The sequence below is a fragment of the Carya illinoinensis genome, chromosome 8 (assembly GCF_018687715.1).
Source record: "Carya illinoinensis cultivar Pawnee chromosome 8, C.illinoinensisPawnee_v1, whole genome shotgun sequence".
Classification (NCBI taxonomy): Eukaryota; Viridiplantae; Streptophyta; class Magnoliopsida; order Fagales; family Juglandaceae; genus Carya; species Carya illinoinensis.
The window spans coordinates 23,310,938-23,455,116 of record NC_056759.1 but is presented as its reverse complement, the minus strand read 5'-3'; the positions used below and the strand labels follow the sequence as shown (position 1 = coordinate 23,455,116).

Sequence of the window (144,179 nt, the reverse complement as noted above, 5' to 3'; positions counted from 1 at the left end):
GACCGTCCTTTTCCAAAACTGCCAACTTCTTTGACTCTTCGTTCTCGCCCCAGCACGATCAACACAAACTCTTACCGGTCACAAGATAAGAAATCCTTTATCACCCGATGCGAGATTATGTCAGCCAGGGCTTTCTATATAGTGCAACTTGCCTTTATTCGGACTAGCTGCACACTTACTGCCTCAACTTCCATAGCAGCTTGCTCACGGGAAGGGTCTCTTCTCTTGCTCCAGCACGATCCTCACATTAACACCTTATGCTATGATAAATTTTGAATCAACTCCATATTAATTAACAAAAAACACAGGGCACTTCGTAATAGTGGCTCATGTAAAATTCTTCTTTTAATATATTTAAAAAATATAATATAGCTTTATTTTTACTTCAATTTTTAAGAATGGAGAAAAAAGAGTTTTACACGTGATAGTCTTATGAAGGCCATGTGTAGTGCTGATTCAAAATTTGTCAAGACCAAAAGACGAATCTCAACTTGGCCAAAACACAAGGATTATTGACCAGATTTTCATCTCTCTTTACCTTATTTTCAAGAGATAAGCTTTGCCAATCAAACTCCATTTCACTTAGTTTACAATACTGACGTTTCATATAGGAGAATAAACTAGCAAGTATCTTCACAAAGTGTTCATTAAAAGTTGACCTTTCACATAATTGTCTCTTATTTTTTCAATATAATTGTGGGGAGAGAGAGAGAGAGAGAGAGAGAGATTGATATCTTTTCATTCATATTTTTGTACAACATTAAATGAGACATGCTTTGTGTTTCCCTTCTATTCTAAACACTAAAATTCCAAGGATCATTACATGATATGAAGTCACCTTCTGACAAGGATTATACATTAAGATCATACCAACACACCATACTCCCAGAAGTTGCTGTAATTCTTCAAGCAAGCATTCCACAGGCAAATCTCTCTGTCCTGTCTTTCTTTCTTTTTCTTTTAAATAATTATATAAAAAGAAAAGAGAATCTGTTTCTTATGCGTTTAGCCTAACAAAGGACATAAAAGAGGACACTGAAAGATCAAATCATCATAACTAGAACTGTCGTGCGTCTGTGTGTTTAATGAAGAACAAGTCATGATTTACAAAAATGAAGAATAATTCCTAAGTTCTGAAAGCATCTGGCTTCTGATGGCATCTTCCACCCTACGGCTCTTATATCTGTCATCCAGGCGTATCTCTGGATGAAGATCCAAGCCTATAATTGGGCAGCAAAATAGCATGGGAAAAGTTTTCAATCAGATCAAGATTCAGTTGATGACATTGCCATCCAATCTCCTCTTGCTCGCTTCGATGGGAGAGCATTAGAGTCACGATCATCCGGTTCTTGATCTTCTGTGTTTCTGGTTTCATGTGCCTTCTGTTTCCTACTTCCATCCCAGGAGCAGTCTTCACGAGTGGTGTTGACAATACTAGCTCCAGGTCCTGATTTAACTTGATGTGCTTTTAAGGTTTCTGATTTGTCATCTACATGGGATGGCTGCACCATATTTGGTAATGGAGCAGAAGGATTATCCATGGTAGACACCGAGACCTTAGTTCTGCCATCTTCCATCCTTCTCTGTTCCTTAAACATTTCTTGAAGATACTGTCCTTGTTTTTCAAGTTCCAATTGTAGCTTCTTTTGACTCTGCAGGAAGACAGCCACTACCATATCAGAATGAGTAAAAAACTAGCTCTCTCCCTCTCCCCTCTTTTTCATGCCCACTTGGTGTACCTCTCTCACAAAACAATAAGACTGCAGCTCCTAAATTCAATGCCATCATTGTTGGAAAGGAGGAAACATGGAAAATATATCACCAAGATGGACCACAAATATAGTGGGATGCAGACAGGAAGGAAATTATAAATGCAAATCAAACAAGCATGGTTAACGTGGGCAAAGTCGAGATATTGTAAGGGAACACTCCAACTAAAACCGTGATTGACAATTGCATTGCTACAGTAATCGATATTCAGAATAAGCAAAATGGTAACAGACCATGATTCCCAGGTTCCTTGCAACTCTAAAATTTCCTTTAAAAGCAAAATAAATGAAGGTTCTCAACTATAGAAATCGCAGAAAACAAAATTCTGTATCATCAATGCACAAAACACTATAAAGAGTTGCTATACTTAATCCTCTCAAAAATAATCTGATGCAGAGATCAACAAACATAATAATGAAACTTAAAGTCAAATTACACGAGACTGAAGTAACTAGTAAGCTACTTTCATATTACAACCGTATTGGAAAGCTCCATATGCTGCTACTACAAACAAGGCCAAACCAGAAACTTTGACCGGAACAGAAAAATAATAAAGATCAAAGTTGTCCTTGGGAAACTATGTAGGAACACAACTGAAAGAATTAGAGAGAACATAAATACAACAAGAGAAAGATGGTGTTGATTTCCCAACATAACTTCATGGGCTAAAGAATCAAAATTTAATTTTCATAAAGAAATAATTATATAGTAGCCGCTTCTGAAGTGCATATTATAAAGTGAGTTCTACTACAAAGTACCTACCTCAAGCTGTTCATGTAGCCGCTTCTGAAGTTCCATCTGCAACCGCAAAGCTTCAGTGATTCCACTACCCCTGTGAGTAAAATCGAAGGAACATAGTCCCATTTTAGCCTAAATTCAGCATGACAGCACAAATAGAAACCAGATAAAACATTTCTAGGAAATATTGGAAAGTTATGGCTGCATTGTAGGTCCAAATTCTAAAGAGCTTCTGGTCTGGAAAGTGGGTATTCTTGATGGAGTAAAAGCATACGTCTCTTGTAACACAAAAGAAAGTGGACAAAATTGTAGCAAGTGATGAGCAAAAATAGACAATAGCATTTAACAAAATATACTTGAAATTCTTGATTTGATAATTATTTAAAATTGAAAATAATTACTATTTTTGGACTCATGTTCTGTGGATAGATGTGTACGTGGATGGATGGATAGATTAAGAGACAGGTATACATGCATTCACATCACTTTCATTAAAAGAAACTCATTAGAAGAATAGGGAAATGAACATTGCTACATCAGATATCATAGACAGTTCTGATAAAAATCTCAATAGATTGGTAACTTATATGAGAATATCCCATGACCCAGGATTCTGTAGTTTGAAGCACAAATGTCATCACAAAAAAGATGACAAGCCTAGTGGTTTAACCAAGCATTTTATGCTACATTATTACATACATGTTATAATATGTTCTACAAGGAAAATAACAGGCATCATAGCAAGACCAAAATGGATTGCTCTGAATTTTACCTCATGAGAAAAGCATAAACAAAAGGATATTTAGTTTAACTTTGGAACTTATTTTTTTGTCTTTGCAGAAAGATAAAAAATTTCATACATCAAAGACCATAGGCGTCTTGTCCTATGTAGTACAGGTCTCCTCTCAGGAAATTTTCATTTCTGACATGTCAGTACAGTACAAGCATCAACCAAGTTTGCAGAAGTAATTAGCCATTTAGTAGAACAATCATAAACATCAATGATTTCATAATCTAGGTATGATTTTTTTTTTTTTTTTTTTTTTTTGCAACATGATATAACATGTTTCCCATTCTCTATTAACTCACAATAAAATTAGATATTATTACTGAGAACCTGAAACTGCATGAGAATAAATACTCAATAAAATTCAAATTGGAGGCATGGGAATGGCACAAACACAACTAAAATCTGGAAGGAAGTTTAACACACAAAGTTAATTTATGCTGACAAGAAAATGTACTATAAAGCCATAACTGAATTTATTTTCTTATGATTTGAGAAATTAGAAATGAGAATGAGAAGTGTATGAAAGAGTCAATAACATAACTGTTTGTCAAGACTTCTACACAATCTAGAAATCAAAATACTTGATGTTTCTGGCTGAAACGATTGAAATAGTTCCAGTATGAAGTTGCACTTTCTAAAAGTTCAGACATGCTCGCATAAATTTTGTACTGTTGACAAATAAATAAAATAAGAACTCCAGACAAACAATAGTATGGATATTTCCGGGAGGTACAATGAACTACTTACGTCTTAAGGTCCACAGATTTTAATTCTTCAGTAGGAGTTAATTTTTTCTCTGAAGTCCCTGCTGTAGAAGTCCCTGCAAAGAAAAGAAAAAGAACAATTTCAACTGATCTTCTTATACTGCAGTCTGCTTATAAATTTTGTAAACCCTGCAAGAAAAAAGAAGCTAATAGAAATAAGCAGTGCATTGTATTCTCCCACACCATCCTACAGCTCAATCAGATTGGAAGGGAGCATGACATAAGAAAATGCAAATATCAAAACCTATTTAGTTCTGCCAACGGGTCAACTGTCTGACAAGCAAAATTTTGCATAGAGATTTATAAGGTTAGCAAGCCGTAGTGGTTCAGCATGCCTTTGACATGGCAAAGTTAGGAAAAATGAATGCAGCCATCATTACCTTCTGAGGAATCTGGTTTGTATCTGGCTGTTCTATATTTCTGAGGAAAAAAGCCCACTCATTAAAGGCAATAAACAACTAGCTTCTAAAGTTCAACAAAATATGAAATAACATAAAATTTTTAATGCACCTGCAGGTGGCTTTTTATGTGATAGATTGTTAGGCCTTCAACATTCATGAGATTTTTTATACCCTTTGGAGTAGCCCCTGTAAGTTAATAAAAAACAAAGAAACCTCATGATCCATCCAATACTACTGGAAACCTCTTGATTTTCAAATCCTGACATGATAAGAAATTAGTATGATGAGGTTACGCACGTTCACTACCACCAAGCTGATTGACAGCTTGCACAAAGGCTTCATGAAGTTCTTGTGTCCAACGCATTCGGGACTTTGAAGGGGGTGCATTGGATAATGTATTAGCAACACCACAACGTTCTCCAGATGGTACAGGCTGCTGCTGCTGATGGATTTGGGATTGCTGCATCAAGATATCAGAGGACAGTTTCAAAAACAGGTACCACAACGTTTCATTTCTAGTGTAAATGAGAGAAACCAAAATAAAAATTGAGAATACATGACAACTAAAGGTTTTTCTTCTTTTATGATATTTTTAACATTGGGGAAGAGTTTGTGGTGGGTGGGTGGGCGCGGAGGGGGGCGGGGGGGAGGGGGGTGTGGTGGGGTGTGCAGAGAGGTACAACAGGCATGTGTCATGTTTTTGAGCTACATTAGCTCGACCACCTGATAAACCTGAACCAACCTGAAGGCTTTTGGTTGGTTTTCCTTGGGTTAATGAGTGAGTTTGGTCACTGAACTTCAGAAAGCTATAAGGTTGGTTCAGTTTCAGATTTTGTTTATTAATTTTTTCTTACCAGACAAGGCCAAACTACCAAAGCATATCATATTTCATATTATTTATATATAATTTGACGCTTGTAAATTTTAATAAGCTTTTATCTTTACTACATCCCAACCACATCAAATTATTTATTAAATGATGTATTAAATATAGGCTGTGTTGAGTCCAAAATGAGTAGATGTGCAAATCACTTGACTAATAACAGGATTAAATAACTGAATCAAGATGCAAATAACTAACTCGATCATTTTTAAACTTCATTAAAGATAAGTGGTCCAAATGGGCTAGCAATATAAACTCAAACCAACAACTTAATCCAAACCAAACTGATCACTGAAAGTATGCTCCTAAACTTAGTAACATCTATTTTTGCACCTAAATATTCAAATAGTATTATCATGTGGAGTAGTATTTTCTTATCAATATCCTTTGTGCTAAATGTCAACCCCATTACTACATAAAAGGGAAAACAAAGAATTTTTTTAATTGAGTTTTGTTACTATTATTTTTGTAGGTCTATTTTATGATCTTCCAAGAAGTATTAAAATTTATTTTGAGGCCTAGAATGAATAATCCATAACTAATTTTACCAGTCAAAAGAATTAAGAAAAAAAAAAAAAAAAAAGGAGCCTAGGGTAAGAATTCCTTACCAATCAAATATGCCATCCCTAATTTTTAGGGATAAGGCCTATGAATTCCTTGTATTACTACACTAGCAGGCTTAGGTGTTGCTCTTGTATATGTCCTGTATACTTAGGCTCTTGCCTATTCTTATGATCAATAAAATCTTGTTTGCAAAAAATAAAAATAAATAAATAAAAAAAACCTTCACGGAAAAAAGGCTTAAATTTGGGGCACCTTTTCCTAAAAACATATGCCAGTTTTTTCCTAGAAGATTTAAATGTTGTTTAAAGTTTATCATAAGGAAGCCAATTACTAATAGAAGTAGGATTCCTGCTCTCTGCTGCCAAAACTTGCTACCAGATTCTAAGACTAAACCTCATTATTCAGCCATAATTCTCCCTTGCTGCTGTCCCCTTTCAGCTCCCAAAACTCAAAGATTCCATAAAAGTTGTAGCCCTTTTTCTTCCTCAATACCTTGCCTGCAAGACTCTCTTTGATGAATTAGATGAGTTTTATTTTTTTCTTTCAAGTTTTCTCAAGTCTTCATCAAGATCTAACTTTAGACATCTAACAACCTTCTAAATGGATTCCTATATCCTTCTTGAATGATTTATCACCTGAATCAATGCAAGATCTAATCTCTCACACTGAACTCATCAAAATTCAACTAGACCTATGTTGAGTTGCTTTTCAATTGGTTTAAACCTCACATTCTTAAGATAAGTAGGAATTACAACAAACTAATTTTCACTGACATTTTGTTGGCTTTTTTCAGCTATGATTTCTATCCCGTAGGAATAAGATTAAGGCCTCCAAGACTATATTTTAGTCCAAGACCACATCTGTTAGATGGACTTAAGTGCCCTGCAAGCTACAAAGCTTAAACTAGTAACTTGAGAACCAGGTATTAGAGACATGATGAACATATAAAAGCTAATTTTGAGTAAGGTTGGATTTACACACCCAAAGTGTAGCATAAAAACAATCGTACATTCCATCATGCATAAGAAAAGCATAGAATGCATGATTAGATTGATCCTTCAATGCTGAGATTATTTGAAAGCATAAAACAAGCAACCTTGTTAGTTTAAAAGAGGACAAATCAGATCTTAGCTTAGTGTAGGTAGTGGTGTTTAGGAAGTTGAGTAAGATAGGTAGATATGATCATACACTTATGGTTTTAAACTCTAAATTACATGATTTTCTAAAAAATATTTTTAAGTTGTGTATACAATAGTATTAGCCTCTCTAAGGAAGCTCCTTTTTCTGTTCCTTAGATGATATGTTATTTTACATGTCTTTCACCTATGTTTATGATAGGAGTATACCATCTTATGAATATGGTATGAGAAAGGATACAATGACCAAAGGAAAGAAGTGGTGAATGGAAAAAATGCTTTTAAAAATCTTTGGTCATATAAGTGGGATGCATGTGTGACAGTTTTGAAGTTTAAAAGGTGGAGGCAATTTGTTCGGTCCAAAGAGATTGGCCCATTGAGTGCACAACCATATATCAACTGCTATTCACATTTTACTCGCTATTCCATCCATACTATAGTGGCAATTAAGTTGGATTCTTATCATACGTTTTTTTTTATTGGCATCGTGTGTCCGAGAACAAAGTCCCGATTAATTCTACAGTGCACAGGCCCTTGGGAAGGAGTTTCCCTTGAATTACTTCCCGGAATTGCACCTTAAGTAATTCAAGGGAAAGCTCTTCCAGTCTGCTGGCCCCTAGAAATTGTTTGCACTCAAGAGAATTCGAACCTTAGATCTAGAGGGAGCATATCACCAAGACCAAGGCCTGTACCACTTGTGCCAACCCCTAGGGGTTAATTCTTTTTACTGAATGATGCAAAATATTTTATGCTATCAGTTAGCTGAGAAGCTGCAAACTGGTCGTGAATATCAATTTCATGCCAGCGACCACCAATCCACTTAGCATTTAATACAAAAAATGTTGATGAGAAAAATAGTGTAAAAATAGTCCAATTGAAAAGACATAATTACAATTTTTCATACTACTAGACAAGAAAATAAATGAAAAGCTATAAACAATATCAAAGTTGCTAAATACAAAAACTGTTGATCAGAAAGATAGTGTAAAAAATAGTCCTAGGGAAAGATATAAATTACGATTTTTCATATTACTAGGCAAGAAAAGAAACGAAAAGCCACAATAATATCAAAGTTTCAAATCCTATGTCATATTTAGTGTATCCTCTGTTAATGTACAGGGCCTTGTAGGCATTAGACACCAAGGGGGCATCTTGGCATGTATTTTTGTTCCCCATGAACCACGTAGCTTAACAAGCGAGCATTACAAGCCTAATCAAACATCAAGGCAAGTGAGTACAAATATAATATTGGATTGATGAACAAACCTTTAGTTCAGGATCTGCCACATTAACATTAGGAATCTCATTCCAATCTGCCTCCAGGTCGGAGTTAATCCATCCATCAACCCACTCCAAATCAGTTCTAGCATGGTCCTCAGATATCATGACACCAGTACTGCTTTCAACCTGACCATTCTGAACAGAGATATTTTCAGGAAAAGTAACGACATCCTGAAGTGGAAATGAACACCAGGAAATATCCTGATTTCCGTCAAGGTGATTAATCAACACTGTAGATCGTGCATCCAGCTGGGAAGAATGGCAGGGTGGAAATGATGCCTCCTCCGTTGACGATTGGGAAATGAATGGAGAATCTCGGGGATGCCTTTCATGCCATGAAACTGAAGAAAAATGAACATCATGGGGCAATCTAGGAGATGATGTATGTAATTGTCCATAATTAATACTGCCGTTGGAAACTAGCAAAGCAGCCTGTGTGGAAATGGGATTTTTCATTGGTTCCCTTCCTGAGGAAACATGAAAAGAATCTGTATAGTTGGAATCCTTGTCATCACGAACAGGAGGGAGAGCAGGAAAAGATGAAGACATAGCTCCAGAAGCCCCAAAGTTACTGAGCTGATTAAGACCTGATCTTTGAATAGATAAAGCAGGGTACGTGTTCATTGTTGTTGGTGGATTGAGAGTGACAACCCCTGAACAATATGAAACCGTTATAATATAGGTCTATCTAACCCACTGAATATCATTTGCTGCTTTATTTAATATCTCATTCTTTCTTGTTTAGTGTTAGATACTTAGTCTGTTGCTCAAATTATGCATTTGGTGGAGAGAATTAAGAATAGAAACCCAATGTCGTTAAGACTGACTGCAACATGTTTTCTTCCTAGCAGCTGCACATAATTACAACTGGATAAGTTAAAGAACATGTTAACTATTCCCACAGGAGATGATCTTGAAGAAGCCAAATGCTGTAAAATGCATTGGGAATGTGTAAGCCTTACTATCGGTAAGAACGTCAGTTTGGCTTCACAGCCATAAGCACAAATCCCAACATCTTCTTATGTCAACACCTTATAATAAATCTCTCTCTCTCTCTCTCTCTCTCTCTCTCTCTCTCTCTCGGTTCATTGTAGAAAAAAAATACATGTATTCAACCCTAATTAGTTTTATAGGATTCAAAAAGTCAATTCTAAGGCTTACTTGAATTGATTGAGATTAAGAAAAACAACTGGCAATTGTAAATTTTTTTGAGCAGCCGAAAAAAGTGAACTAATTTTTGGGAGGGGGATTTCACTATTTAGTCCCCCTACCCCAAAGTAACTGATTCTTGCTCCCCCGCAGGTAACACACGCATTAATTTTAGTGTAGAACTAACTTCTAAACAGAGAAAATAGCACAGCAGAATCATCAACAAAAAGCTACGTGGCTAGAGCAAGGACAATCATTTTGAATCAAGTGTAATCCACTATTCAATTCGACAAGTATTATGTTTATATCAAAGCACAAAATCCATATCTAAGCCCAATAATCAGCCAGGGGTATGATTTAAAAGTGATCGGAAGTCACAGTGACAAAAGATGGTATATTCAAAAGAAACCAAACCGAACTTCAGTAGCCATCAGCTCACCATTAGAAGCTCAACGTCAAACACTAGGAGACACAGAGTATGAGCTCAAATCCAGATTGGAATCCAATCCTTACAACAAAATCATCATGCCTCACAATCCAAACCACAACCCTATAAGAAAGGAACTTTACCCATCAACTGAAAACACCCAATCGATCAAGTCTCACTTAAAGCATAAAAATACATCAAAGACATAAAAGCCTAAGCATGACCCAACAACAACAAAAGTAAAGGAATTCAGATACGCTATACCATGTATTATCAAACTCCTGTACCAATATTAAACTCAATCAAAACAAGTCCATGCAGCAAACTACGCAAGATATAAAGAAGATAATGATTAACATGCGTTGACAACTCAAAAAGCTCGAAGTGGGTATCGAGGAAACTCACCAAAAAGCCGAGAGAAATTCAATACTGATACCCACAAGCTCGGAATTGGAACGCAACTCGATGCTCAGAGGCGGCTGAGCCGAAAAGAACGCAAATGAGGGCTACAAAAGGGTAGCCAATAGGGAAAGATTCTGGAAAGACACGAAGATACAGATAAAATCATAAACAAGCTTTGTCCGTCCTCGTGACTTCAACTCTCTCTCTTTCTCTCTCTCTCTCTCCAGAAGCAGAAAACGTACTACGGCTAAATTGTCCTCCTCGTCCTAGGAATAATAAGTAGCAGGGGAAAGTATATCCTGTATCTGGTAATATTTACGTTTGAGTTTTGACCATTGACTTGCTGATACGGAGACGTTGATCTATTTGAAGTATTTGATATACAGTATACTTATCCACAAAAAGGAATTCTCTGGTCGTTTAGATTTGGAAGGCTGCTGTACAATTACAATTACGTGGGGTGCATACCACGAAGGTGAAAGGCCAATCTTTTCTTGATTTCTGAGTAGTTTTCGTCATCTAGTGTTTACAAGGGTACTTCTTGGGTTTATCTAAATTTGGTTAAAAACTTGATTGCATTTTCTTCCAACGGAAAACAAATAGCATCGGTTTCTTGTGATAGTAGATTAAGAATATTCCTCCAATTTCAACCTTGTAAAATGATAAATCACCGAGAAAGTGTACCGACATTTTCTACACATTTGTATTTTTTTTATTAGAAGTATTTTTTAATAAGTTCGTAAATTTTTTAAAAAAATAATTAGAGATAATTTGCATCCAAAAAATATTTCTTCTCATTTTATTATTATAATTTTTTTTTTAATTTTTACATAAAATATAATAAAAATTTTTAATTTTTTTAAATTTCAATTCAAATTTTTTAAATTTTAAAATAATAATAATATTAAAAAATAATATTTTATTTAATTTTTAATTTAATATAAAACTGTCTCGGTAAAAAAAGATCGGTGAACGTGGTAGTATCTTTCAAATATTTCAAACTCGGAATCTCTCTTTTATAAATATCTCAAGGATTTGTCGTGAAGTAGCTTTTATATTTACTCGAGAAATTTCATCGTTGATTCCTACAAGTTAGGAAGTGATAAGGCTAAAGATCTGATTACAGTTTCTATTTTATCTCAACCCTCTTTACCAGGCAATTTTCAAATCCGATCTAGCCGGAGATGAGAGAGCAGCTCTCCTCAATCTTCTCCTTCCCATTAAAATATCATTTTCCTTTGGCCTTATATACACGCGCCTCACCGCTCTTATGAGAGTCTCTTTTGAATTGAAATATTTTAAACTCATCTTATAATTTTTATAAAAAAAATATAATAAATAATTTAATTTTTTTAAATTTTAAAATAATATTATTATTAAAAAATAATTTTCTAACAATATTTTATTTAACTTTCAACTTTCATCTCATATTATCTCACTATCCAAACAACCTCTTAGTGATAAATGCACAATATTGCATTTAGAGATATTATATTTTTAATTCGGTGTGTACAACACATTATCTGCAACACTTAAATGATAATATTTAATTTATAGTATTCAAATTTTAATATACATATTCCAAATTAAATTTTATTATATAAATATTTTATTAAGTGTATTCTATATATCGACTTGAGAATACAATTTTTCTTAAATTTAACAACCTTCAATCTCAAGAAGTAGGCTAGCCAGCCAAGAGTGACCTTAATATGATGGCTAGTGACCCAAACTAACCAATACTGGCTATCAAACTATGCTAACACTTTCATCTCATTATAGTGGGGTGAAAGTGAGAAGGAAGTGGTTTATAGAATTTTTCCTATAGAATTTTTCCTAAACAAAACCCCATTCTTTTTTTTTTTCTTTTCTTTTGAATGAAACACTCCATTTACTTTTACTTTGAGAGTTGTTTACAAAAATTACATAATTCACATATAGACAACGAATTTTGTAATTAACATAAGAAATTTTGGGAAACTAACATAAAAGTCTTAATAATTCAAACAAAAGCTAGCTAGTTCTAATGCCAAAAGGTAAGAAACAAACAATCATCCAGGCATGGTTGGGGTGCGAGAGAGGGTGTTACCTGCCAGTCATTCAAATAAGAGCACTAGCATTGGTATCCATATATGTTGTAATAGCTAAATAAATAGGACAAATTTATTAGAAAATGCTCATTGTTTCTAACTTTGGAGTGGCCTCTTTTTGCATGATACTATTAAAATACTAACCTTTTTTCTTTTTATGATTTATCTTTGCCAATGGGTGTCAAGAGCAAGAAGCCTAAAACTAGAGTCCTCAACCCTTTCACCATCCACTTCTTGCTCCATAAAAACAAAAAATTGAAAAAGAATTCAATAGTTGAAAAGGAAGCACCTAACAGATAGATTTATTTTGTTGGCAACTATGGAGACAAGCAATTGATGGGGGAAAATGAACGAAGAAGAGGTTAAAGATGGGGACACTCTGTCTATGTGGTGTGGGTGAAATACAGAAGAAAAAAATGATAGAAGTTGTAAAATTAAAGAAAAGCAACAAGAGAATTGAAATACCACAATATCTTAAATTAGTTCTTCAAGAAATCAACATTATTTCTCTCAACTTCCTTGTTGTGTGTCTACAAATGCTCCTCAAGTCTCCATTTTATAGGCATGAGAGGACATATGATATTAAATAAATACATGAACTTTGGGAATAGCAATACATGAATCAAAGGGATACATGAACATGAGAAATGGGAATACATGAATGTGTAAATATTTTAATGGTCATCCATCAATTGCATTCATGTATTTACAACAGTTCTCCTTAGATGACCATACACAAAGAATATTTCTCGTTAAAATCTTGTCAAATAAAACCTAATAGGTAAAACTTGTGGTGAAAGAAAAAGAGTACAGCATTCTAATGTGTCTTTGAATGACTTAAGATTGGCTCATTAAAATCTTGCAAATAAAAACCCTATGGGAAAAACCTCGGCAAAGGAAAAAAAAATACAGTCCAGACAATAATTAACTTCATCTGATAAGCATGCAGAGCTTCAATTGTTCATGATGAAAGATCCTTGAGCCGTCACATTCCAATGTTGTATACCAACTTTTTGAATATTACAGTTATTACAGTTGGTAAAGTTTTAGTAAATAAGTATGCCAAATTATCAATCGACTATATTTTCTTGACATCAATACCACCGCCCTTTTGAAGCTCATGTAATAAAAAAATTTTGGTGAAATATGTTTTGTCCTATCACCTTTGATGTAGCCTCCTGTTATTTGCATAATACATGCCGCATTATCTTCATATAATTATGTTTGGCTACCTATAATTGTGGGTAAACTACACTTTTCTTGAATATGTTGAATTATTGATACTAACCAAATGAATTCAAGGCTTAATTCATGAATTGTAATAATTTCTGAGTGATTGGTAGCAGTAGCAACTATAGTTTGTTTGACAAACTTCCATGAAATAGTTATACCTCCATATATGTGGATCAGATACATAACATACATTTGCATATTCAATTAATTGTGAGCTCAATTCTTTAGGATAATATAATCCCATGTCGATCGTACCACGAGGTAATGTAGAACATGTTTGACCCCATTCCAATACCTTCGATTTGGTGCAAGACTATATCTTACTAGTAAGTTAATTGAAAATGTAATATTAGGTCTTCTACAACTTGCAAGGTACATTCAAGCATCAATTGTACTAAGGTATGGTACTTCAGGACAAAGAATTCTTTAGCTTCCCATCAAGATCGAAAATGGTCCTTCTGATGGACTCCAAGTTGGACCGAGTCTTAAAAATCCCTTACAAGTTTCAAATGGGGAAATCACAAGATCGAGAGCCAAGAAGAGCAAGGAAGCAATGTAAGGATTTGTGCAGTCTACTTGGAACGAGTCTAAAAAAGGCCTAATATTCAAGATGGGCTTGAGAAAATGAGATTCAGTTCTCATCCAAATGATACAAACTATGAAAGAGTGTAACATAAATTAGGCCCTATTATTATGTTTATGTGATTGAAGGCCTTGGACTTGTTTATTTTATTAAAATGGTTGATTTTATTAGTTATAGGAATTAGTCTAGAATAATTATGCTTGAGATGCTTGGCCCACATATGTTTTATTTTGTTGAACTAGAGCTTCAAGAAACTAAGTTACTGTAGTGGTACTGTAGCTGCAGTACTATTCACTTAAGGGTATTTTTGGAAAGAATAGGCCTTATTTTAACTAGGGTTATTTTTTGGGAAGGGTTATTTAAACTCTTTGTAGCCAAAGTTTATGAAAATTTATGAAATTTGATGAATTTTATTCATTGTGAGTTGAGTTTATCTCCTATTATTCTTCATTGAACTTTTAAACTTATCAAAAGTAAATCATAACCTTTATGTCATTCCTCCTTTGTAATCTGAATTCTTGAGATAGGTTCTTCAATGGGTTTAGATTTTAATATAATATAGGTTCTTGAAATAAGTTTCTCAACGGGTTTAGATTCTTCCATCCATTGACTTAATTTTTGGCTTTCTTGTATGAGTTTTCAAATTGATTGTGGGTTTAGAGGATTTCAATTCCGTAGGTTCACATCACTTTCTCTACATCAAGTGATCGAACAACTATTGGAGTACTCAAAGGGTAAGCTTTATCCATATAAAAGTGCTTCAAGATTTTTTTCGTATACGTAAACTGATGAACTAAAATTCCATTTGAAAAATGTTCAATTTGCAGACCAGACAAAATTTGATTTTTTCAAAATCTTTCATTTCAAATTCATTTTTCAAATAAGTTACAACTTTTATGAGCTCTTTTAGGGTCCAATGATATTTAAGCCGTCTACATATACTGTAATAATTGCAAATCTAGACCCTAACTTTTTAATAAAAACACGTGGATAAATTGGATTATTCTCAAATCTTTTCTTCAATAGATATTCACTAAGACAATTGTACCACTTACATGTTTTAGACCATATAATGATTTTTGTAACTAAATAAAATAAATACTACCGGATTTTGAATTATATGCCTTGGGAATTTTATATCCTTCAAAAATTTTCATATATATATATATATATATCATTATCTAGTGATTTATAAAAATATGTGATAACCACATCCATTAAACGCATATCCAAACTTTCTATGACTACCAAACAAATAAAAAATTTGAATATAATTAAATCCATTACAAGAAAATATGTTTCTTGATAATCAATACCACGTTTTTGCAAAAGACCTTGCGCAACAAGTCATACTTTATATCTCACAATTTCATTTTTTCCATTACGTTTACATACAAATATCCACTTATATCAGACGCCATACATTTAGGTGTTTGGACTACTGGTACAAATACTTCATGTTTTGCAAATGAATTTAAGTATATAAGAATTGCATTTTTTCATTTTGGCTAATCATTTCTACATCGGCAGTCTGTGAATGTTTATAGTTTAATTTCATCATTACTTCTTGTAATGTCAATAGAAACTTTAAATGAAAATATGTTGTTGACAACAATTTTATTTTTATCCCACAATTCTCTTGTACTTACATAATGTATCGAGATCTCGTTATTTTTAGGTACTTGTTCTCCTTCAGGAGATTCCTCTTTAGGGGATTCTTTTAAGGAGAATTTGGTATTAAAAGTTTAGATGGATCAATTGATTTTGTTACCTGTTTTGTGGGTATGGCTTTTTCAAAAACTCCAATTTCTTTTTCTTTCAGGGAATCTTATCCTTTGTACCAATAGATCTTCCACTCTTAAGCATGATTTGAATTCATTCGCTGCTTGATTTCTTGATTGTCTTGTAGGAACTTCAATCATCGTGGGGATATTAGCATCTGAAGTATGAGATTTTATTTTTTTTATTATTAGTAAATGCATCCGGTAATTGATTCACAATACAATACAAATTAATAATCCTTTGAACTTTCATTTCATATTGATTTGTGTGAGGATTAAGATGAGATAATGTTAAAGCATTCCATATTATTTCTCTTTGTGCTTTAAGCACATTTTCTTTTCCTAATGGTGGGAAAAGTGTTTTATCAAAATGACACTCTTCAAAACGTTCTTTAAAAATATCACTAATTAAAGGTTTAAGGTATCTAATAATAGAAGGATAATAAAAACCACTATAAATTATAAGTCTTCATTGATTGCCCATCTTAGTGCGTTTGGGAGGTACAGTTGGAACATAGACAGCACAACCAAAGATACGAATATGAAAATATTTGGTGGTTGACCAAAAGCAAGTTTCAATGGGGAGTATTTGTTATGGGTAGTTGGTCTAATCCGAACTAATGATGCAACATGTAAAATTGCATGTCTCCAAGTAGAAACGGGTAGTTTTGTTCTCAGAAGCAAAGATCTAGCAATTAATTGTAGTCATTTAATAAATGATTAAGCCAAACCATTCTGAATATGTACATGGACAATTGAATTTTCAACATGAATTCTTATTGACATGCAATAATCATCAAATGGTTGATATGTAAATTCTCCTGCATTATCCAATCTGATAGACTTAATTGGATAATCAGAAAATTAAGCTCGTAGTCTAATTATTTCTATAAGAAGTCTAGCAAATGCAACATTAAGAGTAGAGAGTAGACAAACATATGACCACTTAGTTGATGCATCTATTAAGACTGTAAAATATCTAAATGGTCTACATAATGAATGTATTGGCCCATATGTATCCATGAATTCTTTCTAAAAATGACAGGGATTAAATTACTACCTTAGAAGGGGATGATATGACCGTTTGATAATTAATTTACCTTGAAAACATGATGCACATAGATAATCACTTGATAAAAGAATCTTCAGGTGTTTTTAGAGGATGTCTATGTGAGTTCTTAATTATTCGATGCATCATGATTCATCCCAAATGTCCAAGGCATATTTGATTATAATATTTGAAATTTGATTCAATTGTACTCATAATTGTATAATATAACCACGAAAAGAAAGCTGGCAATTTTTTCAATATGAGTTTCTGGCCCGAAATCATATAAGCAATATCAAGATATTCATTTAGGCCTTCATTGATGGTTTCAATGGGAAAATCATACTACTATGAGTGCAAAGTATCTTTACAACTTAGTAAATTTCTTCTAGATTTTGAGGAATATAAAGTATCATCAATATTTGCTCTTCTAGAGCCTTTAATTAGGTTCAAAGAACCTGATATGGTATTGACATTAACTCTATTCAATGTTAAATATTGAAAATATTTCTTATCTTTAATAATTATATGTGTGATACAACTATTTGTGAGACATACATCTCTACCAATTTTTTTTAAATTGATCAATTTCTCAGTAAAATCCATGCTTCCTTATAAAGGAAAAACATATATAAAACTTCATTAACTTAAAAGAAAATTACAAAATGTATTTAAAGATAATAGCTTAAATATAATGTGATTACATCGCAAATAAAGAAAATTAATTGTTGTAACCATAATCATCACCAATCAAAAAGTCTGTATTTTTGCTAGGGTTCGCAAATAAATCAAAAACATCCAAATGGGTGAGATCCATTCCATTTGGGATATAAAGTTGGATCTACTAGATTCTTGTAATCAGCAAAATTCATTTAGGTCCATTTTTCATTTTCTTTAATAGAGGCCTAATATAGGTCTACCAAATGTTTTTGTGTACGATAGGTACATGACGAATGTCCATTCATACCACACCTATAACATTTATCTTCATCATTCTTCACATGCTTATTTTCTAGGCCTTTATTTGCATCTTTTTTGGTCTTTGTTGTTCCACTTCTGGTTCTATACTAAGTTCATCTTTGAGTAATTTTGAGTATGGTCTCATTGATTTTTATAGCTTTTCCTACCACGTCTATGATTTTCTTTATGATTATAAAATGAGGTTCCATTAACTTCAGGCAATGGAGTAGAAACAATTGGATGAGATTGATGATTTTTCATTAAAAGCTCATTGTTCTGTTTAGCCACTAATAGACAAGATATTAGTTTAAAATATTTTGTGAATTTGCACTCTTGATATTACTGCAGGAGCATATTTGAGGCATGAAATTTGGTACATGTTTTTTTCTAACATATTCTCATCAATAACTTTTTCTCCACATAATTTCAACTGTGAGCTTATTTTGAAAAGTACAGAGTTGTATTCAAACATTATTTTAAAATCTTGCAACCTAAGATGCATCCAATCATAGCGAGCTTTTGGAAGGATTACGGTCTTCTGGTACTTGTATCTCCCTTAGACTATTATATAGAATCAAGGAATCTTTTATAGTGAGGTACTCAGTTTTCAATTCTTTATGTGATGGCGAAGAAAAATCATTGCTTTGACGCAATTTTGCAGAGACGTTTCATCCACTTCTTAGATAGTATTTTCAAAATTCATTGCATCAAGATAGATCTCAGAATCCAAGATCCAAAATAAATAATTGTTGCCATAAACATCAAGAGCAATAAATTCTAATTTTGTAGGATTTGACATTATGTACAACAATTATATTAAAAATCAAATAAGTAAATACTATGAAATTTAGAAAAGAATATACAAAACTCATAAATTTTATGAAGTCATATGAATTGTATTGATAATATAATATTTTACTTTAAAGAATATTGCATAGAACATATGTTATAATATGATTCACAATAGATATCAATATTTATAAATATATAATACTAACATGATTATTAGAAAGTAACGTTATAAAATTTTAGAAAAACTTACAGTGGATTGTGAAATTAATGAAAAGTAACAAAAGAATTAAAATACCACAATATCTTAAACTAATTTTTCAGGAATTCAATATTATTTCTCTCATATTCCTTCTTGTGTGTCTACAAAATGCTCCTCAAGACTCCTTTTTATAGGCATAAGAGGATACATGATATTAAATAAATACATAAACTTGAGGAATGAAAGTACATGAATCAAGGAGATACATGAATATGAGAAATAGGAATACATGAATGTATAAGAATTCTAATGGTCATCCATCAAATACATAGAATGTATTTTACTATATTCATATATTTACAACATATAAAATACTTAAGATGAAATGGATGAGAAAAATATAAAAATACTAGATAGACAAATATGTACGAGTACCATAGTAAAAAATGCATGTTGCCCATGATACACCTACTCCAATGTTGACAAAATTTGGGTTTACTAAACGAGGCAAAATTTGTCTTTTTATGTGCGCCATTTTTTTCAAATCAACAATACAAATTATTATTTTTTCAAATCAACCATACAAATTAAAAAATAATGAAACTATAAAAATATTTTTTTCCTTTTTATAAAGAATCTATTCTATTATATAAGAGCATATTCTGAATGAACAGAATTTTTCTTGTTTTCTCACATGCAATCCAAACTTTCTTGTTTTCCCGTGTGCCGTCTGTCTTGTATGTTTACTTTCTTGTTTGCCGTGTGCCATCCGTCTACACAAGGATATAAAATATCTTTTAATTTATTTTTTTTATTTGTGTCAATGGGCAGTAAGTCAGTGTATTATAATTATGGGAAAGGGGAAGGGTTGTGTCAGATTTTATGTATCCAAGTGTTGTGTCAGTGCAAACCTTTTTTTATTTATTTCTTCTTATCTAATAAGTGTGGTAAGTGTCAGTGCATCATTTTAATTATGGGGAAGGAAATTGCTTGTGTCAGTGATCTTGTATCCGTCGAGTGCTTGTGTGGGAAAGGGGATGGGTTGTGCCAGTGATGTTATGTACACGAGTGCTTGTGTCAATGTAATTTTTTGTTTTTTATATATTTTGTTCTCCCATAGGTGTCAGTGCATCATTTTAATTATGGGGAATGGAATTGCTTGTGTCAGTGATTTCTGTATCCATCGGCTGCTTGTTGTCAATACAATGTTTTTATTTACTTCTTTTTCTCTTCTTTCAAGTCATGTTTTCTCCACTGAGTGAAGTTTGAGACTCTGAAACCATACACAAATCCCTCTCTCACATTCACAATTCTCTCTCTCCTCTGAGTTCTCTCTCAACCTAACATGCTCTCTTCTCTCTCTCTCTCTCTCTCTCTCTCTCTCTTCACCTCGCGACAAGCCCTTGTCCCCGTCAGCAACCAAGGTGCACGGCTGCCCCTAGAGACGCCGTGCGTCACCTCCATAGCTCTCTCACTCCTTGATTTCTCTCATTCTCATCGCCAACGACATCATGCATCGCTTCCAATCACCAATTTAGCCACCCATAGCAGCAACACCACCAGAAACAACCCCCCAAACAATTGAAGCGATGAGACCCAGCCACAATGTCTCTCTCTCCCTCTATTTCTCTCATCTCGATCACAACCTAGAAGATTTCAAACGCCATCACCAGGCGGCCGCCTCATACCGGTAAGCTCCTTTCTATAGATCTCTCTCCAACGGCCTCTCCCTCTCTTTATCTCACACTCTATTTCTCTTTAAATTTTTGTGACTGCGAACAGTTTTTAGAAAAAGGAACTATGGCGAGGTTCTTGCGTTGGTTCTAGTTGCGAACCCAAATACCATGACAAAGCCCAGCTCCTACAAGGCTGCCTCCAATTCCTTAACTATGAACTAGAAGGCCTTTCTCCACGAGGTCGTGGCTCAGTTCTTGGACTGAAATGGGTTCTCCAAGATGCTCAAGAAGTTTCAATCTGAAGGTAAAGTTGAGGTATGCAGATATAAGGTTCTATTTGTTTTCCAGTATAGCGGATGGGTGAATAGATGATGTCATATGAAGAAAAAAGATGCTTTTTAATTTTTTTTTTCTTGTTGGACTAAAATAAGTTGCTATGTTATTTTTTTTATATGTTTTTTTTGGATTTGTATATTTTGAGAAATTGCTATGTTAATTTTCTTTTATATATTTTGTTGGAATTGTATATTCTGTTAAAGATGTTTCCATCTAAGAGTTTGTTTTCCAACTTCAAATCTCTATGGCATAATTGATGCACTTTTAGCTCTTTACTTTTATAGGTAGATATCAAATCTTTGATGGCTGCCATTTCCTCTGTTGTTGATGTTATGCAGGCAATGGGATCCTCTATAGGCTCTTTGCTCTTAAGGTTGAGATTTTCTTGATACAACCATTTATGTCATTTATATTGTATTGCAGGTTTTATGTGTGAGGAAATTTCTTTTTATCCCACTTCTTTTTGTTACTAGACAAGTCTCATTTTTCACTCAAGTGGTTTGTACGATATGTGTGTGGTACTCAGAGTTACATGCCATAATTAAGAACTTTCACATGTTTTTGTAAATTGATTATTTCGATATTTGTAGTTGGATAGTTAAGAGAATGAACCTAACTATGTAAGATTATAACCTGTTTTAGAATATCTAATTGCTCTTTTGTGTTTTGACAAGTTTACAAGAAAGGTTGATGATAAAGGTATTAGGTGCAATATTTGCCTATAATTACCTGCAATATGTTTTTACATTCGACAAAAATGCAATTTAGAGGGTTTTTATATTTTCTGCATTTTCTTTAGATAAGTATTTTCTTATCTTTTGTATTTATGTTTTAATGTCGATCCTACAAAGACAATTGCTCCCCTACTCCTGCTTTATAGGTCTGCAATCTTCCCTTTCATGCAGGGTCTCTTCCTTTCTTCTTCAAGTCTTTTTCTCAAGACTTATTAAAAAAAAATTCTTTCCCTCAAGACAAATTTTGTATTATTATCATGTTTGCGTTGTAATACTTTGCATTATTATCTCAGCTTCTCATTTATATGCCAGTAAGTTTGCCATTCTCCTTTCTTTGATTCCTTTATTATAGCAGAGTCTTTTTTTGCCTTTTATATGTAATAGGATCCTATCAATTACTAAGCTAATTGCAAATAGTGTGACGTCCCCAAATCCCCACGCACGGACACGGGAAAATCGAGACGTCCGGATGGTGACAACCTGGGTCACCATCCTATCGACGAGTGCCAAGTGTGTGCAAAAGCAACAAATGTGCACGAAGGAATACGCAGCGGATAACGAAAGTCATATAACTAAGTACCAGAATTTTTCTTAGCATAATACAAACTGTTTAAAACATACATAAATAAAATATTACAAAAAACACAAATATAGTTTTAAACTAAATACAAAGCATAAACTTCAGCACCCCGGCAGAGCCGCATCCTCGGGATCAGCCTCCTCCTCCTCCTCGAATCCTGCACCAAAATCTACGGAACTAAAAATGGTACTGCAGGTAAGTAAAATCCAAACACTACCAGATAAAAGCATATAGAACTCAAACAATATGCGTGAAGTGATGCCAATGCGCAAACCCATAAAACCATATTTTTCCACACACGCCAAAAATCTCATTTGGCCCAAAAACATATCTTTTCCAAATATCACGCCAAAAGTCACATTTGGCCCATATCCATCTCAAACCATTATCCATTTTATCTGTATGCACCATGACCTCCCCTAGGGGTCATCCGCACACCCTGGCTCCAGTGCCACACTGCAGAATACCACCACACATGTGACACCTAACGAGCGATGCCCAGTTCTACGCCCCGCGCGTTCCTAGCCAAGCATCCTCTAGCCCTCGTCAGCGAAGGGCCACGAAGTCGGTGCGTAGAGTGATGCCCGGTTCCGCGCCCGGCGCGTTCGTAGCCAAGCATCCCCTAGCCCCCGCTCCCGTCATCTCCCAGCAACAACCCAGGGGACATCACTCAGTTTATTCCGCTCCCAAGTGACCAGAGGAGCTCCACCGAGATAATACCCCATCCCGGCTTGGGGTCGTGATACACACGCACCCGTAAGTCCACTTACGCCAATTAAACAGGCATTTCTCAATTAAATAAAAACACACGTGCATGCACCATGTAAATGCTATATCAATGCACAAAAATAATCAACCAACATATATCAATAAAACAAGCAACTCCGTCCTCCATCCATCCAACCCCGAACTCCTCGGATTCAGTCCGGAATCAACCAACCAGCAGATAAATTATTGAAAGAGCAATATATATTTAAATCTGAAAATATGGTTTGGAAAATACTTACAGCGCTATACGGTATTTTTAGAAAGCTTGCGGCGTTGCAAACGGCGGAGAGAAAGCAACGTAACAGTGAAAATTCACTGTGACCGTGGGTTGTAAAATACCCACTTTTGAACGGGGACAAACCAGGGCTTGGGATTGATAGGGAATGGTCTAAGGATGATTATGAAGCTATTGGAAGCGGTGGTTGGCCGTGGGTGGCGGCGAAAACGGCGGAGGGAGGCCGGATTTCCCAAAATGGAAAGCTAGCTCGTGGGAGCTGTTCCGGTGGCTATTAGGGGCCGGAAATGGGTGGGTTAGGACGGCAAGGAACCGGTGATGAAGTGGTGAAGAAGTGGTGGCCGGAGGTGGAGCGACGGCGGCGGATCGGGGCAAAAACCGTGGGGGCTTCAAGGGCGTTTTCCGGCCAAACAGCTGGCCGGATGGGGCTGGGATTTGGTGGGGAGGTGCGCGGAGGGAGAGGCTTCGACCGGTGGAGGCGGTGTGCCGCATGGCGGCCGGACGGCGGTGGGTCGAGGGGCTGAGCTGCAACCGGTGTGGGAGAGGAGAGAGAGAGAGACGGAACGCACGGGAGAGAAAGGAAGAAGAAAAAGAAAAGAAAGAAAAAAGAAAAAGAAAAAGAAAGAAGAAAAAGAAAAGAGAAAAAGGGAAAAATGAAAAAGGGAAAAAGAGATGTAGGAAAGAAATGAGGTCTAATCCTCACTCCAGACAACAAAACAAAACCGCCGAGAAAGAGATTAAAAAACCGTAAAACAAATAAATAAATAAAACACAACATCTAATAAATTAAAAACCAATTTTAAACACAATAAATTAAAATAAATAAACTAATATATTAATTAAAATAAAAACAACCCTTCAGTGAAAATACACACAAAAGCGGGTCATCACAAATAGATTAGGAATCGATGAAAATTTTATATTATCTCATTTGTCTATGTTCTCTACTCCAACTTGTATTAAACTATAGTGTATTTTAAACTAATCTTTTTATTTGTTTATGTATCCAAACATATAATTATTATATTTCATTTATAATTTTTTTTGTTAAAAATTTTTATTATCTATTAATAATGATCTAAGACACCCAATTAATTCACCCTCGTATTAAAAAACAAGTCAAAAAATATATAAAAATGACTATTAACAAACAACTAAAAACTAAATAACTCCAAAAAAATGACAAATAACAAAATAAAAATAAACATAAATATTGTAACAAAATATGTAAGTAAATAGAGATTAAAAAATGAAAGACCAAAAAAGGACAAATACTTTGTATTTGCTAGCCACCAATGGAGGTGGATTGGCAACTTAGTCATGTGTAGGAGTCGCAACTCGTGTTCATGGGTTGTGTTCGTATCATGTCGAGTCATGAGTATTAGTCTATATAGATCCACTCAAACATAACCTGTTTTATTTAACAAATTAAACCTTAAAACCCTAACACGATCCATATAATAATGGGTGACATGACATGACCCATTTAATCCATTTCAACCTATTTCATAAAAATGGGTTGAGATGAACCGTATATTTATTTTTTAACCCAATTAATATAATTTTGATATATAATACAATGATAACTATATAAATCATTCATAAATACAATTGGAATAATAATAAACTTTTTATTATCAATATCCAAACTAATAATATATAAGGAAATCAATAATTTCATAAAATAAAATTACATATTAATAAAAAAAAGTTTAATAGTTTAAGATATTAAGTAGTCAAATACTAATATTAATATTACTTATTCTTACCTACATGAAAAAGATTAGAGACTAAACATTTATAAATTTGAAAATGAAATTTATTGGTGTTATGTGTATTGATTGCGGATTTTGTGGATTCACTCGTTTATTAATTATGTCTTATCAGATCAACTCATTTTGATCTAGACTTATTTATATCAAATCCAATTCTACTTATTTCGTGTTGTGTATATATAAGATTCAAGAGTCATGTCATATATTGTTATCCTAACCACGAGGGCTACTCAAGGTAGCTCGTAAAGATGACTGAATCAAGCTACCTCTACGATCAAATACCACTTAACCCACCTTTATTGGTGATAGTCATTGAGGGCCATTTGTTTTTCATTTATTTGTTCATTTCTATTTCTTTTATTTTCTAACTCTCAATGTATTTTGTTTACTTCATTGTTTTTATGTAGTTTCATATTTTATATTTTTGTTTTATAATGCTTTTGGTATTTTGTTTTTAATTTTTTTGTAATTTATATTTGTTTAAAATATTTTATAATTATTTTCTTATTTTTCATAAGGATAGCTAATATAGAACTGAAAAGCCATGTGTAAGCTTTTAGTTGATACATGACTAGAGTCACACTGCAATTATGCTATTAGAGAAATAAATGGAAGAATTTATATGGTGCCCTGGTCCCTAATTGTAGTTTAGCGAGGAATCGCGATACTTGAGATACATGTTGAATGAGCTACATTTCTCACATAAAGTCGGAACTTGTGTGTTCTATGCCAAGCACACGTGTGTATAACAATCGCATGTATTTGTCGAAAACCAATAATATTGGTACTAGAGGTTTGTGCATTACTCTCCCATCAATAATAATAATATCTATAAGTTACTTTTAATTTATCAATAAGGCAATTATAGGACCAATATCGATTCATCACCCAACTCAAATAATATTATACATTAGGTTGTTCATTGCCCAAATACAATAAATATCCAAAATTTACAAAAGATTATAAACGTAATGGGGATAGGCCCCCATTGCTTCTCCTGGGAATGCATTGGCCCCTTCCTCCTCAATGTAACACTCTTGAGCTACATCTGTATGAAAATCTATGATTTCGAGAGGCCAAACTGTAGTGGGAGACTATCACAGTGAAATTTTAATCAAACCTCAATAGGTTAAAACCAATAAAAACACTAACAATGTAAAACCATGGCGATAAATATGAATGCATAAGCTTTACGTCAATAAAAGTTAAAACTATATGTATAATAAGTAGACAAATGAAAAAATCCTCAAAAGTAAAACATCATAGTCATGAACCATCATAAACCTTACCGACCACCTAGTGCCAAAATACATAGTAAGCATCTCATAATATATCATATCAATTTCATATCAATTTTTGGATTCCATGTCAAAATCAACACGTCAAATCTCTCCACCATATCAACACAGGGGGATCTCTCAACTTAAGTCAACATGTGGTATCTCTCTACCAAATCAACCTATGGAATCACTCAACCAAATCAACATGTAGAATGTATCCACCACATCACACGAAGAATCTCTCAATCCGAGTCAACACTTGGAATTGCTCCACCATTAATGTGACACCCCCAATCTCTGCCTTGTGTTATAATGGGGACTTGGAGTATTAGGACGTGTAACGCATGGTCACATATCCCCATTCATAATTATCACATGCAATGCATCCTATAATTAATCTAGAGGAATGTAATAATCGTAGCAGAAAAGGTAACTTATAAAATTTTCATACCAAAATAAATTAAAACCATAACTTCATTAAAATAACTCATTCATGCATCATTTAATTGTCTGTAATGTGAGGTGTGTACATAACACACATAAACAAATGGAGAATACATCTTATTTAGGTTGTGGTTAAAGGGGATTTTAAAACAAAACATATTCAGAGCATCACCTGGATACGCTGAATGGCTTGTAGGACCACCTCTAGAAACATCATAATTAACTCCAATTGGTCTAGGTCTAACTCATCCTCAGCCAAGGGTTTGCATTCTTCACTATTTCTGGGTCCTGTTACAACTCCTACCATCCTGAAGGGAATGGTAGTTGAAACCAATAGAGTGAAATTCCTTAAAATCTCAATAAGTTAACATCTAACGTACACAAAGATAATATAAACATAACAGATAATAAACATGTGATGGATGCATGAAATGCAGAAAAATCATTTGTTTCCATCTAGATTCCTCAACATCTTTAAAAATAGACGCATTTTCTTACAGAAGATAGTTCAAACCTTTCCGCTTTTCTTTGATTCGTTCTTTTTTTTTTCTTTTCTTTTTTCTTTTTTAATCTTTCTTAATATATGGTATTATCATGGCTCCTTTTTCTTTTCTTTTTTTTTTTCTTTTTTTTTTCACCATGAGTACCTGTTATTTATCATAACTCAACTTTTATGTGAGATAACATCATTAGAACTATGCAGATAAATTTCAATGCATTGATCATAACTTTTCATAACATGGGCACCCAACAGCATTAGGTGCCACAATTTGAAATGCCTTAGAATCATTAAAGAGGAACCAATCAAATTCGCTGACTATACTTTGTCAACCCCACTCAATTTTTAATCATTTCGGAGTGGACAAAGAAATTCCACTAGGATAATCCTTCATCTTAGCATTGAGTCATGATAAAAATATATTTCATGTCATGCTCTATCTTATGACATGTGTAGTTCTTTGTATAAGTATTAAACTTTATGTAGAATGTCATTTTCATGCATCATGCTAAAAAGTACTTGTCTATGCAAAAATTTATAATAACCAACACATGTAATGTAATGACCAAATACTCATAAGGTAATATGAGTCATTTCATGATCAAATAGCATTTGTAACATGAATGTGACATTTACACAAAGTTATATAAAAATTATTCAATAGTAAGTTAGAAGCCAACTTACAAACTTCTTGAATTATGAAGGCGGTGGTTGAAACAAGAGATATGTTACAAGTTAGAATATTAATAGTCATTAAAAACTATACACTTAACCCATTAGTACTTTTCTTGGTCAACTTCACTGGTCCAAGTGATTCGAATAACTTCTTTGTTTTCAACTTCTATACAACTCTCACGGATCTTGAATTAAGTGTTTATCATGACATTTCTTGTCTAAGTTGTGGCATATACTCATGCTAAATATCAAAGAAATCGACACCAATTGATCATGCTATCATCCTAATGATGTTTTTCGTCAAACTAAAATAAAGAATATTTGGATTTAAAAACACTCTCAACTCATCTCATCTCATCTAATAATTATAATTTTTCCAAATTTTTGTCATTTGTTTGGGCACAAGAGGATTGATTGTAGGAGATTTAAGGCTTGGATAGATAAGAAAGGTACACATTCACTACTAGTGTGTTTTGAGTCTAATCTAGTCGATGTACCTTCTGATACTTGGTGACTAGATACTGGTGCAACCATTCACACTACAAATTCTTTGCAGGAGCTAAGGAATCGCAGAAGACCAAATGACACAGAGTTAGTAGTAAATATGGGCAATGGGGTGAAGGTTGAAGTTGAACACATTGGTACAATCAGACTTATTTTGGCTTCTAAGCATGTTTTGAACTTGTTTGATGCTACTTTTATACCTTCCATCAGAAGAAATCTAGTCTCTGTGTCTGTTTTGGACAAATATGGATATGTTTTTCATTTTGGAAATGGAAAGGCTACAATCTTTTATGACTGTATTATAGTTGGTACTACTACCTTGTATGATGGTTTATATAAAATGACTTACTTCCTACTTTAAATCCTGCTTCTTCTAGTGTTTCTGTTGTGAATACTGTAGTTGGCTCTAAACGTACTAGATCCAATAAGAATTCTTCCATGTTGTGGCACAAAAGGTTGGGTCATATTTCTAGAGAAAGAATGGAAAGGTTGATTAAAGATGGCATTCTAGTTAATTTGGATTTTTCTGATTTTGAAACTTGTGTTGCTTGTATCAAAGGGAAACTTCAAGCGAAAACCAGAAAGCAAAAGATTAGTAGAAGTCAGGAGATTCTAGATTTAATTCATACTAATATTTGTGGTCCCATTTCACCTGCCGCTTTGGGAAATTATAGATACTTCATTACCTTTATTGATGATTATTCTCGTTATGGTTGTATTGAGCTCATTCGAGAAAAATCAGACTCATTGGAAGCTTTTTAAGGTTTTCAAGGCTGCTGTGGAACTCCAGAAAAATAAGAAAATCAAAGCAGTAAGATCAGATAGAGGAGGTGAGTTTTATGGGAGATATGATGAAACTGGTAGAAATCTTGGACCTTTTGCTAGATTTCTCGAGGCATGTGGTATCAAGGCTCAGTACACAATGCCTGAAACTTCTGAACAGAATGGTATTGCAGAAAGAAGAAATCGTACTCTCATGGATATGGTGCGGTGTATGCTTAGTCATTCCACTTTGCCTGAATTTTTGTGGGGTGAGGCTCTGAAAACTGCTACATATATTTTGAATCAAGTGCCAAGTAAATAAGTTCCTAAAACTCCATATGAGTTATGGTCAGGTAAGAGACCTAGTTTGCATCATTTCTGTGTTTGGGGCTGTAAACCGGAAATAAGGCATTATAATCCTCAGCAGAAGAAACTTGATCCTAAGACCATTACTGGTTATTTTGTTGGTTATTGTGTGGGATCAAGAGGCTCTAAATTCTATTGCCCTTCTAATGTTACTAGAATTATTGAATCTGATTGAGCCATCTTCTTTGAAGATGTTAGTGACAGTGGGAGTTCAACGACACGTGAAATTGTATTTAGGGAGGAGCGTGTTGTTGTACCTATTCAGGTTACTTCCCTAGCAGTTGCTGCACCACCATTGACAGAGGGAACCAGTACTATTATCCAAGACCAGGTTGTTGACGCTACAGCTGATGTTGATATGAGAACAGATGATATTGTTTTGAGGAGATCACAAAAAAGTCGTAGACCAGCAATTTCTGATGATTATATTGTCTATTTGCAGGAGCATGAGTTTAATACTAGTATGTCTCTTGATCCAATCTCTTTTAATGAGGTCATTGATAGTCCTCAATCTTCATATTGGATAGATGCTATGCATGATGAGATGGCATCGGTGTGTCGAAACGGTGTATGGGACTTAGTTGAACTACCATGTGACTATAGGCCAATTGGTTGCAAATGGGTTTTTAAGACCAAGTATAATTCTGAAGGTCAAGTAGAAAGGTATAAAGCTAGGCTTGTTGCTAAGGGCTTTAACCAAAGAGAATGTATGGATTATAAAGACACTTTCTCACCTGTTTCTACCAAAGATTCTTTTCGGATTATTATGGCATTGGTAGCTCATTTTGATCTCGAGTTGCATCAAATGGATGTCAAAACAGCTTTTCTTAATGGACATCTATTTGAGGATGTGTACATGAAGCAACCAGATGGTTTTCAAGTGGAAGGAAAGGAACACATGGTATGTAAGCTTAATAAGTCCATTTATGGGCTTAAGCAGGCATCAAGACAATGGTACTTGAAGTTTGACGAGATTGTTACCTCTTGTGATTTTAAGGAGAACCTTGTTGATCAATGCATATATTTAAAGATCAGTGGGAGTAAGTATATCTTTCTTGTTCTTTATGTTGATGATATATTACTCGAGCTTCTGTTTGAGACAAAACGCATGTTATCATCTCATTTTGATATGAAAGATCTTGGTGAGGCCTCTTATGTTTTGGGCATCCAGATATTTCGTGAGAGAACTAAAGGCATTCTTGGATTATCTTAGAAAACCTACATTGATCGAGTTTTAAGTAGGTTTAATATGCATTCTTGTTCTCCTGGGAAAGCACCTATTGTAAAGGGTGATAAGTTTTCTAAGTCTCAATGTCCTCAGAATGATAATGAGAGAACTCAAATGCAAACGATTCCCTATTCATCAGTTGTGGGTAGTTTGATGTATGCTCAAGTGTGTACACGACCTGATATTGCTTATGTTGTTGGTGTACTTGGAAGATACTTGAGTGATCCTGGTTTGGCTCACTGGAAAGCTGCAAAGAAAGTACTTAGGTACTTGCAGGGCACTAAAGACCTAGTGCTTACATATCAGCGATCTGACATTCTTGATATAGTTGGATATTCTGATGCCGATTTTGCAGGTTGTTTAGCTGGTAGGAAATCTACTTCCGGTTATGTTTTTATGATGGCAGGAGGAGCCGTTTCTTGGAAAAGTGTCAAACAGACACTTACAGCTTCCTCTACAATGGAGGCAGAGTACGTAGCTTGTTATGAGGCTACATGTCAGGCTATATGGTTGCGAAACTTTATCTTGGGACTAGGTGTTATGAACACCATTTCGAGGCCGCTGAAGATATTTTGTGACAATTCTGCAGTAGTTGCTTTCTCTCGAAACACTAGAAGCTCTTCTCATTCCAAACATATTGATATTAAGTTTTTGTTTGTTAGAGAGAAAATAGCCGAGTCTTGTATTTGTGTTGAGCATGTTTCCACAGAACACATGTTAACTGACCCACTAACTAAAGGTTTAGCTCCAAAATTGTTTCAGGGGCATGTGACTCATTTGGGATTGTTAGGGTCTCTGTTGTAATTAGTTAGTGGGAGTTATGTGATCATTGACTGTTTGTTTATATTGTTTATGCTCATATTCTATTTTAAATATATCCATGTCAATGTATGCCTGAGTCACGCGCATTTTGGACAGGGCGTACTTTATGTATTGAGACATTTTGATTAGTTTCATGCCTGAGTCACGCGCATTTTGGACAAGGCGAGATTGTTTATGTAATGAGACATTATGTTTGGTCTCATGTCTGAGTCACACGCATTTTGGATAGGACATACTTTATGTATTGAGACATATTGATTAGTCTCGTGTCTGAGTCACGCGCATTGTGGACAAGGCTTATTACCTGTCAGAGATAATCTATTTAGTCTATGCCTGAGTCAGGTGGTTGCGAGTATAAGTTTAGTGTCATATATCCTGTCGATATAGTCACTAGACTAGGTACTACAACTGCATTTTTTGGACAAGGCCTATTGTTTTAAAGACATTAAGATTTATCTCTGGGACTTCTTTTGGAAATGGGTGTTTGCGTTTATGTTGTGATTAATTATAATGTTGTCCAAGGGGGAGATTGTTGTATTTGTTTCTAATGGACTAGCATTATAGTTTAATCATTAAACCCATAATGGGATGGGTTATTTTATAGACACATGGAGGCCCCTACTCTCACCCCAATTAAATAGAACTAACCCATTGAGTTTTATTAGTGTTTTAGCTGGCCTTTTTGGCCCTTTTATTTTATCTCCTTGAAAGTGAGGGGCTAAGACACATTAGACTAACTAAAAAGAGGGTAGAGAGTAGCTTACTCCATAGAGACAAAAACTTCCTCTTCTATTTTACAGGAACTATTGAAGCTGAATGGAAAACTCATCACAAATATATGGAGGTATGTTTTCTTATTAGTTTTCTTCACAGTTTTGACAAGAGATCTTGGTAATCTCGGATTTATTCAAAATCCAACATTCACTTCCAAGAAAAAATAAAACAAAGACTTATAAAAATAAACAATTTTAATGTAAAGCGTGAATTATTCGCAAAGACATATACCACAGAGGTTCAGCATTATTATTTATAAGGATGTCCAATGGGAAATCAACCATAACAGTATGTTTCAAAACCATTAGTTCTGGTTCCGATAATAACTTCTCACCGGTTTATCATATACTCTCCTTTTATCAGAAAATGATATAGACCGAAATAATCAAAAATGTTGGTCGACCTTGACGAACTTGAGCTCTCAGGAATTTGGTCTCTACGTGTTACTTGCATGCAGTCTATGGCCAGCCCAAAAGATTCGAATTTAGTTGGTACCGTTAAGATTCATGAAGGAGAGAGAGAGAGAGAGAGAGAGAGAGAGAGAGAGAGAGGATTTCAGTTCAAGACAGAGAAGGATAGAAAGAGGGGTGTGCTTTGTTGTTCTCGGTAGGAATTTTCCCATACATCATGGCACATCAGGTTAAAATTTAAGCCCTTACGTGGCACATACTAATTGGTTTGGTCTCTATTGTCCTCCACTTATAGGAGTATCAGATCTAAAGTGTTTCTGCCAAAGAATATGCCATACAGTGTATATCTCATCTGCAACCAAGTCAAACTTTATCTTTTGTCTAAGAGAAATGCTAGATCCCCGCTGGGAGCTACCGCTCTCATTTTTTTTTTAATGATTAAGAAATTTTTATTTAATATTATTATGATTTTTTTATTTTTTTAAAATGTTAAAAATTATTAAAAAATGATATGAAAAAAAAAAATTCTAAGTCTAACTGGAGCTCTAACGGAGCCCGCCCATAGCGGTGACTGTAGAAGCGTCCTTTGTCTGAAACCCAGAGGTGTGCCAGCATGGTCTGTGTTAAAAAACACAGTCAAGAGCAAGAAGCTCATGCTGTGTTGCGTGTCGAAGAAATGTTCTACTGCTGTGTTACTTTCTCACATCCGTCCAAAGCAACGAAAGAGTTATTTTCTTTATTTATTCCATGCATGGCTGCCGCATAAAATAGCGTGTTTGACTTTTGAATTTCCTAGTGGAGTGCCGGCGTGCCTTTCAACTTGCCGCGGTCCAAATGAAAGAAAAGCCCGTGTGCTTCCAAAAATTTCCCTCAAATCGGGTTCCTTGTTATTTTGCTCAAAAGCAGAGCTTTTATTTATCCCATGCAAAAACAAGAAATCTTATCAAATTCCACATGAGCTACATGTGCTTGGACTGCACATGTGTATTCCCAAATGCTGCAGCTATCGTTTCCACCAACCAACATTTGCTCCTTTTTGTTTATTCAAATGGGTCCCACATGTTTCTTCCACGAATTCCCAACTCTGTTCAATGCATCACATGTTTATAATATCCTGCAAACGCGCACCTTACCTTATTTAAAAGCAGGAAAAAAAAAAATACGAAACAAATAAAAAATAAAAAAATAGTTTAAAGAGAAAAATAAAGTATAAAAAATGTATTGTATATTTGAAGAAATAATTAAATATTACTTAATTAAATTACAGGTTACAAAATACAATATAAATCATGATATTAATCAATTTAAATCACAATTTTAATTTATACATATTAACCATATTTTTATTTAAAATTAATAATAATATCAATAAAGTAATTAAAATATATTGATATTAAATCTATAAAATATGTAACAATTCAGCACAATCATATATTTATAAGCAACTTAATCAAAACATCATGATTCATCTTTAAATCACTAGTAACCCCAAAGCATACTTGATGATCAACCCAAGATATTAATTTGATTAAATATCTATCATGGCATGTTAGAACCAATCTTTACTTGATCTTTTAAGACTTTTACTATGTTTATAACTTAATATCATAGCATATCATGATCATTTAGCAACCATAATACAAATTCTTATGCTAGCATCAAGAGCTAACCCAAGCATGCATCTCCTATCTTCTTTATATACATTTTTTAGATTAAATCCTTATGTTGACAATAATCCATTTTTAACATACTTGTTCATCAACCCGTGAATATATCAAGATAGACTACTTACTAACTTGATTTCTTCGAAGTACACGGATATGGCTCCATATCACTCAAATTCTTTTGCATGTAGTGCGGAGTGAAGTAATGCATGAGGAGTGCCATTTATAGGCTCCTTTTGAAGCAGGAAAACATTCAAGAAACCATAGGTAATCCGGACATTCACCCTTAGGTTTACCATGTTGTAATCGGCTAAGGGTTATGATGATGTTCCTTCTTTGTTTTCTTATGTGAAGCTATGGAAATCTTTTGTATACCCTAGGATGAATTTGTTCCGAGCTTGTGGCCGGGGTGTAAGATGTACGAATTTCAGGGTTGAACAGATTTTCTTGTGAACAAAGTTAGATCATGATCGGATTCCCCATTCCTTCAAAATCGTTGCCTTAACGCACTTGTTTCTTTTAGCTAGTTTGGTTCTAATGGCTTAGTAGGTGCAAGAGTGATTCATTTGTTGTGCAAGAAAGAGATGAGAGTGAGGGACACTTGTCTTCTTGGTGAAAGAGGTGGAAGAGGTGTGTGTGTGTCGTGCTATAACCGAGAAGACATTTGGCTTCTTTCATCTTCAATTCACTCTTCTTTTAATTTCTTGAGGTCCAACCAAGTATCATGTGTCAAGTAATGGTTGAATAGCTTACTACTACAATCTTTGCTTAGGAACCAAGGGGATGGCGTGGGGATAGGAGGTGGTTTGTAAGCATGTTCATCATGGTGCTCAGCTAGATGCTAGGTGCTATAGTTGCCTCTTTGTATGTGTTTGATGGTGCAGCCTAGGTCTTCATGCTAGGTCAGATTTTCTACTTGAATGGTCTTCAACTAAAGCTGTTCATATTCAGAAGTTTTCCTTCAAGCCTTGACTCAAACTGATGGCCTTACTCAAGGGGTACCCGATTGCACTCAATTGATACTTGGAGTGGGGTGCACAGGTTTGACAGGTTGCTAGAGGGCATGACATGAGTTGGCACTTCTTCCCTACTTGAGATAACATGAATAGAGTCTAGTTTGAGAGGGTGGAGGTTTGGTGGTCAGATGGAGAGAGAAGAAAAATTAAGATTGATGTCCAAGGTGTCTCTAGGTCGAGAAGGTGTATTTTGGCTTCCTCTATCCTTTTTCTTTCAACTCTTGACCAAATATACTTTATGTGGTCAAAGGGAGATCTGAGTGCTTTGGAACTATCATTCGTTTGCTTGGAGACAAAGCTAATAGCCTAAAGAGGGGCTAGCTGACCTTGTTTGTTTGGAATGTGTAAGAGGTGTTGGTGCCCATTTGATTCTTAGTGACTTATTCCTCATGTGAATGAGTAAAGGCTTGTCGCCCCTTGTCTTTATTCATGGTCCAAGTTTACAGAATTTATTCAAGTAGTAGAGCTAAGTTTGTTGCACATATTCTTATTCAAATAAGAGTAAGCACTTGGTGGCATGTGTTGGAGGTATTTGCTTTTGCACTTGTTATGGAGTGCAGGGCTTGGACATGTCTCCTATGGCTATGACATGTGTTATTACTTAGTCTTCGTTTTAAATTAACTAATGCTTAATCTAATTAAAAGAGGTCTAGACTAGATTTTCAGAAAATTTTCCTTAAAGGGTCGGTTGAAGTCTTGTGGCCGATTGTCCAATCTATGCTAGTTGATTTGATCTTTGTCTTGGTTTTTTTGTCATACAAATTCAGAAGTTGTCCCTTTGAATTTCTGAAGTGTAAAACTTGGCAGCCAAGTAGTCCTTTAGACGCCATTTTGAGAAGTTGTAACGTACAAGGTGTTGAATTTCTAAGGTAATGGGGGGTGTACAAGTTTGGTCTCCAAATTGGGCAAACTTTGGGCCCAAGTATTGTCGATTGGGCTGGGTTTTGGATTGGGCTTTTTAATTTGGGCCTTAGTTCATTTGGTTGGGCCTAATCTTTGGCATTCATATGAGGCCTTTTTCCATTCGGGTTTGGGTTTGGTTAGTGGGCCTTTCATTGCTCTTGCCCCATTTGGATTTGGGCCTAGTTGTTGGGCATCCTATTGGGACTTGGGCCTCTCTTTTGGGCTTCACATTGGGCCCATTCTAGGTTTCCTCCTCAAGGGTTGGATCTTTTAGCTTTTATGCTTAAGCCACTTCCTTGTTAGCTAAGTTCCTCACAATATTATGCATTTTATCCTTAAGCCCACCAAGATAGTAAGTTGTTTCTTGACCTTTTCCTAGGGATTAAAAGAATGCTTTCTAAGAATTCTTAACTAAATGACCATGAAAGTTACTTGACCCATCTTATGGCTCTAGATGCCTCGTATACTAAATCCCTTAACATGGTCAAGACTTCACAATTCTTATGCTCTCTTGGCATGATTTAGTGAGGTGTTAAAACTTACACCCCCCCCTCCCCCCAAAAAAAAAACAAAAAAAATTGGTTTATTAACGCATGTCATTATGGCTCTCCATCACTGATCGTACACACACCCTGACATCCTTCGTCACACTGTGGGTAACAACCACTTGAACGACTTCATAACAAGTGATACCTAGTTTCGAGCCCGGTGCAATCATGGCCAAGCATCCTCTATCGTCCACTAGCAGAGAGTCAACAACGTCTACCTAAGAGCATCACCATCTCACTTGATCCCATTGTCTACTAGTGACAACCCAAGGGATATTACTTAATTCTTAAGTGCTCCTAAGTAACTAGAGAAGCTCCATCGAGATAATACCTCATTCCGGTTTAGTGTTCATGATACACATACATACCCAGAACGCCTCTTCAAATTGATACATTAAGTACTTTGAAATCACATCATCAAAGTAATCAATAATCATAATGAGAAAATGCGCATTATTAACACATGTCATTATGGCATGACTCTCGGTTTATTAATGCATGTCATTATGGCTCTCCATCACTGATCGTACACACACCCTGACATCCTTCGTCACACTGTGGGTAACAACCACTTGAATGACTTCATAACAAGTGATGCCTAGTTCCGAACCCAGTGCATTCATGGCCAAGCATCCTCTATCGTCCACTAGCAGAGAGTCAACAACGTCTACCTGAGAGCATCACCATCTCACTTGATCCCATTGTCTACTAGTGACAACCGAAGGGATATTACTTAATTCTTAAGTGCTCCTAAGTAACTAGAGAAGCTCCATCGAGATAATGCCTCATTCCGGTTTAGTATTCATGATACACATACACACCCAGAACTTCTCTTCAAATTGATACATTAAGTACTTTGAAATCACATCATCAAAGTAATCAATAATCATAATGAGAAAATGCGCATTATTGACACATGTCATTATGGCATGACTCTCGGTTTATTAACGCATGTCATTATGGCTCTCCATCACTGATCGTACACACACCCTGACTTCCTTCGTCACACTGTGGGTAACAACCACTTGAATGACTTCATAACAAGCGATGCCTAGTTCCGAGCCCCGTGCATTCATGGCCAAGCATCCTCTATCGTCCATTAGCAGAGAGTCAACAACGTCTACCTGAGAGCATCACCATCTCACTTGATCCCATTGTCTACTAGTGACAACCCAAGGGGTATTACTTAATTCTTAAGTGCTCCTAAGTAACTAGAGAAGCTCCATCGAGATAATGCATCATCTCGGTTTAGTGTTCATGATACACATACGCACCCATAACTCCTCTTCAAATTGATACATTAAGTACTTTGAAATCACATCATCAAAGTAATCAGTAATCATAATGAGAAAATGCGCATTTTCATGAGAAGAGACTGAGAAGTAGAAGATGAATAACCTAAACATACCCATAAACATTTACCCACATTACTAGCATCGTCGTAGGAGTGAACCTCCTTGAACACTAAATGAACAGTTTCATGAAAATACTAGACGAACATATATATACATGGTGAGGAATCAACCTCACTCTTACAACTACATGCATCCTCAAACATGAAAAGAAATTGCCCTCTTTAGATAATGCATGTGTACATAGGCATGGCAAGGAATCACCCTCTAGAGACTTTGCCCCTTATTTTATGCAAAATATAGAAACACATTTGTATTAGTATGACGAGGAATGATCCATCTCTGATATAAGTATAAAACCTAATAAAAACTAGTACTTGGCATGTTTCAGTCCAACAACATTTTTCCACCACACAGGTGCTCATCACATAGATATTCGTCACACAGACTTCTCACATAGAGATACTTATTTCACTAGGGAATTCTTCTACCTAGACAACCAGCTCGCAGATACCAACACATGATATGCCGGCGGATACTATATCCCAACTATCAGGTGAGACCAAATACAACACTGTTCCTTGAGGCATTCTCCTTCTCGTGTGAAGCATGTGGCAATGTTTTACAAGAATGGTTCAGGGAATTCTCTGTATCTTCCCATGATTATATACTCACGCTATAGACTTCTGACCTAGAGATAGACATTCAAATAGAGATATGGGTCCCACAGTTATTCATAGTCATGTATCGAAAACAGTTAACACATTCAAATATTCAAATCATTGGAAATTAGTGCATAAATATAGACATAAACATAGTGTTCAAAATATTTATTTATGCTTTCAGAATGGGAGAGAGAAGTTATAGAGATAATGGAATGTTTCTTGCTCACAACATTTACCCCACATTACCGAACACTATCTTAGAAGCTAACATACATTTCTACGTCGAAAGTCCTCTCGTCACCTCTATGCTCCTTACTTTCCACAATAGTCAACTTCTAGAGCTCTTGGGGAAGAAAGTCTTAAAAGTGAGATCTCATCCCACATACGAGTCCTTTAAATAGGATGGAATTGTTAGATGTCTTTTCTAATGTATTTTTTACTCCAAAGTATGCTTGGATAGGAATCCTTTGGCCTCGATTGTCAAACTACAGGATGATAGAGACAGATGGCCAGTGCATGGTCTACACAGCCCTATGGCCTACCAACTCCTCAATCCTTCCTTGAACGAGAGTTCTCCACGTGGCGTCAGGCATACTTTGAGTCCAGATGACACAACTTGTCGTACCTATACCTTTCATTGCAGACCCACTCCATATGTGAACCTTCAAATGAAGTGTAGGCATCTTCGTTCAGGGCTGTCACTTTTCTTAGCCCTTCCATGTTATCTTGGAAAGTTTCCATGTTTAGGATGGACTGTCCTTGACCGTTGCTCATCCTGGGTCAGTAATCCTAGCTCACCTTGGGTGGGTAACTCTTATCCCATCCAAGTTTATAAGTTTTTTCAGTTCCTCGTTCTCACATTCACAGTAGACGGCTTTTCTAGCTTACCTATTAGGACTGAGCAAAAATTTAAAAATCTTACTCTGCTCTATCAAAATGGAGTCGAAGTCAAATTTTTTATTTTTTTTAGTCAAAGTTGGAGATGTCGTTTGACCAACTTCGACTCTGATTTTATGCTTCGACTCCGACTCCAACTTTGCCCTCTAAATCTGACTCTGAGATTGTATATATGTTATAAAAATATGTATTTATTTATATATTTATCATATATACTAATATAGTTATATAGTTATATAACTAGAGTTTATATAGTTAAATTTAATAATATACTAGTATGAGCTAATTATTATAAAATAATATACTTATACTATAATATAAATAAACTAATAATAGTTTAGTATATGTAAACATCGTAGCATTACTATCATACATGATCAAGTATAGAAATAAGTTAAACACTAATATTGAAATAAGCCTAGTATAATAATTTAATAACACATAATACTAATTTACTAAAATATAATAATATGTACTTAGACACTAGAAAGTCTAGTAATATAATTAAGTTAGAAATAAGTGAGATATTAGTATAATAACTTGTAATACTAATGTATAATAACATTTAATTAGACACTATAGTATTATTAGTCTTATATAGAAATAAATTAGATACTAATATAGAAATCACTAATAAGTCTAGTATAATAAGTTAAAACCGCATAATACTAATTTACTAAAGTATAATAACATATAATTAGACACTAGAAATTCTATTATATAATTAAGTTGGAAATAAGTTAGATATTAGTATAAAAACTTATAATACTATAGTATAATAACATGTAATTAGACACTATAGCATAATTCTAGAATAGAAATAAGTTAGACACTAGTACAAGATACATTCCACTCATGCCCCCACAGTCAAAGGTCTCTATCCTCTATCATGATTAAGACAAGATTAGTTATTAATTGAGGCATGATTTTTGAAAAATTAGATAGAAATAAGTCTAATATAATAATTTAATAACACATAATACTATAGTTTAATAACATGTAATTAGACACTAGAAATAATATGTAATACTATAGTATGATAATATGTAATTAGACACTATAGTATAAATCTAGTACAAAATTAAGTTAGATATTAGTATAGAAGTAAATCAACAGTAAATGACTTAGTTTTAGTTTTTAATTTTTTAATAAACTAAAACTTGAAAGCACACAAAAAATTACTTTTTAAAAATGGGTTAAATATGAAGCTAAAAAAATTACAAATTTGACTTTGCTTCGATAAGTCGAAGTCGGAGTAAGATCGGAGCTTACACAAGTTGGAATCAAGAGTCAGAAATCAAACTTGAACTTTGAAAAAATCAGAGTCAAAGTTGAATTGAGGGAATTTGTCTCCAACTATGTCGGTGCTCACCCTACCACCTACCATGGTAGAGACACTCATCTCTACCTTGCTCTAGGACATGTCAGCAGGCCTTCTACAAGGTACTTACTCACCCAGATGTTGGACTAGACTAGTTGCACTCTGCATACCTGTTGCTAATTCCTTATACCACTAAAGTATTTCTCATGTTTTCCTTCCGCTCGACTCTAGAAATGGTCTGTCCCCTTTCGCGTTAGGCAGGGCCCTCAATGAAATATCTCTTATATGTGTCGTGTTGTTAGTCATAGTTTCGAAAATTCTTGTCTCTGATTGGTCAACATGATAATCATAAACCTCAGTCATCCAGGCATATGTTGGATTGAAGAATGGTAGAGACCGAGTAGATTGATAGAACAAGACTTGCACATCCTTGCAACTTGCCTCAGAAATAGACTCACAATTAGCCTCCTATGAAAACTGCCCACATGGCATTAAGCCTTACTTACGTGATTAAACATCTGGTCTACGAATCTGTATTCCTCTTTTCCTATGCAGCCTCCTGCTACTTTCTTACCATTACTATGCTATTTTTGGGCATTGCAATTCCCTTACTGTGTTGTCTGTTGCTCACCCCAAACTATTTATGCATTACACCTAGCTCATCTGACTGCTTTTGTTTATTTCTGCATTTGCTCACCTTATGTATCACTAGTCACCTTTTGCTCGCCCGATATAAAATGCATATCCCTTTGGCCACTTTGTTCGTTGCTCACCCAAGGTGACCTTCAACCTACTCACCTGTGCTTCTCATCCCATGTCTTTGCTAGCCATGGCATATTGCTCACCTAACTACCTTGTTCTCGATTGCATTTGCCAGTGTCATATTCTATCCATTACTCACCTTTCACACCACTCGTGCTTAGGCGAGGTCCTCAAAATTTACCCAATATGCCAAAAAAAAGAAGAATTTCTCAAATATTTATGTTGATAAACATTAAATATATGTTGAAACCCATTCAAATCCAAAAACAAATATACCAATATCTTCCACTAAGTTCAAATCTCAACCAAATCCTAACCCTAATTCTAACCCACTAACAATTTCTCAAATGTTTTTAATATGTTAGTTTTTTTTTTTTGAATGCAAGATACTTCATTACCTAAAGAGTGAAACTTCAGTTCAATACATATTACAAACATTAGGGTGGATCTTTCCCACTATGAAACTGTAACAAACAGGGAGGAATTGTAATAAGGGGTATGACTCCATATAAGCTATTTGCAGCCACCAATTGCGCAATGGAATGTGCACATCGATTTTGGTCATGATGTAATTTCCAAACACTCCAACTATCAAAAGATTGGAGATGTAAAATGTGGTCTCCAATTATAGGCGCTATGTTCCAGTCCAAGCACTAATCTAGGTCTTTTATTGCACTAATGACCACTAGTGAGTCTCCACCTATTGTCACTTTTTTATTTTCCAAGGCTTTCTTCCTTGATGCCCGTGTGTAAAGCTAAAGCCTCTCCTTAATTTGGGTTCTGGCTTGGGGTAAAGGTGGTAATGACAAATGCCACCAAGCCTTCTTTTGTTCTACAAACCATAGCAGTGGTGCTACCATTGTTCCTCACAGCCACAGCAAAGGTTAGCAAATAATAATCTCTTGGCATTGCCTTCCCATTTCTAGGGTTATTCAAAAGTTTGTTGGCCCAAGTATATTCCAATGTTCCTTAAAATTCTTTAAAACCCCTTTCACAAAGATATCAAGATTAGGTCTAAAGGAACCATGCACAATTTTGTTTATAAGGAACCATAAGCAGTCCATGGATAGAAGAGCAAAGAGTTGAACTTGATGTTCTTGCTTAAAGGGAATTTTTAATGAGCTTGCTAGACTAAGAATACATTCTACCCATTTTGTGATCCCATTAGAAGCAAATTTTGAAATGTCAACAGGCCAAGGAGAATGTCACCAAAGAACTCTAGAGAATGTGCATTTCGGGAATAAATGATTGAGGTTTTCTTCTTCAGAATCACATATAGGGAAACTTGTAACAGTCACGATTTTTAATTAAAATTCATTTTTATATAATTTTATTTTATTAATATCATTTTATTACTGATTTTAATTCTTAAATTTATTTCCTTACAAACTTCCAGATTATCAGCAGTTTCAATCCCTTGGTCGGTCTATTGGACTTTTGGAGACGTTACAATGTAAGAGCTGAATCATTCCATTTATATTCCATATTCTCAATAATTTAGCAAAACAGAAAATCCTCATTCCCTTAATCATCTATTTTTGATCATATAGCATCAAGTAAATCTTACCTTTCTCATATCCTTCCCACCATACGCTGGGTTGAAACTTCTTGGGTAGCCACTAAGTTTGCCGACTGATCAGTTTCAGTCAGTCTATTGTCACTCAGGGTAGAATGATTGCCTTACTTTCTCCCTTTCCTCTTTTTTTCTCCATTAGTTTAACAAATATTTTTGCTCACCTCATATCTACTCCACCATGTCTTTGGAAGAAGTAGATCACTATCACCTGCTTTCCTCTCACACGAAATCTCTTTGTCCCACAATGAGCTTTGAAGCCTTTAATTCTTTCATTCGTTTCCTATAAATGGAACTCTTATTTCGAGTTTCTTCCCAAAATACTCTCTCTTTTACTTGCATGTTCCAGAATATTTTCTCTTTTACTTGCCTTTACTTACTGTGCAACTTCTTCTTATCTATCACCAACGGGTGCTGCTACATACAGTCCCCTTTAGGGGACTGTATTGCAGTCCCAGCATGGGAAATGGCCATATTATCCTCACTTTTGAGCATAAATTTACAATATTACCCTTACAGCTTAAATCTGAAAGTGCCATTTGAAATATATGTGTGTGACTGACTCTGGACCCTTTCCCTCTCCCCTGCTATGCGTGACTGAATCTGGACCCATTTGTTGAAGGTAGTACACCATCGACGGAACCACCACTTGCTCTACTATCGTTTGCCGATAACTTCCTTGGTAAAAATGTAGTTTTCTGCTGCAGCATTGATTTACATTGTAATCTTCTGTCATTTTTGTAATGTTTTTTACTAACATAAACTCTCAACATCTTTTTTCTTCTTCTTCTTCCTTTTTATTTTTTTTTTATTTTTGGAGAGGGTGGGATGCAGTGGCTGAAGTTTGGTTCTTAAAACTTGGATGTTTACATGAATCTGCGTTTCGTTATTGAATGTAGTGGTTGAGTATGTATGGGTGGTGGCTAGGTTAGTGGGTTGGGTAAAACAGAAGCCTAAAGGTAATGGTAGATGTATGAAAAAGTAGGAATGTTGTATAGACTTTCTATTTGCCCTTTTTCTAGTCGATTGTCTCATAGTTGGTTTGTCAAACTTACGATACTAGTGTTTCTGCATAGATGATGTGTATTCTCATCTTTGAAGAAAGGAAATTTTATGCTTATATATTTGGCATAATGGGAGGAGCAAGCAACTAATTATTTATATTTTTTCACAATAACGACATATTCTAAAAATTTGCTTCATTTCTACTAATGCATAGTAGGTTATGTGTTTTTCTTCCTTTGTTGTTTTTGTAATTCTTATACTGCTGCAGTTTTTTTAGGGGTGTTATATATATTCTTTTATATGTGTATACACAAAATTTGAAACCCCACGTCATTTATTGTTCATTCCAAATAGATTGATATTAACAAGTTTTAGATAGTTTGAGGGTTGAAAGATAGGTTGTGGGATATTGGGTTGATTTTGGCACTACCTTCAACCCTTTTATACAGGGTGCTGATTATGAGGACCCATGGTCCAATGGACCATGTTTTTGTTTGCCTATAGATGGTTTGGGGGATTCCATCCTCAAGCTATGAGGGTGCAGGGTTATATGAGATTAAGAGAGACTTGGAGCCCCTGAAGGTGGTGGTTCGTGGGGGCAGTAGTGGGCTGTGATTTGGAGAGTTTGGAGAATGGAGATATAGCAGAAGCATCATTTACCGGGGTGTGGGGTTCCACCATTTATGCTTTGCTCATGATTGTAATTTTCTTTTACCCTATTTGGTTAATGAGAAAATCCAACAAGGGATCCGAGATCAGATTGTCTTTTTAAAAAAAGAAAAAAGAAAAAGTGGGGTGAACCAGCTAATTAAGATGCCATAACAGAGTTGAGTCAAAATATCCAAAAAACATTGTGTATACATGATTGTGTATTAAGCTTGGTTAATGAGATTGGATATGTTGTCACAATATGTCATGAAGTTCATAAAATATACATTTATTTTCCTTTCGAATTCTAATGATTTTAAATGTTGTGGAGAACTCTAATTTTTTTTATTTTGATTTTTTCATTTTCATGTTGTGCTTAAATATATGAAGATTGTTCTTGATGGAGAAAGGGGAAGAATACACTTCTGCTAGGCGACCGCTGTTTTTTGTGGAAAACAGTAATTATATGGATACACCAACGCCGGGGGATGATGAGGTAGTGATTGATAATCATGGTATAGTATTGGGGAATGATGATGATGATGTGGTGGTTTTAGAGCCAACGCTGGGAAATGATAATGATGGTATTTCAGAGCCAACCTCAGGAAATGATGTTGATGGGGTTTCAGAACCAATGTCGGGAAATAATGATGATGGGGTTTCATGTCCAACGCTGGGAAATGATGATGGTGATGGTGGGGTTTCAAAGCCAACGCCGAGGATGTTTTTTAAAACTGAGAAAGAACTCATTTACTACTACAAGCAATATGGGAGACAGGCTGGATTCGGCATAATGACACAAAGAAGTAAAAGGGAAAATGATGGGAGTGTTAGATATGTAACACTTGGTTGTGCTCGTGGTGGTAAGGCAAGAAAACGTATTACCAACATTTCTAAACCCTGCCCAATAACAAAGACTGATTGTAAGGCGAGAATTAATGCAGTTTTGGCTGATGATGTCTTACGTATAACTACTATCTGCAATGCACATAACCATGGGTTAAGTCCACAAAAGGCAAGATTTTTTAGATGTAATCGTGCAATTGATGATTCCGTAAAGAGGCAATTAGATATTAACGACAAGGCAGGCAAAGGTATGTCCAAAAGTTTTAACGCATTGGTTGTTGAGGCTAGTGGTTTTGAGAAACTTCCATTTATTGAAAAAGATGCCCGGAATTATATTGACAAAGCTCGACACCTTAGACTTGGTAAAGGAGGTGTTGATGCACTTCGTGGTTATTTTGAGAGAATGCAGTATAAGAATGATGGGTTTTACTCATCGATGGATTTGGATGATGATGGTCAATTAAAAAATGTCTTCTGGATCGATGCACGCAGCAGAGCAGCGTATGAGTATTTTGGAGATGTTGTGACATTTGATACAGCATACTGACAAATAGATATGGTATGCCATTTGCCCTATTTGTTGGTGTTAACCACCATGGTCAGTCAATACTTTTGGGAGCGGGTTTGATATCAAGTGAAAATACTGAAACATTTGTTTGGTTATTTGACACTTGGTTGAAATGTATGGATGGGAGGGCGCCAAAAGCTATCATTACTGATCAAGACCGGGCCATGAAAAATGCTATAGCAATAGTCTTTCCAAATACTCGACATAGATACTGTTTGTGGCACATAATGAGAAAACTACTAGAGAAGTTGGGTTCACATGCTGAATTTAAGTTTGGTTTAAAAAGTGGATTGCAGAGATGTGTTTATGATTCTCAGACTTCTGACGAGTTTGAGACGTCTTGGGAGGTATTTACTAATACCTACAATTTGAAGGAAAATGCATGGCTTCAAAGTCTCTATAGTGAGCGAATGTATTGGGTTTCTGTATACCTGAAAAATACATTTTGGGCCGGGATGAGCACAACTCAGAGGAGTGAGAACATGAATGCCTTCTTTGATGGATATGTACATTCAGGGACTACATTGAAAGAATTCGTCGATCAATTCGACAATGCACTGAGAAAGAAAGTAGAAAATGAGATGGCAGCGGATTTTCACTCATTCAATGCCACTGTACCTTGTATATCTCATTTACCCTTGGAGAAAAAATTTCAGGCAGTGTAAACGAATTCGAAATTTAAGGAAGTGTAGTCAGAGGTAATGGGGATTATCTACTCTCACTGTGTTATCATAAAAACAGAAGGGGCTATTACCACTTATCAAGTTAATGACAGTCGAGAGGTTGAAGACGGCATCAAGAAGTCAACTGTGCAGGCGTACTTTAATGAAGAAGAGTGTGAGGCGAAGTGCATGTGTGGATTATTTGAGATGAGAGGAATTATATGTAGGCACATGCTTTCAATATTCGCCACAAGGAATGTCCAAGTGTTGCCAGAGAAGTATATTATGGAGAGGTGGAGGAAGGACATTAAACGTAGATATGTTCTCATTCGAAGCAGTTACGATGACTTGAGTGGTAAACCAGCCGCTACTCGATACTCTGGATTGATAAAAATATGTTACAAAGTAGCCACAAATGCATGTGAAAGCGAAGAAAATTTCCTGGATATGACAGAGAAGCTTAAGGCAATGAATTCGATTTATACTAAAACAAAGTCCCAAGCGATTATTGCAAGCACTCATATTTCCGCTGATGCTGAAACTGAAAGTTCGAAAAAAGTGTTCTGTCCTCGTGTTGTCAGAGGCAAAGGGAGACCCCCATCAAAGAGGAAACAACCTACTATAGAGAAGTTGCGAACCAAGAATAAAGTTGGTAGCAAGCGACAGAGAAAAAATGTAAGAAGATTTAAATATTTTAATTCTGATATAGTTTTAGAGCATTTAAGTTATGCTGAATTTTAACCAATGACTATTTAAATGTAGGCAACATCACATATGAAAGATGTACTAAACGCCGCAGATTCAGTAAACCAAATTGGTACACCACAAAGTGTACCATCGCAACTGCTTGGTACACAACAAAGTGTTATTTCTCAGGTAACTTTAGCTTAATACTCTCTATTGGATCTGTCTTTTGAACAAATCATTTTATATAGTTTGCATGATTTTAAATATTGCATGAACTTCTTGCAGGAGAACTTCGAAATGCATGGCCCTCATGTTGATTAATGGAAGACATTGTAGACTGCTGCAGAAGACAATGTAGACTTTTGTATTAATGAGATTTGATGGGTTTGGATTGTGTATTTACATTGTAGACTGTTGATGGGTTTGATTTATTTAATGAAATTTGAAGACTTAGATTCCACAAAGTCTGTTTGTTGTTCAAAAGTTCATGGTCTCTTGTGCTTTATGATTTGCACTCATATTTATATTGGGACAACTTGATGCATAAAATAGAAGTTGGATATTTGAACCAATTACAGGATATTTTCAAAATTTCGGCATGAACTATTTGCCATGGTAAACATTTTTACCCTTGAATACATTCACATCCAAAATACATAGTGCGACGTTCACATTAGATAACACAAAATCTAACGAGTTTCATACATAACTGCTGGGTTTGTCCCTTGTACACGGATTCAAAAAGGTGACAAACCAATCGATTACAACCTACTTAACAATATTACACTTTTTGTTACACTTTACTTAATCTTCAATTGTTCTTGATCCTATCCAACAACAAAATAATAGAATTGCAAGTCCCCAATACACGCACGGTCGCATGCATGGATTGTTATCATTGTTTATTACAGCATGAAGCTCATCCCGATCGGAGGCGAGTTCTTCTTCCCTTTTTTGGAGTTCTTCCTCCCATTTTTGGAGTTGTTCTTTTTTCTCTTCGAGATGAAGTTCTCTTTCACAGGAAACTTTAGCTTCATTTTCCACTTCGATATTTGCCCATAAAAAATACTCGCAATATGGCCTTCCCTACAACATCAAACAACTTATGATGATTAATTATGGGAACCTTGTATATCAAGTTCAATATCTGAAAAACCATAGCACAAACATATACAGTATTTACCTCTCTATTGTAATTGGGACACGAATAAAAAAGTCGCCTTCGATTTCTAGGGGTGTTCAACAATTTTAGACGTGCCATCTCCCAGCATAAACATTTTGGAGGGGTGTTCGAAGATGATAAAGCATGTGATGAGGACATTGCATATCAAAACTTTAAAAATCTACATTAAGAGAAAAAAGTTCACAACCCAAGTATACTAATTAGATAATCAGCTTCTCAAAGGAAGGAAGGCACTATTTCACAACCAAAGTGCAGTTAACTTTCAGTTGAATCAAATCAAGGATAAAGCAGTGTTTGCATAAACAGAATCTTTCAAATTATCAACAAGATTAAATTTCTAGATTTGTTTGATACACTTTCATCACAAGAGATCAACTCCTTGAGAATATTTCACTGATTTTAGAAGCTAAATGTTATTATGAAAAGGAAACACTAGTCCTAATAGAAAATGGAGTATTTTAACTAGTGTGTCTCTCTTTCTTTCTTTCTTTCTTTTTTTTGTTTTGTTTTTTTTTTTTCCGAATTGCATATGATACTGCAGCATTGATAATAGCTGCCATACTAAGAGTTCAACAAAAGGGTCTACATAAGAGTTTTAGTGCACTTCCTTTTGGCATGCCTATTGCCAACCACTTGAAAACATGAAACGCATGTCCACTGATGCCCAACTCTTATTTCAACACTCATAAAAGAATTCACCTTCACCCATACAAAGAATACACACAGAATCACTAGCACATATGCATTTATGTCAAGGAAATTGTGCATAGTTACCAGTTTTATATCAGAAAATAACACACTTCCAATGCTTTGAGCCATCTAGCTTTTAAAAACTGACTTTCTAATTTAAGGCTAGTTGGTTTCAGCTATTGTTCTTAATGGAGGGGTTGTTCATGAGTTTTTTGTTATCGTTTTTCTAATATTAGAATGTATTTAGGTATTTCTTTTGTATACATCCTATGTACATGGGCTTAGCCTATTGCATTTGATGAATAAAATTTTTACTTATCAAAAAAAAAAAAAATTCCTCCCTGTACTTTTAATTGAACTTTTTACTCTAGGGTTTTAATTGAACTTTTTACTCTAGGGTACTTTCCAATCAACATTAATGTAATTTGTTTTTTTTTTTTTTTGAATCATCACCCTTCCTATAACCGAAACATCCATGTCTTCAATACAACCTTGTCCACAATCATACTAAAACTGCAAAGTATCCAAATTTTAGGAGAATTACCAAGGACAAATAAACAAAACATGAAGCAAATAGTGTCATAATTGAAGAGTACATATTGCAATAACCACGGCTAAATTAGAATTGAAACTTTCACGATACAAAACTGTATGGATCCAATTTCAAACAAACTCAAACTTGTCCACATAGTTGCTGATGAAAAAAGAACAAAAGTCATCTAATGCCAAAACTAAATTGAAAATCCTATTCAAGCATCAATTACTCCTCCTCAAAGATGGTTCCCTTCTCACTGACATAGATACCATCAAGAAACTTTCGGATAACATTAATGTAATTAGATATAAACATATTCATGGGAATGATAAATACATATATGTATAAACACACACGATGATCGATCTTTACGTACACATGCATGCATTAATTAGCAATATCTCTTCCACCAAAACAAACCCAGCTGGATTGAGAAAAAGTCTCTCTACTAAGCATTTACACAAACACTTGGCATCAATTACGGGTAACATTTTAGGCTACATTGTTTTGGCAGTCTCTAATCACCCATTATACAACAATGTCCAACTGTTTCTAGAATAGCATAGCTAAACAATACACAAAATCTACAAATTTAGTTAAATATACTAATAGATTTCGAAATTATTTTGAAACCAAAGGGATAGTATCACACGGATTCAAATTCAAAACCAAAATCAGAGGAATGGGAAGGGATACCTGAAAGGATTTACCGTATTTTCAAACCCTTAGAAAACGGAAACCGACGTACGGCGACGGCGACGAGCGAAATTTGGGCAGTGCCGTGATGGGGCTACGGAGGGCCGGGGTTCGGTTTGATGGGCAGTGATATCTGAAGAAGGAACGGCTAGGGAGGGCTGGGGGGCTGGGGTCCGTGTGTCTTCTTTCTCAATTGAAACGGTGCGTTTCATTTAATATAACTGAAACGCACCGTTTCATTTAAGGCCTGCAATACAGTCCCTGGGGCGGGGCTTGCAACCAGAATTATTCATCACGAGTAAAGTTGCTTTTTCTTTTGTGATTAAATAAGTAGTGTACAAAAGGGTGTGTTGTGTTCAGAAAGGTTGATTAGATTTTAAACAAATTTTACAAATATGCCCCTTTTAGCCTTTTGGCCGTATAGCTCTTCCTGTTAAGCCTCTTGAAGAATATTTTTAAATGTTTTTACGTTACCATCCTTGTTTTAGAAATCATGACAGGAAGTGAATTTCTCTTCTATTGGGCTGAACATGAGTTTAGTTTGACTTATATCTTGAGTTGGGTGGATGTTTAGTGGGTATGAGTTTAAATGTGTATCGTAGGTTGGGCTTAATTTTTAAGTTACTGGTTTTACTTATGTTAGAAATTATTGTAATATTCTAAGTGGGCTTGGTTCTGATTAAATAAATATATTAGCCCATAAAAGTTTTTTTTTTTTTGGGTACAAGAACGGATTTAAGAGATTTAAAATATATTACCAACTATTAAATTATGATTAGCCTATAGTAATTGTTTACAAGGATTTTAATAGTAAGTATTATTAAGTCTATTTTATTAAGTTAATATTTTCACTGTTATTGTGTAGATTCGATAAAAACATATATTTCTTACTAAATCATAATTGGAAGAGTAAGTATGATATTAGTGTTTAAATAATTATATGAAATTTGTAGTACATAACCAAATATTTTAAGTTGCTTTCCCTAGATTGTGGTTAATTTAGTGGAATGCAATGACACACATTTGTAGAAAATTAGTGACGACTAGTGCCTTGTATATGTAATGAACTACAAAGTGAAGTTGTGGAAATAGTGCTAAGAGGTAAGTAATTTGATCACAAATTAGGATTAGTACATAGATATTAAAGCCAATTCTTTTATATACCATGCAGGTTGTGATCTAGTTAAGAATATCAATCATCAAAGCATATGATCATGTTAGTTTTTCGCATCATGTTCATGTTCAGCATGTCACAATTGTTTATATTAGTATGAATGTCAAACATCTCATTTCACATAAGACACGTAAGTTATTTTAAGTTCAAGTATAAAATAAGATTAAATCAATTAATCAGATGGTTTTTCAATTCAATATTCACGGTGGATGTAAAAGCCACAGAATCAAGCGTGGTCCACCGTAATATGACAGAATACTACTCAGCGGCTCCCCTTGCTGCAGTGGGATGTGAGGCCAGTTCACAACCTTGCACATAGGATTAAGTGTGTGGGTCAGTCAGATCAGTCAGTTAATTAGTTAATTCAAATAAATTAAGACAGTCACGTATAGTATGAGCAACAACATGATTTGATAAGAATTTTATTCTTTCAGCATGAAAATTTATTAAATGTCTTTTATTTATATGTTTACACTGTGGTGAGTTCTTACTGAGTTTTCGACTCATTTTAGGTTTTTTTTTTTTTTTTTTTGTCATTTTTTACCACTCAGGTGAAGAGAATGAGAACTACGAGCAGGCAGGCCAAATTTAGAAGGAGCAGACTAATGAACCTTAAACTAGTTTTTTGGTTTATTTTCATTTAGTTGGTTTGGAAACTTGGATGTGATGATGTTTTAGACAATGGTTTTACTTAGTTTTCTATTGGAATGAACAATGTGTTTTTTTAAATTATTCAAGTCTCTTACATGGCTTTAATTACGTAAGTACGTGACATTTCTAACCCTAGGAAAAGGGGTATTACACAAATTGTTTGGCTATCACTCCAAGTAAGGCAACTCTTCAACAAAGATCTCGTGGGTAAGATATTGTTTATGACTTTCCAAAGAAGCAGTTTTAATCTATCTTGAGTGTTTAATTTCCAGACTTTTTTCTACAAAGCAGATTCTATATCAGATTGATGATGACTAGTAGATTGACTAATTCCTTTATGGGTAGATTTTACTAAAACTTTCCCTAAAGTATTCAAGGTACATACCACCTTTTCTCTTCTGGAATGGAAGTTCTGTGGAGCCGAAGGCATTTTCTTAATTTCAGTAGCTATGCAGGGATGAAAGAGGGCCTGGAGCAGTAGGGTACTCCATCTTCTAGGATCCTATAGGGTGAGTTAAGCAACAAGCAAATTAGGATACCTTGTGATATCTTCTAATTGGGGTATGAGGAAGAAAGAATTTTGGGTTGGTATCCACAGGTCTAACCAGACTCTAGTATGAGTGCCACTATTGATCTGATGACAAACATTTGTCTTGATGATATCTCTTTGGCTCAAAATCCCCTTCCATAACTAAGAGTTCGATTTTTTTGGTGATGTTTGCAAAAAGGCATAATTGTGAAGATATTTGTGTTCAAGAATGGTCTTCCAATTAGAGATATTCCCATTAATCATCTATCAACTCAGTTTGCTAAAAAGAGCTTTATTGAAGTCTAAGGTTATTCTAAGCCCCAGTCCACCCCTAGCTTTCAGTTGGCATATAGATTTCCAAGACTTTTGAGTAAAATTATGAGTATATCCTGACTATGCCCCCACCAGAATTTCATAATGGATTTATCAATATTTTTTTTAGACAGATTTTGAGATAATCAAGGTTGACATCATGTAAGAGGGCATTGAGCTAGCAACAGATTTGATCAAAGTGGTTCTACCAGCTTGTGAGAATAGCTTTGCTTTCCTTTGCTTTCCACCCTGCCAGCTTTTGAGTTATTCTTTGTTGAATTATCTCAAAGTGTGCCTTTTTTGAGGAAGAGAAGTAGAGAGGGAGACCGAGGTACTTGATCCTCGAGGAGGCAAGTTTGAAGCCTAAAAGATCTTTTATGTTCATTTTTTTTCTAAGGAAGAGTGTTTGGGCGGAATTGAATTGAGGATTTCGCATTGTGGACTTTATGGCCAGACCAATTAGAGTAAGTTTGGAGACAGTTTTGGAAGATTTGGGCATTTTGGGTACTTGCCTTTCCAAACAAAATTAGATCATAAGCAAATAGTAAGTGAGTGAGCTTGGGACTAGATCTACTAATGTTGATGCCTTGAAGGGTATCCTTACTCTCTCTTCTTAAGCAATTAGCCTTGAGAGTACCTCAGTTCCCAGAATGAACTTAAAAGGTGATAGAGGATCACTTTGTCTTAGGCCTCTTGTGGGGGGGAAAAAACCTTTGTGGGTACCATTGTTAATGACAGAGAAAGTAACAATGGAAATACACTCTTGTATCCAATTTATCCATGAGGAATGAAACCCTAAGCAGTTGAGGACTTTAATTAAGAACTCTCATTCCATAAAGTCAAAAGCTTTCTCCATATCAATCTTTATGGCCATAAGCTCCTGTTTTCCTTTTTTCTCTTGAGGTGATGGAAGATTTCTTGCACTATGATGGTATTTTCTTGAATAAATCTCCCTGGAACAAATGTTGTTTGGTGGGGTGAGATGATATTTGGCATTATAGATTTTAATCTGTTTGCTAGAATTTTGGAAATAGTTTTGTAGCAAACATTTGTAAGACTTATGGGCCTGAATTGGTGGATCGTGTTTGGGTTTTCAGTTTTTGGGATAAGGGCAATACAAGTGTGGTTGAGCTCTTTTAAGAGTTTCCCATGAATGAAAAAATTCCTGACAGTTGCCATTATATCATGTTTTACTATATCCCATAAATGCTCATAGAAAAGTCCAGCTCGGCCAGAGGCCTTGGGGGAGGGTGTTTTCCTTAAAGTATATTGATCTCTTGTTCATATGGGATCTCACACATGAAGAGGTTATTAGCTTCAAATATTTTGTGAGGGAAAAGGTCTTCAAGATCATAAGAGAAAGTAGGTTTGGTGGATGTATAGATACTCTTGAAGTGGTCCAAAAATCTATTTTGAATCTCATTAGTATCAGAAACCCACTAGTTAGAGTTGATTTTCAAACTCTCAATATTATTCCCTCTCCTCCTCATGATGGTTGACATATGAAAATATTTTGTGTTTAAATCACTTGTAGTCAGCCACTAGAGCCTAGATTTTTGGCACCACAGGATCTCTTCTCTCCTCAACTGCACATTAAGGTTATTTTTTAGTTCCTCTTCCCACATACTAGAATGACTAGTAGGTCTATTTGACTGAATGGAAGTGAGATGGTGGGTCAAGTTTTTGATTGAAGTCTAAATATGCCCAAAACAATTTCTATTCCGAGATTTTAAGGCTTTTTTCACCTCCTTAAGCTTCTTAGAAAGGATGAAAGTAGGGGCACCTTGAAAGTGGGTATTCCATGCTTTTTTAATGACAAGTTGGCTCGTTAGATCTCTAAACCAAAACTCTTCAAACTTGAAGTACAAATTGTAACTCCTATGACCCAGAGTATCTAACAAGATGGGAGAGCATGATCTGAAGAAAAGATTGGAAGGTGTTGAATATTTGCATTAGGAAAAAGAATTTCCCATTGATGATTAGCAATGCCTCTATCTAACCTCTCTCTTATGTTCCCCATACCATGTCTATTATTAGACCAAGTGAACTTAGGACCAGAATAACCCAACAAATTTGCCTACTGAGAGAATATTTACATGCTTAGAAAAGCCAAAATTATTAACTACACCATTAGTATTCACATCTGCCAAAAGGGTCTTCGAGAGGAAGACTACATTAGGATGGTGGGACCTGATGCTTGCCCTTAAGCTTTGATTGCACATGGCTAAGCAATGTCCGTGCAATTCCATGAGATGAATCTCATTTTTTCTTTGATAGCAGTTTTAGCCCTGCCACTGTGGCCTCATCATCATTAGAAAAAAGTTGAAAAGGATGAGGTTGAGTTGAAATACCAAATTTGATCTACTCTCCTCTCTAGTATGGTAAGAATCTCAGTTTCTTTGAGCGCCTGATTACAACTTCTTCCCTTTTGTACTTTGTTTTTTGCATTAGTTTTGCAATGGGCATCTCCTCTTCGATTAGGTAGTCTGTTGGCTCCATCTCTTTTGATTTAGTTTTCCATTTTGCCAAATCTTGTTCAATGGAATCCTCAATCTACTCTGAATCTCCCTGTCCTTCACTCCCTTCAGTGTTTTTCCCTTTTGGTTCTGGTTGCACTAGAAAGCTTTGGGTTGTGTTCACCTTGGCAGATAAGTCTAAATCCTCAATGGTAGGATGTAGATTATCAATGGTTTTTCTGGATGTTTTATTCAGATCAGAGAGTTTTGGGTGAGTGCATTGAGTCCTTATAGCCAAGCAAGTTTTGCCCAATGGGCTTACCAGCAACGAGAAAGAGGGTTTTTCCTTCGGGCTCTCAAGGCCCAGAATGCTTTCGAATTGAGCAATGATATTTTTGTAGATGGATTAAGAAGGCTTTTTTGACATTTGTGTTTGTTAATGTCTATCTCTAGGCTATCATTCGTAATGGGCGTTAAAGGCTTTGTTTTCGTTTTCTCAAATGATGGTAAGCCTTTAATGAGGTAAGGGTGTTGGTTGACAATTAGATCAGGTTTGTTTCTTGGGATGGTTTGGATCTCATCAAACAAAGATAAATTGGAGCATGTGTTTCCTTCAGGTTGGAGAAAGGATTCTCCCATGTTGTCTGCTGACAATGACTAGCACAAAATTAATTTAATAGCCCATTTTCTTTTGTTTGTATTCCTTGATGTCCACCACGTGTCCCCCTTGGAAATTCAAGATATGCCATGCTCATGCAAATTTGGTTTTCACGCAAGAATTGGTTCTTGAATTAGGTTTAATATGGATATTATCCCTTTGCCATTGATCACGTGGCTCAATAACTTCAGAAAATAAATAAATAAATAAAAAATGCTTTTCCTTTGTTTGGCTTACAAGAAAAAGAACCTCTATTTTCTTGGAAAATATGGTTTGGCAAAACAGGGTTGATGGACAGGTTATTTGAGATGGTGACAATTTTGGAGTAGTTTTCTCTATCCTTAGAGGGTAAGTCTTCTAATGGCCATGCTTTCAGCTCTCATCCAAGGGCCAAATGGGAGTTTTTCATGGGAATCATGAATATTAGGGCAGACCTGTTGAATATGACCTAGGCTTCCACAACTATAGCAGAATTCAAATAATCTTTCATATTTGAAATATATCCTTGTTGTTGGCCTTCTAGGTCGAGTTAAAGGGAAACCTTCAGGCAAGGGTTTTTCAACATTTATCTCCACCTATATGGGAATGAACCTTCTTAGGGCAACTCCTAAGCCTGAAGCTTGTTCTACTTGGATTAAATTTCCCAACACTTTTCCTATTTTTTTTGCGTTACTGATGGTCATTAATTCAAGAGGGAGACCATGTATTTGCACCAAAACATAGACATATTAAGATTAAGTTCTTGAATACTTAAACCTGGGGGCCATTTGCATATTAACAAATGAAATCCCTTGATACTCCAAGGTCTTTGTGCCAAGAATCTATACTCGTCCTGTTGTGTTTTGAATATAAACAGGAAGGTGTTGATGTAGGCTTCGATGAAATTATTTTCCATACTAGAGCATGATCTGATAGTAACACTGTTGTTTTTTTTTTTTTGGCTCAAGATTGGCCATTCTAGAGTTTCAGCATTTGGGCTAGGAGTGCTCGATTCTGGGAGGGAAGCCATTTCTGGGTTTTCTTAGCTGAATGGATGCGGTTTAGGGGAGGATATTTTGGGATGGATGAATTTGGGTTAAGAGTGAGATGAGGCTCGATATATTCAAGAAAAGGGAGGGTTAGAACTGGGTCTCTGTCTTCTCCGAATTGCGAGGGAGGGTGGTCAGGTAGCAGCAGAGAACTTGGGTTTATTCCACTAGGGTGGATTAATCTCATTGGGGAGTGACAGGGCTGATCATGGAGAGACAGAGGTTCCAGCGAGGGAAAGGATCAGCGGCCTTGTTTATCTTAGTTGTTTCTAATAAGTTAGTTCATAACAAAGAACCTGATCCACACTTGATAAAAATAAAAAATAAAAAATAAATAAAAATAAAAAATAAAAAGAAGAAAAAGAAGAAGAAGAGAGAACGCCTCGCCTGGTATTGGTCCTGGTCCAAAGACGGATTGTTACTAGTAACCCTTTGATTTTAAGAAAAGGTTTTCTATTGCTAGGTCTTGGTATTCCAAGAGAGGCAGAGCCGAACGAGTAGCGAGTAGAAATAATAAAAAATAATGATAATATATAAATTCTTCATCGACATAGATACTTTACACTAGGTAAGCCACCATAACCAATGCAACGGGCTATTATAACTACCAATTTCATTATTAATACAGCTCAAATTTACAACGTCCAAATTCCCACCAGCACAATCACACCCCCAATTCCCCTCTGCCTACACTAACCATGTCCAATGGATAAACAAACCGTAACAAAAGGGAAAAAAAAATCCCAGTATACAGGCAGGAATTCAGGACCAATGCCTACAAAAAGGACGTCAGACTTTCTTCACCTCGCCAGTCTGCTGTCACGATTGAGGTCCTCCCAGCTTATCTCCTGGGCACATTCCCCACATACTGTACTGCAACCAACTTTTGTGCCCTGGCTTCTAAGAGTCAGCAGGTGCGAAAGGTTGGTGCATTTCCGCTGTACCGAATGGTGATTCCTCTTCTCGGATTGTGAGACAGTTGCAGTCTCTGCTGCAGGAGGAGGCATGCTTGACACAGCTGGCCTTTGTTCACGTGCAGATTCATCTAGAGGAACTCGCTGCACTTCTTCCCATTCTAATGTTCTCTGATATACTTCCCAAGCCATGTCTTGCTCTTCTTTTGATAGTTTTTCTTCTTCATTCTCTTGCAAAAGGGTCTCGTGTTCATGGCAATTGAAAATCCAACTGGAATCATAGTAAATGCATTAAGAACCCAGTAAATACTCTTTTCTTCTTGTAATACTGAATTTAAATAAATAAATAAAAGAAACCGTCAACCCAACAATATCATGCAGTAACAGTAGTTTTAATTTAAGATGGTTTGGCTTCTGCCTGTGTCAAACTTCAATGTCGTATCTTGAAACATAGCTCTTTCCAAGCCTGGATGAAGGACGAGGACTGTGGTAGGATGACAGTAACCATAAAGCTTCAGTCAAATTTAATGAATATGGATCCAATTTTTATGGATTAGCTAACTAAATATATTTAAGATGATGCATCTTGGTTGATGTCCATTTTGTGACATTGTAATTAATCAAACTGGAATAAGGGTAGCCAGAGTTAGAATTAATGTAACATTATGCTTCGTGATTCAAAACAAGAATGTAGCAGGGATGAGGAAACCTTTTAGAAAGATGGCCCGAGCAATGAAATTATTGGAGACCAAAATACTGGTTAGCAATACAATATGCTACCAAGTATATTGAGTTGTGGAGAGCCGAAGAGAGCTTCTTCAGACAAAAACCTAGAGTGCAATGGCTAAATCTCTTTTTTTTTTTAATACAAGATAACATTTTATTAATAGAAGCAAATAAGGCATAGCCCCAGTACACAGGAGATATACAAGCAGCATACACCTAGTCACAGAAAAAGGAGCTAGAAAGGGATACAAGAAAGTCATTGAAGCAAGCTCCATTAAGAAAACAAGAAGATGCCCAAAGAAATAAAGTATGGAAGAAGAAACTTCTTAGCTCATCCGGAGAATGCTCCCTGTTTTCAAAACTTCGACCATTCTTTTCAATCCATAAGCACCACTTGATAAATAGAGGAATCATCCTCCATACATCCTCAATGTGTGAATTGGCCTTGCATCATTGCCAACAAGCAAATAAATCAACCACCCTCTTGGTCACTACCCAAACAATGCCCATTCTATGAAAGATTTCCGCCCATAACATTCTTGCCACCTCACAATGAAGTAAAAGATGGTCAACTGATTCTCGATTCTTATTACACATATAACACCATTCCGTTATGACAAGACCCCTCTTTCTCAAATTATCCAATGTCAAAAACTTTCCCAAGAGCTGCAGTCCACCCAAATAAGGCAACCTTAGGAGGCACCTTAGTTTTCCAAATAGGTTTTCAAGGGAACGAAGTATGATTTTGGCTTGACAAAGACTTGTAAAATGACCGAACAGAAAACTTCCAATCCCCAGTCTTCATCCACAGGATCCGGTCCACCTCATAATTACCAAATTGCAAGGAATACAAGAAGTTATAAAAATCATAAATAATTCCAATTTCCCAATCATTAATAGCTCTACTAAAATAAACAGTCCACAAAGGGAACCCACTAGAACGATCTAGCAGCTCAGCAGCACCGAAGCCTCCTGATTAAGGGCCATCCTAAAAAGAGAGGGAAATGTGGTGTTGAGAGCTGAATCATCACACCATAAGTCATGCCAAAAGTTCATCCTCACACCGTCACCAACCTATAATTTAATAAACCAAGTAAAATCCTCCCATCCATTTCTAATATTCTTCCACAGACCAACACCATGCACACCTCTCACTTCATTTGAACACCAACCCCCTCGCAAACTCCCACACTTCAACTCAATAATAGTCTTCCATAAAGGTGATTCCCCTTCTTGGAGACCAAAACACTGCTTATCTTTTTCAGGCCATGAAAAAAGTCTTCACAGCATAAGCAGAATTGTATCTGTGAAGAGAATATGGAACTAGAATGGAAAATCCTCTCAAAGCAAAGAACATTGTGGTAGAGTACTTCAAGAAAATTTTGTGGACCTTTTCCAGCACCTATTGATATGGAAACACTACACGTGGCCCTTTCTTTAGGATTAACCAACTCACAGAGTGAGAACCTACTTTGTGAGGTCATATATCAAGTCCTCGCTAAAGGACAACAAAGCCCCGGGACCTAATGGATATAACTCTCTATTCTATAAAAGGTCTTGGGGTATGGTCAGACATTTGATCACAAAAGCTATTAAAGCTTTCTTCCACTCCGGGAAGCTATTGAAGGAAATAAACTCTACTGCTGTGACATTGATTCCCGAGGTAGCAAACCCAACCAAATTGAAGACTATCGGCCTATCTTTTCTGCAATACCATCTACAAATGTATCAGCAAGATATTGGCCAATAGAATGAAACCACTGCTACCAAAGCTGGTGGGAAAGCAACAAATGTGTTGTCACCTTCCATCTAAGACAATTCCTCGTCGCGCGTTGTTATACTCTGATCCCAAATCACAGGATCATCTCGAGTCGTCATCTCAAGAAGACAAAATGTTATACAGGAATTAAATGCAGATCTGCGCCAACAAAACCAAAGAAATGGTTTCCTGAGAAAATCCCAGTCACCGGAGGGAGGACTGACACCAAAGGGAATCATTACAACTTTTTCAAACTTTCAAATAAAAAATAAAAATAAAATTCAACTTTTTCAAATTCCAAAACAAAATTATATTATAACAATATTTTAATTTTATAATATTTTTTATTAAACTTTTTCTCTCATTCCCAAGACCCAATAAATACTTAACTCAAACTATCTCACTACTATTCACAAACCACCTTTACTACTATTCGCAAAATTTTCATCTCGTCTCACTCTCTAAGCATCCCTTAAGGAGTTGGCCCTCAGCTTTGCCAGTGCTCGTTGGCTTGCGAATACAGGGGAAGAATGTTCATTCTTGGAGGGAAAAAAAGAGTTTTTCAAGATGTATCGCGATGGTGCCAAGGCAATGTTTGCTCACCGGCATTCTAGTGATTTTGGATGATTCTTAGAAGTTACAGACTATGGTGGAAGTCGGCGGCATGGTCTTCTAGCGATCCTGCAGGCATGGAAGAAAGTGGGTGGAAGAGCCTTTCTATGGAGATTAAGCACATTCTATCCATGCCTATCCTGGCAAATAAGACACAAGTGTTGGCTCCAAAATAGGACAGAATGACAGATAAGGGGAAGGAGATGAGGAAGCAAGTTTAGTCTTATGCAGAGGATGCAATAGGTGGTGCAGTTATGGAGATTAAGCATTGTGGAGGGATTACATGTGAGGGTTTTGAAGATGAATTTATGGCATTACTCACAGCTATTGCGGCTGGATATGCACAATCCAAACTGATCCATCCATTAACTCAACTGAAAAAAGAGAAAGAGAACTCAAGCAACTTATGTGGGCCATGAAAGATGAAGGTGGGAGAAAAGCTCTAACCAAGGGCATCTCAAGGGGAGGGGCAAGATGGTTGCTTTATGAAGCCAAAAAATAATATCATGGAATAAAAGGGGGCCTGAATGAATATAATAAACAGCTCCAAGTCAGAAACTTACTTCGTCAATGGAAGAGTGATATAATTGTTTACAGGAGACCAAATTGGAATTCATCACACGGGAATTAGTTTGGAGTTTATGGAGAGGTCAACATGTAGGGTGACCGTACTTGCCATCGAAAGGTGCATCCTGCGGCATTCTAAATATGTTTAATAAAAGGGCGGTGGAAAGGATGGAGGAATATGTGGGTGAATTCACTGTGGCTTGCTTTTTTATGAATGTAGAAGACAATTTCCAGTAGCCATTCGCTGGAATTTATGGCCCTAATATTGATTCAGAGAGAAGGTCATTGTGGGAAGAATTGGTAGGACTTCTTGGTGGGAGTTACCAAGCTGCATAGGGGGTGACTTCAATGTAACTCTCTTCCCAAGTGAAAAATTGGGTGTGTCCCAAATCACTCCCACCATGAGGGAGTTTTCTGATTTCATTTCGGAACAGGAGCTTAGGGATATTCCATTAACTGGAGGTACGTTTACTTGGTCCAACAATCGAGAATTCCCATCTTGGTCGAGGATCGATAGGTTTTTATTAACTCCTGACTAGGAGTTACATTATCTGAACGTAACTCAAAGGGAACTATCCAGGTTATGCTCTAATCACTTCTCCATCATCCTAGACTGTGGAGGCATTCAAGGGCGTAGAAGGTACTTTAAATTTGAGAATATGTAGCTCAAATTTGATGGTTTTGTAAATAGGATTAGACAATGGTGGTTTTCTTAAAATTTCCTAGGCTCTCTGAGCTTCCTAATGGCATGAAAGTTAAAAGCACTGCAACAGGATCTAAACGAATGGAATGAACAAGTTTTTCGCAATGTGATGCAACAAAGGTGCTCTTTTTTGGAAGAGCTACAGGGGCTAGAGGGAGACGAGGTAAGAAATCTCTCTGAATATGAGAGAACGCTCAAGAGAAAGGTAGCCACAGAATTTGAAAGAGTGACATTGCTGGAGATCTCTTGGCAACAAAAATCAAGGTTGCTATGGCTCAAGGAGGGAGATAGGAGCACGAAGTTCTTCCATGGCTAATTCTCATAGAAGATCCTTTTTTTTTTTTTTTTTATTTATTGGCACCGGATGTCTAGGATCAGCATCCCAACTAATCCTAGGGGAACAGAGGCCATCAGCCAGGAGTTTCATGCAATTGCACCTTGGATAACTCAAGGGAAAAATCCCTCAGTCCAATCGTCCCTAGAGATTGTTTGAACCCTAAAGGATAGCTTAGTTGGTCAGGCCCTGAGTTTACTCCCTAATGGCCACTAGTTCAAGTCCCCTCATGGCCACTGGAGGTTTACCTGGCCGTTTACTTCAGGACCCTGTGGGATTAGTCAAGGTGCGAGCAATCTAGCCCGGACACTCACGGATATTTATAAAAAAAAAAAAAAAAAAAAGATTGTTCGCACCTAAGGGAATTTGAACCTTTAACCTAAGGGGAGCATACCCCGAACTCTCTTAGGAGAAATAATGCTATTGATATGTTGATGGTAGATGGTGCAGTGTCCTTGGATCAATTAGTCATCAAGAATCACATCACGCAGTATTTACCAACACCTCCTATATGAACATCACACTTGGCGACCAAAAGTGGATGGTTTGACCTTTCCAGCACTAGATCAGAAGTGCACAAGGTGGCTAGAGAGACCTTTTGAGGAGAATGAAGTGGGCAACCTGTGACATGGCTAGTGACAAGGCTCCAGGCCCTAACGGTTTTACCATGGGTTTCTTTCAAGTTTGTTGGAAAGTGATCAAGGGCGGCCTTATGCAGGTCTTCCAAGATTTTCACACGAATGCCAGCTTTGAAAAAAGCCTTAATGCTACTTTCCTAGCACTCATTCACTCATTCCCAAAAAGATGATGTATGTGGATGTTAGAGACTATCACGCATTAGACTGAAGTGTTAGCGAATCGATTGAGTAGGGTGGTGAAAAAGGTAATTTCGATGCCGCAAAACGCCTTTATCAAAGGTCTATGTAGATTTGACAAATGGGATGAGACACAAAATTCTCATCTCATCTCATCATTACAACCTTTTCAAATTCTCACACAAAATATAATAAACAATTTAACTTTTTCAAATTCCAAAACAATAATAATATTAAAAAATAATATTTTAAACTTTCATCTAAATCAAAAAATTATCATCTCACTATCCAAACCTAGTCTTAATTGCAAATGAAATTTTGGATGGACGACTCAAATCTAGAGAACCCAGGTTACTTTGCAAATTAGACAGAGAGAACCTATGATCACGTCAACTAGAAGTTCCTACTTTATTTACTTGCAAGATGTGGCTTTGGGGAGAAATGGCAAAAATTTGCATCTCTACAGCTACTCTATCTTGGTGAATGTTGACTCCTCCCATGGTTTGGCATAGGGAGACCCACTCTATCCTTTACTTTTTTTATTCATCATAGAAGCTCCTAGTAAGATGATTGTGGGTCTTGTGGAAGGTGACTCTCTCTATGGTTTTCTGGTAGGGAATGGAGATTATGGTTCTATGGATATTTCTCATGTGCTTTTTGCTGACGATACTCTTTATCTTCTATGCAGCAAATGTCGGGCATATCCAATCTTTGAGGGCTCTACTTCTTAGTTTTGAAGATGTCTCGGGCTTGAGAGTTAATCTCTCAAAGTCTAAATTGGTGCCGGTGGGGGCTGTCCCTGTCACAGAGAATTTAGCCTCTATTGGGATGTACAACAGTGTTATCTTTACCCTTGAAGTATCTTGGCTTATCATTGGTGCCCCCTTTAAATCAGAGAGGATTTAGAATGGGCGTGGTTGAAAAGGTGGAGCACAGATTGGCTTCTTGTAAGAGGTTGTATTTTTCTAAAGGTGGTAGGCTCACTATGATTAAAAGCACTCTTTCTAATTTACCGACCTATTTTCTATCCTTACTCCCGCTCCCCACAAAGGTTGCCAACCGTATAGAGAAGCTACAACGGGACTTCTTGTCGAGTGGATTGGGGGAAGAGTTCAACCTTCACTTGGTTAATTGGTCCCTTGTATGTACCCGGATTTCTTTGGGTGTTTTGGAAATTCGTAACTTGAAGAAATTCAACCAAGCTCTATTGGGTAAATGGTTGTGGATGTACCGAAATGAAAGGGGGCTCTATAGAAGTCCGTTATAGATTCACAGTTTGGGGAGACTTGGGGAGGATGGTGCTCGAATGAGGTATGTGGCACATATGGGATGGGTTTGTGGAAATACATTAAGAGACAATGGGAGATCTTCTGAAGACATGAATATATTGTGATGGGTGACGGCTCTCATGTCAGATTTTGGTATGAGTAATGGTGGGGTGAATGTAGCCTCTACGACACCTTCCTTGCCACTTTTGAGATCATGCGAGAAAAGGATGCAACAGTAGCCGATCTCTTGGTCTTTTCTAGTGACTCCCCTCAATGGAATGTAGAATTCATTAGGACAGCCCAAGACTGGGAGATGGAGACTATCACAAAGTTCTATGAGGCATTGTATTATGTAAGCATGACAGAGGGTACCATAGATAAGATGAGCTGGAGCCCCTCCAAGAAAGGAAAATTCATGGTCAAATCGTCTTACCAAGTTCTAACGAGTCCTAGAATGACCATGTTTCCATGGAAGAGCATATGGCAGAAGAAAGCTCCTTCAAAAGCAGCTTTCGTATGGATAGCATCTCTAGACAAGATCCTCATCATAGATAATTTGAGGAAACGTCAGGTAATGGTGTTGGATTGGTGTTGTATGTGTAAGAAGAATGGTGAATCAATGGATCATTGTTTTTACATTGCGAGATGGCTAGGACCATGAAGAATGATTTTTTCACGAGAATTGGATTGTTATGGGGGCATTCCTCTTAGACAGGTGGATTTCCTTGCAAGCTGGAGAGGCCTTTGAGGTAACTCACAAGTAGCAGCAATCTGGAGAATGGTTTCTATATGTATGTGTTCGTGCATTTGGCAAGAGAGAAATGATAGAAGCTTCGAAGATCGTGAGAGAACAATAGATGAGCTTAAAGTTTTTTTTTTTTGATAAGTAAAGGTAATTATATTATCAAAAAGGAGGCAAAAGCCTTATACAAAGATTAGTGACCAGTTCTATGTTTGATCCATGGCTATAAGGAATTCATGTAATCCCAAACCATTGAAATCAACCGCTATGGTCCATGTACAAAGAGTTCTAAAGAAAAAGACTATCAAATCCTCCATCGATCTCTCTTTGTCCTCGAAAGTCCTATCATTGCGCTCTCGCCATAAACACCACATGATGCATATAGGGATCATCTTCCACACCGCTTTTATTTGTTGATTTCCTCTCAAATTATTCCAACTGGCCAGAACCCCGACCACCGTCTCCGGCATCACCCAAACTAAGTCCAATCTGCCAAAGACCTCATTCCATAACCTTCTTGCTACCTCACAGTGTATTAAGAGATGGTTCACCGATTCACCTCCCTTCTTACACATGCAGCACCAATCTGCGATGATCATCCTACGCTTCCTCAAGTTATCAGTTGTGAGAATCTTACCCAATGCTGCAATCCACACAAAGAAAGCTGCTTTGGGTGGCGCCTTATGTCTCCATATCTTTCGCCATGGAAACTGACCAGGTGTCTCTTGAGAAAGAGACTTATAGAACGAGCGTACCGAAAAAGTACCTTTAGCTGTAGGTATCCACCAAAGACTGTCCTGTGAATTACCCGGTTTAATAGAATACAAAAGGCTGTAAAATGCTTCAATACTACTCATCTCCCAATCTTGTGCCACCCTACTGAAGTGGATGTTTCATTGAATTTGCTCCCCTGATCTTTCCAGTACATCAGCTACTGAAGCATCAATATCTCTTGCAATTCTGAATAAAGAAGGAAATGATTCCTTTAGAGCCACATGATCACACCAAGTGTCGTACCAAAACTTAATACGGGTTCCTCCTCCTAACCGGATTCGAGTATATCGATTGAAGACCTCCCACCCTTTTCTTATATGTATCCACAAGCCCACTCCATATGCTCCTCTCACTTCTTTTGTACACCAACCCCCCCATAGGTCTCCATATTTGCTCTCTATTACCGTCCTCCACAAGGTATCAGGATCCTTATGGTATCTCCACAGCCATTTACCTAGTAATGCCCGATTGAAGGTTCTCATATCTCTAATGCCCAAACCCCCATTCGAGATGGGGCTACATACCTTTTCCCACTTAACAAGGTGAAATTTTTGTTCCGCTCCCAGTCCCCCCCACAAGAAATCCCTTTGAAGTTTCTCCAGCCGAAGAGCAACACTTGCTGGAATAGGAAAGAGACAAAAAATATGTGGGTAGATTAGACAAAGTACTCTTGATTAGAGTAATCCGTTCACCTTTAGACAGTATAATCTCTTCATCCGGCAAGCCGACGTTCCACTTTCTCAATTACTGACTCCCATAATGACACCGCTCTCGACGCCGCCCCTAGTGGAAGTCCCAGATAAGTCATGGGTAAAGATGCAGTCGTGCATCCCAATATGCTAGCCAACTGTCTAAAATGTCGAACACTTCCAATAGGCACCATCTCAGATTTTTCCAAATTGACTTTCAATCCGGAAGTTACTTCAAAGCACAGGAGAAGGGCCTTCAAAATTCTGAGCTGGTTAGGATCTGCTTCACAAAAGAAAATAGTATCATCTGCGAACAACAAGTGAGAGACATTAACAAGTCCCCTATTCGGGGAGCCGATCTTAAAACCAGTTAGAAAACCACTCGTAACCAAGGTTGATGACATCCTACTCAGTGCCTCCATCACAATAACAAAGAGTAAAGGGGATAACGGATCTCCTTGTCTCAAGCCTCGTGTACTACGAAAGAACCCAGTTGGGCTTCCGTTTATCAAGACGGAGAATTTCGCCGTTGATATGCACCACCTAATCCAAGAACACCATCTCTCTCCAAACCCGCATTTCCCCAAAAGATCCAGAAGGAATTCCCAATTGACATGATCATATGCCTTCTCCATATCCAGCTTGCATATAATCCCTGCCTCGCCTGTTTTCAACCGACTGTCTAGGCATTCATTCGCAATAAGAACTGCATCTAAGATTTGTCTATCCTTAACAAAAGCATTCTGAGGTTTCGAAATAAGCTTTCCCACTACCTCACTCAGACGATTCGCTAGTACCTTAGAGACAATCTTGTAGACCCCACTTACTAGGCTAATAGGTCGGAACTCCTTAATCTCTTCCGCCCCTACCTTCTTTGGAATAAGTGCAAGGAAAGTAGCATTCAGGCTTTTTTCAAACTTTCCGGCAGAGTAAAACTCGTGGAAAACCTTCATGAGGTCATCTTTTAATACAGCCCAGCAAGATTGGAAAAAACCCATCGAGAAACCGTCAGGGCCCGGCGCCTTATCTTTTACCATTTTCCTTACAACTTCAAAAACCTCCAACTCCTCAAAAGGCCTCTCCAATCGGTCTACCTCATTATGTTCGATGGAATCAAAAGCAAGCCCTTCCAATTTAGGTCGCCAACCCACCTGTTCAGAAAGTAAATGCTCAAAGAAGTCTACTACATGGTGATTTATCACTGACTCATCCCGGCACTCCACTCCATCAATTTTCAGCATTTCAATGTTGTTGTATCTTCTATGTGAGTTAGCTATTCGGTGAAAAAACTTGGTACTTCGGTCTCCTTCCTTCAACCATAACGCTCTTGACTTCTGGCGCCATGATGTCTCTTCAAGAACTACTATTCTTTCCAGATCTGCTTCCAACCCCTTTTTTACAGCCATTTCTTCTTGTGTTAAGGGCCGATTTTCTTGTATTCTTTCCAAATCTTGGATCTCCAACTCCTTGCTTTTTTTATGCTCCCCTATATCTCCAAAAGACTGTTTGTTCCACTGCTTTAGGTCTTCTTTTAAAGCTTTCAATTTACCTGCAAAAATGAAACTAGGGGTTCCTTGTATCTGATAAGAAGACCACCATTGTCTGACCTTTTCCTCAAAACCCTCTGCTTTCAACCACATATTTTCGAATTTGAAGGACCTACGCCTCCTATGAACCCCTCCACAATCCAACAAAATAGGCCAATGATCCGAACTCAAACGCGACAATCTCTTTTGCCACACATCTGGAAAGTGGCATTCCCACTCTGGTGAGATAAGAAATCTGTCTAGTCTAGACCATGTATGATTATTGGACCAGGTACAAGCTCCCCCCACTAGTGGTAAATCCACTAGATTCAAATCAAAAATACACTCCGAAAAATCAGTCATAGCTGGCCTCATTCTTCGATTCCCAAAACACTTTGTTGGGAATCTAGTTACATTGAAATCTCCACCTATACACCAAGGAAGGTCCCCACCAACTATGTACTCCAGCCAATTCTTCCCACAACAATCTTCTCTCATGGTCTAGGTTAGGACCATATACACCTGCAAAAGCCCACTTAAAGTCGTCTTCCACGCTTCTAAAAGAGCAAGCCACCGAGTAAACTCCCACAAACTCTTCTATTTTCTCCACCACTCTTCTATCCCACATCACTAAAATGCCACCCGATGCCCCTTTAGCTGCCAAGTATACCCAGTCTACATATGTGCAGCTCCATATACTTCGCACCATATTTCTACTAATTAGTTTCAGCTTTGTCTCCTGTAAACACACTATATCCGCCTTCCACTCACGTAGTAAGTGTCTTATTTGTAGACGCTTACTAACCTCGTTTAACCCGCGGACGTTCCAAGATACAATTTTTGGTTTCACTTGGAATATGTCACCCCCTTCCCTTTGGTCCTTTCCTTACTAGCACTTCCTTCCGAATTCATGGACCAATTTAACCTCTTCAACTCTCTCTGTTTTTTTGACTCTGCTTTTCTATGTTGATGATGGCCTGATTCAATAACTGTAAGAAGAGCCATGAACTGTTCTTCGTACCCTTCACACCTCAATCCCACCAAATGCTGAATTTCCTTTACCGTATTAAAAACCCAATCTGAAATCCTAGGTTGTTCTGGACTCAAGGAGTTTAGAGGTATTGGCTCACTCTCTTCATCTTGTGTTGCCCCTGCTACCACAGCTATCTGTAAAGGAACCATACTGTTCAGAACTGCATCCATGTCTTGAACTCCCTGCCTATGGAAAGTGTCTTCAACCAACGAAGCTTCTTCCACCCCTATGATATCTAAACAGCCCTGAGAATGCCTTAAGAGCATTTCATCATCAGAACATCCCAACTCCTCACTGACAGAGCCCACCGAGAGACCATTTTCTGTTGCCGGCATCCCACCAGCCTCCAAACACAAGAAGGCGTCGTTATCCTGCACATCCACCGTCGGAAGGGTCACCAAGCCTCCCATCGGCGAGTTCTGTTCCATTTCCGGCGAAAGAAAAGAGGCCATCTGCCTCGGAAGGTGATTTGAGGATTCTGTCACGGTTTTCCGGCCACTCCACTCAGGCGTACCGTCATTGGAGAGCTCCACCGTCAGCATCGGCAGATTCTGGCTCACCTCCGACGAGTTACCCTGCGCCGGCGACCGTCGCGCCTGCTCCGACGAAGGAGCACAAGGCTCGGTTCTCTCCCGAGCTGTGATCTCTAGGCTGAAGACCGGCACATGGGCCGTGACTTGGGTGCCCGGTATCTTTTCGGGTTGACCCTGGGCTAACTCAGGCTTATGAGCCGTGGCCTGGCCCAGGCTTTTATCTTGATTCAGACCAACGGGCCACGGGCTGGGGCCAGGTTGTTGTGAACCTGAGCCCTTTTCGGAAATGCCAATAGGCTGGGCTTTGGGCTGAGGCCCTATCTTCAGCCCAGGTTTTTGTCTCCACTTAAACCCATACTCCAAAATCTCCTTCCCCTTTCCCTTACCCGTGGGCCTCAGAACTTGGCCCGGCCCCTTCCATCCCCTCTCACTTATATCCCCTGCCTTATATTGCCCGACCACCTTTCTCATTTCAGCCACCTCCCACTGCAGTTGCCATACCTGTCTCTGCAGCTCCTCAATTTTCCTTCCCACGTCTCTGTCACCTACACTGTTTCCTTCTGAATAATGTACACCATGAGTGGCTCGAGGCCATCTCCTGTCAGAGTTTACCACGCCACCTCCCATACCATCATGGACCAATGCCTCCTTATACGACCTCATAGTTGTCTTCCATGGCTGAGCACCTCCATGCATGCCGGCAGCCCTTCCTTGTCCTTCCATCACAGCTTCCTCCAGCACATCTCTCATTCTCTTCCATCCACTTCCCCCTTCCCCTTCCGGAATGAAAATGGAACTTTTCTTTCCATCCTCCCTGTACACAGACACCACAATGAATCTTCCCCTACCATTGAGACATCTCTGAGCAAGCAAACGTCGATGCCCTTCCCTGATGGTGCTATAGACTTCCTTTTGCTCACCACTTAAGCATACTTCCAAGGTCTTACGCAGCCACTGAACAGAGTTTTCTTCTAACCAAAGCTCTTGTTCATTCTTCCATTTTCGCTCAATAATACGAAGATGTTTGCCTACCTTAGTAAGAATAAATAATTTTGACTCTATCACAAGTTCTCTCAACAAACCCATTACAACAGCACCTAAAAACCACCTTAACTCCCCATGGGAGTTGCTGTGTTGGTGTTTACGCTAAGAAAAATTTCTCTCAGAATGTACGGAGAGAAAATTTTTTTCATAATGTACGGAGAGAATCAAATCTAGAAAGCTACAGGAATGTCCCCGTAGCTTAAAGTTTTCTTTTTTAAGACTTTGTTCTTATGGGCGGGGGACATGATCTTCTGCTTTTGATTGTAAACTCTAATTCGGTTATTCTCATGTATACTCCCTGTGTACTTGGGCTTTGCCTATTATGAATAAAATTTCTTGATTATCTATCAAAAATAGAAAGTCAAAATTCACCAAGAAATAAAGAAAATCAAAATCAAAAATTAAAGGCATCACTTTTACAGAGCAGCAATAAAGCAAACAACTATGCAATCGTGACATCTTAAATTACAAAGACTGGGATCAGTAAGATGTGACCTTTCCTGCACATTGATACCAACCAACAAGTTACATGCCCTAAACAAGTAATAGAAGTTCCAGGCAGCATGATCATAAAATAGTTATATTGAGAATAAATCAGGATTGGGACAAGTCACCGAATTAGACTCTTGTCAGTAGATACTAGAGAAAGAAACTACCTTGGATAATGTTTTCCAAGCAAACTTTCCATTATATTGTCTGAAGAGCAGCTTCCATGAGAAAGAGGTATTGCCTGCTTAAGGGATTTTCCAAGTTGGCCGGTCATATTGTTGTTCCTTGTATGACCATTCTCTTGGCCCAGATCAGTTAGAGTGTCCAGGTTCTCATCATCACCAAACTCAAAGAGATGCAACATCTCTTCTTTAGAAATAGTCCTTCCTACCTGCTGTCTATCTAGCACCCTTGCAGCCAGGCCCTCCTTTGTCACCTGTTAAAACCATTTACTTTGTTAAAGATCCATTAAGAAACAAAAACCATATAAAAGCATTATGTTCTGCTACTACCTGGCGCTTATAAATTTTTTCTTCCATAGTTCCATGGGCCATCAGTCGGTAAGCAAACACTGGCTTTTTTTGTCCATACCTGAAAATATGGGAAATATTTTATGAGAAATAATCAATTTGAAGCCTATCAAGCAAGTATTTATTTCTTCCTCCTTGAGGGAAAAATAGTCGCAAAAAAACTCTGATTTGACTCCAACAAAACTGATAATTGTAACACCTTGGGCTTCCTCATGGCAAGCACATCCAGGGAAAAATTTGCATGGGTCTTTCATAACGAAATTTGAAAGTCGTCACTCTAAATGTGGAAGCTCAAGTAATAGTGTTAAGAGTTTAATTGCAGAAATATCCCCCATTCCAGAATTTAAGTTTAGAGTTTGAAAATCCAGTGTCTCCTCAGTTTGAGTAGTTTTTTCATATATGTTTATGGAAAAATAACTATTTTTCCAAACTCTGTTTCTAGTGAATTTGGTGTACTGTCCAGCTGCTGAAGCAGTTCTTTGGAAGGGCAAACCCACATAATCCTTGTCTTTTATATCCCTTCTGTGAATCTGCTTATTTTTAGCATGCCAATCTATCAAGTACAATGCTTCTGTCATTTCAACACCCACATAATCCTTGTTATGATAAAATGAAAAGATGCCGAAACCCACCTCCAAGCCCGATATATAGCCTGAAGATCATATGTTGGATTCCAAGAGCCATCAACTATAACAACGCGGTTAGCGGCATGAAGATTAATCCCCAAAGATCCAGCTCTTGTTGAAATCAAAGTGCACTTCACCCTCCTATTCGTTGGCTCATTGAACGTCTCCACCAGCTTTTGCCTCTCAGAGCTCTCAGTTCTTCCATCTAGCCTGTGCAGAGATTCAAAGAAAAAAGAGTAACTTCAGAAATAATACACTTGTGGAGGGCAAGTCATGTCCATAAAAACTTCAGTTAACCATTGTTCCATATAAAGTCATACATAAGAATCAGAGCTACGCCTAAGTGACTACAAGAACGGGTGAAAAAAAAGCAGACAACCAGTGAGAATGAGTGATCAAGAGAAGCAGCAATGTCAGCATCTGCTGAAGATTCCAATTGTGTGCATGCAGATATTATATATATATATAGACACACAGGCGTGCACACACCACAATAAGTATTATGGAGCTGTGTCTAAAATAGTGGTGTAAAACTATTTACATTGTTATCTATATTGAACCACGATTGCCATTGCAAGAGTGACCCAAATATAAAGATTTTTTTGTTTTTTTTAAAACAAGCATTGAACTTGAGTGTTTTTCTTTGTCATCCCTTAGGAGACATCGGTTACCAATTAAATAGTCTACATCACTATAAAAAAAACCCAAAGATATATCAAAGTGGTTGGGGCCCACTCAAAATTGATCAGGTGTTGCCTGTCATGGTTCACCTTACATATAGGAGAGAACGCAGTGACAGAAACCCCACCCTTTATTTGCAATCTCATTCAACTATTTTGATTTTCTTTTGCAGTTCTTATAACACCCCGAAACTGCTTCATTCAAGTTAATGGCTTCAATTGTCAAGCATAGATATTCAAGAAGCTGATGAGAGAAACATCTGTCAGGTTGAAAATGTTTACGGAGATATGTACCCACCTATACCAGTCTTTTCCTTTCTTCCAAAGCTTCCCACTTTTGCCACCTCGGGGTAATCTTGAAAGATAAAGTTCTATCAGATCTAAGGTTGGAATGCTCTGGCTAAAGACCAATACCTTATCCTCCATTCCAGAAGACATGGTTAGGATTTCAAGCAACAAAACCATCTTGCCACTATAATCAGGCTCTTTAAAATTATTTTCATGAAGAAGACCATTCCACCAATCCTGAAAGGGGATAAATATAAAACATGAAACTTGACGAAAGGTCAAGAAAATCCCAGCAATTATACGCACGCACGAGCATGAGCATGAGCACAAGCACGTACAGATATATACATATATAGAAATAAATACTCCTTTATGATTGTTTGTTGTTTATCTTTATTGATTTTTGGTACAAACTATCCGCGTTTCTCACTTTCAATTTAGCAAATTCAACTAATTGGTTTGTAGATTAAAAAAAAACAAAGTTATTAATAAAGATATTCTCAATATACATACTAAAAGACACTAGACATGTTGAATCAAATTAGAATGCAGTCATAATTACATTACTAAGAATCAATATTACTTGGATAACATAGCAGTTGTATCAAATGGTTTGGTAACGATTCAAAATTAGTAGATTAATCTTAGTACTCACATATAACTTTTATATGTAACTTTTTTTTTTTTGGAAGGTAACTTCCATCTATACAACTAGAAGAGTTATGTAGAAATATTATTTTATAGAAATTTATTATTTATTGTTACTTTTATAACTAGTAAACTTTTATTGGGCTAATTTAATGAATGACATGCAATTTAAAAACAATATTTGAAACCGTTAGTAAGTCCCATCATATTCGCTCCGTACAACCAAAATTCAGATGAGGAAAGTTTCATTTTTTTTTTTTTTTTCTCTCCAATTTTCCTAAACACTTACTGATAGAATCAAAAGCTTTTTCATTTTCAAGGGAAGGAAGTTCTTTGCTCATTACTTAGAGAAGCTGGAAGGTGATGAATAAGGTGAGAATGGGGTTGTCCACGGCAGAATGGCTTGCCAAAGCATTGGAGGATTGTTTGAAGGGCGCAACGAAGGATTTCTATACCACGGTACAGGAAGGGAATCACAGCTTCATAGCGCAAAGGTGCTCTAATAGTGGAATACGGTGGTGGTAGTATGTGCAACTTCATCTTCGTACCAGGGGAGGCGGAGGGGAAGGGATGGAGAAGGATGATGGAGGCGTTGTGGGATTTTGTAAACAAAGGAAGAGGACCAAACTGAAACAAGGGTAGAGCACTCATGGTGGCGGTGTCTCAGCCTCAACATCGATCCTATAGCGAGGTTCTAGAGGCAACATCGAAGCCGGTGCAACCCAGTGACAGGGGTAGGGGAAGCAATGTTAGGGAAGTTCCAAGAGGAGCCTCTGCAAGTCTGGATAATGGATAGAGGTATGGCAGAGATCTTCATACCATAGGGACAAGCACTGTGCAGTGGGAGGGTAGCAGGGGCAGGCCTATTGTGTGCCTGGCACAAGGTAGTGTACACAATACGCTGCTGGACGTGAAGGAGCAACTCTGTCTGCTTCAAGACAGAGTGGACTTTTAATACGGTGTGAAGAGGAAAAAAGGGTTGTGGGTGTGGGCTTGGAGAAAAAGGGCTTTGAAAATGGGCTTCAGTGTGGAGGAACTTGGCCTTATTAGAGAAAGGCAGCTTACAAAGGGCCATACAGGGCAGGAGATGAGCTTGGTTACAGGAGGAAAGGATATGGGTGGCCTGGTTAAAGGAAGGCTACGTAGCAAGCTTCAAAGTACTATGAGCCACTACAATGGGGGCCCAACAGGAGATAAAGGGAGGGCAAAGCTGGGCTTGGGTCCATGATCTGGGCTGCAGCCCATGAGCCAACTAAACCTCTAGAAACAGGCGGGCCCTGTTTGGAGGAGACGAGACCCAACCCTTGTAGGCCCATTAATAGGTAGGTACCCTTCAACGGCGTCGAAGATGGTGCCGACGGTCTCATCGCAAGCAAAGTATCCAGCAACGATGGAGGAGAGGGAGGATACGTCGACGGAGACGGCTGTCTCAGCAACAGTCACAAGTTTTCAAGAACCCACATCAGTGGCAATTATTTTCTCAGCACAGAGTGGACAGAAGGTGCCAATGGGGAGCAGAGTTGAAGGAGCAGTGGACCTCGTCGTGGAATCTCCTCCAGCGAGCTTGTCTGTGGTGGAGCCGACAGTCCTAGTCTTGGATAACCCACTTCCCATAACATTAGCCTTCTCCTGCTGAGTGTGGTCAGAATGAGTGGATGGAAAGCACAGAGGAGGGGGAACTGGAACTAGCGAGGGTTGGTGGTGTTGGGGAAATCAATGTAAAAACTTTACAACTAACAGTGACAGACCCTCTGCGTGAAATTACTGACTTGGAAGGTAGGTCTCCTCTTGTTGAGGAGGAGACAGGATTGCTGGTGGCATTGAAGTGGCCATCAAAGGAAGGGGTTGAGATGGATGGGGAGCCAATACCATTGAAGTCTATACCCCATGTCAAAACACCATTTCGGACTAGGTTATGGATAAGGTGCAGGACATACAGCGCTAAGAGGGGATTGAGTGTGAAGGCTTTAAAGAACAATTTATGGCTTTGTTAACAGCCATTGAAATTGGAAATATTCAGATCAAGAAATCTAGCACAAAAAAATAGCAGGAACTCAAGAGATTGACTTGGTCTATCAATTATGAGGACAGCTCAAGTCGAGAAAGATAAAAAGGGAGGGGGTCGACATTGTCTCCATGAAACCTTAGATTATATCATGAAATGTCCGAGGGCTTAACGAGATAAATAAGCTTCTGCAAATAAAAAATTTGCTCCAAGACTGGAAGGCAAATATTGTGTTTGAAGGAAACTAAGATGGAAAATATTTCAAGAAGTATTGTTAGAAGCTTGTGGAGCTCTCCATATGCCGACTAGGTTTTTCCGGCTTTGATTGGACCAAAAGGTGGAGTACTAGTTTTTATTTTTTATTTGTTGATATCTATGGGTGTCCAGGTTAGCTTGCGCGCACCTCGACTAATCCCACGGGACCCTAAAGTTAACGGTCAGGTATACCTCCAGTGGCCCTAAGGGGATTCAAACTGATGACCATTGGGGAGCAAACCCAATAACTGAAGTACTAGTTATGTGGGATAGAAGGGTAGTGAAAAAACTAGAGTATATTGAGGAGTACACAGTTGCTTGCTCATTCCAAAATAAGGAGGATAATTTTAGATGGGCTTTTGCTGGAATATATTGGCCGACATTGGATAGCAACAGAACCCTTCTATGGGAAAAGTTGGCTGGGTTATACAGCTGGTGGGGCCTGTCGTGGTGTATAATTGGGGACTTTAATCTTGCTAGATTCCCAAGTGAAAGATTGGGAGAATAGCAGGTTGCAGCTAGTAATGTCGAGTTTCTCGAACTGTATTTTTGAGTTGGGATTGGTGGATCTTCCTCTTATGGATGGTGCATTCACATGGTCCAATAACCAGTCGTGGTCAAGATTGGACAGATTTTGAGTCTCCCCGGAGTGGGAAATTCATTACCCAGAGGTATGTCAAAAAAGATTGCCTCGCCTATGTTCTGATCATTTCCATATTTTGTTGGATTGTGGGGGAATTCGATGAAGGAGATATTTTAAATTTGAGAATATGTGGTAAAAAACGGAAGGCTTTGTGGAATGGGTTAGGAAATGGTGGTCCTCATACCACATCCAAGGTACCTAGTTTCGTTCTTGCAGGTAAATTGAAAGCTCTGAAAGAAAAATTTAAAGCTTTGGAATGCGCAGTCATTTGGTGATATAGACAACCGCAAGAAGTCATTGCTGGAGGAGCTTCATGAGCTACAAATAGCACTGGAGGGACAAGCCATTTCATTGGAGGAACTTGCTCAAGGGACAGAACTAGTCTTAGAACTAGAGAGGGTCACCCTATCGGAGGACATTTCTTGGCAGTTATTTTGAGCAGTTATTTACCACACCTGAGTGGAGGCCGAAGATCGATGGGCTAACTTTTGAGTCCATTGAACAAAATATCACTGGTTGGAGAGGCCATTTGAGGAGGCCGAGGTTCATGAAGTGGTAAGAAAAATGGTAAAAGATAAAGCACCAAGGTCAAATGGATTTTCTATGGATTTCTTCCAAACCTTCTGGGAAGTGGTGACGGAGGACTTAATGAAGGTATTTCATGAATTATTCTCCGTTGGAAAATTTGAGAAGAGCCAATACGCCACTTTTATTGCACTTATTCCCAAGAAGATTAGGGCATCAAAAGTTAAGGATTACAGCCCATTAGCCTTGTGAATGAGGTGTATAAGATCATTTCCAAGGTGCTCACAAATCAACTAGGAGTTTTGGGGTGGATCATTACGAAACCCCAAAATGCATTTGTATGGGGAAGATAGATCCTAGATTCAATTATCATCACCAACAAATACCTTGATAATAGAATAAAAGCAGGTAATCTGAGTCTCTTGTGCAAGTTAGATATGGAGAAGACTTACAAGCATGTCAACTAGGATTTTTTATTGTATTTGTTGGGGAGATGTGGTTTTGGAGAGAGGTGGTGCACATGGATTAGATGGTGCATGCCAACGGCGCAGTTCTCAGCTTTGGTGAATGGCTGCCCAGTTGACTTTTTCAACAATTCTCGAGGTTTAAAGCAAGGAGATCCCTTGTCCTCACTTCTCTTTGTCATCGTCATGGAGACACTAAGTAGAATGATCTCAGCGATGGTTACTAGTGGCTTTTTGGCTGGTTTTTTGGTTGGTGACACACATCAAGGTACTATCCACATTCCCCATTTGTTGTTTGCAAGTGATACCCTTATTTTTTGCGAGGCAGATGGCAGATCTAAACTAGATTCAGGCACTAAGGGCACTCCTACTTTGCTTTGAGACGGTCTCTGGGCTGAAAGTGAATTTATCCAAGTCAGAAATGGTTACGGTTGGCAACGTTTGTAATATATGGTTATTGACTAACACCCTTGTTGTAAGATCTCTTCTTTCCCCAAGAATTACCTTAGTCTTCCTCTAGGGGCCAACTCCAAGGCTAAAACCATTTGAGATGCAGCAATTGAGAAAATTGAACGAAAATTGACAAGTTGGAAGAGATTGTATTTGTCAAAAGGTGGTAAGATTACTCTAATTAAAAGCACTATTTCCAATCAACCTACCTATTTTCTGTCATTGTTCCCAATTCCTGCAAGTATGGCACCACGTATTGAGAAACTGCATTGTGACTTCCTTGGGAAGTCTTTGCTCCCCAATCTCTTCTAGTAGTTTGGGAGTTAGAAACCTGAGGGTGTTCAACCAGGCTTTATACTTGGTAAATGGCTCAAGCACTATAATACGGAAACTGAAGCTTTATGGAAGTTGGCGATTGATTATGGATAGGGAGGCTTGTGGGGGGGATGGTGCTTTAAGGAGATAAGCGGGGTTTACGGTATGGGTTTATGGAAGCACACTAGGCAAGGGTGGCGAGTCTTTGCTCGTCATACTAGAATTGCGATGGGAGATGGCTCAAGAACTAAATTTTGGCATGACATATGGTGTGGAGGTAGAGCTCTCAGGGACTTATTTCCTGCAGTACTTATACTTGCACATGAGAAACAAGCTTCAGTGGCAGAGCTCATGGAGAGGGTTGGAGATTTATTCTAGTGGAATGTGAACTTCACTAGGGCGGCCCAAGATTGGGGAGTCAGCAATTTTGAGAATTTCTTCCAGCTTTTATACTCTATGAGACTGAGCACTCAAGGAGCTGATATTTTTATAATCTTTTATTTGCAGACATAAGATATTCATAGGTGTTAGGAGTTGCTATTCTCAACTTTCAGGGAGAAACCTATATCACCAAACATATATTATTATTTGTAGAATAGCCGTTACATTGAAGAACAATTCTATAGCCAACCGCCATTGCGTCCCCAGCGCGGCCTCTTTTGTTTTTTTCTCTGACGTGGCATTTAATTAAATATAAAAAACAAATGAAAGACAAATGATAAAAAAAAAAAAAAATTCTATAAGCGGGAAAGCAGAGATGTCGTCCGTGAGAAGCCAAAAATGAATTAAACTAGAGAGAGAAAAATCCTTTCAAAACCGTAGGCGTCTTCTTCTTCATGAGCCGCGTCTTCTTCGTCCTGGAGAACTTCATGATGGGTGATAAGTGCAGATTACTTCCGAACTGCAGACAGTTTCCATGTTCAGTGCATAAATTCATGGGTGTTGAAGACACCAGTTTGTCCAATCTGTCGAACTTGTGCCAATCCTACATTGAAGATTGAAGTGGTTTGAAGAGAGGAAAGCAGCATTTCGAGTTGAATTGACATAGAAGAAAGTTTTTTTTATTTAAAGAAAACAAATGCAAGGCCCTTTGCACTGCTCAAGTGAGATTATCTACTTCTGCAGCTACTAATTTTCCTGTCCAATCTTTCTAGCTTTGTATTAGATACTGGGAAATATGTTTCAAAATCCTTGAAAGTGGGATTATTGTTTATATTTTCCCATTCAAACAGAATACATAGAACAAGTGTGGTCTACTTCGCTCCCTGCTCTTCTTTCCTTTTAATCAAGACCAACTTCAGTTTCAAATGGAATCTGGTTTTTTCTTTTTGTTTAAAAAAATGCTCATCAGAAATGATTTTTGAAAGGACGAGCTTTTTACTCAACTCAGGAGTTGCTTTTTGAAAGGATGAAGAAGACGCAGCTCGTGAAGAAGAAGAAGAAGACGCCTCTGGTTTTGAAAGGATTTTTCTCTGTTCAGATTTTGTAAAAGGATTTTCTCTCATTATTTTCGTTTTTAGCTTCTCACGGGGCAGAAGTCTATTTCCCGCCTAGTGTGTTTTTTTTTTTAAATTATTAAATCAAATAAAACGCCACGTCAGGGAAAAAAAATAAAAGAGGCCGCGCTGGGGACGCAATGGCGGTTGGCTATAGAATTGTTCTACATTGAAAACATCCATAACCAAAAAACTATTCCATTCCAATTTCTATCCTGCAAATCAAATAAGATCAAAATGGCTGCAGTCACCTAATAAATTATAAAAACATGTTCAGTTTGATATTATCTCATAGATATAAAAAATAGTACTATTGGTAATAAAATAATGATTGCTAGCACTAAAGGAAATGTTTTTGAATATGTCCTCATATATGTCGACAGCAAAATTTCTTCAAATTCTTACCTCTTTCAAAAAGCCACCGCCATTCTTGCTGTGAAGATAATCATTTGTACTCTTCGTCTTCTCTATTTAGAGTTCAAACGTTATCATTAGCAAGCTATTTACTCATAGGATCCAAGTAAAAAAAACAAACAAACAAACAAACAAACAAAAAAGTCTGAGGTATTTATCCTATTAAAAAAAAAAAGTTCTGAGGTATTGAAAACAAACAAAAACAAAAAAGAAATGGACCCATGCATTCAAACAAAATTACGCCAAATATAATTCCAAGTTTTCAATGCCAACTTGTAACGATTGCAGCGGAAGCATTTACTTACTTTTGACATGCCAATATCAGTTGGCTAATCTCAATTAAGATAAGAATAGCCAAGCAGGAGCCATTAACTGGGAAACAATGATTTTTCTTTGAATTGAAAATACTAATACACGAGCATAGCACCATAGCCAGTATTGATACACAGCATTAGACCTTTAACATAGTGAACAAACGCAACCAAAAAGACAATCTCATCAGAATTGCCAAACTATGGGTGCTACCAACCTAACTATTCTATTTTCTGTAAGCAAGAGAGAGCCTCAACACCAGAAAAATCAAAGTTGGCCTGCAATGATTTAATCTTTTGTACAAAAATGATATAAAATACCAAGATGATCTTGCTTTCATTTGTTGAATAGTTCTACAACAAATGAGAACAAACTTCTCATGGAAACCTAATTATGAGTGAAGCTTTTTGGAAAAGCTGCGTCATCATTTCCAAGGCAAAAATTAAGATCCTTGGTGTATTCTTCTGTCTTTTTTCTTTTTTTCTTTTTTTAATTTTTTTTTTTTATTTATTTTTTTTTTTCCGGAATGAGTAAGATAAAATTTTGTTAATAACAAAAGAGGGTGCTGGCTCAGGTAGGAATCCTACTACTAGAGCGTCAAAGTGCCAGCATTATGTAGCTAAATACAAATATAGGTATTTCAAATTAAAACAAAATAAACAGACACACAATCACGCAAGGACATCCACATATTATTTCATCTATCTTTAATTTCTAGAGAATCATCTAAGTTCTATATAGCCCTGCAGAAACCTTTCCAGTAGTTCAGTGACTAACCAAACCCAACTTAAATAACCCAACCACGACTTTCTAACCAACTACCAATGAACAAATCCAGTTAGATATTCATAAAAAAGGGGGGTTGAAAGTTGCAGTGTCCATTAGGTTGAACTTGCAGGCTAAATCTCCAAAAGTGATAAAAAGTTATGAACCTCAGGATACAATTGATGCCCAACTAGAATGCTTAAAGCATGTACAGGTTTTTCAAAGGTACAATTGTGTCACAATCTATCAGGCAATTATATACATTTTTTTAGACAAAAAATATAACAAACCAAGATAAGCAAGTGGTAGAATTTATGCGTATAGAATAACTTATAACTTGCAGCATTAATTTGAGGACGTGAGATGGTAAGCCAATAACTATCGTAGTCAAGGACTCGACACATACCCATAGACAAGTCCGGTGAATTACAGGAATCAGGAGAAGGGATAATAAATACCTTCAAGAACCATATTATAATCTATATTTTCATCACTAGAACTGCCATCCACAAGGAAATTCTCAACAGCAACTTCACGCCTTACATAGTCTCTGTCTTCTTTTGTCAATTGCAAGATACCAGGATGGTTCCATATCTACTAAAAACAAAAGTTTTTCATTACAACAATATACATAAACAATGCAGAAGACTTTATATACATCAAGGACCTCTGCTCTCACAGAATATATGTTTTTAACTAGCCAACATTAATTGGTTTAGAAGAATGGCAATATTTCAGGAGTGATCAAACAGTTTCAGGGTGTTCATAATTATACATGAAAAAAATACCTTTTTTTTTTTTTTTGTAGGCAAACAAAAATTTTATTGACAGTAAAGAATAGGCAAAGCCCAAGTACACAGAACGTATACAAGAGACAATACCTAGTTAAGAAATAGAAGTAGATAGAAGAAAATCATGAAAGCTTGATCCATTGAAATCAATAGCTATCACCCATAGGAACAAAGTTTTGAAAAATAGGCGTTCAAGTTTTTCCAATGTCCTTCCTCAATCTTCAAAATACCAACCATTTCTTTCTATACATGAAAAAAAAAAATACTCATAGATATTGACTTAAAATGCTAATCCTTTATGAAAATCAATTGTGATAAGAAAATAAAAGATGTAGGGCGGACTTAGTATACTTACGAAAAGTCCCTTTTCTTTCATAAGTCCATCACATTACATGTCTAGGTACACTATAAAAGGGCATTTTAACTCATTGCTTATATTTTTTATAATGAGAAATCCCGGAGACCATGCAAACACAGCATGTCTTTAACCTAGCTAAACCCAGGATCCGTGTAACGCATCCCCATCACACAAATCAGGTGAATCATCAGCTTCCCACCGATGGTGGCCCCTACAAAATGTTTAAACCCAAGGTTTGAACCATCTAGAGGGAGCATACCACAAAGACCATGGCCCTTACCACTTTAGCCAACCCCTAGGGTTTGCTTATATTATCCATTGAACACGAAAGAGAACAGATTGCATGATTGACCTTCCAGCCATAAAACCAAATTAATTCTCTGATGCTGTTGTTTCACATGTTAGCGTATGATCAATCACTCCCTCCCAAACTTTTTCATGGTGAGACTCGTAAGCTTAATCCCAAAAAAGTTCAAGCAACTTTGGACGTCTTCATTGTTCTTGTAAATAGGCATTAAAGCTTTTCATCCAAAAGCTGTAGTGCTCCAAAAGTTTTCAGTTTCCATGGCCCTCACCCTTCTCTTCCTTCAAGTACCCCTCGTACTTATACAAACCTCTTAATATCATCCATGCCTTTCGTTCCAATTCTTTACTTCGGAATTAAAGGATTTGTTATATCTGTTAGAGTAGGTAACCCATTCCCTGTCTGTTTTTACTGTATTCTATCTCATTGTATCACATTTTGTTTTGCTATATTTGGGAATCACTATCAATTCCTTGATGTAGATCTGGGCTAGCTCTCTGTTTCGCAGTCTGAGGCTATTTACAACTAACCAATTAAGAATTCTCAAATCTACTAGTATTCGCAACTACGTCTTTGCATGATTCCTTCTAATCACCATTAAATTTTAATCTAAGAATAAATACCTATTAATAATACATTTATAATTATATTAAATATTGAATATTGAAAAAATAAAGTAGCTAATTGACTAGCTTGTGAGGTTAATGAAATTACTCATGAGGTTAATGGAGTCGGGAGCTAGCTGCTGCTTGTATAATATGCACAGAGATCAAATTTCAATTTCCAGCAATTGGACACATTGTAATCCAATATAATATAGTAATTACCGCTCAGTGTAAGTAAAGTTTAGAAATCAAATTAACAAAAAAAAAAGGGAAGAAGAAGCAAAGTAATTAGGAAAGCTTAAATAATCAAATTTTACTCTTTAAACAACACTTGCTGACACCTTATTACTGTAATGTGTCCAAGTGTAAGCATACGGACAACATACCTGAGCTAAGGCTTGGTACCCGGCAAAAAAACTTCTCTTTATGATCCTTTCAGTAGAGACCTTGTCCTTAGTGAATCCATGCACATCAAGGAATCTCTTATATAGTTTCACTTGTATAGGAGAAAGCTTTACAGCAATTACAAAGACAGTTTTAGGTGGTAGGTCATCCTTCACCACATTCATGTCCATTCTCTGGAGAAATCCTTTCAACTGTTCATAGAGTATATGAGACCTTTGGTTCATAATTTTCACATCATCAAGAGTAGAATTAGTATGCTGACCATTCTCTATAGGATTTTGGAAGCTGCATAGAAGGAAAAGCGTAATTAAGATAGATAGTAATAACTAAAGATAGGGCACAAATCAGGGTAATGGAGGCAAAGAAATCTTGCCGGTTCCTAAACTCATGGCTGCTTCCAAGAAAACCCTCTCTTACAAAATCAACCATCTGTTTCAAATAAAATTCCAGAAAGCTTGAAATACAAATAATACAATTATATATAAAAACTCAGAAAATGGATGGCCTTCCTGTAAACTTACACAATAATATTCCATGAGATTGTTCTGAAGAGGTGATCCAGTTAAAGCAATTCTTCTCTGGCATTTCACTTGTTTCAAGGCTTGGGTTGTATCAGCCCTAGTATTCTTAATAATATGGGCTTCATCACAAACAAGAATATCCGGTCCATCCTAGTGATTGAAAAGCAATTTTTGTCACATTGTACAATAAATAAAAGAACACTTGGGAAACAAAAGCTGACCAGCTAGAAATTGATACAAATAGCAACAATATGTTTTAAACGTGAAAACTCAACTAGAAGAAACGTTCTTTAATAGAAATTTAAACAAACACACGATGCCTTCTAAGATAATGACTACTAATTAACTTTCATCATTCAATGATGCAACAGGGATGAACCATAATCTACTTGTAAAATTGAAGAGCACAATTAAACAAAAAGTAAATCAAGTCTCTAGGAATTTTCAGTTATCAATAATTTTTTTATATGTAATTTTCAGCTGTCAGCTGTCAATGAGACAAGGAGTATGACAATATTAGAAGCCTGTAATAATAAGAGCCTGACGTAATCAGTCGAGGCCTAAAACATGAAGTAATCCTGTTGTGCTGGACAGAAAAAAGCATTATACCGTGTTTAAAATGGTGGAAATAACCTAAATTCAAATCTATCGTGATTTGAACCTATCCTCATGCTGTAAGGCTTCGGTGTCGTCAAATTATTTGGAAATTGGTAGAGTAACTGAACAAACCAAATGCACAATGGAAGAGCATCAAAATCCCAGCTTTTCTGGCTTCCAAGAAGATTAAATTACCATCTATTTCTTAGGCAACAAACGAATGGTTTGAGTCAACTCAAATAAAGCAAGCCAAAATCCAAATACATCAGGGATGACCAGATAAGTTTGTTTGCTATTTAGCCTGTATAAGAACATATTATCCATTACATGTATAATAAAAGCACAAAGTGTAAAATAGATACCCTGAAACGGTCTTCAATGCAATAGAGAGAGCATGTAAAGAACAGCAGAAAGTAAGGAGGTGGGTTCAGAATATATACGAACATAATATATTGATATAAATCATGAAGAAAGGCTAGCAAGGACCAAAATGAAGATTCTTACAAAGACTTGCGTGATCAGGAACAGCCAACAAAGATATTTTCTTATCTTTTCTTTTTATTTGGAGAAAGACAAGGAAAATCAATTGGGCACATAAACCAAGTGGCTCATGGTACATCTCAATATCATGGTAAATCAAGTGCATTACTTCAACTTTAATATTTTTGGGAAAAAATTATAAAAACCAGAGGTATTTAGTTGGTTTGATGAACTGATTATTATCAATATGATGTATCATTTTTTCCCAATTAATGCACGTTAAATACTAATGAAACAAGAAGAAAAATGGCAATCCTACTAAATATTATAAACCAATTACTTTACATTCAACATAAGTAATAATGAAGCCAAATATTACCTAATCCATTTTAAGTCTGGCAAGTACAAATTTAGGTGATCAGATTTCTTTTTGTTAGCACCTTATTTTCTTGGGCCAGATCTGTAGATTTTAATCGCCTCGATACTCATGACTTCCTTATTTCTATTTCTCTTGTTTAAATAAGTGTTATCTCTTGTATACTCCCTGTGTACCTGAGCTATGCCTATTCTTATTAATACATAACAATCAAGTATCTATAAAAAATAAAAAAAAGTACAAATTTAGGACAAATGTGGCAAGATAGAATTTAAGACGTCAATAACCGTCACCTGCAAGGCATAACAAATTTCTCTAGCCATGTGCCGATCCTTCATATTCTTTCCAAGGGATAAGTTCCGAAAGGCTGTATAGCCAATCAAGAAGACACCACCCTTTGCTCTCCACTTTGCAAATAATTCCACTCTTCTTTCCCTGTCAAAACACATTATTGAGTTGAAAAGTTGCAAAGTGGCCAATGGGAGGATATAGTAAGTATATATTTGCGAGTAAGGCACTATCTTAAGTATCATAAAATGCAAAAACTTCATTTTTTTTATTGTTTTACTAGTAATCTGATTGGACTAAAAAAAAAACACAACACTCCCACATCATAATATTTAAAGAAAGGACTATAATTACATTCATGTCATTCAAAAATGCCAATACCCACCACAGATGACCACAAAGAAAGATTATTAAACCTTGATACATCTTCAAGCATGAAGACACGTAGAGGTTTTAACTCTGAAGGCCTCCACTTCATGAACTCTTGCCGCCAATTATGTAGCACATTAACAGGAGTAACAATGAGTGCAGTTCTTAATCCAAGGTCAGCACTTCTCAAAGCAGTGTACAAGAAAGCTATGACCTGAAAAAACAATATGACAAAAAGGAAAACTAATTTCATCAACTAACTAAAAAGCATACAAGCAAAGCAAAGTGGTGTAATGACCCAGTTCAACATTTCTAAGTTCAGAATAGGGATAATTTTATTGGGACTAAATTATGTATTAATGGGCCAATATTTTTGAGAAGCCCAATTGAGATTTATTGGATAATTTTGAATAGAAAATTTGGTATGGTGAATTGAGGATTTTTATTGGGCCCAATAATTGGATTAAAGCCCATATATTATTTATGGAACAAATGGGCCTATATTTAATTGGCAATGGGCTCAAGAATTATTTTAAAAGCCTAAAAATATTTATTGTTGATGTTAAATATGGGAGTATTTGGGGAGGTTGGTGCTCAAATGAAGTAAGAGGGGCATATGGTATGGGAGTTTGGAAATTTATCCAGAAGGGATGGGAAGATTTCTTCATCAATTTCAGATGTAAGGTGGGAAAGGGAACACGAATCGGATTCTAGTACGATATTTGGTGCGGTGATGTTGCCTTGAAGAACACTTTCCCGTCTCTTTATAGGATTGCATTGGATAAGGATGCGTCAGTGCCTGATAACATGGACATTTCTTCTGTTTTTTTTTTTTTTTTTATAAGTAAACAAAGTAAATTAATTAAAGAATAAGCAAAGCCAAGTTCAGTACAAAGAATGCCCGAGCTACGTAGGAGCAATAGAAACAAGGAAATCATGAAAATCTTGGCCATTAAATTTAACAACAATGGCCCAAGTAGAAAGGGTTCTAAAAAAGAAAGCTATAAGTTCCTCCATCAATCTCTCTTTGTCCTCGAACGTCCGTTCATTGCGCTTCTGCCCCACGCACACCACATAATGCTAAAACATGGACATTTCTACTCGTTCTCTTCAATGGTCTGTGAGATTTATTCAAGCTGTACAGGATTGGGAGGTGGGGATTATAACTGAATTTTACAGTGTGTTATATGCGCTGAATTTAAAGGATGACTTTTGGAAGGTTATGTCGACCCACTCATCCATTGTTTTCCCTTGGAAGAGCATTTGGAGGAGTAATGTTCCTCTTAAGATTGCTTTCTTTGGCTGGCTGGCCTCCCACGGGGAAATATTGACTGTTGTTAAGCTGAGAAAGTGTGGTCTTTTTATAAAGGATTGGCTTTTTATGTGTAAAAGAAACAGAGAATCGGTAGATCATCTTCTCCTTCACTGTGATGTGGTTAAGGCTTTATGGGATGAAATCTTTACCAGGCTTGGTATTGCATGGGTAATGCCAATGAGGGTGGTAGATTTATTGTCATGTTGGAGAGGAATTAACGGCAATCGTCAAATCGCAGCTGTTTGGAAGATTGTGCCTTTATGTTTAATGTGATGTACTTGGAACAAGAGGAATGGTTGCTGTTTTGATAATAGGGAGCATTTGATGGGCAGGTTTAGGGATTTTTTCTTTCATACATTGTTACTTTGGGCTTTGGCTATTGTATTGAATGGATTAGTTTTAATGACATTTATGCTGTTTTCACAGCTCTTAGCTTGTAATGAGGTTCATCTCTTGTATACCTCTTGTGTACTTGGACTTTGCCTAATTTTATGGATTAATAAATTCCTTTTACTTAACAAAAGAAAATATTTATTGGACGAGTTGGAGCTTACTTTGGGCTGTAGACAGGCCCATAGAAATTTATTAAAAATTTGGCCCATCAAAATATGGGCAAGTCCAAAAGTTTAATTAGGTTCCTTAAAGAGGCCTAATCCATTTATAAGCCCATAATAGGACCCAATGAGGAGCCCTAAAACCCATGCAGCAACCCAAAACCCATAAATAGGTCCAACCCGTGTCCGTGGCCCATGTATGTGTGATGGACCCAACCAAGACCCCAAATCCGATTTTAAGACCCACGACCCAGCGGAACAAATACTCCACACCCGCACTTCCCATATATTACGTGAGAAATCTTCAGTTCAACCTAGTGCTAGGGCTGCCGCACTCCAAACCGTTTCTCTCTTATGCTCAGAACCTTAATTGCAGCCTCCAACGAAGCCACTGCTGCCCATAGGAACAACCCCTGTTTTACCTGGAATAAAGGCTCCCAGCCATATGTACGTACAATGACCTACACCATGAAAGAACCACTTGCCCAGCCTCGCCCCGCCGTCAATCACCTCTCCAGCAAGCCACAAAAGCTGCAGCAGTCATAGAGAGCCCACAACCAACTCACGTAGCAATTCTCTCCACCGCAACGTCACATCCTAAGTCCACCGCAAACCGCTGGACGACCCAGCAGAGAACCACCACAGAGGCCAACCACCACGGAAGCCTAGCCCCTCTTGGTTGCCCCACGTTGGTACCCTCTCTCTCTCTCTCTCTCTCCCTCTCTCTCTCCCTCTCTCTCTCCCTCTTGCTCTCGCTACCTCCCTCCCTCCCTCTCTCTCTCTCATTTTCATGTTTCTACCACCCTGGACAGCCACCATCACTCCTTGCAAGAAAATGCAGCCACAACCCACGTCTCACACAACTACTCCACGTAAGACCATTCCTTTCCTCTCCAATGGTTGAAACATGTCTATAATCTAAGACCTCACATAAGAATTAAGTCCCTTAGAAATCAAATAACGTAAATGCCCCTGCACAGTTAGTGATCCGTAGTGTTTATTATTTATGATGATAGTTTTATGATAAAATCAAGAGAAAATAGACATTGGATGTGGAATATTTTTAAGGTTTAATCATGTAATGATTTGGAAAAATTATGTGGACATCAATTATTTGGGGAGTGATGATACTTTAGGGTCATGGTGATTTTAGGCTTTAGGGAAACATAGGTTATTTAATGTATTTATGGTTTCAATAGCGAAGTATGTGTTTAATTAGAAATTGACGCAAGTTACATGCCTATTTTTATAGGTGATCGATTAAAAGCCGGAAATATTGGATTAGTGCTACGAGGTAAGTAGCGTGATTATATCCTTCCGCATATGTACTGTAAATTACATCTTTTATAAAAGTATTATGAATGTACGCCCTCAGTTGGAAGGACCTTTTTACATATCAAGTGATGATGAATGACATGTTAATGTGTTTTACATGCATCATGATATGTTTTCATTTATGATTACGATAAGCTATTATGTGTTCTACAAAGACAAGTTATGAAAGAAGATTTAAGAATGGCCATAAGAGATGCATGGTACCAATGCAATTATGGCTGGATGGTACAAAGAGATGGATTACATCAAATCCATCTGAGATCACATATCACATTACCAATTACTATGCACAACTACTTTTGGAGCAATTTTATTGGAGACCATGTCTGGATGGCCTTGTTTTTTAGTCGATTGCCCAGCAAGAAGCGAGTTGGCTAGAGAGCCCCCTTGAGGTGGAAATTCGCAAGGTGGTGAGAAGTATGGCAGGTGACAAAGCTCCAAGTCCGAACGGCACTATGGCCTTCTTTAAGGCATGTTGGGAGGTAGTTAAAGATGACATCATGAGCTTCTTCCATGAGATTCATGAACAAGATAAGTTTAAAAAAAGCCTAAATGCTACTTTCATTTCTCTTATCCCAAAGAAGCCAGGGGTGGTGGAGATTAAGGACTTTCGTTCTATTAGCTTGGTGAGCAGTATGTACATAATCATTTCGAATGTATTGGCTAATAGATTGAATGAGGTATTGGAGAAGATCATATCCAAGCCTCAAAATGCATTCATACAAGGTCAGCAAATTCTTGACTCAGTGTTCATCGCCAATGAATGCTTGGAGAGTCACATCAAGTCGGGTGAATTGTGGTTATTATGCAAACTTCACATGGAGAAGGCCTATGATCGTGCAAACTAAAATTTTCTGTTTCACACGCTTGAGAGATGTTGACTTGGAGCAAAATGGTGTTCTTGGATCAAATTTTACATCTTCAATGTACGTTTCTCTATTTTGGTGAACGGTACCCCAATGGGTTTCTTCAGAAGTTTAAGGGGTTTGAGGCAAGGTGATCTCTTATCTCCATTACTATTCAAGGGGTTTGGAAAAGGCTTTTTTTTATTTTTCCAAAGGTGGTAGAGTTATGTTGATCAAAAGTACTCTATCCAACTAGCCTACTACTTTTTATCTTTATTTCCAATACCATGCAAGGTGGCTCACTGGTTAGAGAATTTGCAAAGAGATTTCCCACGGGGAAATAGACAAAGAATTCAAGTTTCATTTGGTAAAATGGGCTACGGTTTGTACCCCTATACACGAAGGCGGGTTGGGAATTCAGACTTTGTTGGTTTTCAACGACGCTTTATTGCATAAATGGTTATGGAGTTATCACGAAGAGGGGAGCTTTGTGGAGGGTGATCATAGATTTAAAATATGGTGGATTGTGGGGAGGATGGTGCTCAAATGAGGTGAGACCACATGGGTGGGGCCTTGGAAACACATAAGAAGAGGCTGGACCAATTTCCATTGATCAACACGGTTTGTAGTTGGGGATGACTCTAGAATTAAATTCTGGAATGACTTATGGTATGGAGGTCGAATCCTGAAAGAAGCCTATCCAATACTATACAGCAGTGCACAAAGAAATGTGGCTACAGTAGCAGAGCTTATGGATTTCTCTCGTGTCTCTCCCCAATGGAATATTATTTTCCTTAGAGCTGCCCAAAATTGGAAAATTGACACATTTACAGATTTCTTCAATCTTGTGTACAATTGTAGAGAGGAGCAGATACGATGATGTGGTCACCATCCAAGAGGTGAACTTTACTGTACAACCATAAGTCTCTTATGACACACTCTACAAGAACATTTCCATGGATGAACATATGGAAGACCAAGCGCCCCCCCCCCCCCCAAAACACACCACACACCACATAAAAAAAAAAAAAAAAAAAATAGGCTTCTTTTTTTTTTCTATGGACAGCTTCGTTAGGGAAGATTCTCGCCTTAGATAATCTAAGGAAACGCTGACTCATTGTCTTGGATTGGTATTACATGTGAAAGAAAAGTGGTGAGTCTGTGGATCAACTATTATTGCAATGTGATGTAGCCAGGAGCTTATGGAATGATACCTTTGTGAGAGTGGGACTCTTTTGGTTAATGCCAAGAAGGGGGGTTGACTTTTTGGCCAGCTGGCAAGGCATCCGAGTTAACTCTCAAATTGCAGCTATGTGGAAGACGATCACGACCGAACTATGGTGGTGCATATAGATGGAGAGGAATGCTTGGAGTTTTGAGGATCATGAACAAACAACAAACGAGCTTAGAACTTTTTTTCTTCACACTTTATTCCATAGGTCGATGGTAATAGACTTTAATGTCATGAACGTCCATGATTTTCTTGTATCTTTAGACAGTCATGCCTAGGCGTGTCTCTTGTACGTATCGTGTACTTGGATTCACCTATTTTCAATAAAATTCTTATTTACTAATAAAAACAAGTTATAAATAGATGTAAAAGCCACAGACCTAAGCGTGGTCCACCATAGTATGTTATGATATTATTAGCAGTTCCCCTTGTGGTCACAGGATGTGGAACCTGTGCACAACCCTACACACAGGGGTTAAGGTGTCCCAGCCATTAAAGAAAGAAATATACAAGTTTAATGAGTTATGCCTAGTAACAAGTATTAAGTACGCACATATTTCAAAAACCCTATGTTTATTTTGTTTGTTTACTATATGTAATACTTATTGAGTATTCAAGTCATTTTTCTTCTATATGTTTTTATGTTTTAACCACCCCAAGTGAGAATATTTATGAGAACAGAGCTGCAGGATGGGACTTAGCCCATGAAGGCGAGGCAGAGGCCTACATCATGTACAGAGCTTTTAAGTTATGATTATTATGAAATCTTTTGTAAACTCCAATGGGTTGGCCCAAATGGTGAAGGTTTTGGTCTTGGAGTATCACTCATCTCAAAGGTCAAGATTCAACACCTCATGGGTGCAAACAATCCTTTGAGGCCACACCCCTTGGTACAAAGCTAGCGATTTAACCAGTTCCGTATAGGAAAACTTCCAAGGGTGCAATGCACGGGATCAGGGTTTACTCTATAGGGGTGAGTACGAAGGGCCATCCATGCCTTGGAGAGGTTCCCCAACATTAAAAATAAAAAAGAAGAAATCTTTTGATATGGAGCTTCATAAGACAAAGAAAGGGCAAAGTTAGTAGCACTCTGATTCCCCTAAATTTTCTAAAAATGACGTCATTTTTAACCCTAGGGGAGCGGGGTGTTACAAGTGGTGTTTCCGGAGTACATGCATATAGCATTAAACTACGTATTTGAACAAGATAGTGTTCCAGAACAATGCAAATTACTAAGTTACTAAGGGTACTTGGGCAAAACGATGTATCCTCAACCCATAAGCAAAGGGCGGAAGGTGAAGTAATGCATTGTATTTACCAATCAATAAAAGTCAGAAGGTTTCTGATTCTTAGGTTCACAAAAGAAAAAGCACTTAAACTAAGATAAAACAGATCATGCAAACTACCAAAGCCATTGTTAAGGTCAAATCACATCAATCTAAGGATTAATTCCAAGCAAAAGGGGTTATCTAATGACTATCACTTTACTTATGCCACATATGGTCAATCATAAGTCCCTCTCAGTACTTCAATTAAAAGTCACACTTACGCGGTGCATTAATAGGTCTTTTTCATGCAAAGAACACTCTCATCCTCACATATTCTTCTAATAAGAACGGGCACATCTTTAAACATGTGCATGCAGCTGCTTGAGCACACACTGCACATGAGCCAAACTAAAAAAACATATATACCTGAAAAGTTTTACCAAGGCCCATGGTGTGGGCTAGAATGCAACCAAGACCTTTATCCCCAGACTTCACTTTTCTGATGGACTCTATGATATTTTCCCACATGAACCTTATCCCAGAAACCTGCCATGATGATTAATGTAACATAAAAACTGTTGTCAAAAACAACTCTCATTATAAAATTATCGAACACACTTATCCGGAGTGGTAATAAATAAATTAAACCAATAAAACAAAAGCCATAACCAATCAAAGACATCCAATCCCTCCCAACCCTTTCCACAGGACCTCAAGTCCCAGGCTCCAACTGCAATTCAATTACACAATTGGAAACAATGTTGAATAGGATTTCCTCAGAATTTAGTTTCCTCTGAATTGGCCAGACAAAAAAATGCCAACCTCATTTTTGATGTAACAGTAATCGCAAGAGTTAAAATAAATGAAGTAATAGGCAACTACATGGGACTCTTAGGCAAGATCAGGTACAAAAAGAATAAACAACGTAATTATAAATCAGATATTAAACTGAGAGGTCAATATATTCAATTCAAAGAACAGAAAGATTCGGCCAAACAGAAATAACCCAAAAGGCATAAATGGGGAAAAGAAAAATGTTTGTGAGCAAGGCCAACCTGATGGGCCTTCAATTTAGCCGAGATGCTTGGAGGAATCCTCACAGCCTCTTCCCCTTTCTCCCTCACAACATTCACTATGTAACCTGTTGAAGCATCACCAAGAACTTCAACACTCACGCCTTCAGATAAATTCCCATTACAGCCTGCAGAGCTCATCATCTTAGATTTGGCAGAAAACTGTTCTTGCAAAGATTTCAATCGTTCTTGGCGTTCCTACAAGAATTCAGAACATGATATCAGATTTGTTGCCCCCCAAAAATGAAAATGATTGAACAAATCAACCAAAAATTGGGTACCTTTTCAATTGCAATTTTTCTTCTTGTCTCTTCTCCTAACTCAGCATCATCAAGGATCCTCCTAATTTTCTTTTTTTGCCTTCTCCTAGTGCTGATGTAAAAGAAGAGTAAATTGATAACTAGATACATGAAAAGTTCCTTGCATATTGATGATACAAAAAACAGTTCATAGTTCACAACTGAAATATATCATCCAAGTCACCAAGACATAGGACACCAAAGCTCATGCAATAGTAATAGAAAAGCTAATTCAGAAATTAACAAGATAGGCATATGAATTAGATTTTATCCTCATAAAATATGTGCTGACATCACATTTCCATTTCTTAAATCTACACAATCATTTAAAAACTGCAAGGAAAAAGAAAACTTCTGAAATAGCGAATAAGTTCTAGCACAATTGACACTTCCTCCCCCCCATACGAAGAGATGAAGGACAAGATTTTGGATGAAAACCAATGGGTGCATGTGCAAAAAAAAAAAAAAAAAGCCCTATTATAAACGGTATAGAAAGCATCCTTTTCATTAAAAAAAAAATTTATCAACAGCATTAGAACAAACTACATTACCACAGAACATAAATTTTAAGTTATTATAAAAATAAGAGAACAATATTCATCCCTGCATTCGTCAGTCATAGAATCTATATGAGCGAGGGCTCATCTTCAGATAATTTCTGAGTCAATGAAAATACAGGGAGTCACATCCACATAAATTGAATATACGATGCTTGAAAAGAAAATACTGTTCTCAAAAGGTTCAGTTGCTTGGGAAACAGGGACATCTGGCTTGATGTGGAGAATTTGGTTGGTGAAGAATAATGAGTTTTTTTGAGGCGAAGAGAACTTTCATGGGTAAGATCAAACAAGGACCTATCTATGGTGTTTTGTGCTTCTTTTGGCATTTAATTTTAGGATTTAACCCATAACTTCTCCTTCTCTCTTCCATTTTTTCCCAGAGTTCCCTTTTTGATAATCTGTAATTGGGTTGCACCTCTTTGGCTCATACTAGTAAATCTAATAATTGTCACAGAGAATAAATTACAGAATATCTGCAAAACAAAACAAAAAAATGCATCCCCATTCCAATTAGGAGATTAATTTACCTGAATGCAATGTTCACACCTCCATCAGAATCATCAGAACCACTATCAGAGCTAGAAACTATAAAATCTACAGATCCCATGGCTTTCTCTAACTGCAATGATAATCTGTGGAGTAGACTTGGACGGCAGGAACAACATTTCCAGCCTGATGTCTGAATCTCAGACAAGCAATCCATACCAATATTCCTCTTTACACAACTGGTACAGAACAATGTCTTGCATGATTTGCATCTTACCAAGTCACTTGTACCTCCACACCATCCACAGTAACACTCGGTGCAATCAGGGTCCTGCCACAATTAATTGAGAGAGCACATATTGCAATGTGAAACACTACAGAAAACCCATTAAATGTTTCACTAAAGGAGACAATCAAAAGTCAGTTTAAAAATCAAATCCAGGCCATCTTTATCTGCTGAATTTATTTAGGAAAAACAAAGAACTAGGATTTATTTTATCAGTAAACATTTAGCAAAGTAAGGATCACTTGGGAGGTGGATCACTTCTCATTATTCCTGGACTGATTAAATTCGCGTAGCGAGGGATGCAATTGTGAAAGCTTAGGGGCCCATCTAGGAAAGAAGTGTTCCAAGTAAAATCATTAGACAATGTGTTGTGTCATGAAAAGACCCTTTTCTAGTGAAAGCTTATTTGGAAAAACAAAGCCCCTAGAGTTGCTTTATTTTCTCAGACAGCAGCTTCAGGGAAGATTCTTACCTTGAACAGTGTAAGGAAAGAGTGCATAGTAGTGGTTAATTGGTGTTACGTGTAAAACGAGTGTGTAAACGGTGGATGACTTTCTACACTGCAAGGTTGCTAGCTTTCTATGGAGCAAGGTTTTTGGCCACTTAGGATAGATTGAGTTATGCCTTTGTGTGGTGGATCTTTTAACAGGTTGGAAATGGCAATTTGGTAGCAATCTAGGCAAGCTACGGTGGAGGACGACCCCATTGTTGTTATTGTGATGTCTTTGAATAGAAAGAAATGACTGTAGTTTGAGAATTGCGAAAAATTGGTATTAGATTGTGGCCCGAAATAGTGCTTCTCTATATACTTGATGTGTACTAGTTTTTTAATGTTAACAAATTTACCTGGTAAAAATAATCAAAAAGATCCTAAGAGAGAGAGAGAAAATAATAGATGAATTCACATATGGTAATGGTTTTAAATAAAAAATCGTTTTTCTTTATCAGAAAACAAATTTTATTGATGAAATTAATAGGCATAGCCCAAGTACTCAAATAAGCAATCATGATATAGAGAGACTAATACTCTGACCAAATCCATGTCTGGATTAAAATGTTTTTAGAATTTTCTTTTTTCATTTCAATCCAAGCATCTTTAAACACCAAAACAATTTCTTCTCTCTCAAATCAATTTTCATCTAATCATTGCCATGGTTTCCTTGGGATTGCAACTTGCACAAAAACCAACACAACGTCAATAAAACCCAACAATCGTGTCTCACTAAACTTTTCTTCCCAGCCACTTCTACAAACCCCAAAAACAACAACACTTGATATTTTTCAATCTAAACGTACTTTCTACAGACCCCAACACTTTCAAAAAACCCCAAAAATCCATGTCCAAAATTGTTCCTTAAGATATCAAAAACTTTATTGAAAATCTTCAGTCCAAAAATCCCTAAAATGTTTAGTTCCCTGACAAATTCATACAAAACTTACAAACCAAATTTCAATCATATGCAACAAAATTCAACTACATACCTTCACCTGCATCTTTTCTTCCATTAAGCATTTGCAATCCCGGCAAACAATTACTTTCAGAAGCGGATGTTGGTGCACTTCAGCAACTACTTTACTGCAAGCAGTACAGTAAAACTTCTCATTTGGACTCTGCAAAGGAAGAGAATTGACGCCAGAGTCACAAATATTCTCCTTAGACTCGGTTTGAGGGTCCACATTAGCCACATTGCAAGGTGAATTATCCTTCAAAGAATTAGTTTCATCTTCACTCTCTATGATAACGGTCCGACTCTTCTTGAAATCAACTTTTAGCTCCTGATTCTCATTTGGACGCTTAGAACCTCTGGGTTCGGTATAATCAGGCAAAACAGACTCAGAAGTTAAGGAAGCCACATTACATATTGGTACATTGTCATCAACATCATTAGAAGCTTCAGAATGATCAAACACATCAGTCAGCACATTCTGGCATGCAAAGTCATTATGATTATTAGGCACACCATTCCCATCTTCACAAGTTTTCTCATTTGATATGGGATTAGAATTGCCAACCCAGGATGCTGGAAAAACATCTTCCACATTGATGTTCTGACACAAAAACATAACAAAAGGATTTCCAATAAGACGGAATATGATAGTGTAATTTCATGTATCAACAACGACCAAAAACAAAAGGCTTTCAAGATATTCTAGACCAACACCACAAATAGAATAGAGATAAAAAGTAGAAAGAACACCTGTTTACATCTCTTCCTACGTCTTCTCCGTTTCAGATGAATTTGCAGTTTACGATCAATATTTGCATCTTCTTCTTCTTTAACCTGAAAATGCACATCAATACAAACAATAACAAATATAGTCCAAACAACTTTCAATAAAAAAGTTTCAAAAAAAAAAAGGTTAGTTCTACTCTGCGTTACAGAATGTCTACTCCTCTCTGCATTTTCTACAAGGGATTATGCGAGATGGAAAATATGTGCAAGTCCAAGAAATTTATGAGATGCTTAAAAATTCCAAAGGCATCTACCAAGAGGAATGACCCCAAAAATTTATGACTTGTTTCAGCAATAACATTTGAGTCTGGCAAGATAATTGACAGAAAATTCAATCGACAAGATCCTGCCTAAAAAAGAAGAGAGGAAAAATCTTAACCAAAAAATTCACAAAATATAGACTTTGCAAAGCATTTATGCATAACAAATCAACAGCTATTAAGTGAAGAGGTTTCCATCAAACATGACAATTTCAAGAGTACGAATCTACATGTAAGATTGCATGTCTTCCCTCTCTGCATAAGGTACTATGATGAACCACTACTGCACAACCAGGTATTATTCCACATATCTAAAATAACAAGAGAATCAGCTGTTGCATAATAGAAGTGATTTAACAAAATATTAAGCAGTCTAAAAGTGCTGCAGAACATAATTTCTAAAGGAAAGTTTGAGGACAAAAAAAAAATCAAGAAGTCATCCAGGGAAAACAAAATCAGACCAATCAACAAAATGGTAGCAACCTCCAGCATAAAGCATAGAATAATTTTAATATAAACATATATTGACTACTTTAAGAAACTGAATCCCCTTTTCCCGCTTTCCTTCTTGATCATTGGCTGAAAAACAAAATCTGATTTGAGAAGACATAATCATCACAAAATATGTTATTTGTGCAACCATAAAAAGGCTCCTGTAAAAGCTAAGAAACCATGCGCTTTTTTGCTGCTTCAACATTTGATTAAAAATCTATTTTCATTAAACAGAAATATTGGATGCAAACAGAACCTTTCTAAAATTCTTCTTTTGTTCTTCAGAAAGATGCAGTTCTTTTTCATTTGCAATTGCAGCTGCAACAAATGGATCATTAGAATTGCCATCAATATCATCAATCTCCTCCACCTGAAATAAGGGAATGGTTAAAAATAAACGTGTATACAAGGCTGATAAAGACACAGAAAATCTGCAAAGGACAAAATCAAGTAAATTAATTCTCATATCAGGTTGCACTAAATCATCATATTAAATCATTGCCAACCATACCATAAGTTCAGTTCATATATCAGCAAATGCGCACACAGAAACAAAAGAGAGTAAACACTACTAACATATCAAGCAGAATACTAGATCAACAAGAAAAAGTCTTTTTCTTGTCTTGTTTTAATTTTGTGGGGGAGGGGGTCTGGTTGCAATAGCACTTTCTCAATTAGTAGTAAAAATAACGGTTAAATTGCCCAGTCCCAAAAAAGAAGAAATGAATAAGAAAGAATATCCAGAAAACCTTCAGTTTGAAACATAAATTATAAGGATAGAAAGAAACTCTGCCCATCTATTATCTTCATTTGCATACAAAACACAACTTATGAGTTGTGTTATTTGTCAACCCCTTGGGGTTGGCTCACGTGGTAAAAGCCTTGGTCTTGGTAGTATGCTCCCTTCAGGTCTAAACTTCAAACCTTGAGGCCAAACAACTTCTAAGGGCCATTAAAGTGAGAGAATTTCTCCTTGAATTACTCAAGTGCACGTGCGGGAAACTCCTTGCCGAGGGTTTGTGCACCCCTAGAACTAGTCATGACTTTCTTCAGGACACCCGGTGCCAATAAAAAAATGACTGAAATTGTTTGTCCGATAACGCTAGTATTCCATTTTGCGTTGTACAAATACCTTTCATTCCCTGAAGTTTAATAAAATGCTCAAAAACTGCTCCCAGAAAATCCAGTACGCTCACTAAATTTCCAGTTGCTACAGTACACCCTAAATTTGAATTTATTCAATTTGAATTAAAAAAGACATCTAAGGATAAGGAAGAATAATGGAGAAATTTATCCATTTGCTGATTTATTTTGCAATACCCAGATGGTTGATTGTTGCTAGTATTATACAATTTGGAAAAGGGAAAAAAGGAATTCGATTATTTGTTGACAGCTTGCTATGGTTTCCTTTTAAGAAAATTATTGTTCTTATCAAAATGGAGCGCCCTTTCCTTTAGAGCAAAGTTGCCTCATCCCGACAGGTTCAACATCAAACCATGCTCCAGTTGCGCCTAGCTGGGCAAGGAATTCTCCCCTATCTCCAACTGAGCATACGAGTTGTTTGAACAGGTAAAAGTTATGTCTCAGTCCAAGTGGGTATAGAATTTCTCTTCCACATTTCCATGGAGTGTTGAAAAACCCAAACATCTCAGGGATAGATAGAGAGGTAGGAATTTATCAAACGAACCACACTCCTTGCAAAGGGAAGGGAGGTTTGAAACTTTGTCCTTGCTAACCTTCCAAGAGCCTTACCGGCTGGCATTTCAACTACGCTTGTTTGCTTGACGGGTACTGGTCACTGCTAGTTAGCTCCACGATACTTGGATAATCTTTTTCAAATGGTCTTTCTCCAATTTCTTCTTCCTCCTCCTTGGTGCCTCTTTTCAAACACCCTTTGAACAACTTCATTCGACTTACTTAGACAAATTGAAAGCAGCTGGCAAACCCTGACTTGTCAACTACAGCAGTGGAGGCACAATAAGCAAATTCTCCCGACATTGGGTCAAAATATGAAAGGGATGGGCAAGGAAAGTCAGAGCTCAATCCCGAAGAAGGTCAGGGGGGTATAAAACCAGAACCAAGTCTTTGAAGTTTCATATCTCAAACCAATGTCAGGAGAATTTGCTTACCGTGCCTCCATTGCTGTAGTTGACTTTATTATTGTCGTGTATATGAATAAAGAAAGAAGATAGAAATATTAAAATAATAATCACTAAATGGTATAGAAAAATAGTTGGGAAGCTACTGTTCCCTAAATATGGATTGAAATAGGGGAACAAAAAATTAAATAAATAACTTGGTTCCCTAAATATGGATTGAAATATAAGGAAGCTGCTGTGAATGCCCTATATCCCTGGGGACCTCGCAATGAAACAGGACTAAATGGTATAGAAAAATAGTTGGGAAGCTACTGTTCCCTAAATATGGATTGACATAGGGTAACAAAAAATTAGATAAATAACTTGGTTCCCTAAATATGGATTGAAATATAAGGAAGCTGCTGTGAATGCCCTATATCCCTGGGGACCTCGCAATGAAACAGGAGATGATCAATGATTTCTCCACCCTACTTACAATTACAACAACAATCAATTACTACAATTTTCCTTAACTTATCCACCGTTGAGATATTCCCTGATGCTGAGAGATGACGGAAAGCCATCTTCAAGGGTTAATCCCCACATCGTATTATATGTCAAAATATATCTTAGACCCATCACCACCTCAGCAAACAATGTTGTTTTTTAATCATCACCAACTACACCAAACAAGAAGGCTACATTGATTGGGGGAGCGAGACAGGAAGTTGGCAAATTGGAAAGGACGCAATTAATCAAAGTGATTGACCCACCCTTGGATGAATAAAGTCATCTTTCCCAAACTAAATAGACAACACATTTTTCATTTTCAAACTCAATAGACTCAAATTTTATAACTTTCATAATTTGCCATATGATTTATTGACGAGTCAATAGTTTAAATTATTTCCCTATGTTTGCTAGAACTTTTTAAAGAGTGGTCTTGGAACTTAAACCTCTACGCAGTTGTGAATATTTAAAGTGTTGGAAAGACCTTTGGGTCAACGTTCACATTGCTGCTGTGTGGAAGAAATGATTCTTCATTGTATTCATTGGTGCCTGTGGATGGAGAGAAATGGCAGGTGCTTTGAAGACTGGGAGCGTTCCTTGGACGAGTTGAAGAGATTCTTTTTCAACACTCTTTTGTCCCAGGGATCTGTCAATGTTTGTAATGGGGATAGTCTTCGTAATTTGCTTGTATCCATCACTACTACTTAGTGGTTGCTAGGAGTATTCTGTCTATACTTCTTGTGTACTCAGGCTATGCCTTTTTCTATCAATAAAGTTTTACTCTTATCAATAAAACATCTTGTAATACCCTAGTCTTACTACGTGAGTCTTTACGTCATTTTATTTTATTCCTTGAGTTAAATATGTTCATGTAAAGATTTTTATTATTTTATTTTAGATGGGTGTGTTTTTTTTATTTTTATGTGGGTTGTTAAAATAAATTAAGTACATGATTTTTAAGGCCTTATAGTATTTTCTCTTTAAACCCTAAAATTTTATTATTTATGAAAGAGCACAAATGATTCCCACCATTGGATTGGTAGTTGGAATAGTTATCTTCCTAAATCTAATCCTAGCCCTCCATTTCCTTAAACTTTTAATGACCAAAAATTTAACTAAGCCTTCTTCTCTTATGAACCGTCGGTCTACACCTAACAAATGAAGAATTTCCCTTCAAACCGTCGGTCTACACCTAACAAATGAAGAATTTCCCTTCAAACCGTCGGTCTACACCTAACAAATGAAGAACAAGTCTTCTTCACCTCTCTTTCCATGCTAGCCAACGCCACTTCCCTCTTTTCTTCTCCTCTTCAAGAAATCAAACTCCTCTCATTTTTTTCAAGCTTTGGACCTTCACTTCACCTCTTGAAAGAATCTAGGAGCTTAAGGTAAATTGTTTAATATGATTTAATGTGATTTTGGAAGCTAACTAAATTTTTTAGCTTATGTTTTGATGTTATGTTTTATATATATACATATATACTCTGTTTTAAGGGATTAATTATATATAGGGCTGTTTTGATGTTATGTTTTGTATATCTACATATATGCTCTGTTTTAAGGGATTAATTATATATAGGGCTGTTTTGATGTTATGTTTTGTATATCTACATATATGCTCTGTTTTAAGGGATTAATTATATATATAGGGCTGTTTTGATGTTGTGTTTTGTATATATATATATAATTATGTTCTGTTTTAAGTGATTAAATGCATATATGGAGCTGTTTTGATATTATGTTAACTAAATTAACTATCTTCTTATGTTACTCTTGTAAGGATTTGTCGAGAAGGTAGTTATTTGAAGTAACATTAAGGGTAGAAAACGACGTTAGATTTATAATATTTTAGCCATCGTTAAAAAGGGGATCTAAAGGATGTTGGATGAGTTTTAACACACTTGCTTTTATTGGATTAGGATTTTCTGAAGTTAAAGGGGTTGCAGCGGATCGAGGTAAGTAGCTATGACCATGCGTCCATGCCAAGTTCTCTTGTGGAAGAATATATCTCTATCTCTTTCCAAACATTCCTCTAATTAAATAATAAATGAGTTAATATTATGTACAAGCCTTTCTTGGTAGCCCCTGTTAAGTATCCTATCGATTATAATTGATTGTATGTGTATATGGTAATGCATGCATGTAGATCCTAAGTCATGAAATTTTTATACATGCTTCTTGAAATAACTAAGATTTTATTTATATGTAAGCATGACATAAAATGCTATTTTCCAAAATAAAAGCATATTCATCGGACTAAGGAAGATATTGAAAATGTTGATTTCAAAGAAAGAAAAGGAATGAATTAATGTATGAAAATATGAAATGGCCACATGAAAGGAAATGATATTAAAGAAATGGGCAGATTGCAATGCCGGATAAGTAGTACTGGTAGTGCACCCAGTGCTGCTCCCTGACAGAAAGGGGTTCCTAACCTGTGGCCACGGGTGGGATCCAGGTCCAATAGGACCGCTAACCCCAACACACGGGGCGTAATAGTGTGTTGGCCAAAAGAAAGTGGAAGATTAAATTAAGTGTATGCATGAAGATACGATATATAAGTATGTATGAAAATAAGAAATAAAGATTTTGCATGAAAGTATGAAGTGAGTATATGCATGATAGTAAGAAGTAAGTGTATGCATGATGTTATAAAGAAAGCATATGCATGGAAGTATTGTCAGAATTAGTATTAGTTTATGGATGCATGTTTTCAAAAGAAAGTACTATATGCTTATTAAGTTAACAGCATGGTGTACTGCTTACTGAGTATTAGACTCACTTTGTGTTTATGTTTTAAACGTCCAGGTACAGACGAATCTACTGAGGAGCTGAGTATTACTGAGGAGGGAGGGGCCGACGTTTAGTAGTCCCTGGGTAGTTTGGTTTCTTTTTATGATGATATATATTTCTTATGTTTTAATACTGGACCCCACACGGGGATGTTTTATTGAGTTAACTTCTAGACAAGATACCTTCGGGTATAAGGTACATAGTGGGGTAATGGAAACCCCTTCTGCTTTAAGTTAGTTTTCTTTTGTAATGACTGAAGGGACTGAGTCCCTTTTTGTTTAAAGTAGTTATCTTAAATAAATGGATGACGGACTTTGAGAGTCCTTTGTAAAGGAATGTAAATGTATGTCTATTAGATGTTTCTTTCAGTTAGAAATTAGAATTTATGCGTGATGCGTTCGAATCATCACGCATTATCTTTTAAAAAAAAATTAATTAATTAATAAAATAATAATAATACTAATAACAATATGGGCATTCATTTATAAATAAATTTACTGTTATAATAGGAAAAAGAACAAGTACGGGATCACGGTCTCGCTCTTGTTAGGGTGGGCTTGTGACACATCTTATCAAGAAAACTTAAACCTCTACTCTTGAAAGATAATGCACTAAATGATGCATCCTTAAAAGTTGGATCTCTGACAAGGCATGAATGATTTGTTAATATGTCCACTTCAACATTAATTATCTGTTACTGGTTTTTTATTAAGAGAAATAACTAAACTATGATAAGAGAAGTATGCTTATCACCAAAATTCAACTTGAAATAGAAATAATTATGTAATGAACAGAACCGTACACAAAATGCTTACAAAGAGTACCAGTAAAATAAACAAGCCTTCAACATTAATTGAAATTAGATACATATAACAAAAGATTTCATACACCATAAAACAAAAGTAAGACTTACTAAGAAAGCTGAACCTGTCCCCCTCCAAAAAAATAAAAAGAAAAAATTGCATATAACCATCAGTTTTACGTAGCTGATCTTTCACCGTGGCAGTCTTTGATGCCAAATATGAGTTTCCTCTACTCTCATTCATTTTTCAAAACTTCAACTGACCATGTGATTGGAAACTGAAATTTAGACAGCCAAAGGACAACTCTGCTTTTAAACCACCTTATTGGTGTCTCATCCACTCTATATTACATTCATAACGTACCACTTATGGTCACTCATAATTATATTTTCGGCTATATTATTATTATGCATCATGTTTTCTGCAATCATATGATAATAGTATTAACTGCTGAAAAGTGCTACTCTATTACGCTCTTTTCCTGCACTGGGACTCAGGAAATTCCCAAGAAAGAAAAAATTTGTTCCAGATTCATATATCAGACCATCAAAGTATAAATATTTCCTAAAAAACATACATTCAGGATGGGTTAGCCAATATACAACAAAACTTGGATTAAAAAAAAGTTCACTGTCCACATGTTGTATATCCATATGCATCACAGAGAATCGAAGTCATGAAGATTTCCCATCTTTCACATCTTTTTTCTTATTTTTCTATGATAAGAGAAAGGGGAATGGTCATACGTTAGCAAATTAAAAAATGAAATTCAACTTGTTACCTCATTGACTCCAGAAAAGTCAAGTCCCATCGCTGCCGCTTGCTGGGGAGTACTGGCCAAGTAAACGGAGGCCCAATGCTTGCCGCCAAATGAAGTATCATGATCAGATACACCATCAGAAAATATTTTGTTGAGAGAGCTCCAATCAACCCCTGGATTTTCTGTCACACCATCCTTGCTTCCATCATTAGCTAGTTTTTTCTGTAGAAATCCACTTGCACCCTCCTCCAATAATTTACCATGTCGTCTGAACCACAACAAAGATCCATATAAATTCAACTTTAAAACATGCAAAATTTAAGATGCCAAAAGGGTAAAACAATACCTTCTTACAGGCCTGTGGATTTGAAGAAACTTCTCACTATCAGCTATTGACTCGGTAAATTCACCGGTTACCTGAGATCCTACCCAGTGTACCCTCTTTTTCCAAGCTTCAGTACAGCAACCATTAGGAGCCTGACTTTCAATCCACTTATATAAACTTGGTAGCTCAATACCAGCTCCATCAAGTTGTTCCTGTTCAAAGCCGTAAATAGAAGAATGATATAACTACACTTTGAATGAACAATCATTGAGCATGATCAAACTGCCTTTGACACAAAACAAGCTATCAAATAGATAAACATATATTAGGACCTATATGATCATATAACTATTAAAAAAAACATATTAATAATATAGCAGAAACCAATACGCATCATTTCATGTCAACTAACTATTGTACAACACGTAGGTTTTACATGCACTAATCTCAATCAGTATTCACAATTTCACATCAAGATTGTGCCTCACCAAACACCATCATTCTCAAACAAAAAGCAGTATGTTCCAAAGCAAAATCAAGGGATCTTGGCTTAAATGACACTTAAATATGAAAATCCAATTAATTCCTAATAGAATCCCTAAATTATACAAGAATAGATCATTTTCTATAGGTCAATTTTGATATACACGTAAGTCAATGACCTGTAGCTCAAATAGCATTTCTTCCATAAAAAGATTGTGCGAAGGGTGAGGTATACTCCAAAACAGTATTCATATCAAGATTGTGCCTCACTAAACACCATCATTTCAAAACAAAAGGCAGTATGTTCCAAAACAAAATCGAGGGGTCTTGGCTTAAATGACACTTAAATATGGAAACCCAATTAATTCCTAATAGAATCCCAAAATTATACAAGATTAGACCATATGGGTCAATTTTGATACACGCAAGTCAATGAGCTGTAGCTCAAATAGTATTTCTTCGATAAAAAGATAGGGTGAAGGGTTAGGTATATAACTTGCAAAAAGAAAAATATCCAGATACTAATTTAACTAGATGAAGCCATAAAGGATAACCTCATATAGCTCCTCACGAAATTCTTTTGAAGTCGTCAGAAAAAACAAAAAAAAACAAAAACAAAAACAAAAGAAACCTACAATGGTTTTTTCTTTTTTCATTCCAAAGACTTCTTTCCTTTGGTTCTACATTCCTATCCTAAAAAAAAAGTCCGTACAGTCATTTTGGATGCTGCTCCTTTTGGCTACATTTTCTACTATGGTCTAGCCGAAACCAACTGAGGGTTGAAATTGATCCTTTTAGGAGAAATAGATGGTCTTCCCAAAAGAAGCTTTTTATTTGGTAGGTAACATCAATGATTGAAGCTACGGCAAAGACTACAAACTTAACTTATGAAGAGCAAATTGAAGAAATGACCTTAAATCTTTGTGTATTGTCCCTGAATCAAATTGTTTGCGATTCCAAGGTTAAAGAAATCATTTATCTACTAATAGCGGACAAGTTGGCATTTGCTCCCTTAGTTTATATGCCAAAATAAAGAGATATTTGGTAGAAAAGTGGAAGAGACTTTTGGAACCTGCCTAAGGAGGGGCTCACATTTGATTTAGCTAGGTGGTCACCCCTTTCTGACTGGACTAACTCAGGGAAGGGTCAATCCACTCCAGAGAATGCTGCATAGAAACTCCTTAATCCTGACCAAATGGTAGAATCTATCTCACAACAAGAGTTTTCTCCGCTATTAATCACTTCCCAGCAACTCTTTAATTGTGATACCCCATACGATAAGGATATAGGTAGGTGGTGTATGGGATCCCACATTGCTTAGAAAGGAAAAATTCTTGCTCTTTATAAGGTTCCAATGGGGCTCCAATTGGTAGAACCTATCTCCCAACGAGAGTTTTCTCCACTATTAATCACTTCCCAGCAAGCCCTCCTGATCGATTTTGTAAGATCAGCTAATTCAAAGGGGTAAACTTGGTCCGAAGTTGTTGGAATGAAATGCTTTCTTTAACGAACAAAGCTTTACTAGGGGGTCTTGGTCGGCCCCCATATTTTCAACAATTACATCTAGCATTGACCTGATCCTCAAAGTGTGAATGTCTTGGAGAGACCGTTTGAGGAAGATGAGATTTACAAGGTCATCTCTGGTATGGCCAAGGATAAAGCGCCGGGGCTGAATGGTTTCTCAATGGGGTTCTTTCAAACTTGCTGGGACATTGTTAAAGGTGATGTTATGCAAGTCTTTAGTGAATTTCATTTGCTTCAAAAGTTAGAAAAATCTCTCAATGCGACGTTCATTGCTCTCATCCCTAAGAGACATGGGACTTCGATTATTGAGGAGTTCCGCCCTATAAGCCTGATCAGTGGAGTATACAAGATTATCTCGAAGGTCCTTGCCACCCGTCTAAGCTCGGTGCTGGAACATATTATCTCCAAGCCTCAAAACGCTTTTATTCATGGAAGACAAATTCTCGACTCGGTGCTTATTGCAAATGAATGCTTGGATCACAGATTGAGAGAGGGTGAACCAGGCATATTATGCAAGCTTGACATGAAGAAAGGCTATGACCATGTGAATTGGGATTTCCTTTTATATATGCTTAGGAGGTGTGGTTTTTGTAACACCCCGTTCCCGTAGGATAGAGACGTTACCAACCAACATGATAAAATGCCCGGTAAAGAGACTCATTACTCTGAAATACCTCATTTATTGGAATAGACTTAAAAGAAAGGAAATAAATAGTCTTGAAAACTGAAACTGAATAAAGCAAAAGTGAGCTAGTCTTAAACAAAACTAGTTATTGAAAAGACATAAAGGAAACTTAATCCTTGTGTAAAAGACACTTATTCATCTCTAAGTCCATATACTAAATCTACTCCTGGCCATCCAGCTCTGCATCATCATAATCAACATCTGTGGCAATCAACATAGAAAAAAACAAAAAGACAAACAACAAAATGAGTCGAATACTCAGTAAATAATACATCATACCGTAAATACTATCTAACTTAGCATAAATTTGATTTTTAAAGCCTTATCATAACTTCCATATAACATTTATGGATTAACATGAACGGAAACATTCATAAGCATGGCAAACTTGAAACGTGAATGCATGAGTAACTTGTTTATCTTGAATTATACATATTTCATGGTGAACCACGCTTGAGTCCATGGCACCACATAACTTGTCATGTAGTGAAACACGCTTGAGTCCGTGTTTCACTTAACTTGCATAACATGAAGTGAAACACGCTTGAGTCCGTGTTTCACTTATCTTGCTTGACGTGGAGTGAAACACGCTTGAGTCCGTGTTTCACTTATCTTGCTTGACATGGAGTGAAACACGCTTGGGTCCGTGTTTCACTTATCTTTGCTTGACATGGAGTGAAACATGCTTGGGTCCATGTTCACTTAACTTGCATGACATGGAGTGAAACACGCTTGAGTCCGTGTTCCACTTAACTTGTGATAACCACGCTTGAGTCCGTGGTACCTTCTTAGCATAACTATGGTAAACACGCTTGGGTCCGTGTTACCTTAAAATGCTTATCTTTCTTAATGCATGATAATTTTCTTGGACTTCATAGACTTTTCTAGCATGGCATATTCTTGTACATGGCATGACATAACATGATATATTCTTGTACATGGTATAGCATAGCATGACATGGCCTAACATGATTTAATCATTTTATGACAGTTCATGGCATGCATGATCTCAAAACTACATGAATATGGCATACATGATCTGGCTATTCATTACATGGCATGCTTGACTTAAGTTATTGCATGAACAATACATGACATACATGGTCTAAGCACTACATGAATGAAGCATGCATGATTTGGCTATTTTAATTCATAGAATACCTATCTTAATTTATTATATGACCATATCATGGCTTCCATGTGATGTTAGTAACATTCAATCCATCAATCAACAATCCATAAAGGCTCAACATATATATAGGCGTACTTTCATGTAAATCATCATAATTCATAGAAGTTCATGAAAGCGATCTAACCTTAACTTGGCTCTTAGCGCAACGTAGATAACCATCAAAACCATAACATATTATCATACCCAATTATAATATTTACATTACACATACATTTATATGACCATATTATTTACCTCTTAGCGCTGCTTCCGAATACTCACGTTGTAGCTCGTGACCTATACGAGGCACTAGACGTTACTAATCTTTCTAGAAAACGTGTCGTAGCAATCTAATTATTTAAAATCTTACCATAGAGGTAATATAATGAATATTCAAATATAAAAAAAGATTACCTAAAATAATATTATTCCAAAGCTCATATGATAATCTTAATACTTTTATAAAACTTAGTTAAAGGTCAATTGAAATATTAGCTAAGATAACAAGCTGAAACAATATAAAAGAATTCTTTAAAATATGCTTAAAAGCCCTTCAATATTTTCTATAAAAAGAGTCTAAGACTAATATATTTATTTAAGTAAAACTTTAGTCTGAATTAAAACTCAGTCCAACCCTAAATACAGAAAAAAAACTCATTTAAAGTTACTAGAATAGTTTTTTTTTATAAATACAACTAGCCCATTAAAATAATAAAATCTACAAGAAATCAACTCACTTAATTATTAAGAAAAAGTTCTGAAATATACTATAATCAAGCCCAATATAAAACAAACTCAGCCCACGTTTAAAATTAGCTCCAGCCATAAAGCAAAGCCCATAAAAACACCCTTAAAAAGCTGGAAGTATAATTGGCTTTTTGGGAGCTCAACAGCAAAGTTTCATGGGCACAAAAGGAATTTCACCATCAATGAGATATAGATACTTCTTACTGCAGTTAAAAGATAAGATTTGGTGATACACGACAAAGACTCATGGGATATTTTTGGAATTTACTCAAAACAACATGGATATTTTGAGAAAAACAGAAATAAACCATAAAAGGAGACCCATGTTTCAGTTTGACCGACTGGAAACAATTAAGCCCAACGCCTACTTCCTTAAACACATAATTTATTTCTAGAACTCCAAAGGCTGGAAAAAACAGATGAAAGTAAAAGGCAGCATGTGATATCAGTGAGAGTACAGCAGATGAAAAGGTAATGGTGCGTGGCAAGAGAGAGAGAGATCCTGTCAGGAACTTACGGGAATGGCTCACGCATAACATTGGAACCAAAGAAAGAGAAAGAAAAAGCAAGTGGATGTGCGATGCTTTACCGAGAGGAAGCTGAGGCGATGACAGCTCTGGGTTGACTGGAAGTGACCGGCAACACCACTGGTCGGAAGGGAGTGGGTTCGACGGGACTGGGCTGGTCGGCACTTTCTGTGGCGGTTTCCGGCGAGTTGGCTGCTTTGGTTGGCTGTGAGAGTGATTTTCCAGGTTTGTAGGAGCTGTTACGTTGGGCTGGTGTGAGTTTTCTGCCTATCTTTTTGTGTGTGAAGAGTCTGAGTAATGTGGGGTTTTATGGAGAAAGGGTTTCTTATTTACGTGGTCTTCAGAAGGAGTTTTAGTTTAGATAGGATCTGATTTGAGTGTCGTTCTGATCTCAGAATCTTTTTGAAAACAATTTGAAATCCATCCGATAAAAACAAGGAATACAAGATAAAGGAAACCTCTTTAAAACTCTACTTAATCTGATTTATTAACTTATTTAACAAATAAATAATTATAAGCATCTAAAGAAAGATAAATAAGTAATTAATAAAAGAATAAATATAATCAGAACATAACTAAATAATTCTAACTGAATTAACCTAAATTCTAGGTTCGTATGTTACAGTTTTGGTGATAGGTGGATTGCTTGGATGCGTCATTGCATTTCAACAACTCGGTTTTCAGTTCTAGTTAATGGTACACCTGCTAGTTTCTTTGACAATTCTCGAGGTTTGAGGCAAGGAGACCCTTTATCTCCCCTTCTGTTTGTTATAGTTATGGAGGCTCTTAGCCAGATGGTTCGGGCAACTGTTAGCGGAGGTTTCTTATCTGGCTTCAAGGTGGGTAATAGCACGGTTATGATTTCTCATCTACTATTTGCAGATGACACCCTACTTTTTTGTGAAGCGAATAGGAATCAGATTCAAACTCTATGGGCACTGTTACTTTTCTTTGAAGCAGTATAGGGACTCAAGGTGAATCTTGGCAAGTCTGAGATGGTTCCGGTGGGTGCGGTCTCAAACACACGCAGCTTAGCAAGCTACCTAGACTGTCAGGTGCCTTCTTTGTCTTTGAAATATTTGGGCCTCCCTCTAGGAGCATCTTTTAAGGCTAGAACTATTTGGGATGGGGTAGTGGAGAAGATAGAGAAAAGGCTGAATGGCTGGAAATGGATGTATTTATCGAAAGGGGGCCAACCCACTCTTATTAAGAGCACACTTACGAACCTTCCCACTTATTTTTTATCATTGTTTCCTTTGCCAGCAGGGGTGGGGAATAGAATTGAGAAAATCTTTAGGGCGTTTTTATGGGGAGGCATGGGGGAGGAGAAGAAATTCCATCTGGTCAGATGGAAGACAGTTTGTACTCCAATTGTACATGGGGGGTTGGGAGTGTGCAACTTGAGAACTTTTAATAAAGCTCTATTGGGGAAATGGTTATCGAGATATCACACTGAGGGGGATGCATTGTGGAAGGAATCATTGTAACTCGTTAAGGAACTGTCTGGCGCGGTTGGTGTTCCAATGAAGGGAGTGGGGGGTATGGTGTGGGTTTATGGAAGTTTATAAGGAGGGGGTGGCCTTGTTTCAAGAACCATATTCGATTCATTGCGGGAGAAGGTAATAGAATCAGTTTCTGGCGGGATGTGTGGTGTGGAGATCAAGCATTGGAAAGAGCTTATCTGAACCTTTATCGTATTGCTGCTAATAGGGAGGCTTCAGTGGCAGATATACAGTCTCTCTATCATGGCACCATTCAGTGGAATGTTCTTTTCAACAGGGACTTTCATGATTGGGAACTATCTTTTGTATCAGACCTTCTCAGCCTCCTATACTCAATGGGGACTCCTATGGCACAGGGTGATCGTGTAAAGTGGAGGTATAATAATCATAAGAAATTTACTGTGAAGGCGTATTACAAAATTTTGATCACACAAAACCATCCTCCGTTCCCTTGGAAGAATATTTGGCAATCTCGCGTGCCCTCCAAAGTAGCCTTCTTTGTTTGGAACGCAGCTCCTGGGAAGATCTTGACCACTGATAACTTGAGGAAGAGGGGTGTGTAGTGATGGATTGCTGTTATATGTGCAAAAAGAATGGAAAATCTGTGGACCACCTTCTATTACATTGTGAGGTCACAAGGGAGATATGGGACGAGATTTTCCAAAGGGTCGATGTTGCATGGGTTATGCCTTTGAGGGTGGTGGATCTGCTAGGGTGTTGGAGGAAGTTACAAGGTAGCCAACAAGTAGCAGCAGTATGGAAGATGATCCCACAATGTATCATGTGGTGTGTTTGGTCAAAAAGAAATGCGCGTTGCTTTGAAAACAAGGAACGCAACATGGAGGAGCTAAAGAACTTCTGTTTTCAAACTTTAATGCTTTGGTTTTCCGCTATTGTACTAAATGGGGACAATGTTCATGATTTTTTATCTTTAATTCCTCGAGCATAGAATGTATCTAGGTATCTTATGTATACTTCCTGTGTACACGGGTCATGCCTATTATATTCTGAGCAATAATATTTATCTTATAAAAAAAAATAAAAAAAAAAACATCTAGCATTGACCAGCTCTGCAATACGAAAGGACATGAAGACGAATGCACGCAGCAAATATGCCAAAAATAGGAGCAAAGATTCCCAACTCAGAGCATCTTATTGACTCTAGAGTTGGCAAAAATCCTTGAAACTCAGTTTCAGTTCCGTAAAGTGGTAAATATCCAGAATAATAGCTCATTGAATACCCCGAAATGGCAAATGAGTCTCAATGACTACACCACAATTGACTGACATGGATAGAGAGAAACCCAAACGAGCTAGAAAATCCCATGACCACTAAAACCATGAGCCAATGAAGACCCCACAAGGATGATCCAAACATAATGATAAATAAGTGTGGTAGAGGGAAAGCATTAGAACTTCAAATGCACCAATAATGGAAAAATACATCTCTCAAAAAAACAGGTCAATATGCATGGCATCCAGTTTTAAATGGGGATAATATGACAATAATTTATAAACTTGGAACTTATATAGGTTTCACAGCCATGCCAACAAGGAACAAACTGCAGGTAAACCATAGACAAGCCCCTTGGGATGTCTTATGATGACAACAAGGTAAAATGGCTATAATTAGATATGAGTTCAAAAAAAGCGTTATAATTTATATGAACAAAATTAAGAACTAGTTAAAGAAAAAAAGAAGAAAGAAGAAGCTTCATTAAGCAATCGAATGAACAAAAATAGGGCATAAATATAACAAGAACAAATTTTGGGTCAAGATAAGAATAAAATTAAGCATTAGAAGCAGATCCAAAACAAAAGCTTTTATTGGAAGTGGAAGAAGCAAACCAATAAATGAGCACCCTCAGTCTCAAGCTCATCAAGCACGGCTTCCCACTCTTCTATGAGAGTTGTCATTTCATTTGCAACAGCCGTTTCCAACTATTCAAAAGTAGAAACTCATAAGTGACATAAAGACCACAAAATCGAAAAAGTGGGGGACAATTGCAGAAACTAACCTCGTCCCCATTGAGAGTTTGTGCCAACTCCTCTCTAACTTCACTCTCCACTTTGGCAAGAGACTCCTTTTCAAGTGCTTCTTGAGCCTCTGCAGCCTAATATGAATATTAGAGAACCCCACTAAACAAAACTAACAATTTAAAGAGTTATGTATATATATGCATAAAGAAGTGGACAAATAAAATCCTAGACAAAGCGTGCTCATAAAAAAATGCGTAGATACTCCCTAACTTACAAATGTAATATTCCAAACAAATATATGCCTATAGAGGTGCACACACATAAATATATAATAAGAGTGTGTATATGTGTGTGTATGTGTGTGTGTGTGTTGTGTGCGAGTGCACAAACTCTACTATACCTTGATCATTTGGATTGTGAAGGAGATTATGTATGGTAGATATGTACTAGGTCCCACATTGGACATTTACCAGATGAAGCTAGGCCAGCAGCATTAGGGACCTCCAACAATGACTAATTTTTTGGGGTACAGCACAAATATAGTTAGCACAACCACACGTTGTGTCAAAGCCAACCTATGGGCATTGCAGCGCACCATAAGACCCAATGAGGATGTTGAAACTAAATTGAGAAAGATTATGATACACCAGATTGTAAATATAATTTCATAAATGCATTGGGTCCCACAATACTCGTGTGGACAGTGAAGACTTAGGGCAGGTTTGGGGCCTCAAATGAGACACAAAATACTTATCTAATTTCATTTCATCACATCCCATCTTATTCCCAAACATAATTCAAATACAAAATTTTCAAACTAACCATTACAACTTTTTCAAACTTTCAAATAAAAAATAAAAAAATAATTCCAACTTTTACAAATCTCCAAACAAAAATAATATTATAAAATTATATTTTTACAATATTTTAACTTTATAATATTTTTTATTCGACTTTTTCTCTCTCCTTTCCCAAAACCCCAAAAATACTTAACTCAAACTATCTTACTACTATTCACAAATTATCTTACTGCTATTTACAAAATTATCATCTCATCTCACTCCCCAAACCTGCCCTTAGTATGGTTGTTTGCTAAGTGATACATTCGGAGTGTACTAAGGGGAACTGCTGAACTGGGCTATATCAATAATCATGTAGTGCACAACAGTGAATAGTCCTTTTAGAGTATAATGTAGATGTGGTGTGGCTAGTGTGGCTCACTTGGTTGTGACATGAAGAGATTTGTCTTTTTTTTATAATTAATAAGAGAAGTTATTAAAATGAATAGGCAAAGCCCAAGTACACAGGAAGTATACAAAGGAAATACCTAATTCACACTAGAAACAAAAAAAGACTAAAGCAAATCATGAAAATTACCACCATTCAATACAAGAGCCTTAGCCCAAAAATACAAAGTACTAAAGAAAAATCCCTAAGTTCTACCATTGAGTATTCTTTGTCTTCGAAGCACCTCCCATTCCTCTACAACCATAAGTACCACATCAAGCACAAAGGAATCATCTTCCATATGGCAGCAACACGTTTTCTCCCCTCAAAACCTTTCCAACATGCAAGAAGATCCACCACTTCCTTTGACATCCCCCAATCAATACCCGTCCAACCAAAAATCTCATTCCACAAAGTCTTAGCCACCTCATAATGAAGAAAAAGATGGTTAATAGATTCACCATCTTTCTTGCACATGAAGCACCAATCAACTACACACATTCCACGCTTTCTTAAGTTGCCCGTGATCATAATTTTACCAAGAGACACCAACCAATAGAAAAAGGCCACCTTACTAGGTACCTTCACTCTCCAAATGCCTTTTCCAAGGGTAATCATAGCCACAATGACAGCAAAAGGAACTAACCGAAAATCTGGAATTTCCTGCATGAACGCACAGCAAACTATCCTCCTCCCTTCCTTAGGCAATCTTCGAATTATAAAGTCTTCCAAAAAAATCAAAAACTACAATCACTTCCCAATCATGCACATCTCTAACAAAATCTACATTCCATTGAAAATTATTATTCATACAAGAAAAGAATCGGCCACTGCAGCATCTTGATACCTAGCAATCCTAAAAATTGAAGGGAAAGCAATCTTGGGAGCTGAATCCCCATACCAAATATCATGCCAAAAAAGTATCCTTGTCCCATCCCCCACCTTAAATTTAAAATGATTAACAAATTCCCCCAACCCTTCCGAATGGTCTTCCACAAACTCACCCCATACACTCTTCTTACTTTGTTTGAACACCAATGCCCCCACATACTCCCATATTTAACATCAACAACATTTTTCTATAAGGCATCTCTCTCTATATGATATCTCCAAAGCCATTTTCCAAGAAATGCTTTGTTAAATAGCCTCAAATTTCATGCCCGCAAACCTCCAGAAGAAACCGGTTGACAAACCTTATTCCAACTGACCAAATGAAACTTTTTTGTCGTCTCCTTTACCTCCCCACAAAAGGTTCTGAAATCCTCTCAATCCTCTTTGCCACCCCTACCAGCAAAGGGAAAAGAGAGAGAAAATAAATAGGCAGATTAGACAACGTGCTTTTAGTCAAGGTTATTCTTCCCCCTTTAGACAAATATAACTCTTTCCATCCAGCTAATCTCCTTTCGATCTTCTCAATCACCCCATCCCAAATCGTAACAAATTTGTGAGGATCCCCCAAGGGATGAACAAAATATCTCAAAGGCAACGAAGATGGCATACACCCCATAATATTGGCCAGATCTGAAATATTTGATCTTCTAAGGAATCAAATTGATGATGGAGCTTAATCTCAACTAGGAAACTTCACATGAAGAGATTATATTGAAAAGTTAAACTCAACCAAGGAAGTACAGTACCTTACTCTCAACTTCTACGAACTCAGCAATTAGCTCTTCTATTTCTTCCTCGGTCAAAGATTCCTGCATGATGAACACCAAACCTATTGTAAGTACAATAAAAGCTAAAATAAAATTAAAAAGGACAATAGCTTTAAGCTTGGAAATAAAAGAAGCTTGGGACAACCAACTTTCAGCCCAACAACTTCCGTAAATGATTTTGTTAGGTCGTCATTCTTCTCATTAGTAGTGTTGTCCCTGTCCCTTCCCCCACCCTCCAAGACTGTTTCAAACTCTTTTTCAAGAGCAATCTCAATGGATACTTTAAAATATATTAAGGGCCTACTGGGGATTGCAGTAGAAGTATTAAAAAATACTTAAATAGCCTTAATAGCTATTTAATGAAAAAATTAGATTGTTTGGGTGTTACATATTACATCACTTTTAATCTCAAATAAGCTAACATTTGAGGAAAAGCATAATTTTGATGTTTTTCCTCAAACGTGCTCTTCCAAATAATGCGGACCATAATTCAAATCTTAAAAAGACTGTTAATTGAATAAAATATCTATACAATTTTAAGATAATTACAACTTTCAAACTTTCAAGGATATAATCATAATTTTTAAAAATTAAAATAATTGTCATTTCTACATCAGAAAGCACTTTTTTAATTTGTTTCCAAACAAATGTACCATGTTTGAAAGTGCTTTAAACATATGATTACCAAACAGTAAATAAAGTTTTAATAGTAGAACTTATTACTTAAATTATAACTTATAAGCCCTAAAGCTATAAGTTATGTTTCTCATCACAATCCTACCTATCAAAAATAAATATTTCTCATCACAATCCCAAACATGCACTAAGAAAATTTTTGTCTAAAAACTAGACCCAATGGATCATGTAAAACTCCTCTATTTTACATCCATCTGCAGTAAATCCGCCACTTGTAGCGGGTACTGTTCATCCTGTAAACATTTTTTTATTATTTATATTTCATTTACTCCCTCATTTCCTTTTACTTTGATTTTCGCCAACTAAGCAAATTCTTTTTACTTTTCATCATTTAAAACACCTCTATTTCAATTTCTTCCAAAAACTATCTTGGAAATATTTTTTATCCAATGTTTTCATATTTTGATTTTATTTTTAATTTTTATTTGAATCATATATATTTTTATTTTGTGTACAGGACTAAATTATATTACATTGTATATAAAAATATATTGCAAATATAAAAAAAAATATAAATATTGCAAATTTATTGGTAGTTAAAAGTAACTATTTAAAAAAAAAATTTAAAAAAAAAGATACTTATAAAAAAAAAGAATAAAAAAAGATTATTTAAATGATATGAAAAAAAATAGATAAGCCGATGTATGATATTGTACAAGTCAGTATGTCTTTGGTATATTGTACAAGTCAGTATGTAAAATGTAAAACGTGTTTTGGTTATGTATTTTAAAGATAAAGGAACCATTGTGAATGCTCTAAAGGAAGAGGGAACACCCTAGTTAGGAAGAAGAGGAAAAGATAGATACAAGGAACTCATGTCATGAATATTAAGACCATTAAGAGATAGATACCAGGAACTACACAAATTCCAATGCTGTTTCAATCTTATCCTTCTGTCCAAATCATTTACTTAACAAAAAAATGTTTCTCACATTTCAGATGCAATTGTTTTGCTAACTGTATTGACCTAGCAAATTTCTTTCACCATGACAAGATAAAATTATTTTAAATATTTGTTAATAAATGCAAATTAATAAAATAAACATGATTTTTTGTCCTCTCCCTTCCTCCAACACTCCTGTCACACCTGGGACCTAGATTTGTTAGGGTTAGGGCTAGGAATTTATTTAGGCCCATATGTTTAAAGTTTCCAAATATGGCCTATTGATATATTTCCTTGGATTTCAGATTAATTCATTTTGGTTCTTGGCCCACAGACAAATTGTTGTCTTCTTTCTTTTCTTTTTTTTGATAAGTTACAAATTGTTTCTATATGCTTGTTTTATTTATTTATTTGATCAGTGTATATGCTTGTTTTATTATTAGCTGTAATGCACTGAGCTTTTTGACGAAAATTGGGAAATAGCCAGTTGGACCAGAGCAGATAAGAGTCTAGAATTTTTAAGCCCAGAAACGATACACTAACCTAACCCAAGATTCTTACTCTGCCTGGACATCCAAACCTAGCCCAAGGCACCTTTCAATACTCAAAACTAAACCCTAAGAGCATAGGAAACCTCCTGCTGTCCCCGCCACCCACCCCCCAGCGGCCTGTGCCAAAACTCCTCAAAGAAATCAAGAATCATCAGAGAAAACATGCATAGAAACTGCCACCCCTATGTTTCCCTACAAGTCTCCCATGGAAACAACACAATCTGCCACCACTCCTTATCAGTCTCTAATCCTTAAGCGGCTCAACCCAGCTGCTGACGCCTGGGACATTTAGCTGCCAATACAGCAATACCCTAGACTGGATTCTCACTGAAAAATCTTGAAAGACTGATGAAATTCACCAATAGCATACAACAGAAACACCTAACTAGAATACTGTTGAGGAAGAATACAACACGAAATTCATGAATAATTGGTCCATTAAAACATATTTTGATTGCCCAAAGGAACAAACTGTTGAGGATGAGAACTTAAGCTTATCCACTGTACTCTCCCAATCTTCAGAACTTTTATCATTCCTCTCCCCCCAAATATACCACAATAAATATATGGGAGCCACTTTCATATTGCTGCAATTTGTAGATGGTGAGGGTGCCACATATGGGAGCCACAAAAGAGCTACTTTCAAGGGTGCTTAGTCCTCCAAAAGTTCATCCAACAAAATGAAGTCATATCGTGGATGGTGAGGACCTGATAAAATGATAAAACAATGAACTTATCTTTTCTCGTGTGACGCCGAAGAAGGATCATGTCTCTACCTCCTACTATCATTCTTGAGAAGCACACTAGGAACTAACATTTCAATTCAAGGAACCACTGGAGGCTCCATGAGATCAGCTATAGAGGCATCTTTCTCCCGTGCAATCTCATTCGCTACTAGAAAAGTTACTGTAAAGGACCCTATCTCCACATCACAGACTGTGCCAAAACTTTATGTCATACCCATCACTTCTAATCGAGTGTCTCGAGTATGTCCTACCGTCTTCTTACATGCTTCCACAATCCCACTTCATGAGCCCATGTACCTCGTTTGAGCACCAACCACCCCAAGCGGCACAAAACTTTGAATCTATTATATTCTTCCATAGAGTCTCACTTTCTTGTTGATATTGCCACAACTATTTCCCTAACAGGGTTTGATTGAATACCACAAATCCAAACACCCAGCCCTCCCATAGAAATCAGAGTGCATACCTTCACCCAATTTACTAGATAAAATTTGTAATTGCCACCCAACCCACTCCATAAGAAATCATGTTATAGCTTCTCTATTCAACTAGCCACCTTCATGGGAAGTGGGAATAAGGAAAAGAAATATGTAGGCATGTTTGAAAGAGTACTTTAATCAAGGTAAGCCTTCCCCCTTTCAATAAGTAAATCCTCTTCAAACTAGCCAATCTACATTCTATCTTTTTATCACACCATCCCAAATAGCCATTATCTAGAATGAGGCAGCCAAGCGGAGGCCAAGGTATTTCATAGGCATGGAAGATATCTTGTACCCCAATATACTACCTATGATCTCCAAATTAGAAACATTTCCCACCGACACCATTTTTGACATTACAAGATTCACTTTCAATCCAGAGACAACCTTGAAGCATAGAAGAAGTTCCCTTAAGGCTTGAATGCAGCATCATTTTGCCCTACTAGATGAGCGTATCATCTGTAAATAAAAGATGCGTAATATCAAGTGTACCATGGTTGCTATTCCCCATTGAGAAACTAGAAAAGAAAGTTGCCAATCACAAAACGTAATATCATTTTACAGAGAGCTTCCATGACAATGACAGAGTAGCAAAGATAGTGGATCACCCTATCTCAAACCTAGAGAACTGTGGAAGAATCCAACGGGTGTGCCATTCACCAAGATAGAAATGCGAAATGTAGAGATACAGTGTGCTATCCAAGAACACCATTTTCCCCCAAAACCAATCTTGCCAACAAGTAAAGCAAGAAATTCCAATTCACGTAATTATAAGCTTTCTCCATATCAAACTTACAAGGTAAACCAGGTTCTCTTGATTTTAGCTTCTATCCAGATATTCATTAACAATAAGCACCGAATCTAGAATCTGTCCACTCCAACAAATGCACTTTAGGGCTTCAAGATAATCTTCTCCATAACAGTGCTCATCTTGTTCGCTAAGACTTTAGATAAAATCTTGTACACCTCATTCCCAAAATAATATTTTGCATTTCTTGCCTCAGTTTTTCAGGAGTAAGAGCTATGAAAGTTGCATTACTCTTAAAATACCCCCATTATATCATCTTTAACCACTTCCCAACAGGATTGAAAGAAGGCCATTGTGAAATCTTCAGAACCTAGCACTTTATCACTAGCCATGCTTCTCAACACTTTAGAAAAATCAACTTCTTCAAAAGGCCTCCCAAGCCTCCTTGTTCCCTATTAATCTATTATCAAAAATACCTTTTAAACTATTTAATCAATCAAGTAATATAATGAATACACTAAATATTTAGCAGAAGGCATGACATAAAAGAAATTGATAAACAAAAAACCATATCAAAAAGATGTGGTAGTGGGAAAACCATCTAACTTCAGTCTCCATGCATATTATTCCGATTGTAGGTGCTTGTAAAATTGTACAACATGCTCCTTGATCTCTAATTGATTCGAGGGTACTAGACCATCAGCGTCATCATTTCAATTGTATTGTTCCTCCTATGCAAGTGCCACTCAGTGAAAACACTTTTTGCTTTTGTCCCCTCCCCCAACCATAGGGCCCTTGATTTCTACATCCAAGAGATCTCCTTCATTAATTTAGCCCTTTCAAGCTCCATGTCCACTTGAGTTTTGGGTGATCTTTCATATTCTGAGAGCTCTCACCTTCTCCTCACCCTCCTAACTCTTTAGCTCCTCTAGGAGAGAATTCTTCTAACGTACCACATTTCCAAAAACTTGTTCATTCCACACCTTCTGATCTTTCTTCAGTGCTTTTAGGTTGCAAGCCATGATGTAGCTTGGGGTTTCTTGGAAGTGATAGGAAGATCACCATTGTCTGATTTTGTCAACAAAATCTTCACTTTTTCAGCCACATGTTCTCAAACTTAAAATACTTACACCCCCCTTGGATGCCTCCAAAATCTAGAATAATGGGAAAAAGATCTGGACATAATCTGGGAAGCCTTTTTCGAGTCAAGTTCAAATAATGCATTTCCTAATCCGGAGATACCAAAATCTATCAATTCTTGACCAAGATGGAAACTCAATTGTTGGACCATGTGTACATGCCTCTAACTAAAGGAATGCCCATATGGTCTTGTTTCAAAATAAAATCTGAGAAATCTACTAGAGTTGAATTAAGATGAGGTCCCCCGATCTCTCACTTGAGAATCAAGTGAAATTAGAGATTGTGCTTCTCTGCAATGCTAATTCTTCACTTTCTGAATCTCTCATTTTGCTCCTATTTTTTTACTCTCCGTTGCTTGTTCCACCCCACCCCACTGCATCTCTGACTTCCCTTTTGCCGCTGAAACTACCCTCCCCTCTTTCATGGCTATTTGCGATCTTGATGCCAGCACCACTTCTACATACAACTTAACAGTCTTTTCTTTATAAGCTTTTCACGGTTGTCTCCTCTTACAGAATCCCCACCCCTTCCAATCCTAATATCTCATGCCATACCAGGTGGAGTAGTAAACAAAGACAAGGATTGTCATAGTTCCATTGCAAATCTTTTCTACCCCATCCTCCTTCCACCATTACTATAAAGCCTTGCTGCCCACCTCCACCATATTCCGCCAACACCAGGCACCACCTGTAGATATTAGAGCACCTTTGTGCTAGAGCACCTTGAAGAATTCCACTTTTCTGCCAAAAGGGAACACTTCCATTGATACCTTTCTACTCCTTCCAGGAAGTTCATGACCTTCTCAGCCTCAAACGATAGGTCAAAAACTGTTGTTTCTGTCAGCAAGTGTTTAATGGACCCCATTTTTAGTGTGATTTTTTAAATAGCACAAGACTTTCAATATTTTCACTAGTGCTACCTATGACTATTTGAATTAATAAAATTCAGCTTGTTTTGGTTTTATGAGTCCTTTTATACCTAGCTTGTACATAAATGTTAGTAGCATTCCCTTTTTTTAAGAAGTTGTTATTAGCATTCCTAAACCTAAAGGGAGGGGGCCTTACAACTCCATCTTTACAATTGGAGTTGGCAACTTAGGCATAAAAGAGCATACAAAGCGATAAAGCCCTGCTATCACACCATATGTCGCTCCAGAATTTAATCCCGGTTCCTGTACCCACTTGAAGCTTAACAAAGCGATTAAAAAACTTGTACCCCTCATTATTTCAATTGGCGAGTGTAAAGGATTTATCAGTGGCGGATGCTATGGAGGTGTCGGGGGGACGGATTACTTGGATCATTAATTTCGGTAGAGCAGTTCAGGATTGGGAGATAAGTAGCATTGCAGATTTTTACAGTTTTATTTATTCTATAAGAGTAAACAGTCAGCAAGAAGATGTCATGTGGTGGATTCCAGCAAGAAAAGGAATTTTCTCGGTCAAGTCTTTCTATAAGGCTCTCACCCCAGAGTCCAACTCTCATTTCCCTTGGAGAAAGATCTGGAGTCACAAGGCACCTCCAAAAGCCTCATTTTTTGTCTGGACAGCCTCCTTGGATAAGATTCTTACCACTGATAATCTAAGAAAAAGAATGATCATTATCGCAGACTGGTGTTGCATGTGTAAAGGAGGGGGAGAATCGGTAAATTATCTTCTATTACATTGCGATGTAGCAAGGACTCTATGGAACGAAGTGTTCGTTCGTTTGGCAATGGTTTGGGTGATGCCAAAAACGGTGGAGGCAGCGTTGGCCAGTTGGGCTAGCATAAAAGGCAGGCAACCGATTAGAGCTATGTGGAAGATGATCCCTATTTGCATCTTGTGAAGTTTGTGGAGGGAGTGCAACGAGCGGACTTTCAAAGACAAGGAAAGATCTGTAGAGGAGCTTAAATTCTTATTTTTTATAACTCTTTTTAGTTGGGCCATAGCTGTAGATTTTAATGGCATGGCCCTTCGAGATTTTCTTGCCTCTAATGTGCCCACTTAGGTGGGGTATCAAAGTTGTAATTCAGGCATTTTGCCATTCTTTGATCAATATAATTATTTATTTATCAAAAAAAAAAGTTAGGCATAATCGTGAGATCAAACATTGAGCAAGGGAAAAATGACAAGGGTGGTGTTCTTAATTTCACTACCTACAAAGTAGAGTTTGGAGTCTAAGAAGCATTCCACTACCATCCGTTTAATCCATGGTTAGTTCACCTCTCCACGCAGCCATCTTTATTTCCACTCCCAACCCCTCAAACTTCCATTGCAGCCCCAATTACCACCAAACCTTCATTATTCATCCATAGCCAAACCACCACGTTCTCTATAAAGAGAGAATCCACATTGAACACGTGAGGTTGCATGTTGATGATGGAAAATTCCTACAAGATCAATTCATCTATAAACCCTAACTCAAAACAAAAGTTCAAGAAACTTAAATAGAACCTCCTTCCAATAGCCAAACAAAAATTCTACAAAACAAATGTTGTAGAATGCATAAGCTGCTCCCAAATCTTGGTCGGATTCATTTGAGGGTGGAGGTGCGAAGCCATTGGAGGATAAGGATGGATTACGGATTAATGTTAAATTGGAAGTGGATTGAAAAGAATGTGGAGATATATGGAGAGTAAGGACGAGAGAAACGTTTTTTTTTTCTATTCCTACTTGATTTTATAATTCACATGACACATGACATGTTTGCCATGTCAACAAATTCCATCATGTGACTTGTGCGTGATAAGCATTTTTTTCTAATTAGTACTTGTGCATGATAAACATTGTTCCCATTTTAAGGAATTTTGGATGAAGAAATGAAAATTGGGGGACGGTATCATTACAGTTAGGTGAATATAGACCAAAACTAGAAACAGTGATAATTGTTGGCAAATCCAAATGTTCTTCACCACCAATAAAAAAATGTTCTTCACCCAAAAAAATCTCAAACAAGAAGAGTTAGTATGACTGATAAATTATTGCAAGAGAGCTGCAAAACAAATAATATTCTATAAGGTCACTTGCCTCAAAATGCAATCCTTCTTCTTTTCCAGATGTTGATGGTTCATCACCTTCTGAGTCGTCAATAAAAGAATCACTAGAAATACTCTTAGCATCTTCTACTTCCTCTAGCTTTTCTTCCATCTCTTTATGAACCACGTTGAACAATAACTCAATACTTGAATTTAATATGTAAAACATGAATCAAACAGAAAAATATGTAAAGTGACAAACTTAATTTTGCCCAAGATCCTGTGCAGAGTACAACAAACAGGTCAACCAAAAAGAATAAAGAGAAAGGATGTCATCCTATGTCAAATAATAAAACTAAATCACAAAATGCCCCATAAGAAGACATAAACATAGTCTAAGACACATTCACATTACTTCATGGCAATTATCTGTAGATCCAATAACATATAGATTAAGGGTCATAAAATTAAAAGAATTACGAGTCCTCATATTGCGCCCTTGTTTTACCTATAAAAAAAAGAATTAAGGAAAAGGCGAATTGTGAATCATATATCAAAAACACCTTTGCTCTATTCCACAAATGAGAAAAATTGAATCCTAGAAAACCCTCAAAATTTTCATATTTTGCTATTTCTTAAACAGCAGCATGTCAAATGACTAATCTATATCTTAGATCTCCCTATGTGAGCTAGAATGCTTCCCACATTCATTGAGCAACATTTGTATCTTTAGTGCAACTATACATATAGACGCATATATCTGTTATACGCATATTGTTTACCAAAAACCACTTAGATCTTCATTAATTTAGATGCAATGGAGTATTCTTAGATTACTCCCAAGAAATCCCTCCAACACATTATGCGTTTTTAATGATAAATTTCATGACTGGTATACACACAAATACTCCTATAAATTTTCTGTTTTTGTTTTCTTTTTCTTTTTTTTTTAAGCGGGTGATGGTGTAGGGGGAATCAGCTACTGTAGTGGTACTCATCTACTTTACAAGTTACAATAACACCCCAAGTTAAAATCTGACTCCTTCAAATCATTAAGGATATTTCCTTGTTTGGATTCGAAAACCATCTCAACTCATCTCATCTCATCATTATAACTTTCTCAAATTTTCTCACAAAATATAATAAACAATTCAACTTTTTCAAATCTCAATTCAACTTTTTCAAATCTCAAAACAATAATAGCAATATTTTATTCAATTTTTATCTTTCATCTAAAATCATCTCGTCTCTTAATCCAAACCACTAAGCTTGCCTTTTTTTTTTTTTTTAACGAAGATGAAGAAATTCCAATTTTATTGATTGCCCTCGCTTATGGTGGAGGAATACTGTGGAAACATCAAGACACTTGGGATTTACAAATATTCAATAAATCCATCCCATGCATAAAGACCAGTAAAAACATAAATCAATAAAACCAAGCTAAACATGCCTGGTGAAAAACCAAAACCTGCCAAAACCACTATAACGAATAGAAGCCAATCCCATTTTATCCAATCGATACAAACCTCTGATCTCCCGAGTCAACTGGCCTACTTCTCTATACAGCTTATTCTCCCCCACAGCACCTCTTCGTGCTAAAAAATCAGCCACCTTATTTCCCTCACTAAAACAATGATTAATAGAGAAACCAAAATCATCTAGTAAAACCATCAATTTATCCCAAAAATCCCCAAGATACCACACTGTACAGACTTTAGACAAAATCCAAGACACCACCACCATCGAATCACATTCAATGTCAATGTTCAAATAACCCAACTGCTTGCACCCCGTCACTCCTCCTAACACCACCCTTAACTCAGCTTCAGTATTGGAGCAATGCCCAAAAGATTTTGAGAAAGCAAATATTAACCTCCCAGCATTGTCTCGAAGCACCCCAACTCCTCCACTAGGACCTGGATTCCCTAAGCTACTTCTATCTAAATTCAACTTGAACCAACCTGAATTTGGCATGGAGCATCTCACCACCTGCAGCGTTCTACATCTCCAGACCAATAACAGGACCTTCAAACGGGCCAAAATGAGTTTATCAACCGCCGATAACCTGCCAACTTTGTGCACATGTCCAGCCGACGCTCTTAGCCAGTATTTGATGGAATTCCACACAACAATGAGGTTCTCCAGTTTATCTTCCATCCGGGCTATGCATCGACAATGCCATAACCTCCATACCACAATAGAAGAGATTAAACCCAGAACAATGCCAAGTTGAGACTGTCTGGAGGCCAGAGTGAACCATGCTTGAACTCTTGCACACCAACTTAGCAGATGGACAAACGGGAAACCAAGCTCTACCGACACTTTCCGCCACATTCCTTGAGCAAAACCTCCCCTATTTAAAAAGTGTTCCAGGTCCTCCACATGCCTCACTTCACAACAATTACAGCAAGAAACCATCGGTATACCTGCTTTCTAGACCTGCACATCCACAGATAAACAATAAAAGCTGCTCTCCATGGACAAATAGCTAACTTAGATGGAAGCCATATGTTCCATATCCATTTTGCCCATCCAAAATTCTGCCATCTCACTCAGATTAATTCCCTTGCCGATTTAGTAGAAAAAGAACCATGCTTATCTGGAAGCCATATGAAAACATCTTTGGCATCTTTCAAGCTCTCCACAGCTTCCATAACCTCCCTTGCCAACGGATTACCAAGCATATTCTGCAATCTGTCCACATCCCACCCATCACTAATCATCAAATCCTTCACTCAGATCGTAGGCTCTACCACTCTATCCACTGTTTCAAACAAGGCATTGTCACCCAGGAATTTATTGTACCATAGCAATATATTTCCTCCCTTACTTTCCATCTTGAATTCTACAATAAACTGGGAATCTCCTCAACAATTCTCTTCCAAAACACAGAATCTGCCCTGCACTCTAAGTTCAAAACAAGGTGACTATGTTTTATGTATTTTGACCGAAAAAACTTCGCCCATAAAGTATTTTGGTGTAGCAACTGCTAGGGCTAAGCAGAAACCTGAAAATCCGACTCCGACCCCAACTCTGCTCCAACACCGACTTGTCAGAGTCGAAGTCGGAGTTTTTTCTCCATGGAAAGTCGAAGTCGGAGTCAGAGGCGGAGGTTGAGTTAATCCAACTCCGCTCCGCTCGGCTCGACTCTGACTCCGATACTCCGCCCCGACTCCGATACTCCGTCTTCGACTCTGCCTCCAACTCCTCTCCGATATTGTACATATTTTATAAAAAAATGTGTTTTTCTATATATTAATCATATAAATATAAATATAATAACATCTAATAATAATGTATAAATACTAAATTGATTAATAATAGTTTAGTGTATTAAACATCATGCTATTTCAATATTACTACCATGTAATACTAAATTACTAATGTACAAACACTAAAATGCATAATAACATGTAACATTGTAATTCTAATGTATAATAACATGTAACATTAATAAATAAACACTAATACATAAATAATAAATTTATAATAACATGTAATACTAATGTATAATAACTAAAGTATTGATTATACAGATTTTATATAACTATATCGTAGATTCTTATATAGTTAATTAAACTCAATAATATAGTAACATGGCCCCATGGGTTAATTATTATAAAATAATATATTTATAAAATAATATAATTATAAAATAATATATTTATAAAATAATATAATTATAAAATAATATATTTATACTATAATATATAGACTAAATTGATTAATAATTGTTTAGTGTATGTAAACATCATGCTATTTCAATATTACTACCATGTAACACTAAATTACTAATGTATAACTACTAAAATGCATAATAACATGTAACATTGAAATACTAATGTATAATAACATGTAACACTAATGGATAAACACTAATATATAAATAATAAATTTATAATAACATGTAATACTAATCTATAAAAACTAAAGTATTGATTATATAGATTTTATATAACTATATCTTAGATTCTTATGTAGTTAGTTAAACTCAATAATATACTAGCATTAGGGCTGCAAATGAACAGAGCCGCTCGTGAACAATTCGAGATCAACTCGTATAAACTCGACTCGGACTCGGTTCATTTAATAAATGAATTGTTCGTGAACATTAATATTGGTTCGAATATTAAACGAGCAAAACTCGTATAATCTCGACTCGATTCGGTTTAGGCTCTTGAACAATATTCGTATAAACTCGATTCGACTCGTTTTGAACTCGTCACAATACTCGTAATATTAATATATATATATTTACATATATACTTACATGTATTCTTTTATTATATATATTTTATATGCTATGTATATTATTTTTTATACTTTGTATAAGTAATATATATAAAAAATAATATATGTTGTTATTTTAAGTTTATGTATAAGTAACATGTTTTATTATTTTACAATAATAATTTATCTAGTTCATAAAAGAATTATTGAGTCAAATATAAAAATTTTATAAAAATAAACAACTCTAATTGATTGCGACACTTTCTTAACTAATCATATTTGATTATTTGGCCATATTTAATATTATATCAATGATAATCGAATATTTAATATTAAATTAATAGTTTAATTATGTAATTTTTTAAATGACTTTAATGTATTAGGCATTCTTGATGCCATATGTATTGGAAAGTGACAATGAATCAATGTTACATTGATATCTAGTTAAAATTGATTAAAAGAAATAATCTCATTTATTTATAAAAAAAAAAAAAAATCTCATTTGTGCTTTAGCCAACCAAAAATAAAATAAAATTGTGGATCAGATTTTAACCGAGCTCGAGTCGAGCTACTCGAGCTCGTATAAACTCGTATATTTTTTGTACTCAAGTTCGAGTCGAGTTCGATTATCATTTATTTTATACGAGCCGAGCTCGATCAGAAATTTTCAATATTTTTCGAGCTCGAGTCGAGTTCGAGCGAATATATATGCTAAACAAGCTCTTGACTCCCTGCTCGAATTCGACTCGATTCGGTTCGTTTGCAGCCCTAACTAGCATAATTATTATATTGAGTTAATAACATGTAATACTATCGTACAATAACATTGTAAATTGTAATTTGAAACTAGTTATATAATAATTGTTAATAATTATTACAAAAGAAGATGCTATCGTTTATAAAAACCATAGTACAAGCCTATAGACTATAATATGTAATTAATCACTATAGTATAAGTCTATAGACTATAACATGTAATACTATATCATAATAATATGTAATTGTCAATAATCAATACTATAATACAACTACAAGATTAATAATTTTCATTAATCAATACTAACAATTAAATTAACTATTGAGTGATGGAAAAAATTATAATTATAAAAATCATAAATAGAATCATGGAATGATAATTATAATTATTATACTAAAAATGTAAAGGAGAACAGCGCCGTTTACTGATCCCATTTCCCGAATCCCATAATCCTATTCCCCCCCCCCCCCAGTTCCCGAATGATATCCCATAATCCCAATTCCCATTTCTGATTTCCTAAAAAAAACCCTAAGTGAGACCCATCCGTGCCATGGCTTTCCACCCTCTCACTCTCACACTATCGCTTCCCCTCCCAGCTTCTCTCTCTCTTCTGGTAAGTGGTAAGCCCTATCTCATCATCTCTCTCTTCTCCCTTCGTGGTCAAAGGTTATAATTTTGCATGGATATTTTCTGTGCATGCCACTTCTTGTAATTGTTGATGATTGCCAACAAATATCAGTTCCACCTCGAATTAAATATTCTTGAATCTTGATGTGCATACGCAGCTGGAGAAGCATAATGCTTAGGAAACATGTAGGGCATCATGGGCCCATGGCTCTGTCCACCAGATACATATATAATAGTTTGCATCCTGCATCCACTTTCCTCTCACATCCTCAAGTGGGTGCAGCATTGTCTTTAAAGTATTCCAATCAAATTAAGTTCATTAAGCACAATCATGTGGTCATCCAGCTTTTAGCCCGTGCAAGTAGTACGGTTTGTTCAGCTTCCACCACAGCATATATATTTTGCAACAGAACTTTGGACCCATAAGATCACAACTATGTATTAATTTTTTTTATCCAACTTTTTAAATTGATATGTTTTTGCTTTAAGCAAACATGAAGCCCAAAAATGCTCCGCATGTACATGACCATAGGAAAATTACATGACCATTTAATACTTACAGTAAATCCATGCATTACTGATTTATGAAGCTCTAAAATTAATGCTCACAGTCTCTAAAATTAATGATTTACAGATTTATTTTTTTTAAGTAACTCTATGGTTGAGTCTTTACTACTCTTTAGGAGTGAGAATTATTTGGCAAAGGTGTAATTTGTAAAGACTAGAAGTGGGTGATATGGAAGACACCAATTTTCATATAAAACTCTTTTATCTCACTAATAGTCACTTCTTGGCTTTCCCATTACTGCTTTCTTTTTCATACTATGGAAATGAATGTTGATGAATTCAGTTCAAAACAGATAGGAATAGTACTTTAAACCCTTCCTTTCTTGGAATTGATCTTCATATGGATTGATCTTCAAATGGATTATGGTTAAAGTTTCAGGTTATTATAAGTTGCTGTTGGATTAAAGAAATTTTAATGTTTTTGGGGCTGTTGGGGCTGTGTTGAATACTCATTTTGGGGCTGTCTTAACCTAACTTGTTTGTTGTGTTCTACAGTTCTAGTTCTTAAATCATGGATATAGAAAGCACAAGCACTCCTACATCCACAACTACATCTTGTCCTACATCCCAGCACCAGAATCGCCTATTGATGCTTCCAATCCCAGAGTCTAGCAGACCAATAGACTCTTCGATAGGCACTCCTAGTGCCTTCCGTTCTAACCCTCACCCTCCACCAGGTAGTAGAATTCCTAAGAATAGGTATGAGGTATGGGCCTACTTCACAAGAGTGCCCGATTGTGATCCCGAAGAGGCTATAGCTACCTATAACCATTGTCAGACGCAATGAAAATGCCATCCCAAAAGACAAGGCACTTCGGCTATAAAAACACACATCCAACTTTGTCCCAAAATCTGTAAGAGTAAATTGGACAAAAGTCAAACATTCTTGGTCCTAGAAGCAAGGAGTGAAGGAATGGGAATGGCAGAAGACCTTAGGGATGACCAAGTACAATGAGAAAAAAAATCCAGGCTGCCCTTGCTAGGATGGTGATAGTGCATGAGTTAGCCTTTAGGGTTGTTGAGGGAGAAGGGTTTCGGGAATTTGCTAAATCCCTTTATCCTAGGTTTCCTATTCCTTCTCGATTTATAATAATGCGTGACTGTATGAGGCTATTCTTGAGAGAGAATGATAGCTTGAAGAAAATGTTTTTGACCACCAAACAAAGAGTGTGCCTAACCACCGACACTTGGACTTCTATCCAAAATATTAATTACATGTGTGACCACTCACTTCATTGATAGTAGTTGGAAGTTGCATAAGCAAATCATTTCAATTGTTCGGATTAGCGACCACAAGGGGGTAATGATTGGGGCATTGACAAAATCCTCACAATTACAGTGGATAATGCTACATCTAACGACTCCGCTCTTGATTGGTTGAGAAAAAGGGAAATAGGAAGTGAGGATTGTGTTGCAGCTCACGAGTTTATTCACGAGGTGTACGGCACACATCTTAAACCTTGTTTTGAGTGAAGATTTGAAAGATGTTGATGACTCAATTATAAGTGTCTGGAATTTGATTATGTATGTGAAGTCTTCTCCCCAAAGACTTGCCACTTTCAAGTCGTGTTGATAAATCAAAAATTCAATGTTCTAGCTTTTTGGGTCTTGACATGCCTACTAGATGGAACTTGACTTTTCTTATGTTGGACATGGCTGAGAAGTATCAAAAAGCCTTCCAACTTTTGCTTGATGAGGATCCCTACTCACGAGTTTATTTGCCTGAGGATGGGCATGGGAAGAAGGGTCTAAGAGCTCCGAGGCCTGATGATTGGGAGACCATAAGAAACTCAAATGAGTTTCTTCAAATATTTTATAGTATCACTTTGCGTATTTCTGGTACGCAATATGTCACATCAAATATGTATGTCCAAGAGCTTATTGGCATTCATAAATATTTGAATGCTTTTTGTGACGATAGTAATCAACGCTTGAGTTCAATGGCTTTCAGAATAAAGGCAAAGTATAATAACCTATCAAAAAAAAAAAGGCAAAGTATAATAAATATTGGGGTGATCTTGAAAAAATAAATCGGTTGTTGTTTATTGCTACCATTTTTTATCCACGGTTCAAATTGGTTACTCAAGCATATTGGTTCAAGAAAACATTGGGCGTAAGAGGGGTGAGGAATTTGTTGCACTCCTCAAGAGGGATATGGAATATTTATATGAACAATATGTAGAGTTTGGTCGTGGGTGCGTAACTAGGTCTAAGAAAACTAGGAGTGGTGAAGGCAGTGCATCAATGGGGAGTCGTAATAGTACCGTCACAGCATATGATCCCTTGGACGTTTTGAGAGAGTGGCATCAAGAGCGGGAAACAGCTTCCTTGATAGATTGTAAGTTTGAGCTAAAGCGGTATTTGTTAAGAGGATGTTGAGATTCCTACGGGGAGTTTCAAAATTTTAATGTGGTGGAAAGTCAACTCCACCAAATATCCAGTTCTTACTCTAATGGCAAGAGATATCTTGGCTATTCCGATCGCCACTGTTGCATCTGAGTCGGCATTTAGCACAAGAGGCCATGTCCTAGATTCATTTAAGAGTTATTTGGCTCCTAGAATTGTAGAGGCTCTTGTGTGCTCGCAAAACTAGTTGAAGTTCACTCCTATATGCTTGAGTCAGAATTATTCGGAAGGCATTGATGATGTGCAGAGCTATAAGTTAGACTTAGGTAATGTATTTAGAGATTTTTTTAAGTTGTTATATATGTTGATTTTGACATTTTATGATACTAACCTCCTATACTTTAATGTCTTAATGTAGAATTAACCAATTCTATGGCCAGCATACTTCATGAAGATGATTGACAATTTGACAGATTGAGGTTTGAGTTACTATCCAACAATCTTTTAATTTATTTTATATATGAATCTATCTTTAATTTATATTATTAGTGTTATTATTTTTATTAATGATCATGTGGGTTTTGGCTTTTAATGTATCATTTTCATAGATGATGGATAAATCTGGTCTGCCAGTCACATACAAAGCCTGACAAGCAATAACAGGTTTGCAGAAGAGAGGACCTTGCTTTTTACTTTTGTCTCCATTCCCTTTTTTTTTTTTTTTTTTTTTTTTAGAAGGCGTTGACAGGTCATGTTGCTTTAGGGGAGCATTAAAAATATATTGCTGTATAGATTGTCCACCTTTGACACTACAAAGATAGAGATTTATAGCTGCTACCATCAATCAATTAAAATTCTAATTGGATGAACTAAAAGCAACGAAATGGAGGTAGCATTAAATACTTTTCAAAGTCTATAATATTAATGAAATTTATGACAAAAATATTAAATATTATAGGATTGATATAATATGTCTATCTCTCTGTTTAAAATTAGACCATCAACGTAAAAAAGAACCTTCTTTCGCCATTATCCTAAGAAATCAATGGCTGAATGAGAAGGCATTATTTAATCACAATAACAATGTTTTCTCCTACATTGACAATTATATCATATGCTACTGTATGTTTTCCTTACTAATCTTTTCATTTTTTTTTCAAGCACAAACTTGGAGGTAGGGCTGTTTGGAAGTTTGTTACATTTACTTTATTGTTGTTGGGAACATTTGTTGAGCATTCAGTTTGTAATTTAACTTATTTTGGTGCATTTGTAAGTTTGTAATTTTGTTGAACTTGTTGAGGAATTTCCAGCCTTGGTTGGCACTTAGCACTTAGAAAATGTTGAATTTCTTTTGTTGTTGGGAACTTAGAAAATGTTTGTTGTAGTAGTGGTAAGTAAATATTATTAATATATTATGATGAGTGTGGATGTTTATTGTAGTGAATCTAGTGATTAGTTGGATGTTTATTTTTTATTTTTTATTTTTAACAGCATGAGCATGTTAGTATGTTACTTGTCACTTGTTTTTAGTTAGTTGTATTTTTTGTTATAATCAAAAGTAAATTATTTAGTTTAGATTATAATTTTTGTAAAAATTGAAATTTGAAAGCCCACACAAAGTTTCTTTTTAAAAAAAGTGGGTTAAATATGAAGTTAAAAAAGACAAAAAAAAAAAGTACATAATCCGACTCCACTCCAACTCCGCTCCGAGAAGTCGAAGTCGGAGTTGGAGCAGAGTATGTGTGGATCGGAGTCGGAGTCAGAGGCCAGATTTGGCCTCTGACTTAGTCAATGTCGGAGTCGGAGGTTAGCCATTCTGACTCCGATCCAGGCCTGAGAGGAGTCAGAGGTTGGCCATTCTGACTCCGATCCAGTCGATGCTCAGCCCTAGCAGCTGCCAACCAAATTTCAAAGAAAGAGATCTCTACACTTCACCAATATCACGCACACCTACCCCACCCTCCTCCACTAGCACACACAATTTCTTCCAGGACCTCCACTTCCGCTTACCCATACCACCCTAATCACCCCAGAAAAAAGAGGCAAACAACGAATGTAACCTCTTTATCACAGCTTTAGGCATTTTAAGAACTGATAGGAGATGAATTGGCATAAAACGACTAATGGGTCTGTTTAAATACATAACAATACACATACTTTAAGGCAATCAAAAGTATATGTATCGGTACGCACATACTAAACTGATGGATCTGCTTAGTATTGGTACATATTTTAGTGAATCAAAACTATACGTATTGGTATGTATTTAGAAAGCATCAGTATTGATATTTGAATAGCACCTTTTAGCTCAGTAATATAAATATTGTATATGTACTTGCACGTATTTATGTATGCACACGTGTTTGTGTGCATGTACCTTTTTTGATAGTTAAGATGATTTTATTAATGAGCAAAAAGGTGCTATCCAAGTAAACTGGTGTATACAGTAGATACATCTAGCTAGCAAGAGTAAATCAGTCATAAAATTCATCAGGGAAAACATAAGATGCAGCTATACAATGATAAATGGATCTTCCTTAAGTTCCTTCACACTCCTCTCACAATCCTTGACATTTTGATCATTCCACTGCTTCCAAATGCAACACAATAGGCAAATTGGGAACATTTAACATAAATTTTCACCAAGTAGGTGACCGAACTGACCTTTCCAACACTTAAAAAATCAATCACCCATCAAAATATAACCCAGTCCAAGTCAAAAAGGCTAAAAACAGCTTTCCATAAGATATACATTAAAATGTACTAACAAGCAATCCATTACCACCTCGTTCTTATTACACTTTTTTTTTATATATATAACAACAAACCTCATTCTTATCACACATACAACATCAATTTATCACTACAACCCCACACTTTAATAAATTATCCAGTGTATGTATTTTCCTTGATGCTGCCACCCAAGCAAGAAAGCCATTCTCAACAGAGCCACTCCATATATACTTCCATTGATCATGACTCCAAATACCCTTTTTGATGGGGTACACCACATCATGTCTTCTCTTCCTTGTCTCCATCAAATAGAATACAACTAACTGTTGATTGGCGAAAAGAGATCCATCTCCCAATCTTGTGCAGCTCTAATAAATTCCACTTCCCACTGACTATGGCCCATTGAGATCTGCAAATTATATACCATCGAAGCATCCTAAAACTGTGCAATATTGAGCAAGAATAGAAAGATCCCCTTAAAAGGTTGATCTAAACACTAAGCATCCTGCAAGAACTAGATCTTGGAGCCATTTCCCACCTTGTATCTGGTATTTGGACAAACTCCCCAACCTTGACAATTTTTTGGTGGACTAACCCCATAAGCCCTATTAACCTCACCAGAGCACCAATCCTCCTAGTTGATACCATGTTTCAAGTCTACCACCATTCTCCAAAGGCTTTTTCTCTCATCAGCATATTATCATAACCACTTCCCCAATAAAACCCATTTAAAATGGATCGATTTCAAAATCCCCAACCTCCTCCTGAGAGCCACTCCATATATACTTCCATTGATCATGACTCCAAATACCCTTTTTGATGGGGTACACCACATCATGTCTTCTCTTCCTTGTCTCCATCAAATAGAATACAACTAACTGTTGATTGGCGAAAAGAGATCCATCTCCCAATCTTGTGCAGCTCTAATAAATTCCACTTCCCACTGACTATGGCCCATTGAGATCTGCAAATTATATACCATCGAAGCATCCTAAAACTGTGCAATATTGAGCAAGAATAGAAAGATCCCCTTAAAAGGTTGATCTAAACACTAAGCATCCTGCAAGAACTAGATCTTGGAGCCATTTCCCACCTTGTATCTGGTATTTGGACAAACTCCCCAACCTTGACAATTTTTTGGTGGACTAACCCCATAAGCCCTATTAACCTCACCAGAGCACCAATCCTCCTAGTTGATACCATGTTTCAAGTCTACCACCATTCTCCAAAGGCTTTTTCTCTCATCAGCATATTATCATAACCACTTCCCCAATAAAACCCATTTAAAATGGATCGATTTCAAAATCCCCAACCTCCTCCTGAGAGCCACTCCATATATACTTCCATTGATCATGACTCCAAATACCCTTTTTGATGGGGTACACCACATCATGTCTTCTCTTCCTTGTCTCCATCAAATAGAATACAACTAACTGTTGATTGGCGAAAAGAGATCCATCTCCCAATCTTGTGCAGCTCTAATAAATTCCACTTCCCACTGACTATGGCCCATTGAGATCTGCAAATTATATACCATCGAAGCATCCTAAAACTGTGCAATATTGAGCAAAAATAGAAAGATCCCCTTAAAAGGTTGATCTAAACACTAAGCATCCTGCAAGAACTAGATCTTGGAGCCATTTCCCACCTTGTATCTGGTATTTGGACAAACTCCCCAACCTTGACAATTTTTTGGTGGACTAACCCCATAAGCCCTATTAACCTCACTAGAGCACCAATCCTCCTAGCTGATACCATGTTTCAAGTCTACCACCATTCTCCAAAGGCTTTTTCTCTCATCAGCATATTATCATAACCACTTCCCCAATAAAACCCATTTAAAATGGATCGATTTCAAAATCCCCAACCTCCTCCTGACAGACACCTTGGACAAGTTCACTAGGTGAGATTTTTACTCCTCCCCAACCTCTCCCCATAAGAAGTCCCTCTATAACTTTTCAATTCAACTGGCAATGCCTACTGGAAGAGGAATTTGCATAACTTATACAAAGTTCTAAAAAGTTGTGGGAATTCAAAATTGGGAGAACATCAATTTTATGTTGCCCCAATTTTGAGTTCCCATGAAAGAAGCCTTTGTGAATACTACCAATGGAAAATAAGTACTTTCATGTTTTAAGCACACAAAAAAAAGCACCACGACCTCAATTACGCCATGATTAAAAGATGCAGAAAATTGAAACCTTTTCAACAGACCCATCAATCGTGTAATAATTAAAAAAGCATTTATTTGAATTGTCCAAAAAACAAATTTTAATGCCACCATTATCAACACACCAAGAAGACAATATCACCATTTGAAAGCATAAATTAAAACTAACTTCCAAACACTTATCTTAATTGAAACAAAATTGAATGAAGAAACCAAAATTAAACGCAAATGCACTTATAACCAAGCATTGCACATACCCAAGTACATGAATTTTAGGTTAAACCATATATAAACGGAGTCTATCTAGTAAACCACCACCTCTTCGCGCTTGAAGAAAGGGGGCATTCAGCTTAGAAGAAAAGGGGGCACCATCTATTTGCATCTCTATATCTTTTCTTAGCTTTCAGGGAAAAAAAAAATGTTACCCACAGCACTGAAGCAACACATTAAATAATGCTTTCACAGGTAAAGAAAAATGTCTTGGCAACCAAAACATTATTAACTTTGTCTCAGAACTGCGATAAACAGCGTCTTTAACACGAAGATCTTTGAGAACCCAAATTTACAAATAAAATCAAGCACGAGAATCCAACAAGCGGAGGACTTTTGACTCGGAGAGACTATTCGGTACGGAAATTAAGAACCAATCAAAATGGAAGGCGTTGAATACCCAGTGAGAGAGAGTTGGAGTAGAGGACTCACCTGAGTGAAAGTGAAAGGGCACAATCGGCTCGGCTCCAATCCAGGGAGGGAAATTTCAGTGAAGGAATAAGGATGCAAAAGTGAGAGAGGAAATGAATTGGAGTAAGCAATGGGGATACAAGGGAGCGTTTAGATTTTGTTAATTTTTGGGCTTAGGGTGTCGGTCGGAACACGGGTTCAGGTGCTGCCTGTTTTACCTTTCTCCTTCTCGGCTCTCGCTCTCTCTCTCAAAATCGATGATGTTTAAGGGTTTGTTTGGTAACAAATGTTTTCACATATATATTTTCATCAGTTTGAGTGTGAATTCCAAAAATCGACTCGGCGTCGGATTTAGAATCCTGGTCCGCTCTCAACCCACTCCGGCTCCTGACCAAACGAGCCTGAATTAGATTCTTTTTAATTTGTCGGCCAGCGGCCCAGCCAGCGTTAAAGTTGGAGGTATCGCTAAACAAACTCTCAGTGTTCAATTGCGAATTTATGATCCGACTTAAGGCCGGTTTATACAGTGAGATTGGGTAAAAGTAAAATAAAATATTATTATTATTTTAAAATTTAAAAAAATTAAATTAAAATTTAAAAAATTAAATTATTTATTATATTTTACGTAAAATTTTAAAAAAATTATAATGATAAAATAAGATAAGATAAGTTGAGATAATGTGAAACCACCTCCTAATCTAAACAACGCTAAATTTTAATTGGGAGGTGGTTTCACCTTATCTCAACTTATCTTATCTTATTTTATTATTATAATTTTTTTAAAAATTTTACGTAAAATATAATAAATAATTCAATTTTTTAAATTTTAATTCAATTTTTTAAAATTTTAAAATAATAATAATATTTTATTTCACTTTTACCCCATCTCACTGTATAAACCGGCCTTAAGTCGGATCCTCAAATATTATTTATGTGTTATAAAAATATATATTTATCTATATATTTATCATATATAATAGTATAGTTATATAATTATGAAATATTATAATAAGAACTTATATAATTAAATTCAAAAATATGCTAGTTTGAGTTAATTATTATAAAATAATATACTTATACCATAATAAACTAAACTAATAATAGTTTAATATATTTAAACATCAGAATATTACAACCATACATAACCAATTATATAAATAAGTTAGACACTATTATTAAAATAAATCTAGTGTAATAAATTAATAAGATATAACACTAATTTATTAAAATATAATAACATATAATTAGACACTAAAAATAAGTCTAGTGTAAAAAGATTAATTCTCATAAGGTTTGAAAGTAGAATGCATGAAAGAAAGTTTACAAGAGAGATAATACTTTGGAAATATGGATAGGAGAGATTGACGAGAGATGAGAAAGATTGGCTTAAGATGAAAGGTTTTTTAATACCCTTCATTGCTCACAAGCTATCTATTTTTAGACACTAATATACTAATCATCAATCATATGTGCCCGACATCTTCTCTTCATCTGGCAACCAATAATAAGTTCAAATATAGATAAAGTCTTTTATCCCCTTTTATAATCTTGAACGACACTTGTATAGACAAAGTTTTTTATCTTGATCTTTGTCACTTTTGGATAGTGACATTGAATAGTAACTCTAATAACTTTTATCTTGACTTTTGAAAAATAATCTATAAGAAAAGTAGATAATAATCTCAATAATGGACAGAGTTACTTGTTTTTATCATTTGAAAAGATAATGCTTTTGACATTTTTAATCTGTCATGTCAAATAATTGAAGAAACAATAATTTTCTGGAATCACATAATCTAAGGGTCATAATTTGCAAGTTCTAGATCAAATGAATCCTGAGAGTCCATCAAATGTAGTAAATAATAAGATGAGTTGTCCAAAAAATGAAAGATCTATTGAGAAGAAGATGCTTGCTGGACTGGTGATGAAGCTGCTACTTATGGTAATGGGGATAATCTGACTTGATGCTATGGATCTTCTTTATCGTCTCTGTCTAAGACATGTGACATTACCTCAGTTAATTTTTTCAAGTCCTTTTTGCTGATAATAGATGTTAATTGGATCATAAGGTTTAGAAAATTTTCTCATTAAATGGGGACTTTTTCTCCATTATTCCAATGTGAAATCTTGTTTAATGGTGACTTTGTGAAAAACAGTAATTGAAAATGAGGGTGGAGAATGTTGAGTTCGGAGAGAGCAAAGAATTTTAGAGAGAATAATAGAATCTGTATTTACTAATATAAATTCATAAAAATTATAGGTTTTCTTAATATTTTGTAGAATATAATACCAATCTGGTAAAAGAAATGTATTAAGTAGTTTTTTAGGATCAGATAAGTGCTGGAATTCAGACTCAATAGGGAAGATTGGATGCAGTGAATCTTAATAATAATAGAAAATGTAAAAGACTGAGATAATAATAGAGGATTAATAATTTAAGAATGGTAGAGAAAGAAAGAGAAACAACCTTAGAATATGTTGGTAATTTCTTAAAAGCTAATGGTGAAAATGGATTATAAGATGGTCTAATATTTTGTGGTAATATCCTCAATACCGTGTATGGTTTTGGAGTGGCAGAAGGACAAACTGAATGATAGGGAGGAGATGGTGGCGCATAAGAAAATTTGGACATTATTCTTGACTTTGAGGATGACATAATTTTTCTTGTAAAAATTCTAGGAATATAAAATCAGGAAGAGAATTAGATTCTCCTTTAATCTCTTCAATATCAAAATAAAAAATATTTAATATAGCTTGTCATCTAGCAAATATTTGTTTAGCAGTAAGGTTTTTCACATCTTTAATCAAAACTTTCTTGGCTGATTTACAATCTATTTTAAGTAAAAACTTTTGATACAATAAATCATCTTAAAATTTAGAAATATATAATACAATAACTAAAATTTCTCTTTTAATAGTGCTGTAATTCTTTTGG

The 144,179-nt window shown here is 36.4% G+C and overlaps 5 protein-coding genes and 2 long non-coding RNA genes across 15 annotated transcripts; 4 read left to right on the top strand and 3 right to left on the bottom strand.

Moving 5' to 3' along the window:
• Positions 1-760: 760 nt before the first annotated feature.
• LOC122319289 (protein PHR1-LIKE 1-like) lies at positions 761-10,653 on the bottom strand. Of its 3 annotated transcripts, XM_043137285.1 has the most exons (9): positions 10,309-10,653; positions 9,916-10,026; positions 8,313-8,980; positions 4,761-4,923; positions 4,573-4,649; positions 4,443-4,482; positions 4,046-4,118; positions 2,533-2,602; positions 761-1,652 (listed from the first exon to the last, which is right to left on the bottom strand). In XM_043137285.1, exons 3-9 carry the CDS (start codon positions 8,949-8,951, stop codon positions 1,266-1,268), a joined length of 1,449 nt encoding a protein of 482 aa, XP_042993219.1. In that variant the 5' UTR covers positions 8,952-8,980; positions 9,916-10,026; positions 10,309-10,653; the 3' UTR covers positions 761-1,265. The 3 variants fall into 3 exon arrangements, with proteins under 3 accessions (XP_042993219.1, XP_042993221.1, XP_042993218.1); XM_043137287.1 differs by lacking the exon at positions 9,916-10,026 and having other exon boundaries at positions 4,046-4,103; XM_043137284.1 differs by lacking the exon at positions 9,916-10,026 and having other exon boundaries at positions 10,309-10,651.
• A 20,221-nt stretch (positions 10,654-30,874) lies between these two features.
• LOC122274512 (secreted RxLR effector protein 161-like) lies at positions 30,875-31,657 on the top strand. The gene has a single exon (XM_043083549.1). It carries the CDS (start codon positions 30,875-30,877, stop codon positions 31,655-31,657), a length of 783 nt encoding a protein of 260 aa, XP_042939483.1.
• Positions 31,658-45,613: 13,956 nt separating this feature from the next.
• On the top strand, positions 45,614-46,606 carry LOC122274511 (protein FAR1-RELATED SEQUENCE 5-like). The gene has a single exon (XM_043083547.1). It carries the CDS (start codon positions 45,614-45,616, stop codon positions 46,604-46,606), a length of 993 nt encoding a protein of 330 aa, XP_042939481.1.
• Positions 46,607-47,328: 722 nt separating this feature from the next.
• LOC122274510 (protein FAR1-RELATED SEQUENCE 9-like) lies at positions 47,329-48,030 on the top strand. Its single transcript, XM_043083546.1, has one exon. The coding sequence runs from the start codon at positions 47,329-47,331 to the stop codon at positions 48,028-48,030; it is 702 nt and encodes a 233-aa protein (XP_042939480.1).
• A 19-nt stretch (positions 48,031-48,049) lies between these two features.
• On the top strand, positions 48,050-48,425 carry LOC122318288. The gene is made up of 2 exons (XR_006244785.1): positions 48,050-48,165; positions 48,262-48,425. It is a non-coding gene; the product is annotated as an uncharacterized LOC122318288 (long non-coding RNA).
• A 10,034-nt stretch (positions 48,426-58,459) lies between these two features.
• Positions 58,460-141,662, bottom strand: LOC122318675 (protein CHROMATIN REMODELING 20). 7 transcript variants are annotated; one of them, XM_043136237.1, is made up of 27 exons: positions 141,266-141,662; positions 127,186-127,339; positions 118,917-118,979; positions 116,091-116,186; positions 115,921-116,013; positions 107,455-107,645; positions 107,130-107,376; positions 100,421-100,534; positions 99,377-99,460; positions 98,661-99,227; positions 96,934-97,223; positions 95,829-95,919; positions 95,530-95,745; positions 94,901-95,020; positions 87,974-88,140; positions 87,563-87,704; positions 85,817-85,966; positions 85,669-85,724; positions 85,277-85,580; positions 83,291-83,426; positions 81,747-81,808; positions 80,663-80,830; positions 74,551-74,777; positions 73,579-73,782; positions 72,929-73,007; positions 72,584-72,852; positions 58,460-59,073 (listed from the first exon to the last, which is right to left on the bottom strand). In XM_043136237.1, the coding sequence occupies exons 2-27, from the start codon at positions 127,303-127,305 to the stop codon at positions 58,689-58,691; spliced, it is 4,641 nt and encodes a 1,546-aa protein (XP_042992171.1). In that variant the 5' UTR covers positions 127,306-127,339; positions 141,266-141,662; the 3' UTR covers positions 58,460-58,688. The 7 variants fall into 7 exon arrangements, with proteins under 7 accessions (XP_042992171.1, XP_042992172.1, XP_042992170.1 ...); XM_043136238.1 differs by having other exon boundaries at positions 116,091-116,179; positions 118,922-118,979; positions 127,186-127,307; XM_043136236.1 differs by having other exon boundaries at positions 127,186-127,307; positions 141,266-141,661.
• LOC122318676 lies at positions 110,101-111,590 on the bottom strand. Its single transcript, XR_006244896.1, has 2 exons — positions 111,552-111,590; positions 110,101-110,326 (listed from the first exon to the last, which is right to left on the bottom strand). It is a non-coding gene; the product is annotated as an uncharacterized LOC122318676 (long non-coding RNA).
• Positions 141,663-144,179: the final 2,517 nt, after the last annotated feature.

What these genes read in the sequence shown, in the direction of transcription:
- LOC122319289 (XM_043137285.1), bottom strand. Translation starts at nt 8,951, where the DNA reads ATGAACACGTACCCTGCTTTATCTATTCAAAGATCAGGTCTTAATCAG. An exon ending in ACATAAAAAGCCACCTGCAG is followed by an intron (nt 4,483 to 4,572) that starts GTGCATTAAAAA and finishes TTTTTTCCTCAG; the next exon opens with AAATATAGAACAGCCAGATA. An exon ending in CAAACCAGATTCCTCAGAAG is followed by an intron (nt 4,119 to 4,442) that starts GTAATGATGGCT and finishes TTTTCTTTGCAG; the next exon opens with GGACTTCTACAGCAGGGACT.
- LOC122274512 (XM_043083549.1), top strand. Translation starts at nt 30,875, where the DNA reads ATGCATTCTTGTTCTCCTGGGAAAGCACCTATTGTAAAGGGTGATAAG.
- LOC122274511 (XM_043083547.1), top strand. Translation starts at nt 45,614, where the DNA reads ATGGAGAAAGGGGAAGAATACACTTCTGCTAGGCGACCGCTGTTTTTT.
- LOC122274510 (XM_043083546.1), top strand. Translation starts at nt 47,329, where the DNA reads ATGGGGATTATCTACTCTCACTGTGTTATCATAAAAACAGAAGGGGCT.
- LOC122318675 (XM_043136237.1), bottom strand. Translation starts at nt 127,305, where the DNA reads ATGGAAGAAAAGCTAGAGGAAGTAGAAGATGCTAAGAGTATTTCTAGT. An exon ending in AAGAAGGATTGCATTTTGAG is followed by an intron (nt 118,980 to 127,185) that starts GCAAGTGACCTT and finishes TTCATCATGCAG; the next exon opens with GAATCTTTGACCGAGGAAGA. An exon ending in AAATTTGTTATGCCTTGCAG is followed by an intron (nt 85,967 to 87,562) that starts GTGACGGTTATT and finishes TTCAATCACTAG; the next exon opens with GATGGACCGGATATTCTTGT.